Raw genomic sequence first — 144,179 nt, 5'->3', positions numbered from 1 at the left:
AGATGGAACCTCAAGATTTTGAGGAAGTGCAAGCTAAGAAAATTTCTCTTAAGATAAAGACGAGTGTTGAAAGTAACTCTAATGAAGAAAGCTTTGAAGACGTAAGTTTCATCACTAGACATCTTCAAAGAATCTATAGGAAAAATAAGAATTTCATAAAAGGCCAATATAGAACTCAAAATGACAAATTCTATAAGGAAACTGATGTTTGTTTTGAGTGTGGGAAACTAGGACATAGAAAAAAAAATCCAAAGCTTGAAGAAAGAACCCCATCTACAAGCAAAGATCCCAAGAACAAAAAGAAGAAAGTTTTAATCTCAGTTTTGGATGCAATTGAAGAAAAAAGTCTATTCATTGTCTAAACAAATATAAAGAAAAATGAAATGCTCAATTACATGAGATTGCAAGGCTCAAAGAAGAGCTTGTTGGAGGCTAATGAAAGATATATAGCAAGTGCCTCAAGACAAAATGAATTGATAGACAAGCTATCATGTGATTGACTTGCATTTGAAAAGAAGAGTTTAGACTTAGAACATCAAGTCAAACTTCTATCTCTCAAATCCACATCTAAGAAGAAAGTTGGAAAGAAGAGTAAAAAGTAAAACAAGAAATTTTCTCCCATTCCTCACATTAAATGCCACTATTGCAATGAGAGCAGTCACTATGCCCACATTTATGAAATTAAGAATGAAAATCGCATCAAACAAACTTGGGGTACCCAAATCAACCGGAAAGGTTGTAGTAACCCAAAAGAAGTTTGAATAACAAGCTTGGAAACCCAAATCACCTAGAACCTCAAATGTTATCCCAAAAGGACCCAACCTAAAATAGATCTTTAAGGGTTAGACTTTTTGTGATGTAGGTATGTCTCCAAGCCAAGGCTCAAAAAAATTTTGGATTTTGGATTGAGGTTGCTCCCTTTCCCTCGATTCCATCTTATTCGAAACTGTATTTAGGTTTCAGTTTCCTTGACCTTGTTCTCAACCAAAATCTAACCCTCACTCCAAACATGACCTCTAAACCCCGCCTTGGCCAATTCCAACCCTGCTCATTTCTTTTTCCCACAACCTTGTTCCTTGACCTGTGTGTTCAAGGCCATGTTTTCAAAAACCCAATTCTGAGTCGCAACCCTAAACCCTAAACCTTAAATAAAAATAATAAATAAAATTAATGCTTAAATACAATATGCATCAACTAATGCATCATACATATAAACAATACGTTCTTGATATGCCAATTTTTATCATAGATACAGAGAAATCCTCTCCTCCTTGCTCATCCATTCCATTCTGAATTAATTCTGCCGAAATTCAAAATCTTAATCCCTACATAATGGTAGGAACAAAAATAGTATTGGGCATTAAAACCATTATGAATAAACAAAAAACAGTGTATAATTTTTAATAAATAATCAACATTAAGAAGGTGAAACAAAAAAGAAACGCCAGTATGATCCAATAAAGGCACGCTGGCTTATCTTCTTCATTCGCAGATGAAAAACTGCCCTGAAGTGGAAAATACGGAAGAGAAGAGAAACACAGCTGAAACGGAAAAGAAAGAAGAAGAACAGGGAAAAAAAGCTGAAACGAAAAATAAAATAGAAGAGACAAGAGCAAAGAGACTCACGTGTGGGAGTCAGAGCTGAGTGTACAGAGACGATGATTAGATGAGCAGCGACTTACAGCAGCAGAAAGACGTTCTCTCGGTAGATTTTTGGGAAAGAGTCATAGTCAAGATCGAAACTAATTGAGTTTAACTGAAATCGGTTCCAACTCATCAAACGGAAATCGCAATTGGGTTCTGAGATTTTGTCATTATCGCTTTCGTTTCTTTGAAGATCCAAAATCAATCTGATTTTCTGTTATCTCTCGGATTTTCACTCAACTCTCGTTTTGCTTAAGAGGTTGAGGGGGTGAGAGGAAGTAGCGAATCATCTCTTCAATGCAGCAAACAATCCTGTTGAGGGAACAAGTTATGGAATAAATGTACAGCCCCGAGAAGATTCATTACTATACACAGAAGATGTGTCTTTACAATTTTATTGAGAATTTGGAGAGTTACAGAATATTGATATCGTATCACAATCAACACCAACTGAATATTCATTTGTTTTTTGAACCCTGTGAGAGCTACTCATTTGATCTCACGTGGTGAATTGATTTATCTGCAAAGTAGCTTGAACTTGATGATATTCGATGGATGAAGAAATTCAGAAAACTGGATTGTTTGTTCTCTTGTCCATCGATATATTCACTCGACTTTACCTGATGCATAAAGGAGCCTCATTACATTTTCAATGGTCTCAAATCTCTAAAAAATGAAAGCAATGAAGATTGATAATCTTTGGCTGAAGAGATGGAGATAAGTAAGCCGAACCTGAAGAGTCTTAAGTACAATGGTCGAGTTTGGAACAAGCCCACTTTCAACAACACCCTCCCTGGATGAAGCTACGGAGATTCTCACCCTTGACCTCGAATTCTAATTTGAACTATCCAGGGATATAGATCAAATCAAGTTTTTGCCGAGAAAATAGATTGATTAACACAATACTTTTTTTTGTTATTTCAGATCACAAATAGCAGTGTGTAACAAACAAAAAGCCAGTCAATGGACTTTTTGCATAACAGAACCTTTACTCAGAAGACTGACAATATCAGCAAGCTACTAGAAAATATTATTCACTACATACTCTCTTTTCTTCCATTGAAGTGTGCAGTGATGACATCATTTCTGTCTAGGCAATGGATAAACATGTGGAAACCCCTATGGCTTTTACAACACTATTATAGGCTTGACAAGGAGTTCACAAAAAATTTAAAGAAGCTATTATAGGCTTGACACTATTATGGATGTACAAGTTGTTTACCAACTTCTACAACTCCATACTCTGGACAAGATTAAGAAGTTTCTCCCGTTCTTTTGTCTTAGTGACAAATACTCATCCGTTCTCACAGAAAGGATTAATATTGTCAAAGTCGAAAGATTTGGGGAGCTTGTACTTGATTTGAGTGGAAGTGTAAGGCACTCAAACTCAACAGATGATGATGATATCAAGTGGGGGGGGGGGGGGGGGGGGGGGGGGGGGGGGGGGGGGTGAATAAATTCAGAATGTCAAACTCTTTGTTCTCTTGTCTATCAGTATCATCTCTCAACTTAACTTGCTGGATACTGGAACATCCACAAGATGTCAAGGGTTTCAAAACCCTAAGAAGTGTTGCTATCTATCGTGTGGTCATTACTGGTGATCAATTAGGTGAGATAATTAGCGGGTCCCCTCTTCTCGAGGACTTGACTTTGAGTTGCTACAACTCCCTGAAGTCAGTGAAGATTGATCATCTTCAACTGAAAAGATTAAGAGTGGAGTTAAGTAGCTTGAACTTGATGATATTCGTTGGATGAAGAACTACAGAAAAGTGGACTATTTGTTCTCTTGTCCATCGATATCTTCACTCAACTTAACCTGATGAATACAATTTCAATGGTTCTAAATCTCTAAAAAATGAAAGTAATGAAGATTGATCAACTTTGGCTAAAGAGATGGAGATAAGCAACCCGAACCTGAAGAATCTCAAGGTCAAGGGTCGAGTTGTGACAAGCCCACTATGAAAGACATCCCCTCCCTAAATGAAGCTTCCGAGATGCTCACAATTGACCTCGACTTCTACTTCGAACTATCCAGGGATGTTGACCACTTGTATTCGAGACTTTCAAATTGAATGCTCAACCCAGCCAGCTGCTACTTTGAACCATCACGTTTGTCAAATTGAATGCTCAACCCAACCAGTTCAGCATCTAGACCGGTTGGGTTGAGCATTTCAATTTGAAAACTGGATTGTTCAACTTGTCAATATCTCAAGTACTGGCGGAGCTCCAGCAGTGTTTACCTGTGATAAGCAAGCAGAAGAACTTAAATGGAGTTGAGAATATTTAAGAAAGAACCATTAAATAAAAAAAAAAAAAAGAGGATTCAAATAGCAATGGAGAGAGCACCAGAATTGCACATTTTAAACAGATGAATGAATGAAAAAAGGCTAAAAAATGGATCGATTGCAGTATAGGAATCCAGTCTCCTAGAAGAAAGAGGATCACAAGTTTGAACAGCTATGTTGTTCCTCTTCTTTGCTGCAATTTCATTATAGAATGCAAAAGAAGAAGAAGATGAAAGGAAAGACAAAACACTCTTTATTCTCTTTCCCTTACTCTCATTGCTCTAACTCTCTCCTACTTTATATAACTCTTGTTTATGTATTTCTGACTGTAACAAACAATTCAGACATTCAATGCACTCATAAAATTGGTTGTAACAAACCTAAAAGTTGGTTGTAACTTGTAAAACACCAGCAAATCAGTGGTCTCCCCTACTCTTTCCTGCTTTATATAACTCTTGTTAATGCATTTTTGGCTCTAACAAACAATGCAGTCATTGATTGCGCTCATAAAATTGGTTGTTACAAACCTGAAAATTAATTGTAACTTGTAAGACACTAGGAAATAGGTTGTTACAAACCTGATGATGGGGCATGACAGATGTTGCTGTGTTAGAAACCATTTTAGGATGGAAGCAGAAAGTGCCAACAGCCACATGGATGAGTGGTGTCAGAACCAAAACTGACCCATCGGTTTAATGATTTTTTTTTCTTATATAGGGAAAATAGATTTAGCTTAAAACCAGAAGATCTGGCCCGTTAGTCTGGTCCTATCATAATTGGACTGAGTAAGATTACGCCTGGTTCAATGCTTACAAAGTAATGTGAAAAAATTCAGTTATACCTTAATGGGGTTTCGTTGAGTTATGAAGTTTCTTTCCACATGATTTTCAAGATTTCTTTCAAATAATTTTCTGAGTTCAATAAACTAAATGAGTTCCTAGACTATAGAAATAAGAAATAGAATGTGGTTACCTAATCCAGTGCAATGACACATACATTGAGTGAAATATTATGGGTAAAGTCACTTCTCTTTGAATATACCTTGATGAAACTTGATTGTGACAATCAAACAATTATCTTCAATTCAGTCTTTTCTAAAGGAACAAAACATTTTGAGATTGATTATCATTTTTCGAATCAGCTGGGATTATATCCCTTGAATATGTCTCTTCCCAAAGCTAGGTGACCGATATCTTCACTAAAGAGATTCCAATGAGACCACTTTTGTATACTTGTTCCAAGTTGGGTGTCTATGATGTGTATGCACCAACTTTAGGGGGAGTAGTGGAGAAGTGAAAAGACTAAATCGTAATTTTTTTTCTTGAGTTTTTTGTTATATGTCTATCCATCTATTTCACTTATATAAAAGGGCAACTCTGTCTAAATTCAGTCTTTCCAGGGGAGAAGAAAGGAACATGCTCTATGCTTCTCTTTATTTTCCTCTTAATTCTCTCTCTCTTGTGTAGCTTTCTCCTTCCTCTTCTTCTTCCTCTCCTTTCTCCTCTCTTCTTCAATTTCCTTCCTTCTTCTTCTTCTACACTCAACCTTAAGAGAAAACTCAAGATAAATTAATGAAATCCTAGAATATAATATTTCTAATTTTATATGAATAGTTAAAGTGGACCATAGCCAATCAAATGGATATACTACTAGAAATTTCCTTTGAAGGATTTTTAAACTACACAACATACTTAAATCATATAATTGGTAACTTGAGTGTTTGTTATCATCAAAATTATCTCAATGGAGGTCTTAAGATCAACATTTCCTCCATTTTTATGATGACAAACACTCATAAGTTTATAGTCATACATATGTTACGAGTGCATAAAATGAATACAAAAATTTTCTTTGAGGAATTTTTAAACTACATAACAAACTTAAGCCATATAATTGGTAACTTCAGTGTTTGTTATCATAAAAATTATCTCAATGGGGTTCTTAAAACCAACATTCCTTGCATTTTTATAGCAAACACTCATAAGTTTTTAGTGATACAAATGTTATGAATGCATAAAAGGAATACCAAATACAAAAATCAAACTCTTTCATCGTGACTCCCCAAAGTTCAATGCTATGTTGACTTTGTGTGGATTTTTTTATGTTCACTCCAAATTTTCTCCCCCTTTTGATATCATCAAATTTTATAATGGGGACAATAGGTATGCTTCCCTTAGAGTGATGCTCCCCCGACGTCATGCGATGCTCTCTCTTTTGCTATTGCATTCTACTACCCCTAAGATATGTACATTAGCTTGTAATTGTACTTCCCCTTAAATTTTACACTCCCTTGATTTTCATGCATTCAACCATCCTTAAGTAGTCTCAAGTAATATCACAATCAAAACACAACTCTTTTTTTAGGGATCTTGGGATTACATGTCTCATTTCATACTCACAAAACCATATACAATGACTAAAACACTGGTCAAAATTGTTAGTCAATTTTCACTTCTAAAGTTGAGCTAGCATGGCTCTACTTTCACCTAGATTTACTAAGTGGTTCCCTAGAAGCTAATTTTCAAGACCCTTGTCTAGACCTCCTTTTGGGCTATATTTTCTCGTTCTTTCCCCTACTGCTTCTTTCTCCTTTTCAATTTTCTTACCAACTATGCTCAATGGACACTCTTGGTCTCATGACCAACTTTCTCAACTTAAGGTGACTTCATCATCTCTTTTATGCACCACCCTTCATTTGGTTTCATGCACATTTCTCCCAAATTCTTCTATAAACTAGCCCAATGCTCCATTTCTTTCACCATACTCTATAGTTCCTTTTGACCCTTTAGTTTTTCATTTGCAGACATCAAATGAGATTTTGGGATTTTAGCTTTTCAACTTATCTCATTTTTGTGGCTTCTTTATTTGCTAGCCTCTATCTCAAACTCCTTATGAGATTGCTTTCTTCTTCTTTTACTACTTCAAAAAAGATATGCTAATTTTAGAATATGAGTTCTATCTCATTTCTTCATTCATGCTTCTTGCACACTATTCATTGCCTGAATTTACCCTCTAGACTCAAAAAAACTTAGCAAAAAAATCACAAAATCACACAAATATATTAATGGATTTTTAAATAAATACAGCCAAAACATTTATTATATCCAAGATGAATCTCATCATCAATGATTTTAAAATTTATGATATTCAAGATGAGAACATCTCTATGTGACTTTCTTACTCTCACAAACTTACTCCTAGTTTGAAATCAAAAGAAATTTAAAAGAAGATATTGAATTGCTACATCGTGAAATCTAATGATTTATAATATCCAAAAATATTCAAGAAATAAAAAAGCTTTATGAATAATTTTAACTTCTATTGCATTTAGACTGAAAAATCTTAGCTAAGGTGTAGTTTTGGGAACTGTGGTATCCCATAAAAATGATATCCTTTCACATTAATTAGAAATGACAATTATTATTTTGTAGGTGACTTTTCAATTTTATCCAAAACTACACCTTAGTTAAGATTTTTTTAGTCTTTGTAGTTTAACTTGCTATAATTAGCAACACTAAAAAGTAGACAAGGTGGGTAATGTGTTAAGTATCAACCTCAAGTCCTCTTACCCAGGGATGCGTTTGTCACTTATATCATGTATCGAGTAATATGTGTTGGACTTTGGGTGTGTTGATTAGCTTTGAAAGATGATACATAACTAATACAATCCAAAAAATGATGCATATTAGACGTAACTGATAATGTCTGTATCATTACATCTAATATGCATCATTTTTTGGATTGTATTAGTTATGTATCATCTTTCAAAGCTAATCAACACACCCAAAGTCCAACACATATTACTCGATACATGATATAAGTGACAAACGCATCCCTGGGTAAGAGGACTAAAAGCTCCAGATCCAAAATGATGTTTTTTAAGTGTTTCAGAAGAGAAAATTACAAAAGGCATCCCATTAAATTTCATGTATGGTCTTCCTCAACCTTGTCTAGGATAGATAAAGGAGGTGATTGTGAAGCAGCCAATTGATGTGTTGGAAGATGGGCTCCAACCCACACGACCAAGGAAGGCCCACATATCTAAGAGTATTATAACATGGGCCACCTGACCAAGAAAGGCCCACAAGATGGGCCCAAGGACCACCAACCATGATTACCACAAGCTGACATCCTTATCACATTAGTTGGAAGATCAATAAGGACTCACAAAGGCATCTTTATCTTATGGTCACGTCCTAGAAGAGTTCTAGTTTGAGTAATGTTTGTCTTTTACCTATATTGAGTTATTTAATTATACTAGGACTTATCTTTAAGAGTTAGAGTTTGGGTGTAATTGGGACAAAGGTAATTTTATTGTAATTGGACTCTACTACCTTCCTCTATTATAAATAGAGGTTCATGTACTCTAGTTATAATACGTCAATGAAGTATTTCTCTTATTCATAAATTCAACATGATGAAGGTGAGAAAATTCAAGCAATCATGGAAGATTTGAGAAGGCGCTTCAATGCACAAGAACAAGTCTTTGAACCACCAACAGAGGAACAAAAAGAATTGCTTGAATTGAATCAGTGTGAAGACATAAGTTTACAAGGGTTTAAAAAGTTTTCCAAAACCCCACAAAATGGGAATACAAAGGTCTGAATTCCACACATTGAAGTGTCTTAGTGTCATCTAGGTGTCTTTACAAATTTGAACAAATCAATGAGTTGTTCCTTTCATTCTTCTTCTACGATTATTGGATCTTGATCCCCTTCACTTCAGTGATTCATTTGTCCTTGATTCTCCCTTTTATTGAGTGATTTGTCAGGATAATAATCCTTGATTGATTTTGATTAATTGAGTATGATTTGTAGGAGAATCTTGAATAGCTAATTTTGCTTGTGGTAGGACCCTCATGTGGGTGATTGTAGGATAACTAATTATAGAAGATCCTTGAGGTGGCTGAGATTCATCCATGCTTGAAGACGTCCCCCTCTGCATGGCTTGCATGACTGAGAATAATGTCTCCTTTGCATGGGTGTGAACCTATCTTCTTGTAGGTTTTCCAAGGGCATGATTTCTATGTTAATGATTCATTCCTTGGGCATGTCTTCTATGTTCATGTTTCTTCGTGTAGTTTTAGGTTGTGCAGCAGAGGGGAAGAGTAAGACTCAGGAGTAAAGATCCCCTTCCCATACATGTGTGTGCCACACTCACAAGAAAACAAACACAACTAAGAACTAGTTCCTATGGATTTTGCATCACAGTGCTATCAACACTTGGCATGAGACTTAAGACAGAGTTTGAAAAGGATTCGTTCAAAGTAAACTTATAGGGGGTGAATAGGTTTACTAAAAAATTATGAACTTTAAATCAATCTAGCATAATCACATCCACAACACCAATATTTAAAGTGGTTCACAATCACTATCTTAGATTGTGGCTCTACTCCCAGGGATCTCTTACCTTGGAGTTAAAGGATCCACTATGTAAAGCCAAACGACATCTACAAATTAGAACCACACAGGTTCAATTACAACACCTTCCCCTAATAGTTTGAGGCTTATAGTTAACAAACTCTAAATAAAAAATCTATAAGAACACTTTTTTTCACACAAGGACTTACTAAAACAACAATAACAATAACAACAATAACAACAACAACAACAATAGCAACATCAACAACAATACTTGCCCACATATGGACTTATGGAAACAACAACACTTGCCCGGACATGGTCTTATGGCAATAGCAAATACTAACCCACAAACTTATGGCAAGAACAACACTTGTCCACATAGGGACTTACGACAACACTAAGTATAGATGCTTAGCAAGTTAACAAATGACTACATAACAAAGGTCTCTTGCTTTTCAATCAAGCACAATATGCCTCTTGATAGACAGATAGATCAATGGAACAACATAATATAATATAAAAAATGCTTAAGTGGTTCTACCAATATGATTGGCACCACTATGTATAAAAATTAAAAGTATACAATAATCTCTTCAAAGAGTTTTGATATCAAAATTCAAAACTCAGATAAACTAATTTATCAAAACTCAAATCAACCAAACAAAGTACTAAAATAACTATGAATATAAAAGCAAATACTTAGCATGCTTGAAAAACTCAAGTTGAAGACCTCCATTCTTCTAATTTCAGAGTATGGGACAAGTGGATCACAGAGTATGAATGTGAGGCACTTCAAATTCATGGCTAAGTGTTGAGCATAGGTTGACTCCTATGTTATTTTTTATGATAACATAACTAAATTGATCTAACAATTTGAAAAACTAAGTATTCAGATATTTCACCTTTAAGAGTCAATGCATCTCAAGGTTTAAAACTTCAAAATGATCAAGCCTACACAATATCTCGAGCATCAATGAAGGACATCACTAGAAGAAGCACCCACGAGGAAGAAGACAACGAGAAGACTAGAGTTCAAATGTAAAAATTAAATGTCCATACTCAGTCACAATGTAAGAGAGTAGTCCTAAACTCCCTTCGTTAAGTACAATTGTGAAATTGAAGCTTTAAGTCACAAAATGCAAATAGATATGTTTAAAAACATCACTTAGAACTTGTTAGAGAACTTAGAGAAAAAATTATTCTCATATTTTAAATGTCAACATAGTTGAACTGACTCTGGAGTGATCGATCATCTAGAAGTGCAGGGGCCAGAAATATAAAGCATGATTGAGAAACCATAGTCAATTGATCCACCATCCAGAACATGGCCATTTCATGCTATAAAGCATGATCAATCATCCCATTTGGTTGATTGATCAATTCTACCCAGGCAAACAAATTTTACATGGAATGATTGATCACCCCACCTGATTGATCGATCAGATAGAATCTTGCCAGTCAGGGACATAAAGCATGACTGATCATAGGAAATGCACTAATCGATCATACTTGTATTGCATAGTCAGAGGAAATTCTAATTGATCAACCATCCCCTAGTCAATGATTGAGCAACTTAATTTTTTTTGGAAAAATGGTAATATATTGATCAATAAGTCCATCGATCAATATGTCACTGTCTAATAGAAAAGTAGTTGTTATGATCAATTGATCGATCAATCAAAGTACTGATTTTTGCAAACGGGCAAAAAATGTCTAGTTCGAGTTGGGAAAGTTTTTAATACCCACCAAACATTGTATTGAAAATTTAATGAGCATTTATTGGAAAATATCCTAAGCTTTTACTCTCAATCTTGCAAAATCTCTTAAAAGTGCTTTAGAGTTAACGAGTGAGTCATATTCTTTCAAATCCCACGTCTCTTTCCATCCCATCCTTACTTTCATATAGTCAAACTCCTTCAATCACTTCACATTGTGTTGTCAACGAAGAAGGAGCTTGGATCTCTCAAGGAGAATGATCTCTCCAAGTAATGGTGTACATTTTTCCTTTATTTTTACTTAAATTTGTGAAAGGTTCATCTAGAACCTATAAAATCTAGATACAAAGGGCCTCCTGGAGCTAGAATCTAGTAGCAATCTCTTGGGAAGATTGGTGTTGTAAAATAAATGTATTGAGCTACAAGTGGCTTAAAGAGAGCCAAAATCTCTTTATGTAATTTCGGCTATTAGAGGTTTTTAATAGTGAAATTTCCCAAGCAATGGTTCTTGGGCAGTGAATACCAAGAGGAGAACATCAATAACAAAAAAAAAAAAATTGTCTCCTATGGTGTATGTATGGTTTGATTTACTTTTCTGCATGATTTTTATTACATGTGCAACTTAATTTTTATTCGATATTCTCAATTCATCCTCCCCTTGAGAAGCCATTGAGCCAACAATTGGTATCAGAGTGGGCAAAACATTGAATTGCAATCAAAATCCTCTTGATTTTATAAAAAAAATAAATGGCATCTCAAGACAAATTGTTCCTTCCCGAAGAACAATATGCCAACTATCCACCTTTGTTCAATGGAACAAACTATGGATATTCGATGGTAAGAATGAAGTTCTTTGTTCAATCTATGAATTTGGAAATATAGCATGTAACCAAGAATGGTCCTTTTGAGCCTCAAAAATTTGAATATAGCCTTCCAATTGAAAATGAATTCAATGAGCTAACTAGAAAAGACAAAGAGCAGCTCAAGACAATCTCTAAGGCCTTAAACCTAGAACCAAATGAGTTCAATAGGGTCTCCACATGTAAAATTGTCAAGAAAATTTGGGATAAACTAGAAGTCACACATGAAGGAATCACTGGAGTAAAAGACTCTAGAATTAGCTTATTGCTAGCCCAAGACGATGAATTCAAAATGAAACTAGGTGAGTCAATATCTGAGATGAACTCTAGGTTCACTCATATAATTAATGAGTTGAACAATCTAGGAGAAGAGACTTCCTTCTATAGACAAAATGACAAGCTACTCAAGGCACTTCCAAAGTCAAGAGAGACGAGGAAGATAACCTTGCATGAGAATGATAACTTTAGAACTATAAGCTCAGAAGATCTACTGTGAATCCTTCTCACTTATGAGATGGAACCTCAAGATGTTGAGGAAGAGCAAGCTAAGAAAATTGCTCTTACAGCCAAGACAAGTGTTGAAATTAACTCTAGTGAAGAAAGCTCTGATGACGTAAGTTTCATCACTAGACATCTTCAAAGAATCTATAGGAAAAAGAAGAATTTCATAAAAGGCCAATATAAAACTCAAAATGACAAATTATGTAAGGAAACTAATGTTTGTTTTGAGTGTGGGAAAATAGGACATAGAAGGAACTAATATCCAAAGCTTGAAGAAAGAACCCCATCTACAAGCAAAAATCCCAAGAACAAAAAGAAGAAAGTCTTGATCTCAGCTTGGGATGCAATTGAAGAAAAAAGTCTATTCATTGTCTAAACAAATATAAAGAAAAATTCAATGCTCAATTACATGAGATTGCAAGGATCAAAGAAGAGCTTGTTGTCATGAAGGAAGCTAATGAAATATATATAGAAAATGCCTCAAGACTAAATGGATTGATAGAGAAGATACCATGTGATTGACTTGCATTTGAAAAGAAGAGTAAGACTTAGAACATCAAGTCAAACTTCTCTCGCAAATCCACACATAAGAAGAAAGTTGGAAAGAATAGTACAAAGCAAAACAATAAATTTTCTCCCATTCCTCACATTAGATGACACTATTGCAATGAGATGAGTCACTATGATCACATTTGTGAAGTTAAGAATTAAAAAGGCATCAAACCCAAATCAACCAAAAAGGTTGTAGTAACCCAAAAGAAGTTGGGCAAACAAGTTTGGAAGCCCAAATAAGCTAGAACCTCAAATGTTATCCCAAAGGGACCCAACGTAAAATGGATCTCTAAGGGTTAAACTTTTCATGATTGTTGGAAGATAAGGTTCAAGCCCACACGAGCAAGGAAGGCCCACATATCTAAGAGTATAATAAGATGGGCCACATAACCAAAGAAGGTCACAAGATGGGCCCAAGGACATAATAAGTAGGACCCACAATGATTACCATGAGTTGGCTTCCTTATCACATAAGTTGGAAGATCAAGAAGGACTCAAGAAAGTATCTTTATCTAATGGTCATGTCCTAGAAGAGTTTTAGTTTGAGTTAGGTTTGTCTTTTATCTATATTGAGTTATTTAATTATGCTAGGACTTATCTTTCAGTGTTAGAGTTTGGGTGTAGTTGGGACAAAGGTAGTTTTATTGTAATTGGACTCTACTACCTTCCTCTATTATAAATAGAGGTTCATGTACACTGATTACAACAAGTCAATAAAATTTTATCTTTCCCATAAATTCAACAGTGATGTAGGTATGTCTCCAAGCCAAGGCACCAAAACAATTTTGGATTTTTGATAGAGGTTGCTCGAGGCACATGACCAGTGATAAGAAGAAGTTCATTGAACTCAATCCCAAAGATGGAGGTCATGTAAGTTTCAGAGACAAAAACAAAAGTACCATAAAAGGAATTGGTAAAATAAGTACCTCAACCTCTTTCATATCTGATGTGTATTATGTAGAAGGGTTGATGCATGACTTGCTTAACATTAGTCAATTTTTTATAAAGGAAACAAAGTTTCATTTGAAAAGGACAAATGCTTAGTAAAGAAAGAAAATGATGAACTAGTTCTAGAGAGACATAGAAATAGAAATCTCTATGTAGTGAACATAGTCAATTTACCCTCAACTAGTGCCATCTGTTTGGGTGCAAAAATGGATAAATCTTGGTTATGGCATAAGTGACTAGGACATATAGGAATAAATTTCTTGAACAAACTAGTGAAAAAGAATCTAGTGAGAGGACTACCAGATAAAAAATTTGTAAGAGAGAGTCCTTGTGATACTTGCCAATTAGGAAAGCAACACAAAATTTATTTCAATGCCAAGAATATAGTTTCAAACTGTTGTCCACTTCAACTAATCCACATGGACTTAATTGGACCTACTTGAACCATAAGCCTAAATGGGAACCGGTTCACCTTAGTGCTAAGGGGATAAGTGAGAGTCAAATAAAGGATGGTAGGAGAAAGGTTGCCAAATAATAAAAGGATAATAAGGGTAATGAGGAAGATAAGATGAAGAAGTCAGGGTCATCATGTGTTTTATTTTTTCAGGTAATTCAAATTCATCATCATACGAACCAATGCCAACAATAGTTAGCAAATAATGAATCTGAGGCAAGCAACTAAGGATCTCTTCTTCAATAATAATGTCCCAATAAAAAAGACACAATAGCAGTTGCGGTAATGAGCCAATGCCCAAATAACATGTACCAAATATGCAGTTATATAGTAACGGATAACTGGTGAATAATGAAAGTTCTTAATAAGGACACATGAAATAAACTACAATGAGTCCATCCTTGAATAAGGAAGTTGTACACCAAGTAATAAGTTGATGATAATCCAAGGTAATAATCCAAGTAAAAATAAAATGAGTCACGCCGAGTCAAGGGCCCAAGTCAAGATTCTGGGTGAAGTTGAGTCAAGAGACCAATCTAGCTCTACCAAAAATTAAGACTCAAAATAATGGGCTAAAATTCAGAATAATGGGCTCAAAGTCCGAATAATGGGCTCATGAGTCTGAGTTAACCTGGTCCGAGTGAGGCTGAGTCAAGAGACCCAAGCTTGGAACTTGATTCGGTATTATCAAGCAAATGTTAGGGGCACTGAAGTGTCACTTGTGCCTTGAACTGCACAATCCTGGCGTGCCCCAACCTTGGTTTCAGAAGTTAGATGGAAGCCAAATAAACCAATTGAGATTCATGGCTCAGAATAAAACTACTGGCTGGGATTCATGGCTTCGAATAAACTTCCAGCTCATATTGAAATCACTTTTGAATGAATATACCAGCCAATGAAGCTGCCAATCAAGAAATTTTTGAATGAAGATACCAACCAGCAAGATACATAGCCAACTTGATGAAGCCTGAATAATAAGGATTAATCCAATTACAGAGACGTCCAAAACTGCAATAGAGATCTTCAGTTCCAACTGGGATTAAAGTAAGCAAAGATATAGAATAAAGATACTTTGGACATCAAATTATCAATCGGAGAAAAAACACTCTATTGCCAAACCAGCCATGACTTCCTCCATAAGCTCAACACTTTTCTAAATAAAGAAACACAGACCAGGATTTTTTTATTAGAAGGAATGGTTCCATCTGCCAGTGTTGGACCAGATAAAAAAATGGCAGAAGATCAAAAGATTAAGTGGGCCTTCTGGTAAAAAAACAACTTTCCAAACAATGATTAAATCTTCAAGGTGGCTCAGGAGATAATGGAAAGGCCAGCAAAGGAGACAAGCCAGAAACAACGAAGGTTCCAACCGAAAATAGCAATGCAAAACAAAGAAAGATATGAAAAGAACAACTTTCTAGTTTAAAATACCCAAGCCAAGCAACACCGTGACGTAATGCCGTCAATCCAGCAATTTGCCAAGATAGCTTAAAGTAGAGCTTTCCAAGATAAGGAACATTATTCTTCAATCCTTAATTCAGATAAATCACTAACTTTTCAATAATTACGATGCCAACAGAATGCTAGATTGTCCAGAGAACAATCAGCGAAGTCCAACAGGAATGCTAGCTCATCCAGAGATCAATCAGTGAGGTCTAGTAGAATACCAGCCAACAGGATGATTAGCATGCTACGTGATACTAAAATCTGCCAACAACAGAATCACTGGTGACCAAACATAGTAAGTAATGACTTTCGATGGCCAAAATAGAGGAAGTTACGGAAACAGTAATCTTTTTTTCTTGGATTATTAGCAAATTAATCAACAACAACCAAAGAGATTATTCAGCAAACAATCAATTATTAGCATACGTGGAACCAAGATTAGCAGATGGATGCTCCAACTTTGCAATTGAATCTTCAATTCGAGCAGATTTCCAGAATTTGTCAAGCCTCACAAGAATTCAGATAATGATCATTTAGTAGTTTTCAACAAAATAATATAACATCTTACAACAACAAACACACTAGCTTTCCAGGATCTCATACTGCTTCTCTTACAGCAGTAGCAAACTAATCATTCTGTATTTCAGAGTGGATGAAACAACAAAAGTTTTGGAGTAAAAAAAACTTTACCAGTAGAGTAAATTAGCGTTCAACCAGTAGCGGATAATCAACTGAAGATCACACATTTGTCTTCATGCTTCGGTCTTGTTTTCCAAAAATAAGAAGCACCAATCTTACTGAAGCAAATACCAAGAAATAAATACTTCTTGCATGAAATAGGTGCCAAGGACCAGCATGATATATCTATTGTTTCATAGAGAAGTCAATAGAGGGAGCATATCTTCTCAGATCAGCATGGGCAGTCTTCTTCAAACAGAACGCCAATGAAGTCTTCAACACCGAACAACGCCTTAATACCTCGTAATCCGAGCAGCAAAGAAGTTCATAACAATGAGTCCTGAAAACCAATCACTGCTCTGATACCATCTTGAGTAAAGAAGAGAACACACATTGAGGAGAAAAAAGGAGGAAGAATGGGGTTATGGAGTAACAATATTACAATTATCCTATTAAAAGTCAAGAAGAGACAAAAAAATATATTACATCAGTGACACTCTAATTACATCATATCTTCCAACAACCTCAAACATCATTGAAAGACATCTCTTGAAGAATCACTCTCAAGGAAGAAGACAACGACAAGACTAGAGTTCAAATATAAAAGTCAAATGTCCAAACTTAGTCACAATGTAAGAGAGTATTCCTAATCTCCCTTCTTTAAGTAAAATTGTGAAATTTGAGCTTTAGGTCATCAATTTCATATAGACATGTTTAGGAACATCATAAACATCACAGAGCACTTAGAGAAAAATATTCTGATGCTTAAAAAGTCAACATAGTTGAACTGGCACTGGAATGATCGAACAACCTCTACCAATGATCGATCATCTAGAAGTATGCAGGCCAGAAATATAAAGCATGATTAATCAACCATAGTAGATTGATCCATCATCCAGAACATGGCCATTCCATGCTATAAAGCATGATTGATCATCCCATTTGGATTGATCAATCAATTCTGCCTTGGCAAACAAATTTTACATAGAATAATCGAGCATCCCACTTAATTGATCTATCAAACAGAATCTTGCGAGTTAGGGACATAAAGCATGATCGATCATGAGAAATGCACTGATTGATTGTACTTGTTTTGCAAAGCCCGAGGGAATTCTAATTGATCAATCATCTCCTAGTCAATGATCGGTAAACTTAAATTTTTTACACCAATGATAACATATTCATCAATCAGTCCATCAATCAATAAGTCACTGTCTAAAAGAAAAATAGTTCTTATGATCGATTGATCGATCAATCAAAGTATCAATTTTTGAAAATAGGCAAAAAATAACTAGTTTGAGTTGTAGAAGTTATAAATACCCCACCAAACCATGTATTGAGAAGTTAATGAACATTCATTGGCAAATATATAAAGCCTTTACTCTCAATCTTGTAAAATCTCTAAAAAGTGTTTTTGAGTGAAAGAGTGAGCCATATTTTTTGAAATTTCACATCTCTTTCCATCCCATCTTCGCATTCATATATAGTCAAGCTCCTTCAATCACTTAACATAGTATTGCCAAGGAAGAGGAAGTTTGGATCTCTCAAGGAGAAGGATCTCACCTACTAAGGTTGTACATTTTTCTTTTTATTTTTTCTTAAATTTTTGAAATGTTCATCTAGAATCTATAGAATCTAGATAGAAAGGGCTAGTTATAGCTAGAATCTAACAACAATCTCTTGAGGAGATCGGTGTTTTAAAAGCGTGTATTGAGCTTCACATAGCTTAAGGAGAGACAAAAATCTCTTTACATAATTCTGGCTATTAGAGATTTTGAATAATGGAATATCCCAAGCAAGGGTTCTTGGGCGGTGAATACTGATAGGGGAACATCGATAATAAAAATTCTTTTAGCTCCTATGGTGTGTGCATGTTTGATTTACATTGAATTGCTTTTATGCATGATTTTTTATTACACGCACAACTTAATTTTAATTTGATATTCTCAATTCACCCCCTCTTGAGAAGCCACTTGGGCCAACACTAAGATGATTTTTAAAGCTAGAGAAGGCTTGTGCATTTATAGAATTTAAATTCTATTAAAAAGTAGTTTTTACTTGTTTACTGGCTTTTTTCTAGATCTTGCCAACAACTTAGTAAATAAAATTTTAAAAATATGAAAAAATAATCAAAATAAAATATTTGTGCTAAATGTCATTTTGGTATAACACTTACAAATTTTTGAGGTCTACAACCAAAGATATTGCATGTTGATATGCTTGAAATTCCATTTCTAGAACATGGGGTTGAGTCCTTTGCTTTGGGATCGAACCCGTTTGATCCAATGACCCTTTTCAGGTTTAGTCATCTTATGTTTTCCTATAGGAGGTTGACTCCTTGGAGTGGAGATAAAATCCTATACCTTGGTTCCTCCTATAGCGGTCAACTCCTTAATTAAATCAAAACCTTTTGTAAGTTAGATTTGATTGCTTTTAGCTTATTGTTGAGTGCATGGATTTGACTCCCTAATTATGCAGTCGGCTCCATATTTCTAAATTGATATTTTTTAGATTTTGAATTTTTTAAGTTTGTGTTTGGCTGTTTGTGCATGTGCTCAACTCTTCTTTTCTACCATTGTTTATAACGACTTTTGAACTCCTTTCTTAACAATTGCTGATTATATTCAGCTCCAGAGACATGTGCTCGACTCCATCTATCATGTGCTCAAATCCATCAACTTTTAAATCATTGCTTTTAACGAATGTTTAAACTTTTTTCTTGACAGTAGTCGGCTCCATGGATATGTGCTCGACGTCATCATCTTACAATTGAGTTAGGCAATGCAACTTTGAATATTATAACCTTCTACTCATTCATGTTCTTGACTCCTTTCTTGTGGAGTTGACTCTTTTTGAGAAATTCATACTTTGTTCACACTTAAAATAAAAAAATCAATAGCCTATATTTTTTTATCATCAAAACATGGATTTATGGAGAACACTTTGAGCTTACTCTTCCTCAAACTTCTAAGTTGATGATTGGTTCAAAATAAAATTACAACCTTATTAGGAACCTTTGTTTTCATCTAAGACAATCAAAATCTCTTATCTAGTGTAATAGAACTCAAATAGGGATGATGAAGAACAAATCTAAAGTGGGTGGGTTGGAGGGTTGGTTCAATTTAAAGTACAACACCAATATTCAAGCAAAGTGATCAGGTACATGTGGAAGCAATACAAACAAAGTACACATGACTTTTAGAGGGTTCATAGTCCTTTGTAGAATGCTAGTCCACAATCCAAAATGATTTCCACCTTAAGGCTCTGGTAACCTTGGGTTGTCCTATGACATCTATAGCAAATCACCTCTAAGGCTAATTGAAATATTTCCCACATAGGGACACAACTTAATTGACCTCAACAACTAACTTACATACCACTCTCTCACTTAGATTTGCAACAATTAATTAGGTACACTAGTCTAGACCCACAAAAGGATTTTTCAGTAGCTAATTTAGGCTACACAAGCCTAGATTTAAGGGATTTTTAGGACCACCTACTTACACAAGATCTTATTCTCACACAACAGAAAATACAACTTCTTACCTTCTACTCAACCACAATAGGTTCTCGAAAACACTTTGGGGTGAACAAGGTCTTGCTACATAAGGCTTGACCCAAATTGCTATGATTGCTTATAATATAGATCATTGTGAATTACCTCTCAATAAGTAGATTTTAATAATCGAAACACAAACAAACAGGTACTCTAATCCTATATACCTACTCAATGTAATCAACAATTCAAAATAGTATTTGACTTGATTTGACAATATACTTAATAATGATGATTTAAAAATATAAGTTCAATATAAATTTGGGATTGGCTTTCAAAATGAACAACGAGTTACCTTGGGTTGTCCTGCATTTATCAAAATGTTAGAGGATCTCAACGAGTTGTAGAGACAAGAAGAGATGGTAAAGCATCAACTAGAGCAGGTTAAGATTGGCTGGCGGAGTTACATTTTTGAAAGCTTTGACGAGCTTAACAGTTGTGAACCCCTTTTAATTTTTCCAGGTCACGGGTTCTTCCACTCAGACGCTACAACCTGTATAATCACAAAAGCAGTTGCCCCACTTTCCTCTCCATTTTTGCATATCTTTCGGCTTCAGTCCAGGTTAGTCTCATTCTCAACCATGATGTACATTGTTCATGTTCAATAGTCTTCTCCTTCCTTTGGTTATTTATCATCCTATTGTCGGATTAAACCTCTTCTTATCATGCTAATGGTCATGGACATAAAGCTACTTCATGCCCTCATGATGAGACCGTCAACAGCTATTAGATATTAGTACTTATATCTAATTATGGGATTTTCAGTAGTTACCGATTAGTTTATTCAAGTCTTGATTAATGATTTACAAATGCAAGGGTTGTTTGTCTAAGTTAAAGCACAATTGAGCCTCTTGATAAACAAATATTATAATGAAACTCGAAACAAGATTACACTCAATCATAAGGTGAATCTACCAAAAATTTAGGAGCTCTAATGAATAACTATTAAACTAAAAGACATTAAAAATACAGCTGCAAAGCTGGTAATGCTAGGAAGTCTACTAATCAATCACTCAATACAAAGATGTTGTGCCTTCTATGATATGAAAATCAAATGAAAAACTCCCATAAATCAAGTAATGAAGTATTTGAATCATATTTTAAAATCCAAGCACTAAAATATTTAGCTTTAACTGAAAAACTTTATAAAATGTTAAAAGGCACCCATGTGTGTAGGGATGGCATGGCTAGTAAATAATTATGCAAGTTGGTGTATGTCCTCTTATGTCCTTTTCATTTTGAAGCATGTAGCCCTAAGGGCATTTTAGTTATTATAAACACCCCCACAACTATAAATATAACATCAAGGTACGGAGTAGAGCATTCAAGCATCTTCCTCTTGGCTCAAATTCGTTCATACATCTATCTTTTTTCCTCTTTTTTCTCTTCCTTGGTTTCTTCTCTCCTCTCGTTTCTTCTCTCCTTTGTTCCTTGGTTTCTTCTCTCCTCTCCTTTCTTCTCTCTTCTCTTCCTTGGTTTCTTATCGCCTCTCTTCCTTGGTTTCTTCTCTCCTCTCTTCTCTCCTTACTTTGAGATCTCTTGTGTTAGTGTGTTGTCCTTTGAAATCAACATGGTATTAAAGTGGGCAAAGATTTGACATGGAAAAGGAGAAGAAGATGGACAATAAAAGGAGGAAGAAGAAGAAAAAGAAAAAAGAAAGGAAAAAAAGAGTAGTTTCTCATTTTTACCTTTAGTCTTCTTTCCCAATTTTTTTTCATTGGATTTCTCACTTCTTACATTGATTTTCATATAGAAAATTATATACTTTTGGAAATATCTTTGAGTCTAGATTCCAATTCAAAAAGAATTATTGCAATTAGATTTTTATAGAAAGAGAAATCGACATTTGAAGTAGAAATGGTCAAGTATCAACAAAAAGCCTCAACTTTCTGAACGGTTTATACCAACATGACTGAAAATTTATGTTGAGAATTATATTTAAAACCGACATAGTGTTGAGACCAAGTTTTTATTGATCTTGCCAAGGCAGCCCAACGACATTATTTTTAAAATAGTTTGGGTGGAGAAATTCTCCTCCTTTCTCCAATCCAAGTAGTTCAATTATATCAACACCGGCAAGGGAGATGGTCCTATGGGGTAGGAAAGAGAAAATTGTGTAAAATGACAGCCACATGTGTAGGGGTGGCATGACTAGTAAATAAGGAGAACTTCCATAGGGATGAGAGAGAATTGTAAATATACAAGCTGGTGTATGACCTTTTATGTTTCTTTCCTTTTTAAACATGTAGCCCTAAGGGGATTATAGTCATTGTAAACTCACAACTATAAATATAGGCTCAAGGTATGGGGTAGAGCATTCAAGTCACTTCCTCTTTGCTCAAATTCACCATACCTCTCTCTCATTTTGTCTTTTGTCTCCCTTGGTATCTTCTCTCCTCTCTTCCTCAAGCTAGAGTCTCTTCTCTCCTCTCCTTGAAATCTCTCGTGTTAATGTATTAGCACTAGAAATCAACATGGTATCATAGCGGACAAAGATCTGAGATGGAAAAGGAGAAGAAGATGGAGAGGAAAGGGAGGAGGAAGAAGAAAAAAAAGAAAAGGAAAATAAAGGGAATTTCTCACTTTTCCCTTTAGTCTTCTTTCCCAATTGTACTTTCTGATTGGTGGAATTGTAATTTCTATGGCGTGAGTGTCAGACATAAGCAAGTGGTATTGACAATCCTTTTGTCTATTCTTGTATAGCCTATTTAGTTGTTGGATGATCCTTTTGTGGGTCTAGGCTAGTGTGCTTAATTAACTATTGTAAATCTTAGTGAGAGTGTGGTATGCGAGTTGGTTGGCGAGTCACTGTGGATAACATTATAATTGTTCTTAGAGATTATTTGTTGTAGATGTTGTAGGACTACCCAAGCTTAGAAGTGTTAAGTTATGGAGCCTAATCAGTGCCTTACATTGAGTCGGTACACAGATCCACGATATATTAATTGTTGTTCCATTAAGGGCAGTTTGGGAATTTTACTCTTGTATCGTGGTTGCCTAATTTTCTCTTTATAATTGAGAGACGTTGTTGTTAGGGTTTTATCATCACCAAGAATGTGCTGGAGTTTTATCCTGAGAGAGGTTAGAGAGAACACTTGTAAGTATGTGTAATTCCTCTTGTAAACTACTTCATCTTGCTAGTGGATTACTGCAGCAATGGAAGGCAGGACGTAGTCTCACCTTGAAGCGAACCTGTATAAATCTTGTTATTTTTTGTGTTTTCTTTTCCTTTGTTCTATATTTATTATTATTTCTATCATTGGTTTGGAATTATGGTGTCTAATTCCTAACAAGAATAGCTTCAAGATGTAAAAACATTTATGGGGTGGAAAAGCAATCCACATAAGGATTGTGAAGCCTCTAAAAATCCATTGTGTACTTTTTATATAATTGCTTCCATGTGTACCTTCATTACTGTGCATGAATGTAAACTATACAATTGGCATTATAATATACATAATCACCCCCCCCCCCCACCATGCATGTATTTGACCATGCATATATGTGAAGGTTCTAATACACTTGTAAGAGAGATTTTAGTTGTCATGGATAAAGTCAAAGCTCCCTAATAAGGTTGTAATTTGAGATTGAACCAGTCATCAACCTAGATCCCTTCACAAGAGTCTTACACATGCCTGCATCATTTGGACACTTCACAATCACCTTCATTATCTATCCTATACGCGAAATTTAATGGGATGTCTTTGTCTTTGTAATCGCTCCCCTCAAATACTTATAACATCATTTGGAATTTCATTCCTTTAGTTCTCTTACCAAGGGATACCATTGTCACTTATATCATGTGAGTAATATGTGTTGGACTTTAGGGGTGTTGATATTAGCTTTGAGAGATGAAATATACCCAATCGAATCCAACACATGGTGCATATTAGAAGTAACCATACGGGCATTACCTATTATGGTGATTCTTGAGGTTGATAGAGGTTGATACTTGCCACATTACTCTAACTCACCTTGTCAACTTTTCAGTGGTTCCTAATTGTAGAAAATTAAACTAAAAAACCACCTTTCCCATAATAAAGCTATCCTTTAACATTAATTAGAAGTGACAATTATTATCTTGTAGGTGTTTTTTCAATTTTATCAAAATTACACCTTAGGTAAAAAAATTTAGTCTAAAGGCAATAGAAGTGAAAATGATTCATAAAGCTGAATACAAGTATCGTATACAATGTTACAAGTATCTTATCCAATGTTTCTACGTTATTTCTTTCAATTTTTAATATTTTTTATATCTTGAATATTTTTGGATATTCTAAATCATAAGAGTTTCCAATGTAGAAATTCTTTATATTCCTTTACATTTCTTTTGGTTTCAAACTTGGGTAAGTTAGTGATCGTAAGAAAGTCACATAGAGATGTTTTCATCTTGAAAATGATCTCTTTTAAATTACAAAGGTGATATTAGAAATGCCAGCCCTTGCTTCTGCTGCCATAAGTGTCACCAAATAGTGATTTTATCTCTTCAATGAAAATCATTTAAGGGACAAAAGACAGCCTCTGATTTAATCTCCTCAATCCCAATATATTTCATGTAGTAAGCAGAAATTGAACATGCCTCTATAAAAAATTAGGCATAATTGAATAAGATATACCTTTTTTATATTTTCTTGGTTATTTCTAGCCTTTTTTTCATTCGATCTTTTAGAGTGGACGGAGTTTGTATGCCTCGATAAAATAAATCAAGGACGTTGATCTTAATCTGAATGGAAGCATAAGGCACTCCAAATTGATCGGTTATGATATTCGTTGGATGGAAAATTTTTGAATGTCAAATTGTTTGTTTTCTTGTCATTGATATCTTCTTTGAACTTGACTTGTTGAAAAATGGAGTTTCCTTCAATTTTCAAGGGTCTCTTTGTTGGCCTAACATAACCTTTGAGATCATTTTGATGATCAATGTACACCAACATTGAAAAGAAATTTCTGGCAATATATCCATTTGACTAGCCATGGTCCACCCAATGGTCCTTACAAAAATAAAAGTAAGTAGCTCATTCTAGAGAGTACATCATCTAGACAACTCAACAACAATGTCTAACCAAGGAAGAAAAATGGAGATTTATTTTGCACAAACAGTGAACCCAAAAGAGACAAGAAGAGTAAAATAGGCAAGAAGAGTCGATCACATAGCAAGACATCAGCTACTTCTGCTAGAAAATTGAAGAAATTGAAGTGCCAAGAGTTGAAAGAGTCAAGCTCATGCATACAAGTCAAGCACATTAGTAAGAAATATGAAGCCCTCAACTGAAAGAGAAAAAACATGAATTAAGCATTTGGTTAAAATGAGCAAAAAAGAGTTTACCATTGTGGAAGGAGCCGACCCCATATCATGGCAAACATATAAAGAGAGTCGAGTGCAAAGAAATAGAGAATTTTGAAGGTGAAACAAAGTGGACCCCATCAAAGGAATCAACCCCTCGGTAAAGGAGTTGACTCCATCAAGAGGGAGGAGGAAAAGGATTCAATTATGAAAAATAGAATGTTTTGAAAGAAAAAAGAGTTGACCTTCATTATCCAAAGTCAGCCCTTTAGCATAGGAGTTGACCCCTATAGAAGCAAAATGAAGGAAAAGACAGAAAAGAGTCAGGCACAAGGAGAGACACTCTAAAACAAAATAGATTCCAAACTAGAGCTGCTCTACATGGAAAGACTCACTCTCAATTGAGGTCCACATGCTAGTGAGGAGTGAACTTGCTTGGTATTAATAGTCTTTGGTGCATCACCCTCAATAATGCAGTATTGTGTTTGTCAAACTAGGAAGGTATTTAAACAAAATTTTGAATAAAGTGATCAATTGTTCATTGTCACTCTAAATGGCAGGGCCACTTAGACTATAGCATTACCTTCACTATCTCAAATACCACTCCCACCAAAGACTCCATGGAGGTGACCTAGAATCAATCTATAGAAATTTTAGTTTAAATGCCCAATAAAATTTTGGCTCCATTTGGCAACACAAAGTTGATTCAAAGGCAGATTCATCGCCACAAGCCTCAATTCTAAAATGTTAGATCTCATGTAAAGAATAGTAGTTGAACTAACAATGGAAAGATGAAATTTCAATAAGTCAACATCTCGAGAAACAAGGAAATAAGGTGATATGTGTTGTTTTAAATCTTTGTCGTTCCTCTATTTCCATTTGGATCACATCTTTGTGTGAAGACACAAGATCACAAAAGTTACTCAAACATCTCTCTCCATGCAAAGAAGAACGCCTGAATTCATGCAAAATAATAATCAACCTCCTCTATCTCCCATGAAAGATAAAGTACAAGACATGCCACCTACAAGAGCTCACTCAAGGGACCCATGTTCTCTCTCTTCCATGCAAGACAAATTACAAAACATGCCAGCTACCAGATATCACTCAAACGACCCATGTCTAGCTGTATAAAAAATACATGTGGTTCAGAAAAATTCTTTCATGCACGTTCCTCGTATCATGAAGAAGAGATATTCACCAACTAGGCACTTACCTAAAAATACTCAATCAAGATCACATAATCTAGATCACATAAACAAGGGTCAAGAATAATTAAAATTTAAATTATTACATAAATTCTCTAGACTCTAATGGAAAGAAACCTAGACCTTATCCAAAGATTTTGAAATGCTTCCTTATTTCAATGTAGAACATAGGAAAGAAATTTGTATGTATCTTGTATGTTTCTCTCATTAATAAATCATGTTTGATAGTTACAAGTTTAATTGGAGGTGTTTTAAATTTGAAAGGTTTTCACATGGTATCAAAGTCGACAGTCTGATCCAAGGAAAAGTCATTCAATTCTGAAAAAGAAGGAAACCTCACATCCATCTTGCATACATACGTCCTCTCCTTCCTCTCATTCATCATCATTCTCTTTATTCACTATTTTCTCGTCTCAAACACCATAAACAACTCCATCTTTTCTTCTAATTCATTTGGACCTCCCATTTATGTAAATCCATCACAACACTCATTTTTGTTAAACTATCTTCCAAAAATTATTATTTTGGAGAAGTCAATGGATTCAAGTCTTATGGTCACAACCAGACACTTACCTAAAAACTCTCACTCGAGATCACACAATTTAGATTCTATAAGCAAGTGTCAAGAATATTTCAAATTCAATGTCTTACCTATCTTGCCTAGACTCAAGAGGAAAGATATCTAAACCTTATAAAAAACTTTTTAAAAGCTTCCTTATTTCACTATTGAACATTGGAAAGAGAGTTGTATATATCTAGTATGTTTATCTCAATCAATCAAGCTTGATAATTACATTTTTAATTTGAGAAGGTGTTTTCATTTTGAAAAAAATTCATACTTCACCAAAAAAAGGGCGTATCAAAGATGCCACATTCCATTATTAGAAAAGGATTGACAAAGCATTCAAAAGCTAGTTTTCAAAATAACATAATACAAACCTACTATCTCTGACATTCAAAAATCTTGTTGCATGCTAACAAAGAAAAATCCAAGCAATTCAAGAGAGCTCAAATATGCTTTGTGGACTCTATAGCCTAATGTCATCACACACAAGCTTCTGATAACTTTAAGCTACATCCATTTGTGATATGGTACAAGAGGCAATTTATCCTTCAAAGTTACCCATAAAAGCTACTAAATCCCTGAGTAACATTTAGTTTTTTAAGTCACTCACAAATAGTCCAAGGTGCCTTACAACTCTGTGCATGAGTAAATCATATTTTTTTTTATCAAATTAACAAAAAATGGCCTATCAATTCAAATCTACAAATTCATCTATCAGGGTAGGGATATTTAGTCATCTCCACATTCTAAATTATTTCAACAATACATGACACCCGAATACGAATTTTATAAACCGTGTAGACAGATCAAGAATAAAATTAATGTATTAAGTATATGGTGGTTGAGACTCATTTGGTAGGTGATAGAAAATAACAATACTATTTCCATTTTCAATCTTATGAAAGAGTCCTAAAAGCAAGTAAATAACAATATTGGTTACTTTTCTATGGATGATGTTGAAAGCTTTAGTGGAGCAAACATGCAAAGTTCATACCTAGAGGCATATACATGTTTCTCATAACAACTGGCAAGAGCTCTTCCGGCTGAGTTAGTATGTACTCTCCATTCACAGTTGAAATCAAACAAATTGTGCCACCTCCACACATTTTTCCCAAATTATCTAAATGAACGCCTAGCTGATCCTTTTACCAAAAATCTATTGTGACAAACCCTTCATCCTATTCATAACCTATTTTAATGGAAAATAAAAACATACTAAGCTACCTAAAATATTGCCCTTTCGATCTAATAAACTTGGTATATGCTAAAGCTAGTTGTGAACACATTCATATCTTAAGAACAACTAAGAAGAGGATTTAATGGCTTAAGTTTCATGTTATCATTAAAAGGAAACAGAAAATAGATCATAACGTGATTATCAAAACAATAATTCACTTAAAATTAAAGTTTGTCATGATCATGTAAGCCAAATTCAAGCTAAACCTCTTCTTAGCTTATAATTGGCTATGAACTTAAAGTTTCTTTCTTGTCTCAATGACAAGATTTATTCCAAATTTTATCGTCAAATTATGATATCAATCATGTTCCACCCATCTTGCCCCAAGTAAGGAGGTATAATGCTTATAATTTTGAACCAATTTAGCATTTTTATTTTTATTTTTGCATAATAAAATTTACAATTGCAGGAGCCTGTTAGTATAGATTTTTGCATAATAAAATTTACAATTGCAGGAGCCTGTTAGATCCTATACTAGATTTTATCTACCACAAATTGGTTTACTTCCTCTTGCCAATAGACTATGGTGGCCTTTTTTATCTTTTAAAATTTTCTTTTATGACAACTTTATCTTCTCTCTCGTAAAAAATTTGAGGCATGTTTATGGGAATGATTTGGTCCCTTTGCCTAGAGGTGGCACCTATTAAGAGAGACACATGTATCATGTCATACATGTCTGGTTTCAAGGGTGTTGCTCCAACCTTGAGAAATGATATATGTTGAATACAATTCGTCATCAAATGTAATGACATTGGATATTATCGTATATGATACTTGGAGATTGTACATGTCACAGTGATCTTACAAACTAAGTCAACTTTTTATTTTATTTCTACTTTTAGCATCAAAACTGTGCTAAAAGGGCACTTTTTTCATAATGAAGATGTTCATATATGGTATTACTCTTACGAATGGTTTACTCATAAATTAGAAATGGCAAGCTACTTTAGATTATATACAAAATTTTAAATTTACAAATGGGATACAAATGAAAACTAAGCAAAGAAAAGAAAAAAATACCAATCTACATTTTTTATTTTAGAACCTCTAGCCTGAATATGATTCTATTGGTGTAAATAGAAAATGAACGTGTTTTTAAAATTCTTCTCTAAGGAAAATGATTATGACTAGCATAATGTTAAGACCAAATAAAAAATAGTAGTGTGTAGCAAAAACATAAAAAGGTTAGGAATAAAAATACTATAAATGTTACTCAATGCAGTTTCAACAAATGAAAACCTTATTCATCATGTTTCTCTATTATTCCATTGATATTTTCAATGTGGACATCATTTTTTTATCAATAAATGGATAAACATGTGTAAAACCTCATAGATTTATGACACCAATGTGGACTTTGAAGATCGGTTTACTGTTGGATTAAGAACAACAAATGTGTGCAAGTTGTACAACAACTTTGTTATAGCTCTATTGAGAACAACGAATGTGTGTAAGTTGTACACCAGCTTCATTATAGCTCTATGTTCTCGAGAAAGGAGACAATATAGCTCCATGTTGAGAACTAGACAATATATAGTTTCATGTTCCCCATATCTCCTACTGTCTACAAAATGTAGTGGAATCAATCCTAGTATTTTGCATAAGTATGATGGTACTAATAGGAAGTAAACAATCACTCTCAATAGTTGTGCCAATAAGAATTTTATTTTCAAGAGAATTTTTTTGTGAAGGTTCTATGGCCAATTTTGAGTTATAAGTCTTTGTACCTTGTTTCAATATGAAGATTTTTCAAAATCTATTATTACATTAACACACAGAAGTTACAATTTTCCTCATCTTTTCAAACTTATGCATTAGCTTGCATTATTTTGCGTTGATTTGTCTGACTAATGATTTTTAAACTTATCCTTTTCTTTTTCTCACTAGGAGATGGTTTCACTTAAATATATGTTTTACAAAACTTTCCCTTATCCATTGGCATGAGGAGCTTTTCTTGTAGACCATTTACTAGCTTTGAACTATTAAATATGTCATAATAGATTTCATTTTACAAGAATCCTTATTTGATATAGACCTCTTTCACATAATAGAATAGTAAGTTGTAAGCTTCTTATTTATTTTAATGAACTAAAATGCCAAAATACTTTTATTAACAATCATAATGAAGAAATTTTATATGAAAATTTTCAAATTGTTTCTAATTCTTATATATTAAATGTTACAAGGAAAGGATCATTGAATACCATTTATTTATTTTTAAAGGGCCTTAAAGTTTCATTAAAGTGTCATTATTGCATAAATATGTTTATCTTACCTTTTAAAAATAAAATAAAAATACAACTAAAATCTAAATTTTTAATTTTAATGCCAATATAAGATTTTAAAAACATGTTTCCTTCTCTCTTTATAAATATGAGGAATTCATACAAACCAGATATAAAGGTGATGGCATATGTCACTCTTCTAGGCCACATGGATTTATCTTAGTTCATATCTATTAACTAGACATAAGTTTAAGGAACAATTCAACTATATTGATAGTTATAACCTCCCTTTTATCAAGTTGAAATCCAAGTATTGTCATAAACACCATAGATAGTTAAGAACATTTCTTAAGCATTCGAAAGAATGCTTTGGTTTCTATGCTTTTAGGCATGTGACAAAGATAACTTTAGACCTTCTCACATTGTAAGAGAAGTTACAAAGTTATTTGTGGCTTATGTATTACCTTGGTTCCACAAATAAATAATAATTCATCATGATGATTATGCTATTTATAAGATACAAATTTTCAGCCAAAGTTCACCTTCAATATCTTTTAGCCAAATTTTGTGATACCTCGTCCCTACCACTTTTATAATTTTCAGAAAATGTAATCGTGATCATGATTTCCTCAAATCAACAACACCAATGGGCTTGCAAGATGATGGTTCCAGGTACAAATGATAGACTAAAAACAATAAACATCATTTCGTAATATACTGAGCCATTTTTTTATGTGAATGAGTTACCTAAGTTTGTTACTCTATCTTGCAGGCAAGAACATCCAAATGAAGAAGACCTTATGAGCCAACTTATCAAAGTTGCAACATTTCAACGAGAAAAGATAAAACTTATAGAAAAACACTTTCAAAGAATGAAGGAACTGCAAAGGAAGCAATATGAAGAAGAATTGGAATCCGAGATTCAACATAATGAACATCTAGATGAACTCATGGCCAAGTTCAAATGAAATGTTCTTTAATCAGTTGCACATTCTAGTAGTTCTTAAAGGTGAGTCATGCAACTTGCAACTTTTGCTATGGTTGTCATGAAGTGCTTGCACCTTCTAGTAGTTCTAAAAGTTGACTCATGCTTTCAACTTTTGACAAGGTTATAACAAAGTACTTACCCTAGGGTCATGTTATGTTAATAAGATTGTTGTTAAGATCATTTAACATTCTAAATAGAATTTCAAGAATTTAGCATAAGCGAATGGTTTATTAAATAAAGAGTTTTCTTTCTCATTTTGAGTCCATTTAACCATGAAATTTCTATGAAATAAAAGAAAAACTCTTAGAAAAGGATAAAATGTATGTAAAAATAATTTCCTATGAGTTTTATGGTCTACATATGCAATTTTTATAAAGAATTCACCATACTACCTAATACTTTTACTTAAAAAATATGAAGTATTAAATTAACCTCTATTTCTTCATTATGGAGATCTAACAAATCATAAGTACTCTCTATATCATACACCTAAAAAGAATCTCAATATTGCTCACACATTTGTTGGTGGTTGATTTTGAACAAGAGTCTAATTGTTAAGCCTTTGTTTTCTTCCATGTCTTGGCAGGTGAGGTCTTATCTAATATAGCATGTTAATAATGAGTGTACTAATGAATTTGTATTATCTTAAGTATAATTTTCATAATATCAAGGGAGTGGGTTGGCTAATGGCCTAGGCTCTTCAAGGCAAAGGAGTCTCTAGCAGCTTAATTTAACATAGGTCGTGATGTTCAGGGATGGGGTAGAAGAGAATGTTACACCCTTGCTTTCTCTCCCCAACCTTGGACAATTTTATCTCCTTTAGGTGGTGTATTCATAGGCCTACTATAGAATTTGTGTTGCCTCAAGTACATGTTCTCATAAATCTCCTTTGTGGTTGACTCGCTTTTCACCATTAAGGGAGTTGGCAAGCTTGTGGCCTTGACTCCTCAAGCCACGTATAGGCACTAAATGGTGGTCTTTGCTATCTTTGTGGTTGTATCCTAGAATGAGATTCAATATAGTCTATAGAATATAAATAAAGTTAAAAAGCAAGAGAGATGACACTTAAAGGGCTACTAATATTAATCTATTGGTGTGATATGGAAGTCGAACAATACTTTATCTATATGTGTATCAATTTTGTCAATAGATGCCAGATGAAGAGCCCCACAATTTCAAATGGACAGGAATAGGGACAAAGGAGTTATTGTTATATTTTGACTTTTTTATTGTATTTGTACTATATAATATCAAAATTATTTTCTAGGCTCTCTAAATTTCATTAAATCATAAATTTACTTATTAGAGGTAAAGTATCCATATATATCATCAATCGATAATAATTAATTTATATTTTTACATTAGCGTGAGACAAGGGATGAGCATGGGTAGAGGAAATAAATTGTTGGGTTTCAGGTCGAGGATGGGGCATGGATTAGAAACCTAGGTAGAGACGAGATGGGGATGGGTTGGAGATATGGTGATGGAGCGGAACAAGGCGATAAATGGGGTTTCGAGACGGGGTTTGGTTAGGAGTCGAGGTTTCGGGGATGGGATTTTTTCACGTTTTTTTTTTTTGGGGTCATGTTTTGGGTTCATGGTTTGGGTTTAAAAAAACTAGACCTTGACTTAACCCGTGCCCACCCCTACATGAGGCCTAGAAAACTAGTGAAGTTACCCCATTACTATTCTCAACCCTAAATATTGTTGAAATAAAACCATATTAACATACCTTGTAATCTTCAACCACCATTTATACTCTACAATGGAGTGACGAAAATCTATGCCAAAAGTTATGCTTTCTAACTCATCCTTAGACTTTTTTGGTCTTATCAACTTACAATCTTCTACCAAGTTATGATTGGTATGTGCAAATCTAGTACTAACAGTAGATTATAAAGGGTTCTACATTTATATTAATTTTATGCAAGTGGAAAGACTTCCATGGTAAAAAATTGAGCATACTATTATTGTTGCCATGCATATATAGCTTATAACAAGCATCCAAACCAAATTATTAACTCCTATTATTCCACAATCAGATCCAGAGCCTTCCGTTCCTGCAGCTGTAGTTCACAGATAAGTAAGGACAATTCGTCCTCCACAGTGTTTCTCACCTACTTTGAATTATATTTTGTTGACATAAGGTGAAGAACTGCAGAGTTACGAAGAAATCTTGAAAGATGAATATTCTAGCAAGTGGGAGCTGGGCATGAAGGATGAGATGGATTCCCTGTTAGGGGATCAGACATGGGAGTTGACAAAACTTCCACAAGGGAAGAACCGTATTGATATGTTGACAAAGAGTGTTACTCTTGAGAAACTGAAGTTGTGCGCAACTTCAGTTGGTCTTCTAGTTTGATGACAGGGGCAGTGAGTTACAGAGGTGGAGGATATCATGTTTGAGGAAGAGGGTGATACAGTTGGTGTACCAGTCTCCAAGTGGGAGAATTGTTGAGGACTGTGGATCCTAGTCCACTGCACATGACTCTGTTGCCGAAACAGAGATGGTGTGCGAACAGAGTCCCTCGACAAGAAGACTTCGTCTATGTTGCCAAAACAAAGACGTTGCACGTTGAAAGTCTCTCGGGAGAAAATTGCGACTCTGTTGGCGAAATAAAAACCCTCAGGGTTTCCAAACAGGGTCAGGGCGAAAAAACAGAGAGCGACAGAGGAGCTCTCAGAAAAATAGAGAGGGGTTTTTTGAGAGACCTTCAGGCAACGCCGTGGTCAAGAGAAAGAGTGCTCAGAGGCTCGATGCCACTGTCGTCACCGCTGCCGGAGCTGCAGTACGACGCCGCTGCCGGTGTTGTACGGGCGGGACTTCGACTCTATTTCTAAAACATAAACAGAGTCTCTCAACATAAAGAGAGACTCAAGAAGAACGACGACATTGTCATCGCTGTTGTCGTTGCTGTTACCAATGCTGCTATTCAACACTGCTGTCGAAAGAACAGAGTCTGGGACTTATCGGAAGAAAGAGGTTTACGGAACTCCCTCGGGATTTCGTATCGGTGCCTGTGTGTATGCCAGGAAGACGAAGTGGGGAGAAGTTTCGGTCTCGCTTAAACCCGTTGAGACGAAATAGAGAGAAGACTCTCTTGGGTTGTATTTCTGGTGTGAGAAACATATTGTATTGTGATTCTTCAATTTATCTATAAAATCTTCTACATCTCCCGTGGATGTAGGTAATTTGCAGAACCATGTAAAATATTGTGTCGTGCATGATTACTTGTTACTTGTCTTGTTGTCATCGACGATTTTTCCCTAACAGTCTTCGGGCTCGCTAACCTCCATTAAAACAATATTAGAGTTGTAGGTCGATCCCCAAGATGTAAGAATAGAGCAAGATCCGACAAGAAAGATGGAAAATGTGGACAAAAGGAAGATGGTATGATCCGGCAATGCTACAAGGCAGAAGAGAGCAAGTCCTAACTCAGTTATATATAAACCGAAGAGGCCACCTATTCTAGTCTGATTTGGAATCCTTGTTTCCTTAGAGTTTCCTTTTACGTAATACTTGCTAAACATGGAGCTCTACTTTCCTTCCTTGATATTTCGCTAACTGGAGATTTCACCGTTGATAGTTTTTAAGTCATGATGTAGTACTAGCGCCAGTATATTGAATTTTGTCATCTATAGATGCACCTTGTTGTGCAATGGAGAAAAAGTAAAAGGATCGATTGAAAGAAGTTTAGAATTATGCAATTGAAACACAAATCTCAATAACTAAAATTATATTTTAATCTTCAACAATTAAAAGAAGAAGTTCATTAAATATTACTTTGAATTGTTGTAGCTTTAAATTTTTTATGTAATTATTAGATAGATTAATTAAATATTACTTTATAGGTGGGGTACCATTGCACAAAAAAAAAAATTTCTCACAAAAATTATAGAAAATGAATTGATCAAAATTTGAATTTTTAGTGGTTTTAAGAATTTTTCACTCAATATGCCCTACATGAAGGTTGTTGTTGTCCAATCTAATTACACCCAATTACCAACTCATGTAATAAGAAGTATTTTGTGGAAAATTATTGTTATTATTATTATATTTCAAGGAATTGTACCCGAATATTGGATTTAAAATTTTAATTTACCTAAATAATGACTTTCTAAACTTATTTCCCAAATTATCTGATTTCAACCTTTGGAATCCTCATACAATCCGTCAACTTCCCACATTAGTAAAGCTTGTTCATATAGCACCATCCTTTAAAACCTAAATTTCCTCCTTTCCCCATTTTAGTTTTATTTTGATTTTTTGAGTTTTCTCTATCATAAATAGAGAAACAATGTACTCATTATACAATCAATTAATTGTTTTCTCTCTTAATATTTTAAGAATCAATTCCTATGCCTAAAATTTTTAATGACTCAAATAAAACAAATAGCAAATAAAACATAGTATAAAAATAAGATATCCAATTATAACTTCATAACATGAACTAAAAGCATGGTTCTCCTCATTTGTGCTAATGTAACTCATGACATTACCAGAGGATTCTTAAAGAACAACAAATTGAAAAACAAAAAACGTGTCAGTACTTTATAAACTTGAGTCTAATAAGTTAATCTTTTGAAAAAGAAAAAGAACATGAGATGAAGAGAAAATATGAAAGAGTCATATATGACCAACCCAAAGAAATTGTTATAACTTTGCTAATTAAAAAGTCATATATGTTAGTGCTTTGTCATAGAAGAAGTTGATCATCAAAGAGCTGATATGGAGAGTGACAATGGGTATAACCAAGAGAGATTGCCAAGTAGTTTATGAATAGGATTGTTGAAAATCAATAAACATGGGGATTAGGCGATTCTTGAAGACGTAGGCAATATACTACTATCTCACTTTGAAGCAAAGTAGTCACTACAAAAAAAATCATAATTTGTTGTATTTTTTGTGATCTCTGGTTTGCTTTGATAATGAGGGGGCGAGGGACATTATACGTGCATAGAGAATCCATATTTTTGGCGTGAAAAAGGTTGGTCGGTTAGGCATTTGGGTGGTCGCCTGGGAATACGGCGTGTGCTCTTACGTGGTGACTTGTGAGTGGGCATGGAAACCAAAAACTGGAAAACAACTGGCTCTCACTCTCCTACTTCAACGCTCCTATCACAGTTTCCCAAAATTTCTTCTCGATTTTGCATAGTTGCCATGGTGAGATCTAAACTCGAGATGAAGTTCATCGGCGATGAAAGGGCTCGCTGTAAGGTTTTCAAGAACCAAGTCGAAGGGGTGAAGAAGAAGTGCCATCGATTGTCTCTACTCTACGGCATTGACGTCTTCTTCTTGTGTTCTCCTCCCGAAAGCGAGAAAAAATTCTCTCCTCATTCCTGGCCTCCAAATAAGCCTGAAGTTCTTCGCATCCTCACAAAGTACAGTAATCGAAGCAATGAAGAAATACGTAAGCATCCAACCACTTTAAGCGCCAACTCATCGAAAGAATATCTGCAGAATTTGTCTTACAAAATTTCTGGCAAATGGGTAGAAGCGAAACAGAGATTGGAATTTCCCAAGGGAATGGGACTGGTGTGCGAATGAGCATCAGACAGAAAAATTGAGACGCAAACCACAGTTGATCACTCGCATAATCTGTGGCTTGTCTGTGAGATGGAATCTCAGGGAAGCAACAACGCTTATCTTCCAATTTCTTACATCAATCCGTTTCAGCAGTCTCAGACGGGGCTTGGTCTTCCTTCCGATCAATTGTTTTGGGGTAAGACTCAGAGTTCCTCCAGCACAGATCTGAGATTCAAATTTTATCGAACGGTAACATGAATGGGTTCGGGTTCAATGGGAGAGCAGGGGTTATCCCCAAATTTTGCACACATAGGATAGGTTTTATAGAAATTTTGTGAAGTAAAGGTTTTATAGAAGAATTCTAAGTTCTATAAGTAAAGCATATTGGTTCATAATGTATTTTTTACTCTTCAAGTATTTTATTTGTTCCGATTCGCTTCTCATTGTTTTCTCTAGAAAAGGTGATTTCTATCGTGACTTTCTTGGAAATCTTCTTTCACGTAGCTTGCTAATCGGATGGAACCCGACACTGCCCTTTCCTCCAAAAACCCGAGACCCCCTCCTAAGAGTTTGTTTCTTCAGAAATCAAGTCCCTGATTCGATTCTTAACAATCCTTCCCTCAATACTGCAGTTTCCCTGCTCCCCTCAAATTATAACTTCAAAATTCATAAATCAATATGGCGAATTGTATCTTCCAGCGCCAAAAGTGTCGCCCTTCAATTCCCCGAAGGTCTCCTCATGTACTCACTTGATCTTTCCGACATTTTTGAAACCTTTGATTCTGGGTGACGTCACGTATGGGGCATGCTGCTGTGTGGATGATTTTTCTGGATCTTTTGATCCATTACGGGCATAGCTGTTTAGTCCCAATAGATTACACCAAAATCCCTGATTTATATGTTTTCGTTGAAATAAAAATAGATGTAGACCATATCATTAATACAATTAAAGTATTTTTTTGTGACAAAAATATTGCAGTGGCAGGGACCATCCAATTCTCAGCAGTTGTGAGAGCAGTTAAATCTACTTTAGCTGACTTTGGTATTGATATCATTGTTCCACAGTTTAAACCTACAATTAGGGCATTTCGATATGATCCATATCTCAAAGTTTTTTCTTGGAAGAATATGATCTCAATGGGATGAAACAAGCTGAGGGGTAGTGCATCTCCTACAATTCTTATTAGTGTTGTAGTTGATGCTGTTGTATTTGTTACAGATGGTAGATTCCATCTAGAGGCATTTATGATAGCAAACCCCCATATTAGGGCATTTCGATATGATCCATATCTCAAAGTTTTCTTCTTGGAAGAATATGATCTCAATGGGATGAAACAAGCTCAGAAAAAAGAAATAATGAATGCAAGAAAAGTTAACTCCTGGGGTATTGTGCAAGGGACACTTGAGCGATAGTCCATATATACCTCATGCTTCCAAACCCTGCTGGGCAACTTGTTCCCTATATTGACCTGCTCAACCAAGAGATCGAGCATTTTGTTGTCCTTTTTGAAGATCCACATGTCATAATATCGAGCAATTTGTGGTCTTCTTACGACCATTTATAATCTAAATCCGAGATGGTCCTCATCAAACCACAAAAAATAAAATACTATGTGGTGGATATTTATAACACCTGAATCGCCTCTCCACATTGCAAAGCCATTCTATAGCACTTCAATAATTTTCAATAATATTCTAAAACATTTCAAAATTAACCAAACTATTTCCATTGTAGATACACTAAACACTGTAAAAACACACATATCAAGTCCAAATTCACCGAACATCTCTCGTAGAGCCCCATATGATTTCGCAGTCACTACAAACTGTACCTCGTCAGTGATGGGGGTCGGGTTTCGTCGGCTAAAGGACACCTGTGTAGGTGACTCAACATTGTTTGAACTGGACTCAACACCCCAAGCCCTAAACCCTATTAACCTTAAACCCTAATTCTTGAACCAGAACCTAAACCCTAAACCCTAACCATAAAACCCCTAAAAGCCAAAAAACCCAAAAACTGAAAAACTGAGAACCCTAAAAATATAAAAAATAAAAACTAAACCCAAAAATACAAAAAACCCTAAACCTAAACCATAAAATTCCAAGCACCAAACCCTAAATACACTAAGCCCTAACCCTAATCCAGAAATTAAACCATATGAAGACAAAATTGAATCATAAATCCCAACCCTAAATCCCACAATTAAGAAACAATTAATACACATTACGCACAAAAATTAAAATTAAATCAAATATAACACTAAAATAATAAAAAGTCTAGGTTTAGGCATACCTTCTTAAATTTGGGAAAAACCGTAGTCGAAGGGTGAAATCGAAGTCGAATCGAAGTAGAATTGAAGAAATCGACGCCGAAATGTCAAAAATCAAAGAAAATCGAAATTGAAATGGGGGAAATCAAACGAAATCAAAAGGTATTTTGGGCGAAGAGAGAATTGCTATAGGAACAAGGGAGTGGGAGGCCGAGAAGACATTCGCAACGAGAGGGAGAAGGGAGAAGGGAGACAGAGGACGAAAGGAGGAAAAAAATTTTAGAGGAAGAAGAGACGAGAGAAGAATTAGACCGAGAGAGGGAATAGTGCAGAAAAGAGACTGAAAAGAAAAAATTTGATGAGGGTTTGAGGTATCCCGCCCGCTTCATCCAGATGATTCTCAATGTACTACAGAATTCGGATTCCTGAAATTAAATTGTAGAGATGATTTTTGGGTTCTTCTGATTCATCAACATGAATCATGTGCTGGTGCTCCACTAACGATGTCAGGAGATGAACCAAGTAATGCGGCTGAAGTTCATCTCCTGTGTGAGTTGACTAACCCCTCTTATTAGAACTGAAGTCAATTACTTTGTATGTTGTTTTCCTACAGTGAGCACAAAGGTGATCTGAAATCTGTCAGCATTAGCATCATTAACTAAAATTGAAACTGAGCTGATGGGTTAGTTCATTGGAGAAAGAGAATAGAAACTGATTCTTATTACATTAACTGAAATTGCAAAAGTGTTTTAGCTTTCCTATCTTACTCTAAATTTTTTCTTTCTACCACATTTATCAAAACGCCAAATTTTATTGACCGTAGCCGTTTGTGTTACCCTCTCCATCCTACCAATCCCTTTCCTGACTTCCTTCTTCCCTTGTGTTCTGTCGGTGTTTTCCACATTCTTTCCATAAAATAAAATAAAAAATTCAAATCTTAAGAAAAATTCAAGACATAAAAAATTAAAAAGGAGAGCTATGTCATTGGATTAAAGAAATAAAACATTCTCCGACCGTGTCAAAACTTAACCGCACTACATTAATAATGGAAAACAAAACAAAATCGTAGTTTTTTCCCTCTTCACTTCTACCCGAACATTTCGAACCGTTAAAAAAGAAAACAAACTATATATACAAATATGTTTTGCTGCCCCTACCAATGAGAGCACGGAACACTGGCGCACACAACATCGGTCTCTATTCTATTCCCTCGTGCCGCTCTCGGCTGTTAACAACTAGGCGTCTCGTCTGTCTGGGACTCTACTCACATCCCCGTACCGCCGTCTCCTTCCTCAGGTGCCATTGTCGCCGGTGTGCGTCCGACGAGTGCAGCACGTCGGTGTATAGAGGCTTCCATTACAACATCTCTCTCTCTCTCTCTCTCTGTGCTTTGTGACTGCTCCTCTCGGCTGCACTTCGACGCATTGTCTAGTGTTCATTTCAACCCATCGAAGCAACGTCTCTCGAACGAGAATCAGTTATGCGCAACGATGGTCTCCAGGCAACTGGAAGTGAGGAACAAGACCAACCGGGAGTCAGGAAGAAAATGCACACAAAACATTGATGGTTCAAAGCCAGAGCACACAACGAGCCCCGTTGTTCGACTCCCGTCGTCAATGATCCCCTCTGCGGACCCGAACGACGGCTGATGGCTGGTTGTAATCCCTTTCTTCCCACAGGTGCATCTGTTCCCACTAACATGATGTCACCTCCTGCACACTTAGCAACCTACTCTGGCGCACCAGTGCAGTCATCCTGTCTGGTCGGGGATGCTATTCGGAAGCATCACTACCTCTCTTGGACGCTGTCTTGCTGGGGAGCACCAGCGTGATTGAGATCCTCTAGGCACACAACGTATTGACAGTTGCACGTGCCACCACTGGCAATCGAAGAAACGCGGGGCTCATAAGGCCTCATCGTAACTCTACATCCTCCTCTACTAAAAAACGACACATAATTTTTATTTTTATTTATGGCATAATAAAAATATAGACAACATTTTACAAAAAAAAAAATGGAATTGTAATCAAGACGAGAGATTCCAAATGTAAATCAGAAATTCTAAAGCAATATAATATTCATAAAAAGAAATCTGAAATCCAAGATGCATACCTTCAGTCATGGTATACAAAATTCCAGGAATTTTGGAGAGTAACCTATTGATGGAGAAAACTCAGGCTTATTTCTAGACCAAATCCCATTCAACTTATAATCCAAACTCAGGCTCATTATCCTTACATCTATGGGAAACTACCTAGTAATGGGTTTGTTGGAAGATGGGCTCAAGCCCACGATCTCAAGACAAGAAGCCCACTCGTCAAAGGAGTGGCATATATGTAAAATATGGTACTTTCCATAAATATGGCATAGAAGTGTATATATGTGTTCCTTTTACGTATTTTATTTTATCAAGTTGTAGCCTTAAGGGCATTGTAAAACTATAAATAAAGGCATTGCTAAGAGGTAGAGGATTGAAGCACTCTCCTCTCTTTCCACAAATCCGTCTTGCCCTCATTTTTGTTTTTGACGCAACCCTCTTCTCCCTTAATCCAAACTCTCTCCTTCCTCGTTAATCTTCTTCTCATCTCCTTCTCTCTTCTTCTTCTTCTTCTTTCTTGTTGATATAAAGTTCCTTTCATGAGATCCTAAATTATACATGGTAACAGAGCGAGGAGTTTAGGATCTCTCTTCATGGAGTTATTATGAATTTTTTTCAAGAAGTTGTAAAAGGAGTTCAGTCATGAAGAGAAGTTCATGCTCTTCTTATTTACGTTTTTTTTTGTTTCCTTTTCTTATTTACATACTCCTTTTTACTGTTTTTCTTTACTTCTTGAATTTGAGTCACATCAAGTCAAGATAAATCTTTATATGTTGTCAAGATAACTAAATTGATGTTATAATTTAATTCTCTTCCAAGTGTCTTGGTTTGCCGTTAAATCTTCTCTAAATTTTTGTCTAATGCTCGTTTGTGTTGGAGTTTGGATTAAGGCCTAATCGGTTGCATCTACTTTCTTCTCTTTGTTCTTATGAATACAAGAGAAGTTGAGTGATGGCTGGATGTTATTATCACTTTCTAAAGGCACAAATTTGTTGATAATTTGGTGCTTGCACTTGTGAAAGAAATTGGTTCTTGTTCTCTTTTGTTGGTGACTGATTTAGTCTACGAGTTCTTCAAATTACATTCAGTCGTTGTTCTTTGAAGAAGGCTTTTTCCCTTGACCTCCATATTTTACTTACCTCATCATGGAGATTGGATACAATAGTAATAAGAGTGATATACTCTGTATTACTACAATTCCACTTAGAGGTCTCTCCAATTACATGAGCTGGTCACAATCGGTTTGGAGGGTTCTTATTACTCGTGACCTCTTGAGCCACGTTGTTAACTTTCCTCTTCCGATTGATGAAGAAGATGCGTCCTACCACAAGTGGGTTAAGGATGATAACATGGTGATAAGTTGGCTCATTAATAGCATGGAAGAGTAGGTGGCCAACAATGTGGTCCACTTGGAAACCGCCAAGAACATAATGGACACTTGTGCCAAGCTTTACTCAAGCACTGCTTCATTACAAAAAATATATGATGTCTTACAAAACATGCTGCATACGAAACATGATGATAATATTCACGAATTTTTGGCACAGTTTTGAGGTCTTCTTCAAGAATGGAAACTATCTCAGCCATATTTTCACTGATATTGTCATTCAAGAATGACAAAGAGAAGCTTTGGCAGCAGCCATTTTCTTATCGAAAATTAAACCATACCTTGAGGTGGCCAAAACTCAGCTTCTAAGTTCTTCTGCTCTTCCATCCTTCGATAATATTAGTGCTACATTACTTTAGATACCGGATCCATCCCCTCCTTCTCCTATTGATGCTCTATCGCCGATGCTCTCTGGCAATCGGGGAACATCTTCCTCATCCCGAGGACAGGGCAGAAATATGAGAGGAGGTCGAACAATGAGAGGGGCTGAAAATAGAGGTGGTAGAACGGGTCAAAATTCTTTCCGTACTGAGCTTCAACTTTGCACTTATTGTGGCCGTCAGAACCACCTAGTGGCATCATGCTGGAAACTTCATGGCAAGCCTAATTGGGCCACAACAAACCCAGTCTCGGTTAACATCGAGAAAAATGAAGATAAGGCTGAATCATCATCCGAAAATGTGACTCTTACGGCTGAGGACTATGCTGCATTTCAGAAAATGAAGTCCTTCATGGAATCATCTATTCCCTCATCATCTACTGCTGCCACTACTATTGCCTCAAGTATGCTTTCTTCCTCTTCTTCCTCTTCCTCTTGGATCATCGACTCTGGGGCCTCCGAACATCTATCAGGTAACAAACACTTGTTGCAGTCCTTATCTCTTTGTTATCCTCATAAATTCGTTACTATTGCTGATGGTACCCAAACCAAGGTCCTTGGCAAAGGTTCCTCCTCTCTTACTTCATCTATTCCCCTTCAAGATGTTTTGTTTGTTCCTCAATTTCCTTTAAATTTGCTCACTGTTAGTCAATTGACCAAACAATTAAATTGCTCTATCACCTTCTCACCGTCTTCTTGTGTCTTTCAAGATCTGACTATGAAGCGGGTGATTGGTGGCAGCCATGAAAGGGGGGGTTTGTACTACTTCACTCTTCCACCATTAGTTGCATTATCGTCCACTACATCTGAGGCCCAACTTTGGCACAATCGACTTGGTCATCCATCTACCCCTTCACTTCGTTCTTTGGTTCCATCTTTAAAAGGACTTTCTAATTTCAGTTGTGAGGTTTGTCAATTAAGCAAACATGTCAAGAGTACATATTCTCCTCATCTTACAACTACAAGTACTGCTCCGTTTGAGCTAATACATTCTAATGTATGGGGCCCTTTATTTGTCTCAAATATTACCCAAGTTAAATATTTTGTCATTTTTGTTGATGATTTTACTCGAGTGACTTGGTTATATCTATTTAAAGAGCATTCCAAAATTCTTCCTTTGTTTAAAAATTTTCATGCTATGGTCTTAACACAATTTGGGAAGAAAATTCAAAGCCTTAGATCTGATAATGCTAAGGAATACATGTCTCATGACTTCAAATCATTTTGTGAGAGTAATGGGTTTATTCATCAAACATCATGTGCCTATACTCCTCAACAAAATGGTGTTGCTGAAAGGAAGAGTCGTTATCTTCTTGAAGTTGCTCGCGGCCTCCTCTACTCCATGAAGGTACCTTATTTCTATTGGCCTCATGCTATACTTACAACATGCTTTCTCATTAATAGGTTACCTTCATTAGTCCTTTATCATAAAACTTCTTACTCTGTGTTATTTAACAGTGAAGATCCTTTTTCTCTTCCTTTGAAAGTGTTTGGATGTACGTGTATTGTTCATGTTGCATCCCCACATAAAAATAAACTTGATCCTCGGTCTATGAGGTGCATTTTTTGGGGGTACTTTTGCAACCAGAAAGGTTATGTCTGTTACAATCCTACCCTTAGGAGGATGTTTATCTCTAGGGATGTGACTTTTTTTTAGGACACCTCCTTCTACTCCTCCCATGATGCTCCTCCAGGATGGACTTGTCCTTCTACTACTCCTTGTCCGCTTATGTCGTTCAATCTTGAAGTGGATCCATCCCCTGATGCACCGGGCCGTACCTTCACCTTTGGAGTTGTCGGATCCACTCGAGGTAAGTCCTTCTCCTCCTATGTATGGGCCTAAATTTGATACTCGGCCTATTGCTTTAAGAAAAGAACATCGCTCCTGTACTACTTCGCATCCTATCTCAAATTTTATGTCTCACCATCGCTTGTCTTCCGAGTGTTTTCAGTTTCTTGCGTCCCTTTCTTCTACTTCCATTCCGCAGTCGTATCAGGAGGCCCTGAGACATCCAGGATGGAAGGCGGCTATGGATGAAGAAATGCACTCCTTATACGAAAACCAAACCTGGTACTTAACATCACTCCCGAAAGGTAAAAGACCGGTTGGTTTTTGATGGGTTTTTTTGGTGAAACATAATCCGGATGAATCGGTTGCTTGTCTTAAAGCTCGACTGGTTGCTAAGGGCTATACACAGTACTATGGGATAGATTATGGGGAGACCTTCTCTCCTGTTGTAAAATTGAATTCGGTACGCATCATCTTATCTATTGCTGCTAACTCCTCATGGCCCGTCTATCAGTTGGATGTTAAAATGCTTTTTTAAATGGTGATATCAATGAGGAAATTTATATGGTTCAACCACCTGGTTATGTGGTTGAGGGAGAGTCAGTATGCCTGTTAAAAAAGTCTTTATATGGGCTTAAGCGGTCCCCTCGGGCTTGGTTTGATAAATTTAGTCAAACACTCCTTCGGTTTGGTTTTCATCGGTGCTCAGTTTTTCATTCTGTATATTATAAAGATACGGTCAAAGGAAAAATATTATTGGCCATATACGTGGATGATATTATCTTAACCGATGACAATGCTTTGAACATACAAGAGGTGAAGCAGATGATATGTCAGGAATTCAAGACTAAAGACCTGGTAAGCTTAAATATTTTTTGGGTATAGAAGTTCTTCAATCCAAACATGGGATAATATTGTCTCAAAGGAAATATGTCTTGGATCTCCTTGAAGAAACAGGAATGAAGGGTTGTAGACCAGTTGACACACCTATGGATACAAATGTAAAATTATGTGCCACAAATGAAGAAGATATTGATATTGGCAAATATCAAAGACTCAAGGGAAAACTGATTTATCTCACAGTAACTAGGCTAGACATATCATATGATGTAAGTGTGGCGAGTCAATTCATGCACAAACCACAAATTACCCATTGGCAAGCTTTAGAGAGAATATTACGTTATCTAAAAGGAGCTCCAGGAAGCGGATTGATGTATAAAACATGGGCACTTCAACATAGAAGGCTTCTCAGATGCAGATTGGGCTGAATCTCCTGATGATAGAAAATCAACATCAAGATATTGTACTTTGGTTGGGGGAAACTTGGTTACATGGAAAAGTAAGAAGCAAAATGTGGTTGCAAGATCTAGTGCCGAAGCAGAATACAAAGCTATGACCCATACCATTAGTGAACTTGTATGGGTCAGGATTCTTCTTACCGAACTAGATTTTTATAAAAAGGGGTCCTTGAATCTGTATTATGATAATCAAGCAGCATTCATATCACTTCAAATCCAATTTTTCATGAAATAACTAAACATATTAAGGTGGATTGTCATTTTATATGGGAGAAGTTTCAAGCAAGAATAATCTCTCTCAAACAAGTGTCATCTCAAGAGCAAGTAGCTAATATTCTCACTAAACCCATTACATCTAAAATCCTTTCATTTATATGTGGCAAGCTGGGTATTTATAATGTCTTTTCTCCTTCAGCTTGAGGAAGAGTGTTGGAAGATGGGCTCAAGCCCACGAGCTCAAGACAAGAAGCCCACACGTCAAAGGAGTTGCATATGTGTAAAATATGCTACTTTCCATAAAGATGGCATAGAAGTGTAAATATGTTTTCCTTTTATGTCTTGTGTTTTATCAAGTTGTAGCCCTAAGGGTATTGTAAAACTACAAATAAAGGCATTGGCTAAGAGGCAGGGCATTGAAGCACTCTCCTCTCTTTCCACAAATTTGTCCAGCCCTCATTTTTCTTTTTGACGCAACCCTCTTCTCCCTTAAGCCAAACTCTCTCCTTCCTCGTTCTTCTTATTCTCTTCTCCTTCTCTCTTCTTATTCTTCTTCTTCTTCTTTCTTGTTGATCTAAAGTTCCATTCATGATATCCTAAATTTTACAGGGTTAAACCTAAAAAAGGGAAACAACTATCAAAGGGGTCATGGGCCATTCTGAAAGGAGGGAGTGGAGGAAGAGTCATGAGATGCTTGGTAATGGGATTATAGAGATAGTAACAGAGTTGAGATTAGTATGGATTTTCTTGCACTAGAGGATGACCCCATTGCATGAACCCATATTCTTGATGTTGTGATGTGAAGGGAAGACGAGGGACTCATGGAGCGTGAGTGTCGTTAGAGCGACAAAACATACATTCACGTATGAAGCCATAGTCCTTGTATTTGAGATAGACAAAACCGAAGTCAATTGATTTGGCAGTGAAAGAAACTAACTTTCTTGATCATATTTTGTCATTTCTTTAAAATAGCCTCACACTTGAGTTCTCATTTCTTGGGCAGACATGAAAGAATTTCAAGTGAGATGTCTTTGTTGAGGACTATGGAGCCTGGTCCTCTGCACACGACTCTGTTGCTGAAACAGAGACGGTTTGCGAATAGAGTCCCTCGTTAGGAAGACTTTGTCTCTATTGCCAAAACAGGGAAGTTGCGTGTAGAGAGTCTTGCATTTCATTGTTTGTTCACTATTGAGAATAATCATAATTTGTTGCATTTTTTTGTGATCTCTCGTTTGCTTAGACAAAGAAGGGGCGAGGGCACATAGAATACATTTTGAAAAGATTTTTGGCGGGAAAAAGGTAGGTCTGTTACGCACTTTGGGCGGCCGACTGAGAATGGTAGGTCACCTCAATGTTGGCAAACCGTGTGTGCTCTTTCTTGAATTGCGTGGTGACTTGCGAGTGGGGGTGGAAGCCGGAAAATGGCAAAAAATTATAGAAAAGGCAAGATTTAACTGGCACTCTATTGGATCGACAACGTTGCCATCGTCGCAGTCGGAGTTGTTGTACGACGCCACTGCTGTTGCCATTGCCGGTGCTATAGGGCGGGACTTCAACTCTATTTCTGAAACAGAAACAGAGTGCGAAATAGAGTCTCTCGACAGAAAGAGAGACTCGAGAAGAACGACGATGTTGTCTTCGCCATTGCTAGAGTTTCTGTTCATTGCCATTGTCGTCGTCATTACCCATGCTACTATTCGACACTTTTGTGGGAAGAATAGATTCTGGGACTTATCGGAATAGAAAGGTTTACGGCACTCCCTCAGGATCTCGTATCGGTACCTGTGTGTGCACCAGCAAGATGAAGCATGGAAAAGTTTTGGTCTCGTTGAAACTCGTTGAGACGAAATAGAGAGAAGACTCTCTTGGGTTGTATTTCTGGTGTGAGAAACAGACTGTATTGTGATTCTTCAACTGATCAATAAAATTCTCTACAGCTCCCGTGGACGTAGGCAATTTGACGTAAAATATTGTATCGTGCATGATTACTTGTTGCTTGTCTTGTTGTCATTGACGATTTTTCCTTAACAATTGGTATCAGAGCCGAAAGATTATAAGAAGATTGTGTACAAGGACAAGTCCAGTACAGTTGCTGAAGCAGCTCCTATGGAATGCGACTTTATTAGACTGGATGACCTACCAGAGGCCACAGTGAAGTGCAGAGAAACACGTGACAGGGAGAGTGGGTCTAGTGCACCACCTCCTATTATTCCGCAGTCAGATCAAGATACGTCCACTCCTACAGTTGCAGTTCGCATGTCAGTAAGGACTATTCATCCTCCACAGCGTTTCTCACCTACTTTGATTTATATTTTTTTGACAGATGGTAGAGAACCACAAAGTTACGAAGAAACCTCTCAAGATGACTATTCTACCAAGTGGAAGCTAGCCATGAAGGATGAGATGGATACCCTATTAGGGAATCAAACATGGGAATTGACAAAACTTCCACAAGGGAAGAACCCTATTAATATGTTGACAAAGGGTGTTACTCTTGAGAAACGGAAGTTGTGCGCAGCTTCAGTTGGTCTTCTAGTATGAAGATAGGGGTAGTGAGTTGCAGAGATGGAGGATATCATGTTTGAGGAAGAGGGCGATGCAGTTGGTGTACCAGTCTCCAAGTGGGAGAATTGTTGAGGACCGTGGAGCCTGGTCCACTGCACACGACTCTGTTACCGAAACAGAGATGGTGTGCGAAAAAGGTTCCTCGGCATGAAGACTTCGTCTATGTTGCCGAAACAGAGACGTTGCACATAGAGAGTCTCTCAGGAGGAAACTGTGACTCTGTTTGTGAAATAAAAACCCTCAGGTTTCTGAACAAGGTCAAGGTGAAAAACAGAGAGCGATAGAGGAGCTTTTGAAAAAATAGTACGGGTTTTTTGAGAGACCTTCAGGCGATGCCGTGGTTAGGAGAAAGAGTGCTCAGAGGCTCGACGCCGTTGCCGAAGCTGCAGTACGACGTCGCTGCCGTCGCCGTTGCCGGTGCTGTATGGCAGGACTTCGACTCTATTTTTGAAACAGAAATAGAGTACGAAATAGATTCTCTCGACTGAAAGAGATACTCGAGAAGAATGACGACGTTGTCGTCGCTGTTGTTGGAGTTACTGTTCGTTGCCGTTCCCGTCACGGTTACTGGTGCTACTATTTGACACTGCTGTCGAGATAAAAGAGTCAAGGACTTACTGAAACAAAGAGGTTTATAGAACTCCCTCGGGATTTCATATCAGTGCATGTGTGTGCACCAGGAAGATGAAGCGGGGAGAAGTTTTGGTCTCGCTGAAAGTCGTTGAGACGAAATAGAGAGAAGACTTGCGGGTTGTATTTCTAGTGTTAGAAACAAACTATATTTTGATTCTTCAATTTTTCTATAAAATCTTCTACATCTCCCATGGCCATAGGCAATTTGCAGAACCACGTAAAATATTGTGTCGTGCATGATTACTTGTTACTTGTCTTGTTGTCATCAACGATTTTTCCCTAACAGTCTTCGGGCAAGCTGACCTCCATTAAAACAATATAAGAGTAGTAGGTCGATCCCCAAGATGCAAGAATAGAGCAAGATCTGACAACAAAGGTGTAAAACGTGGACTAAAAGAAGATGGTTTGATCCGGCAATGCTACAAGGCAAAAGAGAGCAAGTCCTATCTCAGTTATATATAAATCGAAGAGGCTACCTTTTCTAGTCTGATTAGGAATCCTTGTTTCCCTAGAGTTTCCTTTTACGTAATACTTGCTAAACATGGAGCTCTACTTTGCTTGATATTTCGTTGACTGGTGATTTCACAGTTGATAGTTTTTAAGTCATGATGTAGGACTAGCGCCAGTATATTGAATTTTTGTCATCTATAGATGCACCTTGTTGTGCTATGTAGAAAAAGTAAAAGGATCGATTGAAAAAAGTTTAAAATTATGCAATTGAACCATAATTCTCAATAACCAAAATTATATTTTAATCTACAACATTCAAAAGAAGAAATTCATTAAATATTACTTTGAATTGTTGTAGCTTTAAATTTTTTATGTAATTATTAGATAGATTAATTAAATATTACTTTATAGGTGGGGTACCATTGCACAAAAGTAAAATTTTCTCACAAAAATTATAGAAAATGAATTGATCAAAATTTGAAATTTTAGTGGCTTTAAGAAATTCTCACTCAATATGCCCTACATGAAGGTTGTTGTTGTCCAATCTAATTACACCCAATTAGCAACTCATGTAATAAGAAGGATTTTGTGGAAAATTATTATTATTATTATTATATTTCAAGGAATTGTAGTCGAATATTGGATTTAAAATTTTTATTTACCTGAATAATGACTTTTTAAACTTTTTCCCAAATTATCTGATTTCAACCTTTGGAATCCTCATACGATCCGTCAACTTCCCACGTAGTAAAGCTTGTCCATATAGCACCATGCCAGCCCATCCTTTAAAACCTAAAATTCCTCCTTTGCCCATTCTCTTTCCTCTTTCCTCTTTCCTTAATGGATAAGGTGATGTGGCGCCATTTGGACAAGCTCTGTTGACATGGGCAAATATAACAAAACTAAGGAAGAAAAGATTACAGGAAAAATTCAAAAATAATAAATTTAAAATACAAAAGGGAAAATAAGGATTATAAAAAATTAAAAACTGAAATAATAATAAAAAAGGAACATAGAAAAAAATAATAATGGTAGGAAAAGTAATTAGTCATTAAAATAAAAAATAATTAATAAAACTAAAAAAATTGTTTGAATCAATTAATAATGAAATAATTATTTAATTATATAAGTAGAAAAGGTTATATTAATTAGTTAATTAAGTAAGTCCTGCATGTTTGATTAAATAGTTGATTAGTTATATAATTAATTATATCAATTGGCTAGTTAATTACCACAAATCATCATGTAATTGATTATTTTCTTACCAAATCAGTTAATTATTCAATCAGTAAATGTATTAAATATAAATTAATCAACTAGTATTAGTTGTAGTCAAATAGTAAATTATTCTAGTTCTTCATACCAACTCCATTGGAATGTGTTCCATTAATTAAATAATTATGTAATTACTTCCTATTCAATTAAATAATTGATTATTTATTACATTAAATAGGTCAATTGGCAAATTTACTACCACAAATCATGGGTTTTTAATTATTTTCTTACCTAATCAATACTTATATAATTAGTAAATATATTATTCTAATTAACTAGTATTAGCAATCATCAAATAGTATGTCATTGTGGTTCTTACAGACTCCATTAATCCTACAAAACAAATTAATTAGTTAATTTTATAGTAAGAATGTGTTCACTTAATTAGATAATTAAGTAATTACTACCTATTCGATTAAATAATTGATTAGTTATTACATTAAATAAGAAATCTTACATAAGAAATCTTTTGATTCTATCATTTTTCTGTAATAGTGATTTACTTTGTTTCGTATTAGGAGTTCTATTCAAGTTTTAAGTGGATAGGTTTAATTTTATTTTGATTTTGTGAGTTTTCTCTATTATAAATAGAGAAGCAATGTACTCATTATACAAACAATTAATTGTTTTCTCTCTTAATATTTTAAGAATCAATTCCTATGCCTAATATTTTTAATGACTCAAATAAACAAAGAGCAAATAAAATATAGTATAAAACTAAGATATCCAATTATAACTTCATAACATGAACTAAAAGCTTGGTTCTCCTCATTTGTGCTAATGTAACTCATGACATTACTAGAGGATTTAATGAAGAACAACAAATAGAATAACCAGAAACGTGTCAGTACTTTATCATCTTGAGTCTAATAAGTTAATCTTATAAAAAAGAAATATAACATGAGATGAAAAGCAGATATGAAAGAGTCATATATGACCAACCAAGAGAAAATGTTATGACTTTGCTAATGAAAGAGTCATATATGTCAGTGCTATGTCATAGAAGAAGATGACCAACAAAGAGCTGATATGGAGAGTGACAATTGGTAGAACCAAGAGAGATTGCCAAGTAGTTTTTGAATAGGCTTGTTGAAAATCAATAAACATTGGGATTAGGCGATTTTTGTAGATGTAGGCAATATACTACTATCTCACTTTGAAGCAAAGTAGTCACTACAAAAAAAATCATAATTTGTTGCTTTTTTTGTGATCTCTTTGACAATGAGGGGGCGGGGGACATTATACATGCACAGAGAATCCATTTTTAAAAGATTTTTGGCATGAAAAAATGTAGGTCGGTTAGGCATTTGGGTGAGAAATAATCCCCCAAAAGGGTCACCCTTCAATTCTGCAAAGGTCTCCTCATGTACTCACTTGTTCTTTCCGACATTTTTGAAACCTTTGCTTCTGTTGATGAGTGCTTTATTCTGGTTGACATCACATATGGCACATGCTGCTGTGTGGATGATTTTTCTGGATCTTTTGATCCATTATAGGCATAGCTGTTTAGTCCCAATAGATTACACCAAAATCCTTGCTTTATTATATGTTTTCTTTGAAATAAAAATCGGTGTAGACCATATCATTAATACAATTAAAGCATTTTTTGTGACAAAAAGATTGTAGTGGTAGGGACCATCCAATTCTCAGCAGTTGTGAGAGCTGTTAAATCTGCTTTAGCTGACTCTGGTATTGATATCATTGTTCCACAATCTAAACCTTTGTCTTCAAGGGAAGTGCATCTCCTACAATTCCTAATAGTGTTGCAGTTGATGTTGTTGTATTTGTTGCAGATGGAAGATTCCATCTAGAGGCATTTATGATAGCAAATCCCCATATTAGGGCATTTCGTTATGATCCATATCTCAAAGTTTTCTTCTTGGAAGAATATGATCTCAATGGGATGAAAGAAGCTCAGAAAAAAGCAATATTGAATGCAAGGAAAGCTAAGTTATGGGGTATTGTAGTTGGGACATTCGCGCGACGGTCTATATATACCTCATGCTTCCAAACCCTGTTGGGCAGCTTGTTCCCTATATTGACCTGTTCGACCAAGAGATTGAACATTTTGTTGTCTTCTTCGAAGATCCAAATCTCATAATATCGAGCAATTTGTGGTCTTCTTAAAGCCATTTATAATCTAAATCTGATATGGTCCTCATCAAACCAAAAAAAATAAAATACCAAGTGGTGGATATTTATAACACCTGAATCTCCTCTCCACATGGTAAAATCATTTTATAGCACTTCAATAATTTTGAACAATATTCTAAGACATTTCAAAATTAACCAAACTATTTCCATTGTAGATACACTAAACACTGCAAAAACACACATATCAAGTCCAAATCCACTGAACATCCCTGGTAGAGCACCATATGATTTCACAGTCACTACAAACTGTACCTCGTCAGTGATGGGGGTCAAGTTTCGTTGGCTAATGGACGCCTTTGAAGGCGACTCAACATTGTTTGAACTGGACTCAACACCCTAAACCCTAATTCTAGAACCAGGACCTAAACCCTAAACCCTAACTTTAAAACCCCTAAAAGCACTAAAACCCAAACACTGAGAACCCTAAAAACTTAAAACAAAGACTAAACCCTAAAAATACAATAAACCCTAAACGTAAACCCTAAAATACCAAGCACCAAACCCTAAATACACTAAACCCTAACCCTAATCCCGAAATTAAACCCTATGAAGACAAAATTGAACCATAAACCGCAACCCTAAATCCCACAATTAAGCAACAATTAATACACATTACGTACAAAAATTAAAATTAAATCAAATACAACACTAAAATAATAAAAAAAAGTCAGGGTATAGGGATACCTTCTTAAATTTGGGGAAAACCGTAGTCGAAGGGTGAAATCGAAGCCGAATCGAAGTAGAATTGAAGAAATCAATGCCAAAATATAAAAAATCAAAGAAAATCGAAATTGAAATGGGGAAAATCAAATGAAATCAGGAGGTATTTTGGGTGAAGAGAGAATAGCTACAGGGAGAAGGGAGTGGGAGGCTGAGAGGAAGTTCGCAATGAGAGGGAGAAGGGAGATGGAGGATGAGAGCAAGGAAAAAAATTTCGGAGGAAGAAGAGACTAGAGAAGAATTAGACCGAGAGAGGGAAGAGTGCAGAAGAGAGACTGAAATGATAAAATTCGATGAGGGTTCAAGGCATCCCACCGGCTTCATCCGGATGATTCTCAATATTCTATAGAATCCGAATTCCCAAAATTAAACCGTAGAGATGATTTTAGGGTTCTTTTGATTCATCAACATGAATCGTGCGCTAGTGTTCCACTAACAATGTCAGGAGATGAACTGAGTAATGTGGTTGAAGTTCATCTCCTGCGTGAGTTGACTAACCCCTCCTATTAGAACTGAAGTCAATTACTTTGTGTGTTTTTTTCCTAGAGTGAGCACAAAGGTGATCTGAAATCTGTCAGCATTAGCATCATTTATGTTGAAAATCCAATCTTCTTCATGTCTAAAAACTATTTTTTGAGCTGATGGGTTAGTTCATTGGAGAAAGAGAATAGAAACTGATTTTTATTACATTAACTGAAATTGCAAAAATGTTTTAGCTTGCATATCTTACTCAGAAGTTTTTCTTTCTACCACATTTATCAAAATGCCAAATTTTATTGATCACACCCGTTTGTGTTACCCTCTCCATCCTACCAATCCCTTGGCTTCCCTCTTCCCCCGTGTTCTGTCTGTCTTTTCCACATTCTTTCCATAAAATAAAATAAAAAATTAAAATCTTAAGAAAAAACTAGATATTAAAAATTAAAAAAATGCTATGTCATTGGATTAAAGAAATAAAACGTTCTCTGGCCATGTCAAAACTTAACCGAACTACATTAACAATGGAAAACAAAACAAAATCGTAGTTTTTTCCCTCTTTCTCTTCTACCTGAACATTTCAAACCATTAAAAAAGAAAACAAACTATATATACAAATACGTTTTGTTCCCCCTAACCTCAACATTATGAGGGAGAAATTAACTGGTGGCAAAGGAAAAAAGGGTAAAAAGGGGTGCAACAAGAGGACTTCTTAGGAGGTCACCCATCCAAGTACAACAATCGCCAAAACACGTTTAACTTCGGAGTTTTGATGGGATTCAATGCATTAATATTGGTATGATCGCACCCATTTGTGTTTCCCTCTCCATCCTACCAATCCCATCCCCAGCTTCCCTCTCCCCCCGTATTTTGTTGGTCTTTTCCATATTCCCTCCATAAAATAAAATTAAAAATTAAAATCTTCAACAAAAATCAAGTTATAAAAAATTATAAGTGTTTTGTCGTTGGCTTAAAGAATAAAACTTTCATCGTTCGTGTTGAAACTGAACAAAACTACATTAATAACGGAAAGTAAAACACAATCGTACTTTTTTTTCTTTTTTCCCCTCTTCTCTTCTACCCAAACGTTTTGAATCAATAAAAAAGAAAACAAACTATATATACAAATATGTTTTGCCACCCCTAACAGTAGCATTGCGAGGGAGAAATTAGTTGGTGACAAAGGAAAAATGGGGAAAAAGGGGTGCTACACGAGGACTTCCTAGGAGGTCAACCATCCTAGTACTAGTATCATCCAAGCGCGCTTAACTTCTGAGGTTTGATGGGATCTGGTGCATTGGTGCTAGTATGATCGCACTCGTTGTTGTTACCCTCTCCATCCTGCCAATCCCTTCCTCGGCTTCACTTTCCCCCCGTGTTCTGTCGGTCTTTTCCACATTCCCTACATAAAATAAAATATAAATTATAATCTTATGCAAAAATCAAGATATAAAAAATAAGAAAGGAGCACTATGTTGTTGGATTAAAGAATAAAACATTCACCGTCTGTGTCGAAAGTGTAGCGAACTGCATTAATAAAGGAAAACTAAACAAAATCATTCTTTTTTTTTCTTTTTTTTTCCCTTTCTCTTCTACCCAAAAGTTTCAAACCGTCAATATATATATATATATATATATACAAATATGTTTTGTCACCTCTAACCGCAGCATTGCGAGGGAGAAATTAGTTGGTGACAATGGAAAATAGGGCAAAAAGGGGTACAACACGAGAACTTCTCGGGAAGTCACCCATCCTAATTATATAACTAGAATGTGTTTAATTAATTAGATAAGTAAGTTATTACTACTTTTATATTAAATAATTGATTAGTTATTACATTAAATATGTCACTTGGTCGATTAATTAGCAGAAATCATTGGGTATTTAATTATTTCTTACTTAATCAGTAATTATATGATTAGTAAATACATAATGTCATTAATTAATTAGTATTAGATATGATCAAGATAGTTATGTATTACATTAAATGTGTTATTTAATTAATCACAACCCAACCCTTGCCCCCCACCTAGGCGTGGGTGAGGATGTAGGTGAGGTGCGTGGGTGAGCCACATAGGCAAGGCACGTGTGTAGGTGAGTGGCGCGTGCATTCAAGCTGTAGAGGCTGGCTATCAATTTCTTTGTCTCATTTAAAATTTAAAATTTAACTCAGATCGATTCAAATGCTCTTGAATTATATTTTATGAGCTTATTTAGGCATTTCTGATATTGCCAAGTTTGAATTTAAATAAAGAGGTAAACCTCGTACTTAGGTGGGAAGATCATACTAATCCATGTAAGATGAAGGGATAAGGATTCTTATCCCTAGTTTGCATATAAGTTGGCTTTGTACCCACGAGTGTAAACCATCTTCATTTTATGCAAAGAAGTTTCCCTTATTTTCAAAGGTCTTTTTTTTGTTCTTTTCAAACTTCTTGTATTTTTTTAATTTCATATTTTTTTATCACTTTAGAGCACTGGCTATACTTCCACTACCTACATAGAACAAGAGTGCACCCAACAGTCAGAGTGAGTTAAGTTTTTTTATTCACCAAATTAGTATATTTTTGTGAGCTACCATTAAAATAGTTAATACATTTTCTTTTTTTCATGCACAAAAGTTGGGCTTGTCTACATTTGAAATTGAAAGGAGTCTTTTTTCAAACATAGACCATTTTGAAAGGAATATGAAGTTTTATCGTTTGGAGTGATGCTTCTTTCTCTCATATTTTCTATGTACAATTGGGGCCTCTTTAAAAGGAAAGGGTCACTTAATGGAGAGAAGTAGAAGGAGAAGTTCAAAAGAAGAGGTGTTGAGAAGTAGTGGTAGTAAATTTGTTTTTTTAGAAATAAAAAACATCTAAGTATGGAGGAGGATAGGAGATGAAAATTTCTTTTCATGCGAAAGTTAGCAACTCCAATTTGAGGGGAGTGTTGAAGAAGCAAAATGGAAGAGTCTAATATGATTTTCATGGTAAAGGAATCTCATGGCGGAAGAATTAGTAGGAAAAAGTCTTATTTGAGTCTCATGGGATAGAATCTTACATAAGAAATCTATTGATTTTATCAGTATTTTGTAATACTGATTTACTTTGTTTCATATTAGGAGTTATATTCAAGTTGTAAGTGGAACATGGGTAGGTTTAATTTTATTTTGATTCAGTATGTTTTCTCTATTTAATGTACTCATTATACAATCAATTAATTGTTTTCTCTCTTAATATTTTATGAATCAATTCCTGTGCCTAATATTTTTAATTACTCAAATAAAACAAAAAGAAAATAAAACATAGCATAAAAATAAGATATCCAATTATAACTTCATAACATGAACTAAAAGCATGGTTCTCCTCATTTGTGCTAAAGTAACTCATGACATTACCAGAGGATTTCATAAAGAACAACAAATTGAATAACCTAAAATGTGTCAGTACTTTATCAACTTGAGTCTAATATGTTAATCTTATAAAAAAGAAATAGAACATGAGATGAAGAGCTGATATGAAAGAGTCATATAAGACCAACCAAGAGAAAATGTGATGACTTTCCTAATGAAAGAGTCATATATGTCAATGCTATTTAATAGAAGAAATGACCAACAAAGAGGTTAATTATTACCATTAAGAGGAATAATATTGGAGGAATCAAAATTCAGAACAGATAAAGTTTGAAGAATTACAAAATAAACAACAATGCTTACTAAAACATGCAATGGAACCAAAAATTGAATATTTACCCACGTAAATAAATTTAAAAAAATAAATCAACATGTGAGTAGGCTTAGATTATTACACATAAACGATTTATATCACTTTATAATGGCATCATAAATTTATCTCTAAAGGAATTTTCTATTGTTGTAGACGACTAAAAAGTTTTTTTAAATGTTTCTATCCAATCCAAATTAACCACTTAAATATAACAATTACCACGTGAGCTTAAATTATTAGATTTCCAAGGATATTATCAAATTTGTATGTCATTAACTTTATGTGATTAAACTTAATGTCACTAGACATTTTTCATAATTAAGAATGTTGTGGTTATTACTTAATTATTCAAATGTAAACCAAAATATGACATCAAAATAATTGACTAAAATTTATGCCAATTACTAATTTCTTATATTTAGGTCAATCATAATATGCATAGAAGATTAAGTATGCATAAACCCAAAATAAATTTTTATATAGATAAAAATTAACTAACAATTGCATATTAAACAGAGAATTGAAGAAATTGACGCTGAAATGTCAAAAATCAAAGAAAATTGAAATTGAAATGGGGGAAATCAAACGAAATCGGGAGGTATTTTGGGCGAAGAGAGAATAGCTACAGGGAAAAGGAAGTGGGAGGCTGAGAGGACGTTCACAACGAGAGGGAGAAGGGAGAAGGGAGATGGAGGACGAGAGGGAGGAAAAAAATTTTGGAGGAAGAAGAGACGAGAAAAGAATTAGACCGAGAGAGGGAAGAGTGCAGAAGAGAGACTGAAAAGAAAAAATTTGACGAGGGTTCGAGGCATCCAGCCAGCTTCATCCAAATGATTCTCAATATACTGCGGAATCCAGATTCTCGAAATTAAACTGTAGAGATGATTTTTGTGTTCTTTTGATTCATCAACAAGAATCATGCGCTGGTGCTCCACTAACGATGTCAGGTGATGAATTGAGTAATGCGGCTGAAGTTCATCACCTGCGTGAGTTGACTAACCTCTCCTCTTAGAACTGAAGTCAATTACTTTGTGTGTTGTTTTCCTAGAGTGACCACAAAGGTGATCTGAAATTTGTCAGCATTAACATCATATATGCTGAAAATTCAATCTTCTTCATGTAAAAAAACTATTTTCTGAGTTGATGGGTTAGTTCATTAGAAAAAGAGAATAGAAACTGATTCTTATTACATTAACTGAAATTTCAAAAATGTTTTAGCTTGCTTATCTTACTCAAATTGTTTTCTTTCTACCACATTTATCAAAATGCCAAATTTTATTGATCGCACCCATTTGTGTTACCCTCTCCATCCTACCAATCCCTTCCCTGACTTCCCTCTTCCCCCGTGTTCTGTCGGTCTTTTCCACATTCTTTCCATAAAATAAAATAAAAAATTAAAATCTTAAGAAAAAATAGAGATATAAAAAATTAAAAATGAGCTCTATGTGATTGGATTAAAGAAATAAAACGTTCTTCAGCCGTGTCAAAAATTAACCGAACTACATTAATAATGGAAAACGAAACAAAATCGTAGTTTTTTCCCTCATCTCTTCTACCCGAACATTTCGAACCGTTAAAAAAGAAAACAAACTATATATAAAAATATGTTTTGTTGCCCCTAACCACAGCATTACGAGGGAGAAATTAGCAAGTGGCAAAGGAAAAAAGGGTAAAAATGGGTGCAACAAGAGGACTTCTTAGGAGGTCACCCATCGAAGTACTGCAGTCGCCAAAACACCTTTAACTTTGGAGTTTTGATGGGATTCAGTGCATTAGTGTTGGTATGATCGCACTCGTTTGTGTTTCCCTCTCCATCCTACCAATCCCTTCCCTAGCTTCCCCCTCCCCCCGTATTTTTTTGGTCTTTTCCACATTCCCTACATAAAATATAATAAAAAATTAAAATCTTCAAAGAAAATCAGGACATAAAAAATTAAAAGCGTTATGTCGTTGGCTTAAAGAATAAAACATTCATCGTCCATGTTGAAACTGAACAAAACTACATTAATAACGAAAACCAAAACAAAATAGTACTTTTTTTCTTTTCTCACCCTCTTCTCTTCTACAGAAAAGTTTTGAATCGTTAAAAAAGAAAACAAACTATATATACAAATATGTTTTTCCGCTCCTAACTGTTGCATTACGAGGGAGAAATTAGCTAGTGGCAAAGGAAAAATGGGAAAAAACGGGTGCTACACGAGGACTGCCTAGGAGGTCAACCATCCTAGTACTAGTCTCATCCAAGCGCACTTAACTTCTGAGGTCTTATGGGATCTAGTGCATTGGTGCTAGTATGTTCGCACTCATTTGTGTTACCCTCTCCATGCTACCAATCCCTTCCCCGGCTTCACTATACCCCCGTGTTCTGTCGGTCTTTTCCGCATTCCTTACATAAAATAAAATAAAAATTATAATCTTATGCAAAAATCGAGATATAAAAAATAAAAAAGGAGCGCCATTTTGTTGGGTTAAAGAATAAAACATTGATCGTCCGTGTCAAAAGTGTAGCGAACTGCATTATAAAGAAAAACTAAACAAAATCATAATTTTTTTCTTTTTTTCCCCTCTTCTCTTCTACCCAAAGGTTTCAAACTGTTACAAAAGAAAATAAACTATATATATAAATGTGTTTTGTCACCCCCTAAACGCAGCAATGCGATGGAGAAATTAGCTGGTGGCAGTGGAAAATAAGGCAAAAAGGGGTGCAACACGAAGACTTCTCAGGAAGTCACCCATCCTAATTATATAACTAGAATGTGTTTAATTAATTAGATAAGTAAGTTATTACTACTTTTTCTATTAAATAATTGATTATTTATTACATTAAATAGGTCACTTGGCCGATTAATTGGCATAAATCACCGGGTATTTAATTATTTCTTACTTAATCAGTAATTATATGATTAGTAAATACATAATGTCATTAATTAATTAGTATTAGCTATGATCAAGATAGTTATGTATTACATTAAATGTGTTATTTAATTAATCCCGACCCAACCCTTGCCCCCCACCCAGGCGTGGGTGAGGATATAGGTGAGGTGCGTGGGTGAGCCACATAGGCAAGGCATGTGTGTAGGTGAGTGGCACGCATGCATTCAAGCTGTAGAGGCTGGCTATCAATTTCTTTGTCTCGTTTAAAATTTAAATTTTAACTCGGATCGATTCAAATGCTCTTGAATTATATTTTATGAGCTTATTTAGGCATTTGTGATAATGCTAAGTTTGAATTTAAATAAAGGGGTAAACCTCGTACATAGGTGGGAAGATCATACTGATCCATGTAAGATGAAGGGATAAGGATTCTTATCCCTAGTTTGCATATAAGTAGGCTTTGTAACCACAAGTGTAAACCATCTTCATTTTGTGCAAAGAACTTTCCCTTATTTTTCAAGCTCTTTATTTTGTTCTTTTAAGTTATTTCTTCTTCATTTGGGAGGCAAACTAGCCTTCTTTCATCATAGTAAGTTAGGCCATATGTTGGGATTCTAAGAGTATTAACTCCAACTAATTTTCTAGTTAAACTCCATGGTGCATTCCCCCTTTCTCCAAGGTATATCTCCATTGTATTTAATTTATTATTAAAATTCTAGTAATTTTTTTGGGTCAAATGTTTAGTCAAACTCTTGTGGTCAACATTTTTAGTCAATTTTGTGCTCCTTTGGTTAGTTACTATTCTGGTTAATTTTTTGTTATTATTCTACTTCTTTTGTCACCTTCTTGGTATAAAACAATGGTCACTTTTGTTAGTCCTCTAGAAATTATAGAATTTTGAAATAGGTAATGAAATTTCTTGTATTTTTTTAATCACTTCAGAGCACTAGCTATACTTCCTACATAGAACAATAGTGCACCCAACAGTCAGAGTGAGTTAAGTTATTTTATTCACCAAAGTAGTATATTTTTGTGAGCTACCATTAAAATTGTGAATACTCTTTCTTTTTTTCATGCACTAAAATTGGGCATGTCTGCCTTTGAAATTGAAAGGAGTCTTTTTTCAAACATATACCATTTTGAAAGGAATATGGAGTTTTATTGTTTGGCTAGAGGGATGCTTTCTTCTCTCATATTTGCTATGTACAATTTGGGCCTCTTTAAAAGGAAAGGGTCACTTAATGGAGAGAAGTAGAAGGAGAAGTTCAAAAGAAGAGGTGTTGAGAAGTAGTGGTGGTAAATTTTTTTTTTAGAAATAAAGAACATCTAAGTAAGGAGGAGGATAGAGAAGAAAATTTCATTTCATGTGAAGGTTAGGAACTCCAATTTGAGAGGAGTGTTGAAGAAGCAAATATGGAAGAGTCTAATATGATTTTCATGGTAAAGGAGTGTCATGGTGGAAGAATTAGTATGAAAAAGTCTTATTTGAGTCTCATGGGAAAGAATCTTACATAAGAAATCTTTTGATTCTATCAGTTTTTTGTAATAGTGATTTACTTTGTTTCGTATTTGAAGTTTTATTCAAGTTGTAAGTGGAACATAGGAAGGTTTAATTTTATTTTGATTCTATGAGTTTTCTCTATTATAAATAGAGAAACAATGTACTCATTATACAATCAATTAATTGTTTTCTCTCTTAATATTTTAAGAATCAATTCCTATGCCTAATATTTTTAATTACTCAAATAAAACAAATAGCAAATAAAACATAGTACAAAAATAAGGTATCCAATTATAACTTCATAACATGAACTAAAAGCATGGTTCTCCTCATTTGTACTAATTTAACTCATGACATTACCAGAGGATTTCATAAAGAACAACATATTGAATAACCAAAAACGTGTCAGTACTTTATCAACTAGAGTCTAATACGTTAATCTTATAAAAAAGAAATAGAACATGAGATGAAGAGCTGATATGAAAGAGTCATATATGACCAACCAAGAGAAAATGTGATGACTTTGCTAATGAAAGAGTCATATATGTCAGTGCTATTTAATAGAAGAAATGACCAACAAAGAGCTTAATTATTACCATTCAGAGGAATAATATTGGAGGAATCAAAATTCAGAACATATAAAGTTTGAAGAATAACAAAATAAACAACAATGCTTACTAAAACATGCAATGGAACAGTAAATTGAATATTTACCCACGTAAATAAATTAAAAAAAATAAATCAACATGTGATTAGGCTTAGATTATAACACATAAACAATTTATATCACTTTATAATGGCATCATAAATTTATCTCTAAAGGAATTTTCTATTGTTGTGGGCGACTAACCAATTGTTTTAAATGTTTCTATCCAATCCAAATTAATCACTTAAATATAACAATTACTACGTGAGGTTAAATTATAAGCTTTCCATGGTTATTCTCAAGTTTGTATGTCATTAACTTTATGTGACTAAACTTAATGTCACTAGACATTTTTCATAATTAAGAATGTTGTGGTTATTACTTAATTATTCAAATGTAAACCAAAATATTACATCAAAATAATTGACTAAAATTTATGCCAATTATTAATTTCTTATATTTAGGTCAATCATAATATGCATAGAAGATTAAGTATGCATAAAAACAAAATAAATTTTTATACAGATAAAAATTAACTAACACATGCATATTAAACATTCATATATGTATTTCCAATTATTTAATCCATATGTACTAAAATGAAAAAGAATGAAAACTAAATTATTCTATTTTTCCTGTTATTTATATATGAATTAAATGTATCCAATGATAACATTGGACTTGGATGGGCCATGAGCACGTTTGGTGCTCTTGCGCGTATAGTGGTCCAGGACAGCCGGCGAGCACAATGTCATGCTCCATGCCTTGGCTGTGCTCCAATGAGAGCATGGAACACCAGTGCACAAAGCACAAGTCTCTGCTATGTTCGCTCCTGCTGCTCTAGGCTGCTCATAGCCAGGCGTCTCGTCTGTTCGGAACTCTACTCACCATCCCCACACCGCCGTCTCCTTCCTCTGGTGCTATTGTCGCCGGTGTGTGTCCGACGAGTGCAACACGTCGGTGTACACAGGCTTCCATTACACCGTCTCTCTCTTTGTGCTTTGTGACTACTCCTCTTGGCTGCACTTCGACGCAAATTTTGGTGTTCATTGCCACCCACCGAAGCAACGTTTCTCGATCGAGAATCAATTGTGTGCAATGCCGGTCTCCAGGTGACTGGAAGTGAGGAACGGGACCAACCGGGAGTCGGGAAGAAAATGCGCACAAAACATTGATGGTTCTACACCAGCGCACACAATGAGCCTCGTCGTTCGACTCCCATCATCGACGATCCCCTCTGCAGACCCGAACGACGGCTGACGGCTTGCTGTGGGCATTTTCTTCCCTCGGGAGCATCTGTTCCCACTAACATGCCAGCACCTCCAGGGCACTAAGTGCAACCTACTCTGACGCACCAGTGCAGTCATCCTATTTGGCCAGGAACATTGTTCGAAAACATCATTGCCTCTCTTGGACGTTGTCTAGCCAGGGGAGTGCCAACGTGATTGAGATCCAATAGGCACACAATGTATTGACAGTCGCACGTGCCACCACTGGCGATCGAAGAAGCGCGGGGCTCATAAGGCCTCATCGTAAGGCTACATCCTCCTCTACTCTAAAACGACAAGTAAATTTTTATTTTTTAACAGCAGAATAAAAACATAGACAACATTTTAAAAAAGTAAATAAATAATGGAATTGTAATCAAGATGAGAGATTCAAAATGAAATTCAGAATTTTGAAAACAATATAAAATTCATAAAAAGAAAATCGGAAACCCAAGATGCATACCTGAAGTCATGGTAAACAAAATTCCAGGAATTTACAGAGAAACCCGTTGATGGAGAAAACTCAGGCTTATTTCTAGACCAAATCCCATTTAACGTATAATCCAAACTCAGGCTCACTATCCTTACATCTATGGGAAACTACCTAATAATGGGCTAAACCTAAAAAAGGGAAACAACTATCAAAGGGGTCATGGGCCATTCTGAAAGGAGGGAGTGGAGGAAGAGTCATGAGATACTTGGTAATGGGATTGTAGAGATAGTAATTGAGCTTGAGATTAGTGTGGATTTTCTTGCACTAGAAGATGACCCCATTGCATGAACCCATATTCTTGATGTTCTGATGTGAAGGGAAGATGAGGTAGTCTTGGAGCGTGAGTGCTCCTTTGTCATCCAAGTGACAAAACATACATTCACGTATGAAGCCATAGTCATAGTATTTGAGATAGACTAAACCGAAGTCAATTGATTTGGCAGTGAAAGAAGCTAACTTTATTGATCATACTATGTCATTTCTTTAAAATAGCTTCACAATTGAGCCATCATTTCTTGGGTAGACGTGAAAAAAATTCAAGTGAGATGTCTTTGTTGAGGACTATGGAGTCTGGTCCACTGCACACGACTCTGTTGCCAAAACAGAGATGGTGTACGAACAGAGTCCCTCAACCAGAAGACTTCGTCTCTATTGCCGAAACAGGGACATTACGCGTAGAGAGTCTCGTATTTCATTGTTTGTTCACTATTGAGAATAATCATAATTTGTTTTATTTTTTGTGATTTCTCGTTTGCTTAGACAAAGAGGGGGCGAGGGCACATAGAATACATTTTGAAAAGATTTTTGGCGGGAACAAGGTAGGTCTGTTACGCACTTTGGACGGTTGACTGGGAATGGCAAGTCACCTCATTGTTGGCAAACTACGTGTGCTCTTTCGTGAATTGCGTGGCGACTTGCGAGTTGGGGTGGAAACTGGAAAGTGACAAAAAAGTATAGAAAAGGCAAGATTTAACAGGCACTCTGTTGGCTGGACGCCGATGCCGGAGCTGTTGTGTGATGCCGTTGGCGTCGCCATTGCCGGTGCTATAGGGCGGGACTTCAACTTTGTTTCCAAAATAGAAATAGAGTACGAAACAGAGTCTCTCGGCATAAAGAGAGACTCGAGAAGAACGACGATGTTTCCTTTGCCGTTGTAGGAGTTACCGTTCGTTGCCGTTGTTGTCGCCGTTATCGATGCTTCTATTCGACGTTGTAGTTGGAAGAACAGAGTGTAGGACTTACTAGAACTGAGAGGTTTACAGAACTCCCTTGGGATTTCGTATCGGTGCCTGTGTGTGCGCCAGGAAGACGAAGCGGGGAGAAGTTTCGGTCTCACCGAAACTCATTGAGACGAAATAGAGAGAAGACTCTCAAGTTGTATTTCTGGTGTGAGAAACATACAGTATTGTGATTCTTCAACTGATCTATAAAATCCTATACAACTTCAATGGACGTAGGCAATTTTACGAACCACGTAAAATATTATGTCGTGCATGATTACTTGTTACTTGTCTTGTTGTCATCGACGATTTTTTCCTAAAAACTGGTATAAGAGCCGAAAGATTATAAGAAGCAAGAATATGATCTTCAATGAGAAGATTGTATACAAGGACAAGTCCAATACAGTTGCTGAAGCAGCTCCTCAGGAGTCCAACTTTGTCAGATTGGATGACCTACTAGAGGCCACAATGCAGTGTAGAGATGCTAGTGACAGGGAGAGTGGGTCCAGTGCACCCGAAGAGAGTTTAAACACCTTATACTTGGTGTGAGTCCTTCATTTCCCATTACTAGCACTGAGTATGCAGCTTCTTCCAGCATACCAATTTTCTTGTATGTATCTATCAATATATCAAACACAAGAGGGTTGGATTCTTTACAATCTTTATAGCTATATAAGATTGAGTTCGCAATAGCATCCACATGTGAATTGCCCAAGTGGGTGGCAATCATTTGCTCTAAGATACAATTTACAGGACCAAACAAATAGGTGTTACATAGATTTACAACAAGTGTTGAAAAAGAAGTTAATGTTTGCGGGAGACCCATTTGAGACTGGGACCAGTGGAAGAAACTCAAGAGGAGTTTTGGGTCATTTACCTGTTTTTGGCAAAGGACACATTGTATCATTTCCGGGTTTAACTTTCTTGGAATGTCTGAGGAGGTCATGAGAAGCTGCCAATTGTTGTGTTGGAGGAGACTGATGATTCTCTCTGCAAAATGTTCGTCATTACGGAGTGCATCCTTATCGCCTTGTAATGTGGAAAAGCGTAAAGGCTTGAGTGAACGTGGACATCTTGAGGTAGCGATGCAGGCAGGGTTGGCCGGGAACAGCAAGTGCCCTGAAGGTCTCGTCATTTTCCACTACCTTCAGCAGAGGTAGTCTTTGAAAGATGAGGTTTTTTAGGGATTTCACATCAATTTGTAAGGATTGAACCGGACCTAATCTTACCCAGTCCAATACGATAGGACTGACGGGTCAGGTCCGATTCTAACACCACTGATCCACATGGCTGTCTGCCTAATGGCACTTTCTGCTTCCATCCAGAAACGGTTGCTAACACAACAACATTTGTCACACCCCGTCATCAGGTTTGTGACAACCAATTTCTTAATGTCTTACAAGTTACAGCTAATTTTCAGGTTTGTTACAACCAATTTTAAGAGCACATTCAATGAATACATTGTTTGTTATAGTCATAAATGTGTAAACAAGAGTTATGTAAAGCAGGAGAGACTTAAGAACGATGAGAGTAGGGGAAAAAGAATCAAGAGTGTTTTGTCTTTCTTTTCATCTTCTTCTTCTTTTGCATTTTTGTAGAGAATTGCAGTAAAGAAGAGGAACATCATAGCTGTTCAAAGTTGTGATCCCTTTTTTTGGCTAAGAGACTAGATTCCTGTACTGCAATCGATCCATTTGTAAGCCTTTTCTCATTTATTCATCTGTTTAAAATGTACAATTCTGATGCTCTCTCCATCAATATTTGAAGCCTCTTTGTTTTTTTTTCTTTAATGGCATTTTTTTAAATCATTTGAACTCCATTTAAATTCGTCTGTTTGCTTGTCACAGATAAACACTAAGGAGTCCTGGAAAGAATTTTACTGAGCTCCGCTATTACCTGAAATATTGACAAGTTGAACTATCCAGTTTTTAAAATTGAAATGCTCAACCCAACCAGTCTAGAGGCTGAACTGGTTGGGTTGAGCTTTCAATTTGACAAACGTGATGGTTCAAGGTAGCAACTGACTGGGTTGAGCATTCAATTTGAAAAACTTTAGTTCAAGTGGTTTACATCCCTGGATAGATCGAAGAAGAAGTCGAGGTCACGAATGAGCAACTCGTTAGCTTCATTCAGGGAGGGATGTCTTTGAAAATTGGCTTGTCAGACACTCAACCCTTCTACTCATGACTCTTCAGGTTTGGCTTACTTATGTCCATCTCTTCAGGCGAAGATAATCAATCTTTACTACTTTCATTTTTTAGAGATTTGAGTCCCTTTAAATCATAATGACACTCCTTCATGCAACAGGTTAAGTTCAGTGAATTTATTCATCCCCCACCTGATATCATCATCATCTGTCGAGTCGGAGTGCCTTACTCTTCCACTCAAATCAAGCACAAAATCTCCAATTCCTTCTTTAACAAATTCAATCCATTCTGTGAGATCGGATGAGTATCTGTCATCAAGACAAAAGAACAGGCGAAACTTCTTAATCTTGTCAAGAGTATGGAGCTGTAGAAGTTGTTATGCAACTTGTACATAATGTGCCTTCTTTAAATTTATTGTGAACTCCTTGTCAAGTCTATAATAGTGTTGTAAATTCATAGGAATTTCCACATGTTTATCCATTGTCTAGGCAGAATTGATGTCATCACTGCACACTTCAATGGAAGAAAAGAGAGTATGTGGTGAATAATATTTTCTGGTAGCTTGGTGATACTGTTAGTCTTCTCGGTGAAGTTTCTCTTATGCTAAAAGTCCAATGACTAACTTTTTGTTTGTTACTCAGTGCTATTTGCGATATGAAATAACTAAAAAAGTATTATGTTAGTCAATCTATTTTTTGGGCAAAAACTTGAGTTCAAGTGGACTACATCCCTGAATAGTTCGAAGTAGAAGTCGAGGTCAAGGGTGTGCATCTCAGTATCTTCGTCCAGGGAGGGGATGTCGCTGAAAATGGGTTTATCACAAAGTTGACCCTTGTACCCAAGACGCTTCAGGTTCAACTTAATTATCTCCATCTCTTCAACCGAAGATGATCAATCTTCACTGCTTTCATTTTTTAGGGATTTGAGACCCTTGAAATCTTAATGAAGCTCCTTTATGTATCAGGTAAAGTTGAGCGAAGATATTGATGGACAAGAGAACAAACAATCCTGTTTTCTAAATTTCTTCATCCATCGAATATCATCAAGTTCAAGCTACTGAACTTCTATGGTAGACAAATTAATCAATTTCATGAGATCAAATGAGTAGCTCTCACAAAGATCAAAGAACAAATGAATATTCTATTGGTGTTGTTTTTTATACGAAATAAATATTTTGTAACTCTCCTAATTCTCAATAAAATTGAAAAGATGTTTTCAGTGTATAGTAATGAATCTTCTCTGGGGTTAATATTTATTCCATAATTTGTCCCCTCAACAAGATTGTTTGCTGCATTGAAGAGATGATATTTATTCCTATTTTACTAACCGGTAATCCAATATATAAATGATCTACAGATTAAAGTATATCTAGTCTGATAAAAAAGTCAGATTTTTTCTCTTTTATTCTTAATTTTAACTGCTTTTACTTAGTTCATATTGTTTTTAATTAATTCAAAATCTAAGGTCAATTTTATAGATTATGTTCACAATGAACAATAGCATTCGCATAAGCAATTACATACAAAGTACATATAGGATTTTTAAGGTGGTTTGTAGTCCTAGCCGATTGCTAGTGCACCCCTAAGATGTTTTATAATCTTAAGGATCCACTAATGTTGGCTTTGCCCAAAAATATATAAAGCAAATCACCTCTAAGGCCAATTACAATGTTGTCCATACATGGGCTTACGTAATTCAATTGACCATAACAACCAACTCACAATGGCACTCCCTTAGATTTAACACCTAATGAGGCATACATGCCTAGATCCACAAAGAGATTTTCCATCAATTCACTAGGCTATGCAAGCTTAGACGAACATAGAATTTTCATCCACTTACTAGGCACACCAATCTAGACCCACAAAGAGATTTTCAGCATCGCCTACCTACACAACGTCTTATGACTCAAACAACATCAAACACACCTTCCCACCTTCAACTCCTCAGCCACAAGAATTTATCTTAAATAAATTTGGGGTGAGGATGGTCTTACCTAAGGAAGGTTTGACCCAATTGTATGCATTACTTGCTTACCATATAACCCAATATTAATTATCTACCAATAGGAAAATTTTATCAATCTAGGTACAAATAAATAGGTACATCTATCCTAGATTAGTAGTTTAAAATAGTTAGTAACTTGATTTTAAAATGAAAATAACTCATAATAGTCATTTATTTTTTTATTTGAAAATATAGGCAGCTCAAGATGTGTTGATTTGAAAATATCAGCTCAATTTAAATATGAGATTGTCTTTTCAAGTTGGGGAACATATTCAATTCAACTCAAAAGTTATAAATTTCAAAATATAGCCCATAAGTAGCATTATAAATTATAGTGAATGATTTTTCAAAGTGTACTTAGCACTAGTTCACAATACACTTGGATTTGAAATGTTATCCCAAATTTTAAATACTTAGTAAAAACCATTTCAAATGTGTTACGGTCCCGAGTCATGGATCGAGTAACACGGCGTGGGATTTGTGAATCCAGCACTCAGAATTTACTCACTTCACGTCAAGGGTCTGTGTATGAGTATTTCTCCTTAACCAATGCTTGGCCAGGAGGAAAGATCCTCTTTTGAGGGTCCTACCGAGTTGTTGTGCTAGGTAGAAGACCCCACAACAATGCTGACCTTGCTAGAGCAAGGTGCTCTTTTTCTTGGTCACGGCAAAGAGGGTTTGGCCCTCTTTGTTGCTGCTCTAGCTAAGAATGCAATCCTTCTTTCTTAAATAACTTGAAACAAGAGTTTGGGATAGATTAATACCTCTTCTTTGATGCTATGATCAGCTCCCACGTTGCACCAGGAATTGCTCAAGATTTGAGGATAAAAATCCTCACTTTGCTGCTTGGTAAGGGAGGAATTGGGCCTCTCTTGTTGCTGCTGCCAAGAAGGAGGATAGACCTCCTCTTTGGGCTCGGAAAAGGGGCAGGAAGCTCCTTTTCTTAATAGGGATGATGGTGGATGAATTTGGGTGAAGATGGATGGCAATGGAGGGTGAATGATAGGTTGGATTTTTGGAGTAAACCCTAAACTCGGGATCAAGAGGTGATCCCAACCTATTTAGACTAGGTTATTCTAAAATCTCAAAGCTTACCTATTTCATTCATACCTATCCCTTAAATAGGGAGTTTTAGGGTTAGGGTTACAATAATTCCCCATAATGCCCTTACATAAAAAGTAATTAGAAATAACTCCTACTTAAAACAATATAAGAAATAAATCCTACTTAAAACAATATTAGAAATAAATCCTACTCAAAGAAATATAAGAATTAAATCCTATTGAGTGAGTTGTTGTTGTCTTCTTCGTTGTGTGACTCGGTGTGCTATTGAGTCCACAACATCTGCCTCCCCATGGAGAAAGAGCTTGTCCTCAAGCTCAAAAGCTGGGTAGACTTGTTTGAAGATGTCCACACGTTCCCATGTTGCAGCATCAGGGTCAGTGTCCGTCCACTAAACGAGAATCTCCCAATGATCATTGGTCAGCCTTGCATGTAACACCGCAGCTGGGTTAAGAATAACCTCACCATGATCAACTGGTGGTAGGAATGGAGTGGATGTAGGCTGTGCTCCGGAATGCGGCTTCAAAAGAGAGACATGAAACACATCGTGAATTTTGGCGGTGTCTGGTAATTTAAGTTGATAGGCGACTGGTCCCACGCGTCGAAGAATGGGAAACGGCCCAAAAAATCGGGGTGAGAGCTTATGACGTGGAGGTCCCGCTAGAGACTGCTGACGGTAGGGCTGGAGCCGTAGCCACACATACTTTCCAACCTCAAAAGAGACCTCACGGTGGCCTCTGTCGTATACATCCTTTATCCGAGCTTGGGCACGTCGTAGCCGTTCTGTGATATTCTGTAGCAGTATATCCCTGTCTATGAGTGCCTGATCAATCGTGTCCACGCGGGTGGACCCTGGGTTGTACGAGAGGAGGCGAGGTGGATCCCGGCCATATATAACCCGAAAAGGAGTGGATTGCAATGCAGAGTGGAACGAAATGTTGTAACAATATTCGGCCCACGGAAGCCATTGAACCCATTGCCGCGGACGATCCCCCACCAAGCACCGTAGATACATCTCGATGGTGCGGTTCACCACCTCAGTCTGCCCGTCTTTCTGTGGATGATAGGCGGAGGAGAACTTCAATTTCGTCCCACTCAGGCGAAATAGTTCCCGCCAAAAGGTGCTCGTGAAAACTGCATCTTTGTCACTCACAATGGATTCTGGAATGCCATGTAAGCGGACTATCTGCTCCAGGAAAGTCTGAGCAACCCGTGTTGCTGTATACGGATGAGCCATCGGTATAAAATGCCCGTACTTGGAGAATCGATCAACCACTACGAAAAGTACGGATTTGCCGGCTGACAGGGGGGCCTTCCACAAAATCCATTGAAATGTCGGCCCAAACCTGCGTTGGAAGGGCCAGAGGCTGGAGAAGACCGGCTGGACTCAAGTGCTCGGCTTTGTTGCACTGGCATACCTGACAGTCGCCAACATAAGTCGCAATAGAGGCTTTCATGGCTTGCCAGTAAAAATCAGCTCGAATTCTGTGCAAGGTCTTCTGGATCCCCTTGTGTGTACTGTCGTGGTAGGCCGAGAGAATAACTGGAATCAACTCAGACTCAGGTGGAAGGAAAATCCGATGCTTATAATAAATAAGTGAATCCTGGATGGACCACTTCACATTCATTGTCCCTTCTGAGATCTGCTGATGCAGTTCCTGCAGTGCAGGGTTAGTAGCATGTGCTTCTCGCACCAAGTCCATAATGAGAAATCTCGGCTGGCTGATAGAATAGACCGACTGCTGATCTTCAAAACATCGTGACAAGGCATCTGCCGCCTTATTTAATCTCCCCGCACGATACTCCACTGAGAAGTCAAACCCCAACAACTTACTGATCCAATGTTGTTGTGGCGACGTCGTCAAACGCTGTTCTAGTAAGAATTTAAGGCTGTAGTGATCCGTGCGTATGAGAAAAGCCCGGCCCCAGAGATAAGGCCTCCAATGTTGGACCGCTTTGGCCAACCCAATCAATTCGCGCTCATAGGCTGCCAGTTTGTGATGGCGGACTGCCAACTGTCTGCTAAAATAAGCAATAGGATGGCCCAGCTGCTGTAAAACGGCCCCCATGCCCACGCCCGAAGCGTCGCACTCTACCACGAATAATTCGTCGAAGTTGGGAAGTTGTAATACTGGCGCGGATGCGAGGGCAGCTTTGAGTGCCACAAATGACATGGTGGCCCCTTCATTCCAAATAAAGGAATTTTTCTTGAGTAAACTCGTCAATGGTGCTGCCACTGGCCCATAGTTCTGAATAAATTTACGGTAGTAGCCCGCAAGACCCAGAAAACCCCGTAATGCAGAACATGACTGTGGTTGCGGCCACTCGTGAATAGCTCGGATCTTCTCGGGATCCACCGTAACCCCCTAATGTGAGATAATGTGTCCCAGATATCCCACGTGTGAAGCCGCAAAAGAACACTTGGAGTGTTTCAAATAGAGCTGATGTGCTCTTAACAAGTCGAAAACAATCCTCAAGTGTGCCAAGTGCTCCTCAACCGACTTGCTATATATCAAAATATCATCGAAAAATACAAGAACAAATTTTCGAAGATAGGGGCTAAATACCTCGTTCATCAAAGCTTGAAAAGTGGAGGGTGCATTGGATAACCCGAACGGCATGATGACGAACTCAAAGTGGCCATGGTGCGTGCGGAACGCCGTCTTCTCGATATCAGAGGGGTGCATCCGGACCTGATGGTATCCCGAACGGAGGTCGAGTTTAGTGAATAACCACGACCCATGTAACTCATCCAGAAGCTCATCCACTACCGGAATCGGGAACTTGTCTTTTACTGTCTGCACGTTCAACTCCCGATAATCCACGCAGAACCTCCATGTCCCATCATGTTTCTTCACAAGTAAGACGGGTGAAGAGAACGGGGAGCGGCTGGGACGAATAAGACCTTGTTTCAACATCTCATGGCACTGACACTCTATCTCATCCTTCTGAAGGTGTGGGTAACGGTATGGTCGCACGACCACTACCTCAGAACCTGGTTTCAGACAGATCCTGTGGTCACAGTGCCTCATGGGAGGCAACCCCGAAGGCTCCTGGAAGAGGTCATAGAACTCCTCAACCAGACCATCACTAGTACTGTCAGGCTGATCCTGTGTCTGCAAAGTGTGTATGCGGTGGGCCCTGTCCACCTGACAGCCCTGTAAGAGCACCCGACTTCCGGCCAAATCAAAGCTCATGGTTAAAGCCGAAAAGTCCCACAGAATGGGCCCCAATGTTTGTAACCATTTAATGCCTAAAACCATATCAAATCCCGCTAGGGGAATAACAAAAAATTCCGCATTAAATGAAGTAAATCCAATGGAAAAAGTTACCGCCTTACTAATCCCATAGCTAGGGACCTTCTCGCCATTGGCCACTGAGACGGTGGCTGTCGGATGAGTGTGTATCTGGAGCTGGAGATGTTGTGCGGCTGTTAAACTCAGAAAATTGTGTGTACTCCCCGAGTCGACTAGTCCCACCAGTTCTCGGTCAATGACATGAGCTCAGACTTGCATTGTAGTAGGCGATTTCTGCCCAGTAATAGCATGCAAGGATATCTCTGGTGGTTCCTCCTCGATAATATCCTCTGGTTCCTCTGGATCCTCTGAATCCTCCATCTCGAGCCAAAATAATCGTTTACATTGGTGTCCGACCCGATACTGCTCATCGCAGTTATAACAGAGATTTTTGGACCGCCTTTCTGCCATCTCCGCACTCGTCAATTTTTTTATAAAGCTCAGTAGGGAATTACCAGGGCGGGGATCGGCTACCCGAGTCGTAGTCGAAGTGTGTCTGGATGGTGCTGCTGTAGATGTTCCCTGAGATGAATTATAGCGGTGCCCTTGCCACGTGGAGGAAGTGTTCCTCTCACTCGACCAACCCGACTTACGTTGCTGCAACTGTTGTCGTTGTTCCATTGCTCGGGCCATATTCATGGCATGAGCTAGATCCGTGGGCATAAGGAGTTCTACCTCTAGCCGTAAATACTCATTGAGACCTGCTGTGAATAAGGAGACCTGCTGGTCAACCAATACCCTCTCTCCAGCACGAGCCAACTTTTCCTGGAAGAGTTTTTGATAGTGTTCCACCGAACCCGTTTGTCTCAATAGGACTAACTCTCCCAAGGGGTTGCTGTTGGCGGGAGGCCCAAATCTAACTGTGCATAGATTTTTAAATTCTCCCCAAGTCATTCCCGGTCTCTCTTTCTCTACTTGAGTCACCCATAACATGGCTTCATCTGTCATATGGAAAGAGGCTAGTTGCACCTTATCCCATTCAGTAGTCCCTTGGTTCAAAAAATTTTTTTCACATCTATGCAACCAAATTACGGGATCCACAGAACCATTGAAAGAGGGAAACTCTAACTTTGTGTACCTTGGGATTGTGCCTCCATGCTGAGGTGCTTGGACAGCAGTGCGCCCAGGCCACTGCTCCCCTCTTCTGTGATATGGTTGAGCAACCTCTCTCACCTCTGGACTCTGATGTCTCTCTGCCCTCAACTCCTGTAGCATGCTAATGATTCGGCTCATCTCTTCTTCCAAACCACAAACCTTTCCCAACACTGGTTGTGCTGTTTCAAGGCTATCTTCTATCTTTTGTATCCTGATTTGGATTTCTTCATTGCTGATATTATCCCCCATATTACCCTGCTCTGATACCAAGTTGTTACGGTCCCGAGTCATGGATCGAGTAACACGGCGTGGGATTTGTGAATCCAGCACTCAGAATTTACTCACTTCACGTCAAGGGTCTGTGTATGAGTATTTCTCCTTAACCAATGCTTGGCCAGGAGGAAAGATCCTCTTTTGAGGGTCCTACCGAGTTGTTGTGCTAGGTAGAAGACCCCACAACAATGCTGACCTTGCTAGAGCAAGGTGCTCTTTTTCTTGGTCACGGCAAAGAGGGTTTGGCCCTCTTTGTTGCTGCTCTAGCTAAGAATGCAATCCTTCTTTCTTAAATAACTTGAAACAAGAGTTTGGGATAGATTAATACCTCTTCTTTGATGCTATGATCAGCTCCCACGTTGCACCAGGAATTGCTCAAGATTTGAGGATAAAAATCCTCACTTTGCTGCTTGGTAAGGGAGGAATTGGGCCTCTCTTGTTGCTGCTGCCAAGAAGGAGGATAGACCTCCTCTTTGGGCTCGGAAAAGGGGCAGGAAGCTCCTTTTCTTAATAGGGATGATGGTGGATGAATTTGGGTGAAGATGGATGGCAATGGAGGGTGAATGATAGGTTGGATTTTTGGAGTAAACCCTAAACTCGGGATCAAGAGGTGATCCCAACCAATTTAGACTAGGTTATTCTAAAATCTCAAAGCTTACCTATTTCATTCATACCTATCCCTTAAATAGGGAGTTTTAGGGTTAGGGTTACAATAATTCCCCATAATGCCCTTACATAAAAAGTAATTAGAAATAACTCCTACTTAAAACAATATAAGAAATAAATCCTACTTAAAACAATATTAGAAATAAATCCTACTCAAAGAAATATAAGAATTAAATCCTATTGAGTGAGTTGTTGTTGTCTTCTTCGTTGTGTGACTCGGTGTGCTATTGAGTCCACAACAAAATGCCCCAATAAAATGACATACAAGCATGCATTAATATGATTTTAAAATAGAAGAGGTTGTAAACGTAATTTCAAATGGTTGTCAATAACACAACTACTCACAATGCAATGGTTGAATCAAATATGGTTTTAAAATCACTCAGCACATGTTCAATTAACTGATATCTAAGTATTCAATTAAACAACACATAAATACTTAACTCAATAAAAAAAACTATCAAAATTGACTTCCTTTTAAGTTTTAGAGGAGCCAAAAACTTCTTAAATCATGTGCAAGAGCTTAGGAGGCTTGGTTTTCTCTATGAGAAGAGAGAATTTCGTTGGAGGCATGTTTGGGTTAAATAGCAAATTCTCCAACATTTAGCAAAAGAAGGTGAAAACAAAGGTCTAAAAATTATGAAAAAATAATCATTAGTTCCTATTTGGCTACCGAGCATATTATAGGTTACTTACATGATTTGGAAACATACAATTTTTTTATTTGGACCTGATATTCAAGAAATTGAATTTCTACAGCATGGGCTCCAGTCCTTTTTTTTCTAATAGCTTGATTATGTAGTCGAATCCTCCCCAGAGTTTGACTCCTCTCCACTCCAGGGTTTGACTCCTCTTGCTTTTGCACCTTATAAGGGTCAATTGATTGTTTTATTTCAAAACTTTTTGTTGCATAGAGTCAAATCCTTTTTTGTTTTATTTTTTCTTTTTACTCAGGTGGGGTGGATTCCTTCCATGTTGTTGACTCTTACTATATGTACTTTAGTACAATGATTGACTCCCATTGCGGTTTTGCTCTCTCCATAATGACATGAGTTGCTCTGTTTTCACCACATGCTTGACTCCTTAATTTTGTCATTTTACTTTAGGGTTTCATCTTTTTCACTGATTTTGCTTGACTTTTATAGATGGGTTTGACTCCTTTGATTGTTGGCACTTCAATTTTTAATTATCTAACTAAAGTAGCTGATTTCTTCCTATGTAGTAATCTCCTTTTGAGTGATTTATTCTTCTTGCCTTTTTTTTTAACTAATATTAGTTTTGTTTGCAAAAAATGATTCTTCATTTGTCTTTTTAATTAGATGGTGCTATTGGATTTTGATGGTGTGCTTTCTAGTATGTGCAATTTTTTTCCCTTTTAATGGATTATTGGAATGGGCCATAGTCGATCAAATGAATATGCTACTAGATTCTTTTTAAATGGCTTTTTCACTACACCGCATACTTAACATACGTCATTAGTAATTCAATTGTTTGTCATCATCAAAATTATCTTAATGGGGATTTTGGGGCCAACACTATATAAAATCATTTACTCTATTCCGATTATATGCTTTTTACTCCTGTAGCTTGAACATGATTGTGTCCCATTCAAGTAAACAAGACTTCATGCAAAAGCTACACGTCTATACATAATTCAGCTTACATTCAAATCAAACAGTCTAAGCAGGAGTGTGCTTGTCAGAAGTAGTTCATTGCCATCTTCAATTGAGTTGCTCTAACTTCTTATGCTACAAGAAAATTGATGTTTCTCAAAGTTTTTTCTTTTCTATGAAAATAATTTTTTCGTGATAAGTATATATTTTTTTTTATGAAATTTGAATGTTGTCGAGAAAAAGATTCCCACTAATTGGCGACGACCAATTATTCTGGATGAAATTCAAAAATCACTAAGATATTCTCGTCAAAACTATCCCATCAAGAAAAAGTTGGGAAAAAACAAAAAATAACTAAAAATAATCCACTTATTCTTGAAGAAATTCAATGGTTAACAAAAATATAATATTATTTTTGGAAAAAATATTTCTCCAAGAATAAGAGGGGAGATAAAAATATAAAAAAAATCATTTATTTTAAAATTAATTAAAAATACCAAAAATATGTACTATTCTAAAAAATCATCGAGAATAAGTTAGAACAAACAAAAAAACCCAAAAAATATACGCTTATTATTGGAAATTTTAAAAAATCCCCAAGAAATATATGCTATTCTTGGTGAAATAATTTCATCAAGAAAAGTAGAGGAAATTAAAAATTCAAAAAAATAACTTATTACTGGTGAAATTAACAATCTCTAAGAAATATATACTTTTCTTAGAGAAGTAAATTTCTTTGAGAATTAGTTGGAAAAAAAATCCTCTATTCTTAATGAAATAAGAAAATCATTGAGAAATATATTCTTTTCTCAATGAAATAGTTTTGCAAAGAATAAGTAGGAAACATTAAAAACAAAAAATAATAAAGAAATATCTACTTATTCTTGATGAAATTCAAAAAGTTACCCATAAATATATGATATACTCGATAAAATTATTTCAATGAGAATAAGTAGAAAAAACAATTATAGAGAAATATTCACTTATTCTTAGTGAATTTAAAAAATCATCAAGAAATAGATATTATTCTTGATGAAATAATTTTATTGTGAATAAGTAGGAAAAAATATAATTATAGATAATTAATCACCTATTCTCACATATAGTTACATTTAACTTTTCTTCTTACTTCCAACATAGTGCTATGTAAGTCTTTAACCAAGTCTAATAGTGCTATTATGTGAAACAAGATAAGATTTTTATCAATAGAATAATTAAAAAAATTTCACATTAGAATTTTAAATTTTAATTAAATAATATTATAATTTTATTTAGTATTTTATGAAAAATATTTAACTAAAATATTTTTAGTTAAATTAAATTAAAATAATTAAATGATCAATCAGGTTAATATAGTTAAAATAAGTGATTTATTTGATATTATTAATTTTTTTCCATTATACTTATATATAATCATTTTGATCATTTTTTTACTATATATTAGCTTAAAATAGAAAATAAAAATGAATTAGAGAGATACACATAAATTCATTGTATATTGATAGAAATACTTGCCAAATTAGAAAAAAAATAAACACTAAACTAATCATAACTAATTGGTTCATCATTTAAGTTATTAATTAGTGAAAGTATAATAATTTGCCTGATCATATTGATGCACATTATATATTGATCGAGTCATGTTAATGTAATATGACTTGTGAAGTAACTAGTAGAGTTATTGATCAAGTAATTAGTTAATATCAATTATTAACTATAATTTATTACATAATTACATTATTATCTCACATATGATTTATTCTTATCCCAACGTTACACAAAATATTTTAAGGTAATTATTAAAATAAATAAATTAAAAACTTGTTTATTATTAATTCATCATTAATAGGATTCTAAAACCACAAACGTAATATGTATTTAAGCAATAACTTATCATATAACAATAGAATACTATAACTTGATTAATTAATTTATAATAATCCTCGGGAACCTATCATTCAGACCACAATTGGTCATATTTATTTTTATAGAGAAATAGAAAAAGCCATCATAGTTGTGATCGAACGGAAATGGGAGATGCAATGCACGATAGCGCACTTGATTGTCTCATTAGATATAAATCAGCAGTTTGATTAACTGCTATAACTGAGATTTTTCACATCACTTTGTAAGCATTGAACCATACCTAATCTTACCCGGTCCAATAACGATAGGACCGAAGGGGTCAGGTTCGGTTCTATGCCATTAAATTTCTGCTTCCTTCCTAAAACGGTTGCTGAGTCAACAACATCTGTCACGCCCCGTCGTCATGTTCATGACAACCAATTTCCTGGTGTCTTACAAGTAACAACTAATTTTCAGGTTCGTTAGACCAAATTTTACGAGCACATTCAATGACTGCATTGTTTGTTATGGTCAGAAATGTGTAACCAAGAGTTATTTAAAGCAGGAGAGACTTAAGAGCGATGAGAGTAGGGAAAAATAATCAAGAGTGTTTTGTCTTTCCTTTCATCTTCTTCTTTTTCTTCTTTTGCATCTTTGTAAAGAATTGCTGCAAAGATGTGGAACAACATTGCTATACTGCAATCAATCCATTTGTAAGCCTTTTCTCATTGGTTCATCTATTTACAATGTGCAATTCTGATGCTCTCTCCATTTCTATTTGAATCTTTCTTTGTTTTTTTCTTTAATGGTGCTTTCTTAGATCATCTGAATTTCATTTAAGTTCATTTGCTTGCTTATCACAGGTAAACACTACAGAGTCCAACAAGAATTTTACTGGAGCTCCACCATTACCTGAGATATTGACAAGTTGAACTATCCAGTTTTTCAAATTGAAATGCTCAACCCAACCGGTCTAGATGCTGAACTGGTTGGGTTGAGCATTCGATTTGACAAACGTGATGGTTCAAGGTAGTAGCTGGATGGGTTGAGCATTCAATTTGAAAATTTTGACTTCAAGTTGTCTACATCCTTGGATAGATCAAAGAAGTCGAGGTCAAGGATGAACACCTTGGTAACTTCATTCAAGGTGGGGATCCTTGAAAATTGGCTTTTTAGAAACTCTACCCTCGTCAAGTCTATAATAGTGTTATAAATCCATAGGGGTTTTCACATGTTTATCCATTGCCTAGATTGAATTGATGTCATCACTGCACACTTCAATGGAAGAAAAGAGAGTATGTGGTGAATAATATTTTCTGGTAGCTTGAAGATATTGTCAGTCTTCTCAGTGATGGTTCTCTTATGCTGAAAGTTCATTGACCTACTTTTTGTTTGTTATGCACTGCTATTTGTGATCTGAAATATAAAAAAAAAATATTATGTTAGTCAATCTATTTTCTTGGCAAAAACTTGAGTTCAAGTGGACTACATCCCTGGATAGTTCGAAGTAGAAGTCAAAATCAAGGGTGTACGTCTCGGTAGCTTCATCTAGGGAGGGGATGACGTTGAAAGTGGGCTTGTGACAAACTTGGCCCTTGTACCCAAGACTCTTCTGGTTCGGCTTACTTATCTCCATCTTTTCATCCAAAGATGATCAATCTTCACTGCTTTCATTTTTTAGGGATTTGAGACCCTTGAAAATGTAATGAGGCTCCTTTATGCATCAAGTAAAGTTGAGTGAATATATCAATGGATAAAAGAACAAAAAATTTTGATATGAAATCAATATTTTGTAACTCTCCTAATTCTCAATAAAATTGTAAAGACACTTTTTTAGTGTGTAGTAATGAATCTTCTCTGGGATTAATATTTATTCCATAACTTGTCCCCTCAACAGGTTTGTTTGTTGCATTGAAGAGATTATGCGCTACTTCCTATCTGAGGTATTTTACATGTGCCAGGCTCACCTCATCTATATTTATATTTATTTATATATCTAGATCTATCTATATACCAAAGGAACGAGATCGAGAGGAAATAGGAGTTCACTAACATCGCAACCCTTCCTCCCACCACCTCAGCCTCTTAAGCAAAACGAGAGTTAAGTGAAAATCCGAGAGATAACATAAAATCAGATTGATTTTGGATCTTCAAAGAAACGACAGAGATATAAAAGGAAGGCTTATCCAAAATGATTTGATCCCAAGATATAAAGTATAAGTCAGCAGTATACAGTAAAGGGATTTAAAAATGCGAAATGACCACGATTGTCACATCAATCTTCCACCTGTGTAATCAATATCTATTTCCTCCTTGAGGTAGATGTGAGATTTGGCACTGCTTTCTTGTCTTCCTATGTTTTTTCTTGTTTCTGGCACCGGGAACCAGCTTAAAGAGTGACCTCCCCCATAAAGTATGAAGGGGAATCACGACACTGCCCAGGCGAACGATAATCAATATGGTTGTGAAGACTTTGATCATTTTTGGCATCTCCTTCCGAGGAAAGACTTGGGCCATCGCAGAAAGTATGCAGGTGCTTCACTTGAGTATTTTTTTTATTGAATTCTCCTCATCTTCTTCATAATTGTTCTTATTCTTGTTTATGATCTTACAGATTGCTATTTTGCACTGAAAGTCTGGAGTGCTCAGAAGGTGGGAGCATCAGCTATTTTCATTGTGGATAACACTGAAGAATCGGCCAAATATGTGCACAATATAACTAAATATAACTATCCCATCTATTTTTGTCAGCATAAGTTTTGGCGACCAAGTGAAAAAGGCTCTCAGCATCGGAGAAATGGTTAATCAGGTGTCTCTGCCTGTGATAACTGGATGGAAGAAATGTAAACTGTGATTATTTTCTCTATTTATATAGTTCATGAATCTGAAGGCGCATACCGTTTGATTGCGTAGAATGCAAATCGAATATGTCTAAATTATTTATACAGTTCGTATGATTATTCTTTCTGTTTCTCTAGCTCAAACTCTAAATTAAACTGATGAGGCTATTATAACATTCTCTTTAATAAGTACTTCTTTATAGTTTTATGGGTTCTCACTTGCGTGGGACTATTACAATTAATTGCCAAAGAAAATCACTTAGGCTGTATTTGGAACACTATAAAGTGGAAAGAAAAAAAAAGGAAAAAAATAGAAAGACAAACAGAAAATAAAAGAAAATAAAAATATTTTTTTCTCTTGTTTGGATGCCCATGTAAAATGAGAGAGAAAATGAAAGAGAAATGTGGTTTCTCTGGTTTTGATGCACATGAAAAATGAAAAAAGAAAAGAAAATTAGCAATATTTTAAAATTTTGATTATTAAAATTCTCTCAAGTTTCTATTTCTTTTTTTCTCTCCCCAAATTCCATCATTTTGTGAGAGAAAATTTATCAACTAAGAGAAAAAGTGTTTTTCTCTCTTATTTTCTTTGCTGCTTCCAAACAAACCCATAGACTGTGTTTGGAACACATAAAGTGGAGAGAAAAGAAAAGAAAGAGAAAGAGAAAGAGAAAGAGAAAGAGAAAGAAAAAAGAAAAGAAAAGAAAAGAAGTTTTTTCTTTTGTTTGGATACCCATGAAAAATGAAAGAGAAAAGGGAAGAGAAATATACTTTCTCTTGTTTGGATGCATGAGGAAAATGAAAAAGAAAAGAAAATTACTAATATTTTAAAATATTGATGATTAAGATTTTCTCTCAAGTTTTGATATCTTTTTTTTTTCCTCCCCAAATTATATCATTTTGTGAGAGAAATATATTAATTAAGAGAGAAAGTGAAATTTCTTTTCCCTCAATGATTATGTTGAAGTTATGGAAAAGAGAAAAACTTCATAGACTTGTTGTAATCAGAGTACAAGAACCCCAATTTATAATAGAGGAAAGTAGTAGAGTCCAATTACAATTAAACTACCCTTGTCCCAATTACAGCCAAACGCTAACACTTAAAGATAAGTCCTAGCTTAATTAAATAAATCAACAAAAATAGAAGACTAATATAACTAAAACACCCTTAAACTAAAAATCTTCTATGAGACATCCTTCATAATAAATTTTGGCTTTGTAAGACTACTTATTGTGAGAGTCATGTAAGAGGCTTCCATATCTTCTCTTCAACAGATTCCTTGCTGCCAAACAACATAAAATAATTTTCTCTCTCCTTTTATTTTCTTTTCATTTGTTTTATGGGTTCCATACAGGGCCTTAGGGAAAGAGAGAGAGAGAAGGCGCAATCTAGGGTTCTTTAAAGAATGCACTCTTTTGTGTTAATGTGCTCAAGAGAAAGTACACTAGAAAATAATTTTGTGTGTGCTAGAATGCTCTTTAAAAATATAATGGAAAGTACAAAAATAATTTACTAATAAAATACTTTTAAGTTAAATATTTTATATCTTACTTAATTAATAAAAAAATTAAACTAAAGTCTTATATTAAATTAAATATATCAAATAAATATTTATCATAAAAGTACCAAAATACCCCCATAATTAAATGTTACTTTTATAATATTTAATTTCTTTGTAAGTTATTAAATAAATATAATATTAAAAATCATGAAATCATATAAATACATAAATAACCCTTTGTTGAAATTCTAACCTTTTTTTTTCTTCAAATGATTAAAATCTAACTTGGATCTATGTGCCTCATCAACTTGTTTTACTTGTCGTTGGAGAAAATGAAAACTTATGGTTTTAAAAAATAACCAAATCTTCAAATAGTGGACTTTAATGGAAAAAATGTCTCTTTTTATTAAAAACAGACAAGTGTGTGTCACAACACAAGTAGATTCAAAACAAAATTGGTTGAGTAATGAATACATAAATTGCTGACAAACACCTAAAAATGATCCTGATGCTAAAAATGATTGAATAATAAATACTAAAATTACTGATAAAAACTTAAACAAAGAACCTAATAATGATCCTAAATTTTTTGTTCCCGGAAATGAAATTCTATTCTATGTCATTCACCCGATAAATAGAATTATGAGCTTCTTTCCTCGTAATCTCTGATGCATTTTCTTCTTCATGATGACGAGTAGAGCAACAAACACACTAGAAAGCTACAAAATCTTTTCTACTATGAGAGAGAAAGAACAATCAAGTCAACTCAGCATGGCATCTTCCCTTCCTCGTTATCTCCTTGGTTTGAGAGGACAAAGTCTGATTTAACCAAAATTTAATACATAAGTCAGATTTAAAGACACGAGACAACGAAAACCCAAATGCAGATTCAAATTCTGTTTTCAATAGATCTCGAAGAGATCTGAAATAAGGAGAAGAAAAATCTGCTCAACTATTTCCCCTCATTGAAACCAGCGATAAAAGCATGTTCAAAACAAAAGGTGAAGATCTATACTTTCTCAATCCAATCGAACTCAACAAAAGGAAGTGATCCCACATCCACAAAAAAAAAAAAAAAAGCAAAACAAGTGAACTGAACTTAATAGAAGTCCAAGGAATGCATTTCACCTTTAGAAGATAAGTGCCCGTGCTTCAGTAGTTGGACCACTGACAATTGCTATTTTTCATGTTCTTGGAGGACCTGGGAATATAAGAAAAGTGCAATGCAAACTTAAAAAAATAGTTAACTTCAAGAGGATTTAACAACATAATCATTGTAGTCACCATACAATAGAGTTGCAACTTGTCATATGCACACAATCAGGCAAGAGTGACGAAGCAAAAATTTTCACTATCCCATTTTTGAGAAAAATTTTCTCCTTCGTTAAATACTAAAGGGTCAGATTCCTATATGTTGGCACTAGAAAAAAACTTCAAGAGGGCTCTAGCTGCCTCAAAATGTAAAACATTTGCATGACTAATGCACCATAAGTCATCTTAGTGACATGACATTCAGTTATATCATTTTATCTAGATATCTGATAAACAGATGAAAAATGATGACTCCATTGACTACTTCTGTATCACGGGTATGACTCGTCGGTTGAGAAAAAGTGATAAATTGAGCAAGCAGCCAATGAGGGGTTCCTCTTAAGAAAACAACCAAATTTATCTCCTCTTATGTCATGCTAGTGGAAACAAGAAGTCAAAAAATAGGAGAAAATTATATGATTACATGACTAGGACATTTATAAAAGTTCACCTGTATATAGATATTTTTTTCTGAAGGAGAAAAGGACAAAAGGGTGTAACTGAAAAAATTAGACATCTTAGCTTGATCAACTCCAAATATGTAAAAGAACGTCATCCACGTGACCCTTCAGCAAGAAGCATCATAGACAAAGAACTAGTCAGGTTGACCAAACCAGAATATGTATTTTTACAAAAACAGAAATGGGCAGATGGAAACGTACCGGATGAGTACTTGTGACTTTAACTTCTAGGGAGCTTAAATGTGAAAGCTTCGTCAAGAAATTCTGCCAGAGATGCAACTCGTAGTTAAGCTCATCGTGGGTGAGCAGTAGGGTAGCTTCATTATGGAGGAGCATCATTGAAAATAGGCTTGTCACAAACTTGACCCTTGTGCTTAAGATTCTTCAGGTTTGGCGTTCTTATCTCCATCTCTTCAAAATCGAAACATGACTCCAATGTTAATATCTTCAATTGAAGATGATCAATCTTTACTGACATCAGGGAGTCACAATAACTCATAGTTAAGTCCTCAAGAAGAGGGGACCTATGAATTATCTCACTTAATTGAACACCATTAATTGTCACACCATAGAGAGCAACACTTCTTAAGGTTTTGGAACTCTTGAAATCATGTGGAGACTCTAGTATGCACCAAGTTAAGGCGAGAGATGATATTGATAGACAAGCGAACAAAGAGTTTGGCATTCTGAATGTATTCATCCCCCACCGGATATCATCATCATCTGTCGAGTCAGAGTGCCTTACATTTCCACTCAAATCAAGCACAAGTTCTCCAACTCCACACTTCAATGGAAGAAAAGAGAGTATATGGTGAATAATATTTTCTGGTAGCTTGCTAATACTGTCTTTCTTCTCAGTGAAGGTTCTTTTATGTTGAAAGTCCATTGAGTGACCTTCTGTTTGTTATGCATTGCTGTTTGTGACCTGAAATAACAAAAAAAGTATTGTGTTAGTCAATCTATTTTTTGGACAAAAAAATTGCAAAAATATATTCAAAAGCTTTTTTTTGGACAAAAAAATTATACATATATCAATTGCATTACAAGGAAATAATTTGTCCATTTGTTCACTTAGGGATTAATTATGAATGAATCTCGTTAACGAGATTAATCATTGCTTTTTGTTTCAAAGGCTCTACAATTGCCAATCACAATTACCACCTATGATTAGTCTCTACCCCAGTTCATGTGGAACAATGCTTTGATATTCAATGATACCTATTGTAGGAGAAATAAGGGGCTTTTCAGTTTTTTTCATTTCATTATTTGGAATAGATGGCATTCAAGAGAAAAATTTCTCTATGTGGATAAAGACTTTTGTATTTGTATTTTTTTTATATTTTTTCTACAAGTTACAAATTTTTCCATAAATTTAAACCAAAGGAAAAAATTTAGCAAGAAGTTCAAGGATTGCTATTTGATTTGGGAAATCTTAAGATTCAACAATTAAAGTATCAGGATCTAACATAATAATAAAATAAGAAATTAAAAATAAGAACAACATAAAAATTGTTTATGTAACAATTTATGAAGAAATGTCATCTGGATAATTTTGTTTGAAGATACTAATTTTCAGCTTTATGGCTATTTTCCATTTTGATGTGAAAATTGGATAAGGTTGGAAAGAGCAGCTACAAAATAATTTTTTTCATTACTAATTGATGCACAATTATTTTGTGTAACTAACGTCAAACAAGAATACCATAAGTATGGTAAATGTGTTTTTTTTAGCAAAGATATGATGCTACAAAAAGGAAACAACAAAAAGTTGACATAGTGGGTAAGATAGTATATATTGGTATCAGGTAACATATCGAATAATATTCGATCTGATACATACTGTCTGCACCATGTGTTGCACTTTATAAGACATGTATCATCTTTCAGGGCTCTACGATACCATATATCCAATAAGTCTCATTGGATATGTTATATGTCTTGGTGATATAGGCATCCTTGGGTAAGTGGACCAAATTAAGGAAATCCAAAACAATTTAAAAGTGCTTGAGGAAAGAGAAGATTATGTTCAAATAAAAAATAATTAAAAGATAAAAAGAGGCAAGCATAGATGTGGCCAAGAGGAAGTAAACCAAAATTTGCATATGAGTTCTAGTAAAATCACAAAAGTTAAGCGTAATAAGTTCTTATTGGAAGTAAAATGTGAGGAGCACGACTATGTCAAGATTTAAAAGACAATATTTGGGAAAATCTCATCATGGAGGCACAAAGAAGCTTTATGTCCATGACAAATGAGGTGATAAGGAGTGGTTTCAACTCAATATTGTCACAATAAACTTTGTTTAATGGGTGCATCTTTTCACAATTAGATTATTGTCTATTTCATATTTATGAAAAGATGATTCTTGAGGCATTAAATCCTCGTGTTAAGTTATTTTATGGTGTTTATATGTTCATAATTAGCTTTAAAATATTTTAATGCAATTAGATCTAAAGGGGGAATCAACTAGGGGAATAGTAATGCTTCTACTAACAATTAGTTATCAATGGGAATAGTAATGCTTCTACTAACATTTTTTCTTAAAAAGGACACAACATGCATTCAATTTTTAACGAAGGGAGTAGTAGGCAAGAGGAAAATGGAGCTGGTACAATCTATTAGGTCCAATGAGGGATAAATCTTGGGGGGGGGAGGTGTTGGGCATTCATGCCACTAAATTGACAACAACAACTAATTTACAAAAATTCATCTTCACTTAGATTTACAATCACAAACTAGGCACACAATCTAGACCATTAAAGGGGTTTCTAGAACCAAAGTAGACTACACAAGCCTAGAGCTTCACAAGGATTTATAATAACTTATTAGGTACTAGCCTAGACTTAAGAATAAGAGTTTCAAGAGTGCTTGGCTACATGAGGACTTATATCACACAATCATAGTAGCAATGCTTCACAACGTTTCTTTTTCAGCCACACATGGATGCACTCAATGAAATTGAAGTTAGGATGGTCTTGTCTACCCAATGCCTGACCCAATTTACAAGGGTTACTTGCTTCCTAATTGGTAGATTTTATAATCTAAGAACAAATAATAAACACAACCAATTCTATGTATCTATCTATGTAAGAAAATCTCAAATAGTCTTTAATGATTAGATTTCAAAATATAAGTCCAAGGTAAATCTTGGATTGGTTTTTCAAATCAAGGGTTGTACTCAGCTCAATGGAATCAATGGTTTGAAAGTATAGCTCATGCGTAGTAGTAGTCTAAACTTCAGTGATTGATTTAAAAGTACAATGATACTAGTTTAGTATTCTCAACTAAATACAATTTAAGATTTAAATGTAAATGCATGTATATACTTGAATTTTAAAATTCTACCCCAAACTTCTAATACTATGTAAAAACCATTTTAAATACCCTAATAAATCAACACACAAGAATATATAACGTGATTACAAAATAACAAGCTCAAACAAGGGGCTGCAAAACTAGTTTTGAGTGGTAACCATTCAAACAATCAATCGAGTATTGATTCAAATATGATCTTCGAATCAATAGGCTCACATTCAACAATCATAGTTCTAACTATTTAAACAAAATTTAAAAGAAAAAACATTGATACTATTATCTTTAGGAGGAAATACTCAAGTTCAGGTTTTGACATCCTTTGAGAGCTTGAGATGGTTAAGTATTCTCAACCAAATAAAATTTAAGATTTAAATGTAAATGCATGTATATACTTGGATTTTGAAATTCTACCCCAAACTTCTAATACTACGTAAAAACCATTTTAAATACCCTAATAAATCAACACACAAGAATGTGTAATGTGATTAGAAAATAAGAAGCTCAAACAAGGGGCTGCAAAACTAGTTTTGAGTCGTAACCATTCAAACAATCAATCGAGTATTGATTCAAATATGATCTTCGAATCAATAGACTCACATTCAACAATCATAGTTCTAAGTATTTAAACAAAATTTAAAAGAAAAAAAATTGATACTATTATCTCTTGGAGGAAAGACTCAAGTTAAGGTTTTGACTTCCTTTGAGAGCTTGAGATGGTTAAAACCTCAAATTTGAGTCTAGGAGCATGAGCACTTCAAAAAATTTCTTTGGTAGCATGTTGAAAAAAAGTTTGTGAGGGATATTCTTAAATAAAAATCTCTCCAACATTAAAAAAAAAACCATTAGAGTTAGAAAAATGATATTTTGTCACTTAGAAAAGCAAGGTAAAAAATAAGTCCAAAAAAATCTAATCAAATACATATTAAATCCTTTTTTATTACAAAACATATTGGTATGTCACTTATTGATCATTTGGGAGTGCTGTAACATCCAAATCTGGGCCTAACTTTTTGAAAAATTGAATTTTTGAAATAAGGGGTCGACTCTTGTATTGGGGCCAAAATCCTGTTTTGAAAATTTGGCTTGTTTGAGAGACACATGTTGTTGATCCCTTCTATGGGGTCGTCTGCTTTCTTTTTAATTCACTCATAAGTAACTTAATTGTATGTTGTCATAAAAATTATATCCATGAGGATCTTGAGACCGGCACATTCATCCTATTGCTCATGTGAAATGATCCTTCTTAACTAAGTTATTTTGGTCGGTACTAATTAATTAAGCCCCGAAGGTTCTAGCTAACTACTATATGTAACATAAATATGCCTAAAGGTATTTATTTATCATGCGTTGTCTCAAGTATATCTAGTTGAGCTTTCTTAACTACATTATTTTGGAGAGTACTAACTAATTTAGCCTCAAGGATACTGGATAACTATTATAAGAAACATTCGTATGCCAAAAGGTATTTATTTTGAATGCTTTCTCACAAGTAAAGTATATCTAGCTTTAAAACTGATTTGGTAACATAGAGTTCATTGCTTCCAAGATTCTTTTGTGTGATTAAGGGCATACGTAGAACTGATATTTGGTATCACCCACAACTATGATCGCTAGGAAGACTTGTGCACGTAACCTGTAAAACAAAGTAAGCTCAACCCAGGAACATCTTAACAGAAATCAAGAAGAAAGCCAACGTTGAATCTTATTTCATTACAAAACTAATTTTGTCCCACCATATGCTCTTAGAAGAGCTTCAATGACTTCTGGACTTACAGAAGAAGAAACTAATAAAGAAAACGAATAGGGAATAGGTATTACTCTGGATGCCCATTGCTGCTGAAGAATACCTCTATTTATAGGTGATTTGCAGCACTGAATCATGGAAGACAGCTGGGAGGCAGCTGCGGAAATGAGAGATAGGAAGCTTCCTATCTCTTTTGGCGCCAATGGAGGCCTTTAACTACAGCGACGGTCAGTACAAAGTTCGCCTTTGTTTCCCGCTACTTCCATTAATTCCCTTTCACACTTGGGTCTTTTAATTTCCTTTCATTTTTTTTATCTCCCATTCATACGCTCCCCGGACCTCGCCGCCAAGGGGGCCAGCCCCGTTTGACCCCCGTCGGGGCTGGCGCCCCGAACCCTGCCTTCATTTTATAATTTCTTCACACATACCATTGCGGTCACAATTTGACCTCATCAGCGTCTAAGCCGGAAATGCTAACTAATTTACTCACTATCGACATCGGCGCTCCACATAATTGGGGGCCAGAGAAAACATTAGATTAGCAGTAACTCGTGAGTGGTGAGCATTGACACACTAGCATGACCACCCCCGAAGGAGGGACCTCAACCACCGCATACTCATTTGATTTTTTTATCTTACTTTGACCAAAAATTAGTGGATTAAAATTTGATTTGGAAGGGTTACTATTTAAGTGTCACTCAGACAATTTTGAATATGGAAGTCCACAATTTCCATATCCTAAAGATTGATTTGGAGATTTGATTCAACAAGTAAATATATTGTTAGATCGGTGGTACACATGATTAACTTGCATGGTCTAAGATGTGTACTACATGTTGAGTACGGTGAGTCTTGTCTTGAATTTTTCAAGAAAGCAACTTGAAATGGTTTTATCAATCAATTTAAACCAAGAGGATGTAAGCCATCTGTTGTGCCCTTTTGGAATTGATAATATGGGTCAACAAAAAGGGGGCAATTCAATGAAAATTAGCACAACACTAGGTATTATATTATTTCAATATATCTTGCATTAAAGGCCAGATTGAGCTACCGTATTGCAAGTTTCTCAAGAGTGTGCTTGCTTTGTTGAGCATATGCCATTTGGAAAGAAATTTTATCAATGTTGCCAATGATAGAGGTGGACGACACATTGACTTTACTTTAAGATAAATTGACTTAACTACCTTGTTATGTGAAATAAATAATTTCTTCTCTCAAGTATCTTCTTTCTCCATCTAGATACTCAAAATGGAGTTGTATTTTCTATGCAGGCTACCAGATTGCAAGCCGCCTAGGAGTGTGATTGTATTGTCGAGGTCTTTGATGTTTTTTGTATCGGCTGCAAGTGACTTCAAGATTTTGAACCACTGTGGAGAGTTGAACTTCTTTGCTTCAAAAAATTTTTAGAATTTTAGTGATGAACCGGGTCCTCTTGTTAGGAAACTCAAGAGTTTTATCTTCCATGCAACTTTTGCTAGAAAAAAATATTCCTTTGTGACTAAGAAGAGAAAAATGCAATGACAAGAACACAAAGTTTTCATTGTCCTTCTTTCGACCAATGCATTGGATCGAATGACTCTAATACCAATTAGTTTGGAAACATAGATTAGGCTCAGACCCTTATAAATAAATCCTAATTTTATACAAAATAGGCTAGTATTTTAGTGCCAAATACAAAAAACAAAAGCAACAATTTTGGGGTTTATCATCCCGTTGCACATTGCTCCACTTAAAAAACATAATTTGAAGAATCCAAAAAAGGGTTGAACAACCCTGAGACAACGAACCCTAGCTAGTAATAAAGCCATTGACATTGTTAGAAGAGAGTAAAGTAGAAGAGAGGAATAGAGTGTGGTACACATGATTTTGGTGTAAGAAGAGATTGAGATAGAGATTGAGAAATAGTAGGAGAAAAGAGAGGGAAAAGGTTGGATAAGTATTTTAGGATAGGAATTCGTGTTGAATATTTATTATTAATCCTTGCATTTCTAAGTACATTACAACTGAGAGAAAATGACTTGCACGCTGGAGTAGTTAGATATTTTAGCTTATGTCCAAACCTTTTAATGTTTGGTTTAGTACTCCATGGAAGAAATACTTACCTTCACTCAAATTTCATGATAAAATATCCACTAAAATGAAAGACACAACCCAATGATATTTTTGCCATCTCTAAATTTGTATGTAGTTTTAGTCAATCAATTAGGGCAAGTCCAATTTCATGAATCAATTAGAGAAGGTCCTAATTAATTTAGAGATTTGCATTATTGGACTTGCTCTTATTGATTCACTTCATTGGACTTAGTTTCTATATTGGACTTTTCTAAGTGATTCAATTTGAAAAATCTACAAGCATGTGTTTTTGAATTTATGAGTCACATAAGACGTATAAGTGCCTTGATAGTTTTGCTCCTCAATGAGAGACCATGTTTTCATATCCAACAAAATATTTTGCTCCATCATATTGAAAACTTTGAAAATGGCCTTCCACTTCTAATGATCAGTTAAATTGTGAGGTCAATCTGATGGTGCTCACATCTGCACTGGAAATGTCACTTCAATTGCTTACGGTGGATCTATAACTATTGGTCAAATTTGTAGCTATAGGAATAAGGCTGCCATATACTTCCATTATTCTAGTTATCCTTTGATGAAACATATTGCATCTTCATCTTGGCCTTCATGATTGGAACACCTATCATTCACAGTGGCAAATTGAGAGTGTTAGTCCTAGTATACAAAATGGCTTGACTTTGTATTAACTTTTATAAACGGAGAGAATATAAGCTATTTAGTCCCGAATGGTTGAGCTCACTTCAAGAATGAATAGTCTCATTCTCAGAGAGATTACATTGGGTTAGCATGACTAAACATCCCAAAAGATTAGTTTAATGAGGATCCCAATATTGATTTGGCTTATTCGTTTGACCAATATTCTGACTCTTACTAAACCATGAAAGAGTAGAAGACATAAGAGATATGCTTTTTGATTGGTTTTAAGGTAGAGTTTGCCTCATGATCAAAGGTATACTAGGAAGAATAGGCTGATGAATCCCAAGAGATTTTTTGGATTAAGTCATTTGGTGCCTCAATGTTGACTCATAACATCATGTGGTTGAAGTAGGTCTCAAGGTGTTTTTGTATGCTAACTCAAGTGATATATCGGTTTGGTTTAGAATATTATGAAATAGTTTTTTTCCTATCTACCATTGGTGTTAAAGGGAGAACTATGAGGAACCAACTTGCATGTGAGAGGACTAGGGTATTCCTATCTATCATTTGGCGACTAAGTTAGTATGGAAGAACTACAAACTATAGGGAAATCCTCCTCTATACAAGTTATAGTACAAGGTTTCTAAACAAAGTGAGATGGGGATGCATCACTAGGTATGAAGCAATCTCATAATTTTTTCAAGCATAAAATACTATTAGTTGCCATTTAGCAAGTCAATCTTAAGTCTTTCAATTTATTAGCTTGAATGCGAAATTACTGCTTCTTCTAAAAGCCCCTCCTCCCCCCTCTCTTTTCTCTCTCTCTCTCTCTCTCTCTCTCTCTCTCTCTCTCTCTCTCTCTCTCTATGGAAAAACTTCCACTAATGGACAAAGGTTTTTTAATCAAGAAGATAAAAACTTAGTTAAAAAAGTCAAAGAAAAAATCCAAAATTTAACTAAATTACTAATGCCCTTAGATTCTGATTACATAATTATTGAAACTGTTGGTAGCAACATTGGCTGGGGCGGTGTACTTTTTTCCAAACCCCACAAATATAGTATTAAAGAAGAAGAACGTGTTTGTAGTTATGCTAGTGGAAAAGTAAAAGAAAAAGGAAATTTGAGTAGCATAGATGCAGAAAATTTAGCAATTATTTACTCAGAAGAATTTCTGCTTTTCATTATTAGTAAAAATGTATTTGCATTAAGAACTGATAGTGAAGCAATAGTAAAATATTTCCAAAGAAGCAAAGAAAATAAGATAAGTAAAAGAAGATGGCTAAATCTTGTAGTTATAATTACAAGAAATGGATACAAGATAAAATTTGAGCATATCAAAGGTAAAAATAATAGTCTTGCAGATACATTAAGTAGGAGATTTTTTTATTCGTCCTTGGTTAATTGAACAGATGGATCCTTCAGACCAGATGTCCTCAAGATCTTCATCCTCCAGATTCAATAATTATGGACAAGAATTTTTAAATTTTGGTGATAAAAAATTAGTAGTTTTTCCTAAATCTAATATTACATTTAAGACTTTACCCCATATTTCTGTTGGCAAAGAATAACAATTCTTATTAGACAGCTTATGGCTTTCTTATCAAAGAATTCCTACAGGTCAAAAATACATTTTAGCCAGTATTAATAGTTTATCAAAATATTTTTGTCAGAAAAAGAAAAGTTTTAATTTTTAAGTAGTTTTTATTGGTAAAACTCTGGGAGTTTTACATTCCTGGACTGAAGTAATAGAAAGTATTCAAGATTTTCAAAGACCTATTTATAAAAGATTGAATAATTTACAAGAAGCCTTAGAAGCTGCTAAGCTCAGAATAGGAACTAATTATTATATAGCCTCATCCTTATGATTTATGAGAGAAGACCATGTATCTTATGGGATTGCCAAAGATACTAGAAGAATTTTTTTTTTTTTTATCACTGTGAAACCCTATCCAAGACCATACGAAGACTCAATGAAAAGAGAAGGTTACTCCAGGAAAAGAATGATTTTCAGAAAGATTACATAAAAATCATTGAAGAAGAAAACAAACAACTCAAAGCAAGATTAACAGGTACTTTTTCTACCTAGATACCTACTAGTGAGGGTAATTCACTAGCTAGTCCAGCTCAAATGGTAGCTGGTAAAGACACATGAAATCCGTTGACGGCTGGACATTTGCCAAAAATGTCAGAAGAAAAGAAGAAAGACAAACAATAGAAAGATCTAGAAGATATTAAAAAGATGATAAAAGAATATTTTCCAGAATATCTTAAGGAACAAGGTTATGAGAAACAAGACTTTGTAAAACGTTTGTATTTTTCCTTTTTGGGTTTTGTTTAACCTTAGCTGCACACTTGTAAAGATTATGAGATAAGTCATTGACAATGGGGCCCAATGAGCACCCGGATGACAATCTCTATCTATTCCGTGTCGGCAATGGTTTGTCAATAAATACCCAATTGTAAGTTATAGAAGATATGATTGAAAAACCCCAGTTCTTGCACACCTTGCTTTCTAAACCCATGACTTCTTTCTCTTCCTCTGAATCCCCTGCATAATTCCTACATCAACTGTGTTTCCAAGTAAGTTCTTATTTTTAAAACAAGTAATTTTATTTACATATAGGTTTTCCTAAAGGGAACTCCTAAACCTCTGTATGTTTGAATCCATAATTTCTTTCTCTAATCTAGAGTCAATCCCTTACATGACGTAAAAACATTATGGTGACCCTTTGATGTTTCACTGTCCTATGTCCCATATGTTCGCCCATTTAGCCAAAGGAGGTGTCAGGGCTTTGTTGTTGGAAAAAAAAAAAAAGAGGAGCTCGTGGCAGAAACAAAATTGCTAGGAAGCCATACAAGTCGCCATGTCTTGGGTTCTCTATACTTGAAGAAAGAAAGATAAGGATTCCACCAGTAAAGGATTAGGATGTAACTTTAGGAAATTTCTCATCTACTATTTTTCCTCTCTGGTTTTATCATTATTTATGATACAACTTTTTGCTGTTATAATCATTATTGTTAGTCTTTTAATTCTTACGGCTTTTATAATTTGTTAAAAAAAGTAGATTATTAGGCTGGAAACTACTGGGTGAGGGCTTGTCGCTCTGACAGATCCCACTGCTTTGAAAGAAAATGATCGCTCCTGGCTGTTACAACGCCACAAACTTCCTTTACATTTTGTATGCTTATTCTGTTTATTGTTTTATTTATAATTTTTGTGTGCAAAAATTTATCTATTTTTAGCAATTCTGTATAAGATTTTATATATAGGAAAATCCTTTAGAACATAGTTTGTTTGCTTATGTTAGTTATTTCATTTGCTTTAGCCATCGTTATAATCAATCTTTCATTAAGAAACCCCTTCTTAATACCAGTTTATGTTATTCCTTTCTTTTGCTTTAGCCATAGTTATAAATAACTTGTCCCTGTTTTTCTGTATTTGTATTGTATTGTCAACCTATTCCTATAGAAGAATTATAGTACCCCCCAGACAAATTGGTATCAGAGTTATTAGAAATTATATTAGTAATACAAATATAATTCTCTCTCTCTCTCTCTCTCTCTCTCTCTCTCTCTCTCTCTCTCTCTCTCTCTCTCTCTCTCTCTATACTCCAAAATCCCTTCTTTCTCTTCGATATGGGATTGGGAGGGTATAGGGATTTTTCCTAGGGAAGGACAGCCTTGCTCCCTGTTATGCACGCAATAATATTATTATTTTAATTATTTTTCTTTAATTTAATTTATTTTATGCTAGTTAAAAAATTAATAGGCCACGAGGGCATTTTTGGAATATTTTATTTAGGGGTATTTTGGTAGTATTTTATTTTAAACCTTGTAATGGTGAACCCTATTTAAGGGGTAAGAGTAATGTGAAAAGTAAGCATTGATTTAGAGTAAACAAGGTTTTTGAGTTATCCTCAACGAGCTGAGGGGTGTGCGTTCTCTTCAAAGAACCTAGGGTTTTCAAGCTTCTCTTTGGCTTGATCTTCATTTTTCTCTTCTTCCTCCCAACGAATCCATGTATCAGATCCGGGACCATAACACCCCCTCTTCTAAATGGAGATTCGACTTCCAAGACTTGGGAGGCGGACACATTTTCTTGGTCTTTTGTTTTTTGTTTTTGTAGATATTTATTATTTTGATAGTGTAGAAGAACTTATGTCGGTGATTTTGAGAAACATATATATATTATTTCACATTATTATAGTTTTTAATGAACAACCCATTTTTTGAGTTTTTTCTTTCCTTTTTTTTTTGTTATGCTTAATTCACTCTTCGCGGGCATTAAAGCTGCAAGTAAAATCTCAGACTCTTGCTTGCTACTTTTCTTGGACATGATTTCTAAACATTTTAATTTTTTTTTTCTCTATGTGTTGATTTCCTATTTTACTGATTGGTAATCCAATATATGGATGATCTACAATTAAGGTATATATAGTCTGATAAAATGGTAGGTTTTTTCACTTTTATTCTTAACTTTAACTGCTTTTACTTCGTTCCTATGTGCTTTTAATTAATTCAAAATCCAAGGTCAATTTTAAAGTTCCTGTCACAATGAGCAATGGCATTCGTAGAAGCAATTACATACAAAGTACACATAGAATTTTTAGGGTGGTTTGAAGTCCTTCTAGCTGATTGCAAGTCTACCCCTCAATATGTTTCATAATCTTAAGAAGCCACTAATCTTGGCTTGCCCAAAAACATATAAAGCAAATCACCTCGAAGGCCAATTGCAATGTTGCCCACAAATGGACTTATGCAATTCAATTGACAATAACAACCAACTTACAATGGTACTCCCTCAGATTTAACAACTAATTAGGCATACATGCCTAGACCCACAATGAGATTTTTCATCAATTGACAAGGTAGACTAGCACATAGATTTTCAATGACTCATTAGGCACACCAATCTAGACCCACAAAGAGATTTTCAGCATCACCTACCTACACAAGGTTTTATGACTGGAACAATTGCAAACACAACTTCCCACCTTCAATTCTTTTGCCACAATTGTTTTTTCTTGAATAAATTTGGGGTGAGGATGGTCTTACCTAAGGAATGTTTGACCCAATTGTAAGTATTACTTTGTTACAATGTAACGTAATAATAATTATCTCCCAATAGGAAAATTTTATTAATATTGGTACAAACAAATAGGTACATCTATCCAATGTAATTAGTAGTTTAAAATAGTCTTTATTAACTTGATTTTAAAATGAAAACAACTCATAGTAGTCATTTATGATTTGATTTGAAAATATAGGCAGCAAAAGATGTGTTTATTTGAAAATATCGGCTCAATTTAAATATGGGATTGGCTTTTCAAGTCGGGGACGTAAAAAATTCAACTCAAAATAAATAAATTTCAAACTATAACCCATAAGTAGCATTATAAATTATAGTGAATGATTTTTCAAAGAGTACTTAGCACCAATTCATTGTACTCGACCAATTATCATTGATATATCTCAAAGTATATAAATGTAAATACTTGGATTTGAAATTCTATCCCAAAGTTTCAATACTAAGTAAAAGCCATTTCAAATGACCCAATAAAATAACATATAAGCATGCATTAATATGATATGAAATAGAGTAGGTTGTAAAGATAATTTCAAATGGTTGTAAATAACACAACTACTCACAATGCAATGGTTGAATCAAATATGGTCTTAAAATCCCTTAGCTTAGGAGGCAAACTATCAACCTTTTAAGCTAGCTTTGAAGGAGGCAAAAACTTCTTAAATCGTGTGCAAGAGCTTAGGAGGCTTGGTTTTCACTATGAGAAGAGAGAATTTCATTAGAGGTGAGTTTGGGTTAAAGAGCAAATTCTCCAACATTTAGCAAAAGAAGGTGAAAACAAAGGTCTAAAAATTATGAAAAAAATCAATAGTTCCTATTTTTACTACCAAACATATTATAGGTTACTTACATAATTTGGAAACATATAATTTTTGGATTTGGACCCGATATTCAGGAAATTGAATTGCTACAACTTGGCTTCCACAATTTTTTCTTCTAATAGCTTGATTCTGTAGTCAAATCCTCCCCAAAGTTTGAATCCTCTCCGCCCAAGAGTTCAACTCCTCTTACTTTTGCTCCCTATAAGGATCGACTGATTTTTTTTATTTTACTAATTATTGGAAAATTTTAAAAATCTCTTAGAAATATATGCTATTCTCGGTCAAATAATTTCACAAAAAAAAAGAAGGGAAAATAAAAATAAAAATTCACTTATTACTGGTGAAATTAAAAATCTTTGCGAAATATATACTATTCTCAAAGAAGTAATTTCTCTAAGAAATAGTTAGGAAAAAATAAAAAATATTCACTATTCTCTATGAAATAAATAATCATTGAGAAATATATTTTTTCTCAAGGAAATAATTTTGCCAAGCATAAGTAGGAAACATTAACAACAAAAATTAATTGATAAATATCTACTTATTCTTGATAACATTAAAAAATTCTGGTAAATATATGCTATTTTCGATAAAACAATTTCATTGAAAATAAGTAGAAAAACAAAAAAATTACAGAGAAATATTCACTTATTCTCAACGAATTTAAAAAATCATCAAGAAATAGATATTATTCTAGATAGAATAAATATAATCACAAATAATTGATCACCTATTCTCACCTATAGTTATATTTAACATTTTCTCTTACTACCAACATAGTGCTATGTAAGTCATTAATCAAGTATAATAGTGCTTTTATGTGAAAAGAGATAAAATTTTTATCAATGGAATAAATAAAACAATTAAACATTAGAATTTTAAATTTTCTTTAAATATTACTATAATTTATTTTTTTATTTTAAGAAAATATTTAATTAAAATACTGAAGTTAAATTAAATAAAAACAATTAAATGATCAATCAACTTAATTTGGTTAACATAATATAAAAATTAATTAATATATTTTAATTAAGTGATTTATTTGATATTATTAAATTTGTTCAATTATCCTTATATATTATCATTTGGATAAAAAGTTTTTCTATAGATTTTCTTAAAATGGAAAATAGAAATTAATTAGTAAGATACACATAAATTCTTTGTATATCGATGGAAATACTTTCAAAGTTAAAAAAATTAAACTATAAACTAAATATAACTATTTGGTTCGCAATTTAATTTATTAATTAGTGAGAGTATAATAATTTGCATGATCATATTGATGCACATTATAAATTGATCAAGTCATGTTAATGTATTATGACTTGTGAAGTAACTAATTGAGTTATTGATCTAGTAATTAGTTAATACAAAATATTAACTATAATTTATTATGTAATTACATTATTATCTCATAGATGATTTATTCTTATCCCATTGTTATAGAAAATATGTTTAGGTAATTATTAAAATAAATAAATTAAAGACTTGGTTATTATTAATAATCCTTGGGAACCTTTCATGACATTTAAGGACACTATTTAATAGTGAAAAGTTAAAAAAAAAAAAAATCCTTTGTATAAACATTCGTACTACGATTGGTCATAATTATTTTTATAGAGAAATAGAAAAAGCCATACAAAGGTTTTGTTAGGCCTAAGCTAAGTAATTATGTGATATTAAGAGAGCAGTAAAATTGGAATGTAGTTCTGAGAGGGAAAGAGCCACGAGGGTTACGAGTGTTAGGATTTACTTTAGCTTATATATTCTGTTGCAATTTTGTAAAAAAAAAAATCAATAGTTCCTATTTTTACTACCGAACATATTATAGGTTACTTACATAATTTGGAAACCTAAAATTTTTGGATTTGGACCCAATATTCAAGAAATTGAATTGCTAGAACATGGCCTCCACAAATTTTTCTTCTAATAGCTTGATTCTTTAGTTGAATCCTGCCCAAAGTTTGAATCCTCTCCACCCCAAAGTTCAACTCATCTTTCTTTTGCACCCTATTAGGGACCATTGATTTTTTTTTATTTCAAAACTTTTTATTACATAGAGTCAAATCCTTTTGTCATTTTTTACTCAGATGGGGTCAACTCCTTCCATGTTGTCGACTCTTGCTATATGCACTTCTGTACAATGATCAACTCCTCCCACTATGGTTTTGCTCACTCCATCATGACATGAGGTCGACTCCTTCCATAGGGGTCAACTCTTCTTGCTCCGATTCACCACATGCTTGACTGCTTAATTTTGTTTTTTTCACTCTAGGCTTTCATCTTTTTCACTTATTATGCATGACTTTTATAGATGGGTTTGACTCCTTTGACTGTTGGCACTTCAAATTTTATTTCTTCGTATATGGTCATCTCCTTTTTTTCATTTTATTCTTCTTGCCTTTTTTTGGACTGGTTTTTTCCAAAAAAAATGATTCTTCCTTTGTTTTTTAGTCAAATGGTGCTACTAGATGTTGATGGTGTGCTTTCTAGTATGAGCAAATTTCTTCCCTTTCTATGGATAGTTGAAATGGGCCATGGTGGATCGAACGAATATGCTGCTAGAAATTTTTTTTAAAGGGTTTTTTTTTATTCACCTCATACTTGACATACATCATTAGTAATTCAATTGTTTATTGTCATCAAAATTATCTTAATGTGGATCTTGAGACCAACACAATATATAAAATCGTTTATTCTTTTCTGATTATATACTTTTTACTCCCTTCGCTTGGACATGATTGTGTCCCATTCAAGTAAACAAGCCTTCATGCAAAAGCTACAAGTTTAGACATAATTCAACTTACATTCAAATCATACAATCTAAGTAGGAGTGTGCTTGTTAGAAGTAGTTCATAGCCATCTTCAATTGAGTTGCTCTAACTTTTTATGCTACAAGAAAATTGATGTCTCTCAATGTTTTTTCTTCTCCATGAAATTATTTTTTTTGAGATAAGTATATATTTCTCGATGAAATTTGAATGTCGTGGAGAAAAATATTCCAACTAAATGGCGAGAACCAATAATTTTCAATGAAATTAAAAAATCACCAAGATATTCTAGTGGAAACTATCCTGTCAATAATAAGTTAGGAAAAAAAGAAAAATAATTCACTTACTCTCGAATAAATTCAAAGTTTAACAAAAAATATATACTATTTTTGGAAAAATTATTTCGTCAAGATTAAGAGGGGAGATTAAAAATAAAATATTAACTTATTCTCAAAGTAATTAAAAAATCATCGAGAACTATATACTATTCTCGACAAAATAATTCCTTGAGAATAAGTTAGAGAAAAAAATATAAACTTATTATTTGAAAATTTTAAAAATCTCTTAAAAATATATGCTAGTCTCTGTGAAATAATTTCAACAAGAATAAGTAGGGGAAATAAAAAAAATCTCTTATTACTTGTGAAATTAAAAATCTTTGCGAAATATATCCTATTCTTTATGAAGTAATTTCTCTAGGATATATTTAGGAAAAAATAAAAAATATCCACTATTCTCAATTGTTGTATTTAACATTTCCTCTTACTACCAACATAGTGCTATGTAAGTCTCTAATAAACTACAATAGTGCTTTTATGTGAAACAAGATAAGATTTTTATCAATGAAAAAAATAAAAAAATTAGGCATTAGAATTTTAAATTTTCATTAAATATTATTATAATTTATTTGTTGTATTTTAAAAAAATTTATATATTTAAAATATTTAATTTAAATTAAATATATAATTAAATGATCAATCAACTTAATTTGGTTAACAAAATATAAAAATTAACTAATAAAGTTAAATTAAGTTATTTATTTGATATTATTAATTTTTTTCAATTATCCTTATATTTTATAATTTTGGTAAAACTTTTACTATAGATTTGCTTAAAATAGAAAATAAAATTAATTAGTGAGATTCACATAAATTGTTTGTATATTATGGAAATACTTTGAAAATTAGATAAAATAAACTATAAACTAAACATAACTAATTGTTTTGAGATTTAAATTATTATAAGTGAAATTATAATAATTAGGATGAACATATTGACGCACATTATAAATTGATCATGTCATGTTAATGTAATATGACTTGTGAAGCAACTAGTTGAGTTATCGATCAAGTAATTAGTTGATGTCAATTATTAACTATAATTTATTACATAATTACATTATTATCTCATAGATAATTTATTCTTATCTCAATGTTACAAAAAATATTTTTAGCTAATTATTAAAATATATAAATTAAATACTTGGTTATTATTAAATGATCTTTAATAGGATTCAAAAACCACAAACGTAATATGTATTTAAGATATAACTTATCATATAACAATAGAATACTATAACTTGATTAATTAATTTATAATAATCCTCGGGAACCTATCATTCGGACCACAATTGGTCATATTATTTTTTATAGAGAAATAGAAATAGCCATCAAGTGTTTTGTTGGGAAAGAGCTAGGAGAGTTACGAGTGTCAGGGTTTACCTTAACTTTTATATTCTATGGCAATTTTGTAACATAAATGTTAAAATATTTCTAATAAGAAAGAGTCATGAGTGTCAGGGTTTACCTTAACTTTTATATTCCGTGGCAATTTTGTTACATAAATGTTAAAGTATTTCTAATAAGAAACAACCTTTGGAGGAAGTTAGTTGTGATCGAACGGTAATGGGAGATGCAATGCATGATAGCGCACTTGATTGTCTCATTAGATATAAATCGGCAGTTTGTTTAACTTCTATAACTGAGTTTTTTCACATCACTTTGTAAGCATTGAACTGGAGCTAATCTTTCCCAGTCCAATTACGATAGTACCGAACGGTCAGGTTCGGTTCTATGCAATTAAATTTCTACTTCCTTCCTGAAATGGTTGCTAAGTCAACAACATCTGTCACGCCCCATCGTCAGGTTTGTCAACCAATGTCCTGGTGTCTCACAAGTTACAACTATTTTTTAGGTTTGTTACACCAAATTTTACGAGTGCATTCAATGACTGCATTGTTTGTTATGGTCAGAAATGCGTAACCAAGAGTTATATAAAGCAGGAGAGACTTAAGAGCGATGAGAGTTGGGAAAAATACACAAGAGTGTTTTGTCTTTCCTTTAATCTTCTTCTTCTTCTTCTTTTACATTTTTGTACAGAATTGCTGCACAGATGAGGAACAACATTGCTATACTACAATCGATCCATTTGTAAGCCATTTCTCATTGGTTCATCTATTTACAATGTGCAATTCTGATGCTCTCTCCATTGCTATTTGAATCTTTCTTTCTTTTTTCTTTAATGGTGCTTTCTTAATTCATATGAACTCTATTTAAGTTTGTTTGCTTGCTTATCATAGGTAAACACTACGGAGTCCTAACAAGAATTTTACTGGAGCTCCGCCTGAGATATTGACAAGTTGAACTATCCAGTTTTTCAAATTGAAATGCTCAACCCAACTGGTCTAGATGCTGAACTGGTTGGGTTGAGCATTCGATTTGACAAACATGATGGTTCAAGGTAGTAGCTGAATGGGTTGAGCATTCAATTTGAAAATTTTGTATTCAAGTGCTCTACATCCTTGGATATATCGAAGAAGATGACAAGGTCAAGGATGAGCATCTTGGTAACTTCATTCAAGGAGAGGATCTTTGAAAATTGGCTGGTCAAAAACTCTACCCTCATCAAGTCTATAATAGTGTTATAAATCAATGGGGGTTTCCACATGTTTATCCATTGCCTAGATTGAATTGATGTCATCATTGCACACTTCATTGGAAGAAAAGAGAGTTTGTGGTGAATAATATTTTCTAGTAGCTTGATGATACTGTCAGTCTTCTCAATGAAGGTTCTCTTATGCTGAAAGTCCATTGACTGAATTTTTGTTTGTTATGCACTGCTATTTGTGATATGAAATAACAAAAAAATATTATGTTAGTCATTGTATTTTCTAGGCAAAAACTTGAGTTCAAGTGGACTACATCCCTGGATAGTTCGAAGTAGAAGTCAAGGTCAAGGGTGTGCGTCACGGTAGCTTCATCCAGGGAGGGGATGTCATTGAAAGTGGGCTTGTCACAAACTTGGCCCTTGTACCCAAGACTCTCCAGGTTCGGCTTACTTATCTCTATCTCTTCATCCTTAGATGATCAATCTTCACTGCTTTCATTTTCAGTGTATAGTAATGAATCTTCTCTGGGATTAATATTTATTCTATAACTTGTCCCCTCATCAGGTTTGTTTGTTGCATTGAAGAGAGGATGCGCTACTTCCTATCTGAGGTATTTTACATGTGCCAGTCGTAACTATGGCTCACCTCATCTATTTTTATATCTATTTATATATCTAGATCTATCTATATACCAAAGGAACGAGGTCGAGAGGAAATTGAAGTTCACCAACATCGTAACCCCTCCTCTCACCACGTCAGCCTCTTAAGCAAAACGAGATTTGAGTGAAAATCTGAGAGATAACATAAAATCAGATTGATTTTGGATCTTCAAAGAAACGAAAAAGATAATGACAAAATCGTAGAACTGAGTGGCAATTTCAGTTTGACGAGATAATGACTATAGAGAATCGAGTTTGTGAAGTTGGGTCCAAGGCTTACCCAAAAAGACTTGACCCCAAGATATAAAGTATAAGTAAGTAGTATACAGTAAAGGGAACCAGCTTAAAGAATGGAAGAGGTTGTTCTCGGCGATTAACATTTTCGCATCTTTGTAGACGACCCAACACCATTGGAACGTAGCTGTGAGATTTGGCGTTGCTTTCTTGTTTTCCTATGCTTGTTCTTATTTCTGGCACCGGAAACCAGCTTAAAGAGTGACCTCCCCCAGAAAGTATGAAGGGGAATCACGACACTGTCCAGGCAAATGATAATCAAAAGGGTTGTGAAGACTTTGATATTTTTTGGCATCTCCTTGCGGGGAAAGACTTGGGCCGTCCCAGAAAGTATGCAGGTGCCTCACTTCAATATTTTTTTATTGAATTCTCCTTATCTTCTTCATAATTGTTCTTATTGTTGTTTAGGATCTTACAGATTGCTACTTTACACTGAAAGTCTGGAGTGCTAAGAAGGTGGGAGCATCAACTGTTTTTATTATAGATAACACTGAAGAATCGGCCACATATGTGCACAATATAACTATCCCATATTTTTTTATCTGTATAAGTTTTGGCTAATCAGATTACATGAACCCCTATTTATAATAGAAGAAAGTAGTAGAGTCCTATTACAATTAAACTACCCTTGTCCCAATTACACCCAAACTCTAACACTTAAAGATAAGTCCTAGCTTCATTAAATAACTCAACATAAATAGAAGACCAATATAACTAAAACACCTTTAAACTGAAACTCTTCTATGGGACCTCCTTCGTAATAAATTTTGGCTTCGTAAGACTTCTTATTGTGAGAGTCATGTAAGAGGCTTCCATATCTTCTCTTCAACAGATTCCTTGCTGCCAAACAACCTAAAATAATTTTCTCTCTCCTTTTATTTTATTTTCTTTTGTTTTATGTGGGTTCCATACAGGTCCTTAGGGAAAGAGAGAGAGAGAAAGCGAAATCATGGGTTCTTTAGAGAATGCACTCTTTTGTGTTAATGTGCTCAAGATAAAGTACACTAGAAAATAATTTTGTGTGTGTTATAATGGTCTTTAAAAATATAATGGAAAGTACAAAAATAATTTACTAATAAAATAATTTTAAGTTAAATAGTTTAAATCTTACTTAATTAATAATAAAAAATTAAACTAAGGTTTTATATTTAATTAAATAGATCAAATAAACATTTATTATAAAAGTACGAAAATACCCCCTAATTAAATGTTAATTTTATAATATTTAATTTCTCTATAAGTTATTAAATAAATATAATATTAAAAATCATGAAATCATATAAATATATAAATAAACCTTTGCTGAAATTCTATCCTTTTTTTCTTCAAATGATTAAAATCTAACTTGGATCTATGTGCCTCATTAAGTTGTTTTACTTGTCGTTGGAGAAAAAGAAAAATTATGGTTTTAAAAAATAGCCAAATCTTCAAATAGTGGACTTTAATGGAAAAAATGTCTCTTTTTATTAAAAAGAGATATGTGTGTAACACAACACAAGTAGATTCAAAACAAAATTGGTTGAGTAATAAATACATAAATTGCTGACAAACACCGAAAAATGATCTTGATGCTAAAAATGATTGAATAATAAATACTAAAATTACTGACAAAAACCTAAACAACGAACCTAATAATGATCCTAAATTTTCTGTTCCCCGCTATGAAATTCTATTCTATGTCATTCACCCAATGAATAGAATTATGAGCTTGTTTCCTCGTAATCTCTGATGCCTTTTCCTCTTCCTGATGACCAGTAAATCTTGGATTGGTTTTTCAAATCAAGGGTTGAACTTAGCTCAATGGAATCAATGGTTTGAAAGTATAGCTCATGCATAGTAGTAATCTAAAGCTCAGTGATTGATTTAAAAGTACAACAACACTAGTTTAGTATTCTCAACCAAATACAATTTAAGATTTAAATGTAAATGCATGTATATAATTGGATTTTGAAATTCTACCCCAAACTTCTAATACTATGTAAAAACCATTTTAAATACCCTAATAAATCAACACACAAGAATGTATAATGTGATTAGAAAATACGAAGCTCAAACAAGGGGCTGCAAAACTAGTTTTGAGTGGTAACCATTCAAACAATCAATCGAGTATTGATTCAAATATGATCTTAGAATCAATAGACTCACATTCAACAATCATAGATCTAAGTATTTAAAAAATATTTAAAAGAAAAAACATTGATACTATTATCTCTAGGAGGAAATACTCAAGTTCAGGTTTTGACTTCCTTTGAGAGCTTGAGATGGTTAAAACCTCCAATTTGAGTCTAGGAGCATGAGCACTTCAAAATTGTTCTTTGGTGGCATGTTTAAAACAAGTTTGTGAGAGATCTTCTTAAATAGAAATCTCTCCTACATTAAAAAAAAAAAAACCCATTAGAGTTAGAAAATGATATTATTTCATTTAGAAAAACAAGGTACAAAATAAGTCCAAAAAATCTAATCAAATATATATTAAATCCTTTTTTATTACAAATGATTTGGTATGTCACTTATTGATCATTTGGGAGTGCTGTAACATCCAAATCTGGGCCTAACTTTTTGAAAAATTGAATTTTTGAAACAAGGGGTCGACTCTTGTAATGGGACCGAAATCTTGTTTTGAAAATTTGGCTTGTTTGAGCGACACATGTTGTCGATCCCTACCATGGGGTCGCCTGCTTTCTTCTTAATTAACTCATAAGTAACTTAATTGTATGTTGTCATAAAAATTATATCCATGAGGATCTTGAGACCTGCACATTGATCCTATTGCTCCTGTGAAATGACCCTTCTTAAGTAAGTTATTTTGGTCGGTACTAATTAATTTAGCCCCGAAGGTTCTAGCTAACTGCTATATGAAACATAAATATGCCTAAAGGTATTTATTTATCATGCGTTGTCTCAAGTATATCTAGTTGAGCTTTCTTAACTACATTATTTTGGAGAGTACTAACTAATTTAGCCTCAAGGATATTGGCTAACTACTATAAGAAACATTCATATGCCAAAAGGTATTTATTTTGAATGCTTTCTCACGAGTAAAGTATATCTAGCTTTAAAATGGATTTGGTAACATAGAGTTCATTGCTTCCAAGATTTTTTTGTGTGATTAAGGGCGTACATAGAACTGATATTTGGTATCACCCACAACTATGATCACTTGGAAGACTTGTGCACGTAACCTGTAAAACAGAGTAAGCTCAACCTAGGAACATCTTAACAACAATCAAGAAGAAAGCCAATGCTGAACCTTATTTCAATACAAAACTAATTTCGTTCCACCACATGCTCTTAGAAGAGCTTCAATGACTTCTAGACCTATAGAAGAAGAAACTAATAAAGAAAATGAACAGGGAATAGGTATTACTTTGGATGCCCATTGCTGCTGAAGAATACCTCTATTTATAGGTGATTTGCAACACTGAATCGTGGAAGACAGCTGGGAGATAGCTTCGAAAATGAGAGATAGGAAGCTTCCTATCTCTTCCGGCACCGATGGAAGCCTCTGACCGCTGTGACGGTCAGTACAAAGTTCGCCTATGTTTCCTGCTGCTTCCATTAATTCCCTTTCACACTTGGGTCTTTTAATTTCCGTTCATTTTTTATCTCCCATTCATACGCTCCCCGGACCCTGCTGCCAAGGGGACTAGTCCCCCTTTGACCCCCGTCGGGGCTGACGCCCCAAACCCTACCTTCATTTTATAGTTTCTTCACACATACCATTGCGGTGACAATTTGACCTCATCAGCGTCTAATCCGGAACCGCTAACTAATTTACTCACTATTGACATTGGCGCTCCTCATAATTGGGGGCCAGTGAATACATTAGATTAGCAGTAAATCGTGAGAGGTGGGCATTGACACACTAACATAACCACCCCCGAAGGAGGGACCTCAACCACCGCATACTCATTTGATTTTTTTATCTTACTTTGACCAAAAATTAGTGGATTAAAATTTGATTTGGATGGGTTAGTATTTAAGTGTCACTCAGAAAATTTTGAATATAGAAGTACCACAATTTCCATATCCTAAAGATTGATTTGGAGATTTTATTCAACAAGTAAATATATTGTTAGATCGGTGGTACACATGATTTACTTGCATAGGGACTTCGATGGTTAATTAAGAAAATTAGATACTTCCTTGTATTTAGTAGTTTTTATGGCCAACGCAGAAGGATGAATTGTCTTTGACACTTTATCCAAAAATCTACAAAGTATATGTATGCAATTTTTCTTTTGCCTTATTCAGTATGCATTTCTATCTCAATATGCATGGTCTAAGATGTGTACTACATGTTGAGTATGGTGAGTCTTGTTTTTTCAAGAAAGCAACTTTAAATGGTTTTATCAATCAATTTAAACCAAGAGGATGTAAGCCATCTGTTGTGCCCTTTTGGAATTGATAATATGGGTCAACAAAAAGGGGGCAATTCAATGAAAATTAGCACAATAGTAGGTATTATATTATTTCCATATATCTTGCATTAAAGGCCAGATTGAGCTATCATATTGCAAGTTTCTCAAGAGTGTCCTTTCTTTGTTGAGCGTATGCCATTTGGAAAGAAAATTTATCAACGTTGCCAATGATAGAAGTGGACGACACATTGACTTTAATTTAAGAGAAATTGACAGAACTGCCTTGTTATGTGAAATAAATAATTTCTTCTCTCAAGTATCTTCTTTCTCCATCGAGATACTCAAAATGGAGTTGTATTTTTTATGCAAGCTACCAGATTGCAAGCCGCTTAGGAGTGTGATTGTCTTGTCGAGGTCTTTGATATTTTCTGTATCGGCTGTAAGTGACTTCAAGATTTTGAACCACTGTGGAGAATTGAACTTCTTTGCTTCAACAAATTTTTAGAATTTTGGTGATGAACCGGGTCCTCTTGTTAGGAAACTCAAGAGTTTTATCTTCCACTCAACTTTTGCTAGAAAAAAATATTCCTTTGTGACTAAGAAGAGAAAAATACAATGACAAGAACACAAAGTTTGCATTGTCCTTCTTTCGACCAATGCGTTGGATCGAATGACTCTGATCCCAATTTGTTTGGAAACATAGATTAGGCTCAGACCCTTATAAATAAATCCTAATTTTATACAGAATAGGCTAGTATTGTAGTGCCAAATACAGAAAACAAAAGCAACAATTTTGGGGTTTTAAAATTAATTTATCGTCCCGTTGCACATTGCTCCACTTAAAAAACATAATTTGAAGAATCCAAAAAAGGGTTAAACAACCCTAAGACAATGAACCCTAGCTAGTAATATAGCCATTGACATTGTTAGAAGAGAGGAAAGTAGGGTGTAAAGTGGAGTAAAAGAATCAAAGAGGAATTGAGTGTGGTACACATGATTTTGGTGTAAAAAGAGATTGAGATAGAGATTGAGAAATAGTAGGAGAAAAGACGGAAAAGGTTGGATAAGTATTTTAGGACAGGAATTCATGTTGAATTTTTATTATTAATCCTTGCTTTTCTAAGTACATTACAACTGAGAGAAAATGACTTGCACACTAGAGTAGTTAGATATTTTAGCTTATGTCCAAACCTTGTAATGTTTGGTTTAGTACTCCATGAAAGAAATACTTACCTTCACTCCAATTTCATGATAAAAAATCCACTAAACATTGATATTTTTTTCATCTCTAAATTTGTATGTTGTTTTAGTCAATCAATTAGGGCAAGTCCAATTTCATGAATCAATTGGAGAAGGTCCTAATTAATTTAGAGATTTGCTTTATTGGACTTGCTCTTATTGATTCACTTCATTGGACTTAGTTTCTATATTGGACTTTTAAAAGTGATTCAATTTGAAAAATCTACAAGGATTTGTTTTTTGAATTTATGAGTCACATAAGACGTATAAGTGCCTTGATAGTTTTGCTTCTCAATGAGAGACCATGTTTTCATATCCAAAAAAATATTTTGCTCCATCATATTGAAAACTTTGAAAATGGCTTGCCACTTCTAATGATCACTTAAATTGTGAGGTCAATCCGATGGTGCTCACATCTGCAGGAGCAATGGAAATGTCAGTTCAATTGCTTAAGGTGGATCTATAACTATTGGTCAAATTTGTAGCTATAGGAATAAGGCTGCCATATACTTCCATTATTCTAGTTATCCTTTGATGAAAGATATTGCATCTTCATCTTGGCCTTCATGATTGGAACACCTATCATTCACACTGGAAAATTGAGAGTGTTAGTCCTAGTATACAAAATGGCTTGACTTTGTATTAACTTTTATGAACGAAGTGAATATAAGCTATTTAGTCCCAAATGGTTGTGCTCACTTCAAGAATGAATAGTCTCATTCTCAGAGAGATTACATTGGGTTAGCATGACTAAACATCCCAAAAGATTAGTTTAATGAGGATCCCAATATTGATTTAGCTTATTCGTTTGACCAATATTATGACTCTTACTAAACCATGAAAAAGTAGAAGACATAAGAGATATGCTTTTTGATTGGTTTTAAGGTAGATTTTGCCTCATGATCAAAGGTATACTAGGGAGAATAGGCTGATGAATCCCAAGAGATATTATGGATTAAGTCATTTGGCACTTCAATGTTAACTCATTACATCACGTGGTTGAAGTAGGTCTCAAGGTGTTTTTGTATGCTGACTCAAGTGATATATCGGTTTGGTTTAGAATATTAGGAAATAGTTTTGTTCCTATCTACCATTGGTGTTAAAGGGAGAACTATGAGGAACCAACCTGCATGCGAGACGACTAGGTTATTCCTATCTATCATTTGGCGATTAAGTTAGTATGGAAGAACTACAAACTATAGGGAAATCCTCCTCTATACAAGTTATAGTACAAGGTTTCTAAACAAAGTGAGATGGGGAAGCATCACTAGGTATGAAACAATCTCATAATTTTTTCAAGCATAAAATACTATTTGTTGCCATTTAGCGGGCAGACATGAATGACAAGCACCACTAGCGTTAGGAATGTGGTGATTATATTATAAAATTTTTTTGCCACGGATCCGAAAATTAAACTTTAGTTTATTATATTAGTGCACATTGAAGGGGAAGAAGAGATTAATTGAAACCCTAAAATTATTTGTTTGCCTATTTTCTATTTTTAGAAAGCTAACCGCCATTAAATCAGCCAAGGTTCCTACCTCAAAAGCAAAGCTGATACAGTTTTTCTCTTCCCCTATATCAATATGGACGAAACCAAGCAAAATGCTTTTCTAAAATGCATTCAATAGATCAATAAAGGAGACAAGCTTGATCAATTACACCCATAAAAGAACAGGACATTTAAGGATATGCAAAAAAACAAAAAAAATCGCTGAATAGATATTTTTTTTACGTACCTCTTCTCATATCAATCCATGCTGCATGCATCTCAGTTTGTTCAAATAGAAACAGAAAAGAAAAAGGAAACATATCGATAGAAAAGAAAAAAAATAAAATAGAACAGAAATAATAAATCTATGTAAGACGAAGCAGTCCATGATAGAAGAAAGAGAAGTTCATTTGAGAAGAAAACGAACCTGTAGAGGTTGATGATTGGAATTAAAGAAGCTGAATACCTGTAGAGGTTGATGATTGGAATTAAACGAACTTGTAGAGGTTGATGAAGTGGAAAATACAGAAGAGAGGAGAAACACAGGTAAAACGGAAAGGAAAGAAGAAGAACGGGGAAAAAAAGATGAAACAAAAAATAAATAGACGATAGAAGAGTAAAGAGACTAACGTGTGCGAGTCAGAGCTGAGCGTGCCGAGAAGATGGTTAGATAAGAAGCGACTTATAGCAGCAGAAAGACGTTCGCTCAGTAGATTTTCAGCAAAGAGTCATAGTCAAGATCGAAACTAATTGAGTTTAACTGAAATCAGTTCCAACTAGTCAAATGGAAATCGCAATTGGGTTCTGCGATTTTGTCATTATCGCTTTCATTTCTTTGAAGATCCAAAATCAATCTGATTTTCTGTTATCTCTCAGATTTTCACTCAACTCTCGTTTTGCATAAGAGGTTGAGGGAGTGAGAAGAAGTGGTGAATCATCTCTTCAATGCAGCAAACAATCCTGTTGAGGGAACAAGTTATGGAATAAATGTACAACCCTGAGAAGATTCATTACTATACTCAGAAAACATGTCTTTACAATTTTATTGAGAATTTGGAGAGTTACAGAATATTGATTTCGTATCACAAACAATACCAACAGAATATTCATTTGTTTTTTGAACCCTGTGAGAGCTACTCATTTGATCTCTCGAGGTGGATTGATTTGTCTGCAATAGGTGTTCAGTAGCTTGAACTTGATGATATTCGATGGATGAAGAAATTCAGAAAACCGGATTGTTTGTTCTCTTGTCCATCGATATCTTCACTCGAGTTTACCTGATGCATAAAGGAGCCTCATTACTTTTTCAATGGTCTCAATCCCTAAAAAATGAAAGCAATGAAGATAGATAATTTTTGGCTGAAGAGATGGAACCTGAAGAGTCTTAAGTACAATGGTGGAGTTTGGAACAAGGCCACTTTCAACAACACCCTCCCTAGATGAAGCTACGGAGATGCTCAGCCTTGACCTCGAATTCTAATTTGAACTATCCAGGGATATAGATCACTTGAACTCAAGTTTTTGCCCAGAAAATAGATTGATTAACACAATACTTTTTTTGTTATTTCAGATCACAAATAGCAGTGTGTAACAAACAAAAAGCCAGTCAATGGACTTTCTGCATAAGAGAACCTTTACTCAGAAGATTGACAATATCAGCAAGCTACCAGAAAATATTATTCACCACATACTCTCTTTTCTTCCGTTGAAGTGTACAGTGATGACATCAATTTTGTCTAGGCAATGGATAAACATGTGGAAACCCCTATGGATTTACAACACTATTATAGGCTTGACAAGGAGTTCACAAGAAATTTAAAGAAGGCATATTATGTACAAGCTGTCTACCAACTTCTACAACTCCATACTCTGGACAAGATTAAGAAGTTCCGCCCGTTCTATTGTCTCGGTGACAGATACTCATCTCACATAATGGATTAAATTTGTCAAAGTCGAAGGATTTGGGGAGCTTGTGCTTGATTTGAGTGGAAGTATAAGGCACTCAGACTCAATAGATGATGATGATGATATCAGGTGGGGGATGAATAAATTGAGAATGTCAAACTCTTTGTTATCTTGTCTATCAATATCATCTCTTAACTTAACTTGCTACATACTGTAGCCTCCGAAAGATGTCAAGGGTTTCAAAACCCCAAGAAGTTTTGCTCTCTATCGCATGACCATTACTGGTGATCAAGTAGGTGAGATAATTTGTGGCTCGAGGATTTGAGTTTGAGTAACTACGACTCCCTGAAGTCAATGAAAATTGATCATCTTCAACTGAAGAGATTAATAGTGGAGTTAGTAGCTTGAACTTGATGATCTTCGATGGATGAAGAAATTCAGAAAACTAGATTTTTTTTTCTCTTGTCCATCGATATCTTCACTCAACTTAACCTGATGCATCAAGGAGCCTCATTACAATTTCAAAGGTTTCAAATCTCTAAAAAATAAAAGTAAGGAAGATTGTTCAACTTTGGCTGAAGAGATGTAGATAAGCAAGCCGAACCTGAATAGTCTCAAGGTCAAGGGTCGAGTTGTGACATGCCAAATTTCAAAGACATCCCCTCCCTAAATGAATCTTCCGAGATGCTAACCATTGACCTTGACTTCTACTTTGAACTATCCAGGGATGTAGACCACTTGAACTCAAGCCTTTCAAATTGAATGCTCAACCCAGCCAGCTGCTACTTTGAACCATCACGTTTGTCAAATTGAATGCTCAACCCAACCAATTCAGCATCTAGACCGGTTGGGTTGAGCATTTCAATTTGAAAAACTGGATTGTTCAACTTGTCAATATCTCAGGTACTGGCGGAGCTCCAGCAGTGTTTACCTGTGATAAGCAAGCAGACAAACTTAAATGGCGTTGAGAATATTTAGGAAAGCAACATTAAAGAAAAAAAATAAAGAGGATTCAAATAGCGAAGGAGAGAGCACCCAAATTGCACATTTTAAACAGATGAATGAATGAGAAAAGGCTTACAAATGGATCAATTGCAGTACAAGAATCCAGTCTCCTAGAAGAAAGAGGATCACAAGTTTGAACAGCTATGTTGTTCCTCTTCTTTGCTGCAATTTCTTTACAAAATGCAAAAGAATAAGAAGATGAAAGGAAAGACAAAACACTCTTGATTCTCTTTCCCCTACTCTCATTGCTCTAACTCTCTCCTGCTTTGTATAACTCTTGTTTATGTATTTCTGACTGTAACAAACAATTCAGACATTCAATGCGCTCATAAAATTGGTTGAAACAAACCTGAAAGTTGGTTGTAACTTGTAAGACACCAGCAAATCGGTGGTCTCCCCTACTCTTTCCTAATTTATATAACTCTTGTTAATGGATTTTTGGCTATAACAAACAATCCAATCATTGATTGCGCTCATAAAATTGGTTGTAACAAAGCTGAAAATTAATTGTAACTTGTAAGACACTAGGAAATTGGTTGTTACAAACCTGATGATGGGGCGTGACAAATGTAGCTATGTTAGCAACCATTTTAGGATGGAAACAGAAAGTTCCAACAACCACATGGATGAGTGGTGTCAGAACCAAAATTGACCCTCGGTTTAATGATTTTTTGTTTCTTATATAGGGAAAATAGATTTAGCTTAAAACCGGAAGATCTCGGCCTATTAGTCTGGTCCTATCATAATTGGACCGAGTAAGATTACGCCTGGTTCAATGCTTACAAAGTAATGTGAAAAAATTCAGTTATACCTTAATGGGGTTTCGTTGAGTTATGAAGTTTCTTTCCATTTGATTTTCGAGATTTCTTTCAAATAATTCTCTGAGTTCAATAAACTAAATGAGTTCTTAGACTGTAGAAATAAGAAATAGAATGTGGTTAACTAATCCAATGCAATGACACATACATTGAGTGAAATATTATGGGTAAAGTCACTTCTCTTTGAATATACCTTGATGAATCTTCATTGTGGTAATCAAACAATTATCTGCAATTCAGTCTTTTCTAAAGGACAAAACATTTTGAGATTGATTATCATTTTTTTTGAGAAAAATAAATCAGCTGGGATTATATCCCTTGAATATGTCTCTTCCCAAAGCCAGGTGACCAATATCTTCACTAAAGAGATTGCAATGAGACCACTTTTGTATACTTGTATACAAGTTGGGTATACTTGTTCCAAGTTCTTAAGATCAACATTGCCTCCATTTTTATGATCACAAAAACTCATAAGTTTATAGTGATACAAATGTTATGAGTGCATAAAATGAATACAAAAAATTTCTTTGGGGAATTTTTAAACTACATAACAAACTTAAGCCATATAATTAGTAACTTGAGTGTTTGTTATCATAAAAATTATCTCAATGGGTTCTTAAAACCAACATTCCCTACATTTTTATAGCAGACACTCATAAGTTTTTTAGTGATACAAATGTTATGAATGCATAAAAGGAATACCAAATACAAAAATCAAACTCTTTCATCTTGACTCCCCAAAGTTCAATGCTATGTTGACTTTGTGTGGATTTTTATACTTTCACTCCAAATTTTCTCCCCCTTTTGATATCATCAAAATTTATAATGGGGACTATAGGTATGCTCCCCTTATAGTGATGCTCCCCCGACGTCATGCGATGCTCTCTCTTTTCCTATTGCATTCTACTACCCCTATATGTACATTAACTTGTAATTGTACTCCCCCTTAAATTTTGCACTCCCTTTATTTTCATGCATTCAAGCATCCTTAAGTAGTCTCAAGTATTATCACAATCAAAACACAACTCTTTTTTTAGGGATCTTGGGACTACATGTCTCATTTCATACTCACAAAACCTTATACAATGACTAAAACACTGGTCAAAATTGTTAGTCAATTTTCACTTCTAAAGCTGAGCTAGCATGGCTCTAATTTCACCTAGATTTACTAAGTGGCTCCCTAGAAGCTAATTTTCAAGACCCTTGTCTAGAGTATATAACCTCCTTTTGGGCTACATTTTCTCGTTCTTTCCCCTACTGCTTCTTTCTCCTTTTCAATATTCATGCCAACTATGCTCAATTGACACTCTTGGTCTCATGACCAACTTTCTCAAAGGTGACTTCATCATCTCTTTTATGCACCACCCTTCATTTGGTTTCATTCACATTTCTCCCAAATTCTTCTATAAACTAGCTCAATGCTCCATTTCTTTCACCATACTCTATAGTTCCTTTTGTGCCTTTAGTTTTTCATTTGCAGACATCAAATGAGATTTTGGGATTTTAGCTTTTCAACTTATCGCATTTTTGTGGTTTCTTTATTTGCTAGCCTCTATCTCAAACTCCTTATGAGGTTGCTTTCTTCTTCTTTTACTACTTCAAAAAAGATCTGCTGATTTTAGAATATGAGTTCTATCTCATTTCTCCATTCATGCTTCTTGCACACTATTCATTGCCTGAATTTACCATATAGACTCAAAACAACATAGCAAACAAATCACAAAATCACACAAATATATTAATGGATTTTAAAATAAATTCAGCCAAAACATTTATTATATCCAAGATGAATCCCATCATCAATGATTTTAAAATATATGATATTCAAGATGAGAACTTCTCAATGTTACTTTCTTACTATCACATACTTACTATTAGTTTGAAATCAAAAGAAATGTAAAAGAAGATATTAAATTGCTACATCGTGAACTCTAATGATTTAGAATATCCAAAAATATTCAAGAAATAAAATAGTTTTATGAATAATTTTAACTTCTATTACCTTTAGACTAAAAAACCTTAGCTAAGGTGTAGTTTTGGGAAATGTGGTATCCCAGAAAAATGATATCCTTTCACATTAATTAGAAATGACAATTATTATTTTGTAGGTGACTTTTCAATTTTATCCAAAACTACACCTTAGCTAAGATATTTTTAGTCTTTTTAGTTTAACTAGCTATAATTACCAACACTAAAAAGTAGACAAGGTGGGTAATGTGTTACGTATCAACCTCAAGAATTGGCGTAACTCATAATATCTGTATCATTACATCTAATATGCATCATCTTTTGGATTGTATTAGTTATGTATCATCTTTCAAAGCTAATCAATACACCCAAAGTCTAACACATATTACTCAATACTTGATATAAGTGACAAACGCATCCCTTGGTAAGAGGACTAAAAGCTCCAGATCCAAAATGATGTTTTTAAGAGTTTCAGAAGAGAAAATCACCAAAGGCATCCCATTAATTTCATGTATGGTCTTCCTCAACCTTGTTTAGGATAGATAAAGGAGGTGATTGTGAAGCAACCAGATGATGTGTTGGAAGATGGGTTCCAGCCCACACGACCAAGGAAGACCCACATATCTAAGAGTATTATAACATGGGCCACTTGACCAAGAAAGGCCCACAAGATGGGCCCAAGGACCAACCATGATTACCACAAGCTGGCATCCATATCACATTAGTTGAAAGATCAATAAGGACTCACAAAGGCATCTTTATCTTATGGTAACGTCCTAGAAGAGTTCTAGTTGGAGTAATATTTGTCTTTTACCTATATTGAGTTATTTAATTATACTAGGACTTATCGTTAAGAGTTGGAGTTTGGGTGCAATTGGGACAAAGGTAATTTTATTGTAATTGGACTCTACTACCTTCCTCTATTATAAATAGAGGTTCATGTACTATGGTTATAATAAGTCAATGAAGTATTTCTCTTTTCCATAAATTCAACATGATGAAGGTGAGAAAATTTAAGCAATCATGGAAGATTTGGGAAGGCACTTCAATGCACAAGAACAAGTCTTCGAACCACCAACAGAGGAACAAAAAGAATTGTTTGAATTTAATCAGTGTGAAGATGTAAGTATGCAAGGGTTTACATAGTTTTTTGAAACCCCACAAAAAGGAAATACTAAGGTCTAGAATTCTACACATTGAAGTGTCCTAGTGTCATCTAGGTGTCTTTACAAATTTGGACAAATCAATTGGTTGTTCCTTTCATTCTTCTTCTACGATTCTTGGATCTTGATCCTCTTCACTTCAGTGAATCATTTGTCTTTGATTATCTCCCTTTTATTGAGTGATTTGTGAGGATAATTATCCTTGATTGATTTTGATTAATTGAGTATGATTTGTAGGAGAATCTTGAATAGCTAAGTTTGCTTGTGGTGGGTCCCTCATGTGGGTGAATGTAGGATAACTAATTATAGAAGATCCTTGAGGTGGCTGAGATTCATCCATGCATGAAGACGTCCCCCTTTGCATGGCTTGCATGACTGAGAATAATGTCTCCTTTGCATGGGTGTGAACCTCTCTTCTTGTAGGTTTTCCATGGGCATGATTTCTATGTTCATGATTCATTCCTTGGGCATGTATTCTATGTTCATATTTCTTCGTGTAGCACTAGGTTGTGTAAAAAAGGGGAAGTGTAAGACTCAAGAGTAGAGATCCCCTTCCCATGCATGTGTGTGCCACACTCACAAGAAAACAAACACAACTAAGAACTAGTTCCTATGGATTTTTTATCACAAAGCTATCAACACTTGGCATGAGACTTAAGACAGAGTTTGAAAAGGATTCGTTCAAAGTAAACTTATAGGGGGTGAATAAGTTTACTAAAAAATTATGAACTTTAAAACAATCTAGCATAATCACATCCACAATACCAATATTTAACGTGGTTGACAATCAATATGTTAGATTGTGGCTCTACTCCCATGGATCTTTTACCTTGGAATTAAAGGATCCACTATGTAAAGTCAATTGACATCTACAAATTAGAACCACACAGGTTCAATTACAACACCTTCCCCTAATAATTAAGGGCTTATAGTTAGCAAACTCTAAATAAAAAACCTATAACAACACTTTTTTTACACAAGGACTTACTAAAATAACAACAACAACAACAACAAAAACAATAGCAACATCAACAACAATACTTGCCTACATATGGACTTATGGAAACAACAACACCTGCCCAGATGGGGTCTTATGGCAATAGAAAATACTAGCCCACATAGATCTTATGGCAAGAACAACACTTGTCCACATAGGGACTTACGACAACACTAAGTATAGATGCTTAGCAAGTTAACAAATGACTACATAACAAAGGTCTCTTGCTTTTCAATAAAGCACAATATGTCTTTTGATAGACATATAGATCAATGGAACAAAATAATATAATATAAAAAATACTTAAGTGGTTCTACCAATATGATTGGCACCACTATGTATAAAAATTAAAAGTATACGATAATCTCTTCAAAGACTTTTGATATCAAAATTCAAAACTCAGATAAAGTAATTTATCAAAACTCAAATCAACCAAACAAAGTACTAAAATAACTATGAATGTAAAAAAAAAATACTTAGCTTGCTTGAAAAACTCAAGTTGAAGACCGCCATTCTTCTAATTTCAGAGTATGGGACAAGTGGATCACAGAGTATGAATGTGAGGTACTTCAAATTCATGGCTAAGTGTTGAGCATAGGTTGACTCCTATGTTATTTTTTATGATAACAAAACTAAATTGATCTAACAATTTGAAAAACTAAGTATTTAGATATTTCACCTTCAAGAGTCAATGCATCTCAAGGTTTAAAACTTTAAAATGATCAAGCCTACACAAGATCTCGAGCATCATTGAAGGACATCACTAGAAGAAGCACCCACAAGGAAGAAGACAACGAGAAGACTAGAGTTCAAATGTAAAAGTTAAATGTCCATACTCAGTCACAATGTAAGAGAGTATTCCTAAACTCCCATCATTAAGTACAATTGTGAAATTGGAGCTTTAAGTCACAAAATGCATATAGATATGTTTAAGAACATCACTTAGAACTTGTTAGAGAACTTAGAGAAAAAAAACATTCTCATATTTTAAATGTCAACATAGTTGAACTGACACTAGAGTGATCGATCATCTAGAAGTGCAGGGGCCAGAAATATAAAGCATGAATGAGAAACCATAGTCGATTGATCCATCATCCAGAACATGATTATTTCATGCTAAAGAGCCTAATCAATTAACCCATTTGGATTGATTGATCAATTCTACCCAGGAAATCAAATTTTACATGGAATGATTGATTACCCCACCTAATTGATCGATCAGATAGAATCTTGCCAATCAAACAGAATCTTGCAAGTCAGGGGCATAAAGCATGATTGATCATAGGAAATGCACTAATCGATCATATTTGTGCATAGTTAGAGGTAATTCTGATTGATCGATCATCCCCTAGTCAATGAATGAGTAACTTAACTTTTCTGGACCAACCGTAACATATTGATCAATCAGTTCATAGATCAATATGTCACTGTCAAACAGAAAAGTAGTTGTTATGATCAATTGATCGATTAGTCACATAACAATGACCGATCAATCAAATTACTGATTTTTGCTAATGGGCAAAAAATGACTAGTTTGATTTGGGGAAGTTTTTAATACCTCACCAAACATTGTATTGAAAATTTTAATGAGCATTAATTTGAAAATATCCTAAGATTTTACTCTCAATCTTGCAAAATCTCTTAAAAATGCTTTAGAGTGAAGGAGTGAGTCATATTCTTTGAAATTTCACGTCTCTTTCCATCCCATCCTTGCTTTCATATAGTCAAGCTCCTTCAATCACTTCACATTGTGTTGCCAAGGAAGAGGAAGCTTGGATCTCTCAAGGAGAATGATCTCTCCATGTAAGGGTGTACATTTTTCCTTTATATTTACTTAAATTTATGAAAGGTACATCTAGAACCCATAGAATCTAGATACAAAGGACCAACTAGAGCTAGAATCTAGTAGCAATCTCTTGGGAAGATTGGTGTTGTAAAATACATGTATTGAGCTACACGTGGTTTAAAGAAAGCTGAATTCTCTTTATGTAATTTCGGCTATTAGAGCTTTTGAATAGAAGAATTTCCCAAGCAATGGTTCTCTCGTAGTGAATACCAATAGGGGAACTTCAATAACAATTTTTTTTGTCTCCTATGGTGTGTGCATGTTTTGTTTTATATCGAATTACTTTTATGCATGATTTTTATTACTTGTGCAACTTAATTTTAATTCAATATTCTCAATTCATCCTCCCCTTGAGAAGCCATTGGACCAACAATTGGTATCAGGGTGGGCCAAACAATTAATTGAAATCAAAATCCTCGTGATTTTGAAAAAAAGATTAAATGGCATCTCAAGACAAATTGCTTCTTCCCGAAAAACAATAGGCCAACTATCCACCTTTTTTCAATGGAAAAAAAATATGGATATTAGAAGGTAAGAATGGAATTCTTCCTTCAATCTATGAATTTGGACATATAGCATGTAACCAAGAGTGGTCCTTTTGAGCCTCAAAAACTTGAATATGGCCTTCTGATTGAAAATGAATTCAATGAGCTAACTAGGAAAGAGAAAGAGCAGCTCAAGACAAACTCTAAGGCCTTAAACCTAAAACCAAATGAGTTCAAAAGGGTCCCCACATGTAAAATTGTCAAGGAAAATTGGGAAAAACTAAAGGTCACACATGAAGGAATCACTAGAGTAGAAGACTCTAGAATTAGCTTATTGCTAGCCCAAGAAGATGAATTCAAAATGAAACTAGGTGAGTCAATAGCTGAGATGAACTCTAGGTTCACTCATATAATTAAAGAGTTGAACATTCTAGGAGAAGAGATTTTCTTGTATAGACAAAATGACAAGCTACTCAAGGCACTTCCAAAGTTATGAGAGGCAAGGAAGATAATTGAATCCTTCTCACTTATGAGATGGAACCTCAAGATGTTGAGGAAGAGCAAGCTAAGAAAATTGCTCTTAAGCCCAAGACGAGTGTTGAAAGTAACTCTAGTGAAGAAAGCTCTAATGACGTAAGTTTCATCACTAGACATCTTCAAAGAATCTATAGGAAAAAGAAGAATTTAATAAAAGGCCACTATAGAACTCAAAATGACAAATTCTATAAGGAAACTGATGTTTGTTTTGAGTGTGGGAAACTAGGACATAGAAGGAACAAATATCCAAAGCTTGAAGAAAGAACCCGATCTACAAGCAAAGATCCCAAGAACAAAAAGAAGAAAGTCTTGATCTCAGTATGGGTTGCAATTGAAGAAAAAAGTCTATTCATTGTCTAAACAAATATAAAGAAAAATGCAATGCTCAATTACATGAGATTGCAAGGCTCAAGGAAGAGCTTGTTGGAGGCTAATGAAAGATATATAGCAAATGCCTCAAGACAAAATGAATTGATAGACAAGCTATCATGTGATTGACTTGCATTTGAAAAGAAGAGTTTAGACTTAGGTCAAACTTCTATCTCTCAAATCCACATCTAAGAAGAAAGTTGGAAAGAAGAGTAGAAAGCAAAGCAAGAAATTTTCTCCCATTCCTCACATTAGATGCCACTATTGCAATGAGATGAGTCACTATGCCCACATTTATGAAATTAAGAATGAAAAAGGCATCAAACAAACTTGGGGTACCCAAATCAACCGGAAAGGTTGTAGTAACCCAAAAGAAGTTGGAATAACAAGCTTGGAATCCCAAATCACCTAGAACCTCAAATGTTAGCCCAAAAGGACCCAACCTAAAATAGATCTCTAAGGGTTAGACTTTTCGTGATGTAGGTATGTCTCCAAGACAAGGCTCAAAAAAATTTGGATTTTGGATAGAGGTTGCTCCCTTTCCCTCGACTCCATCTTATTCGAAACTGTATTTAGGTTTTCAAAAAACAACTCAAGCTTGTAAAAGTTCCAAAAGTAGAAAATTGATTCTTACCCACATGTGTTTCTGTTTCCTTGACCTTGTTATCAACCAAAATCTAACCCTCACTCCATACATGAAACCCAACCTTGGCCAATTCCAACCCTGCTCATTTCTTTTTCCTACAACCTTGTTTCTTGACCTGTGTGTTCAAGGCCATGTTTTCAAAACCCAATTCTGAGCCGCAACCCTAAACCCTAAACCTTAAATACAAATAATAAATAAAATTAATGCTTAAATACAATATGCATCAACTAATGCATCATACATATAAACAATACGTTCTTGATATGCTAATTTTTATCATAGATACAGAGAAATCCTCTCTTCATTGCTCATCCATTTCATTCTGAATTAATTCTGCAGAAAATCAAAATCTTAATCCCAACGTAATGGTAGGAACAAAAACAGAATTGGGCATTAACAAAGCTCCCATTATGAATAAACAAAAACAGTGTATAATTTTTAATAAATAGTCAACATTAAGAAGGTGAAACAAAAAACAAATGCCAGCATGATCCATTGAAGGCACGCTGGCTTATCTTCCTCATTTGCAGATGAAAAAGTGCCCTGAAGTGGAAAATACAGAAGAGAAGAGAAACACAGCCGAAATAGAAAATAAAGAAGAAGAACAGGGAAAAAAAGAGCAAAGAGACTAACGTGTGGGAGTAAGAGCTGAGCGTGCAGAGATGATGATTAGATGAGCAGCGACTTACAGCAGTAGAAAGACGTTCGCTCGGTAGATTTTCGGCAAAGAGTCATAGTCAAGATCGAAACTAATTGAGTTTAACTGAAATCGGTTCCAACTCATCAAACGCAAATCGGAATTGGGTTCTGCGATTTTGTCATTATCGCTTTCATTTCTTTGAAGATCCAAAATCAATCTGATTTTCTGTTATCTTTCGGATTTTCACTCAACTCTCGTTTTTCTTAAGAGGTTGAGGGGGTGAGAGGAAGTAGTGAATCATCTCTTCAATGCAGCAAACAATCCTGTTGAGGGGACAAGTTATGGAATAAATGTACAACCCTGAGAAGATTCATTACTATACAAAGAAAACGTGTCTTTACAATTTTATTGAGAATTTGGAGAGTTACAGAATATTGATTTGGTATCACAAACAACACCAACAGAATATTCATTTGTTTTTTGAACCTGTGAGAACTACTCATTTGATCTCATGAGGTGGATTGATTTGTCTGCAATAGGAGTTCAGTAGCTTGAACTTGATGATATTCGATGGATGAAGAAATTCAAAAAACCGGATTGTTTGTTCTCTTGTCCATCAATATATTCACTCGACTTTACCTGATGCATAAAGGAGCCTCATTAAATTTTCAATGGTCTCAAATCTCTAAAAAATGAAAGCAATGAAGATTGATAATCTTTGGCTGAAGAGATGGAGATAACTAAGCTGAACCTAAAGAGTCTTACGTACAATGGTCGATTTTGGAACAAGCTCACTTTCAACAACACCCTCCCTGGATGAAGCTACGGAGATGCACACCCTTGACCTCGAATTCTAATTTGAACTATCTAGGGATATAGATCACTTGAACTCAAGTTTTTGCCCAGAAAATAGATTGATTAACATAGTACTTTTTTTTGTTATTTCAGATCACAAATAGCAGTGTGTAACAAACAAAAAGCCAGTCAATGGACTTTTTGCATAAGAGAACCTTTACTCAGAAGACTGACAATATCAGCATGCTACTAGAAAATATTATTCACTACATACTCTCTTTTCTTCCATTGAAGTGTGCAGTGATTACATTAATTCTGTCTAGGCAATGGATAAACTTGTGGAACCCTTATGGATTTACAACACTATTATAGGCTTGACAAGGAGTTCACAACAAATTTAAAGTAGCTATTATAGGCTTGACACTATTATGGATGTACAAGCTGTTTACCAACTTCTACAACTCCATACTCTGGACAAGATTAAGAAGTTTCTCCCGTTCTTTTGTCTCGATGACATATAATCATCCGATCTCACAGAATGGATTAAATTTGTCAAAGTCAAAAGGCACTCAGACTCAACAGATGATGATGATATCAGGTGGGGGAGGAATAAATTCTGAATGTCAAACTCTTTGTTCTCTTGTCTATCAATATCATCTCTCAACTTAACTTGCTGGATACTAGAGCCTCCACAAGATGTCAAGGGTTTCAAAACCCTAAGAAGTGTTGCTCTCTATCGTGTGGCCATTACTGGTGATCAATTAGGTGAGATAATTAGTGGGTCCCCTCTTCTCGAGGACTTGACTTTGAGTTGCTACAACTCCCTGAAATCAGTGAAGATTGAACGTCTTCAACTGAAGAGATTAAGAGTGGAGTTAAGTAGCTTGAACTTGATGATATTCGTTGGATGAAGAACTACAGAAAAGTGGACTATTTGTTCTCTTATCCATCTATATCTTCACTCAACTTAACCTGATGCATACAATTTCAATGGTTTCAAATCTCTAAAAAATGAAAGTAATGAAGATTGTTCAACTTTGGCTAAAGAGATGGAGATAAGCAAGCCTAACCTGAAGAGTCTCAAGGTCAAGGGTCGAGTTGTGACAAACCCACTTTCGAAGACATCCCCTCCCTAAATGAAGCTTTCGAGATGCTCACCATTGACCTCGACTTCTACTTCGAACTATCCAGGGATGTAGACCACTTGTACTCGAGACTTTCAAATTGAATGCTCAACCCAACCAGTTCAGCACCTAGAATGGTTGGGTTGAGCATTGCAATTTGAAAAACTGGATTGTTCAACTTGTCAATATCTCAGGTACTGGCGGAGCTCCAATAAAATTCGTGTATGATAAGCAAGCAGACGAACTTAAATAGAGTTGAGAAGATTTAACAAAGCACCATTAAAGGAAAAAAACAAAGAGGATTCAAATAGAGATGGAGAAAACATCAAATTAGCACATTTTAAACAGATGAATGAATGGGAAAAGACTTACAAATGGATCGATTGCAGTATAGGAATCCAATCTCCTAGAAAAAAGAGGATCACAACTTTGAACAGCTATGTTGTTCCTCTTCTTTGCTGCAATTTCTTTACAAGACGCAAAAGAAGAAGAAGATGAAAGGAAAGACAAAACACTCTTGATTCTCTTTCCCCTACTCTCATTGCTCTAACTCCCTCTTGCTTTATATAACTCTTGTTTACACATTACTGATTGTAACAAACAATTCAGACATTCAATGCGCTCATAAAATTGGTTGTAAAAGACCTGAAAGTTGGCTGTAACTTGTAAAACACCAGCAAATCGGTGGTCTCCCCTACTCTTTCCTGATTTATATAACTCTTGCTTATGCATTTCTGGCTGTAACAAACAATGCAGTCATTGAATGCACTCATAAAATTGGTTGTAACAAACCTGAAAATTAGTTGTAACTTGTAAGACACCAGGAAATTGGTTGATACAAACCTAACGAAGGGGCGTGACAGATGTTGCTATGTCAGCAACCATTTTAGGATGGAAGCAGAAAGTGCCATTAGGCAAACTGCCACATGGATGAGTTGTGTCAGTTTCAACCCATTGGTTGAATGATTTTTTGTTTCTTATATAGGGAAAATAGATTTAGCTTAAAACCGAAAGACTCCGGCCCATTAGTCTGGTCCTATAGTAATTGGACCGAGTAAGATTAGATCCGGTTCAATGCTTACAAAGTAATGTGAAAAAATTCTGTTATACTTTACTGGGGTTTCGTTGAGTTACGATGTTTCTTTCCATTTTCTTTTCAAGATTTCTTTAAAAAAAATTTCTGAGCTCATTAAACTAAATAACTTCCTAGATTGTAGAAATAAGAAATAGAATGTGGTTACCTAATCCAGTGCAAAATTAAAATATGGAGCAATGACACATACATTGAGTGAAATATTATGGGTGAAGTCACTTCTCTTTGAATCTACCTCAATGAAACTTCACTGTGACAATCAAACAACTATTTAAGTTATCTACAATTCAGTCTTTTCTAAAGGAAAAAAACATAATGAGATAAATTATCATTTCATTTGAGAAACATAAATCAGTTGGGATTATCTACCTTGAATATGTCTCTTCCCAAAGCTAGGTGACTGATATCTTCACTAAAGAGATTGCAATGAGACATCTTTTGAATACTTGTTCCAAATTGGGTGTCTATGATGTGTATGCATCAACTTGAGGGGAGCATTGGAGAAGGGAAAAGGCTAAATTGTAATTTTTTTTGTTATATGTCTATCCATCTATTTCACTTATATAAATGAGCAACTTTGTCTAAATTTAGTCTTTCCAAGGGAGAAGAGAGGAACATGCTCTAAGCTTCTCTTTCTTTTCCTCTTAACTCTCTATCTCTTGTGTAGCTTTCTCCTTCCTCTCCTACTTCCTTTTCCTTCTCCTCTCTTCTTCAATTTCCTTCCTTCTTCTTCTTCTACACTCAACCTTAAGAGAAAACTCAAGATAAATTAATGGAATCATAGAATCTAATATTTCTAATTTTATATGGATAGTTGAAGTGGACCATAGCCAATCAAATGGATATGCTACTAGAAATTTCTTTTGAAACTACACAACATATTTAAGGCATATAATTGGTAACTTGAGTGTTTGTTATCATAAAACTTATCTCAATGGGGTTCTTAAAACCAACATTCCCTACCTTTTTATAGCAGACACTCATAAGTTTTTAGTGATACAAATGTTATGAATGCATAAAAGGAATACCAAATACAAAACTCAAACTCTTTCATCTTGACTCCCCAAAGTTCAATGCTATGTTGACTTTGTGTGGATTTTTATATGTTCACTCCAAATTTTCTCCTCCTTTTGATATCATCAAAATTTATAATGGAGACTATAGGTATGCTTCCCTTATAGTGATGCTCCCCTGACATCATGCAATGGTCTCTCTCTGGCTATTGCATTCTACTACCCCTAAGATATGTACATTAGCTTGTAATTTTAAACGCCCGCCCCCCCCCCTCCCCCCCCCCCCTTAAATTTTACACTCCCTTTATTTTCATGCATTCAAGATTTCTGAAGTAGTCTCAAGTAATATCACAATCAAAACACAAGTCTCTTTTTAGGGATCTTGGGACTACATGTCTTATTTCATACTCACAAAACCATACACAATGACTAAAACACTGGATAAAATTGTTAGTCAATTTTCACTTCTAAAGCTGAGCTAGCAAGGCTCTACTTTCACCTAGATTTACTAAGTGGTTTCCTAGAAGCTAATTTTCAAGACCCTTGTCTAGAGTGTATAACCTCCTTTTGGGCTACATTTTCTTGTTCTTTACCCTACTGCTTCTTTCTCCTTTTCAATTTTCTTACCAACTATGCTCATTTGACACTCTTGGTCTCATGACCAACTTTCTCAACTTGAGGTGACTTCTTCATACCCTTCATTTGGTTTCATTCACATTTCTCCCAAATTCTTCTATAAACTAGCCCAAGGCACCATTTCTTTCGCCATACTCTATAGTTCCTTTTGAGCCTTTAGTTTTTCATTTGCAGACATCAAATGAGATTTTGGGATTTTAGGTTTTCAACTTATCTCATTTCCGTGGCTTCTTTATTTGCTAGCCTCTATCTCAAACTTCTTATGAGGTTGCTTTCTTCTTCTTTTACTACTCAAAAAAGATCTGCTGATTTTAGAATATGAGTTCTATCTCATTTCTTCATTCATGCTTCTTGCACACTATTCATTGCCTTAATTTACCCTATAGACTCAAAACAACATTGCAAAAAAATCACAAAATCTCACATATATAGTAATGGATTTCAAAATAAATTCAGCCAAAACATTTATTATATCCAAGATGAATCTCATCATCAATGATATTAAAATAGATGATATTCAAGATGAGAACATCTCTATGAGACTTTCTTACTCTCACAGACTTACTCCTAATTTGAAACCAAAAGAAATGAAAAAGAAGATATTGAATTGCTATATTGGGAATTCTAATAATTTAAAATATGCAAAAATATTCAAGAAATAAAACAGCTTTATGAATAATTTTCACTTCTATTGCCTTCAGACCAAAAAATCTTAGCTAAGGTGTAGTTTTGGATAAAATTGAAAAGTCACGTACAAAATAATAATTTTCATTTTAAATTATGGTGAAAGGATATCATTGTTATGGGATACCACATTTCCCATAACAATGATATCCATTCATATTAATTAGAAATGACAATTATTATTTTGTAGGTGACTTTTCAATTTTATCCAAAACTACACCTTAGCTAAGATTTTTTTAATCTTTTAATTTAACTTGCTATAATTAGCAACACTAAAAAGTTGACGAGGTGGCTAATGTGTTATGTATCAACCACAAGAATTGGTGTAACTGGTAATATCTGTATCATTACATCTAATATGGATCTTTTGTTGGATTATTTTAGTTATTTATCATCTTTCAAAGCTAATATCAACACACCCAAAGTCCAACACATATTCCTCGTTGCATGAAATAAGTGACAAGGGCATCCCTTGGTACGAGGACTAAATGATCGAGATCCAAAATGATGTTTTTCTGTGTTTTAGAAGAGAAAATCACAAAAGGCATCCCATTAATTTTCATGTATGGTCTTCCTCAACCTTGTCTAGGATAGATAAAGATGGTGATTGTGAAGCAGCCAGATGATGAAGGTGTGAAAATTTAAGCAATCATGGAAGATTTGGGTAGACACTTCAATGCTCAAAAACAAGTCTTCAAACCACCAATAGAGGAACAAAAAGAATTGCTTGGATTAAATCAGTGTGAAGACTAAGTATACAAGGGTTTACATAGTTTTTCAAAACCTCACAAAAAGGAATTACAAAGGTCTAGAATTCCACATGTTGAAGTGTCTTAGTGTCAACTAGGTGTCTTTAAAAATTTGTACAAATAAATGGGTTGTTCCTTCCATTCTTCTTCTACGATTCTTGGATATTGTTCCTCTTCACTTCAGTGATTCATTTGTCCTTGATTATCTCCATTTTATTGAGTGATTTGTGAGGATAAATATCCTTGATTGATTTTTATTAATAGTATGATTTGTTGGAGAATCTTGAATAGCTAATTATGTTTGTGGTGGGTCCCTCATGTGGTTGAATGTAGGATAACTAATTATAGAAGATCCTTGAGGTGGCTGAGATTCATCCATGCATGAAGGTGTCCCCCTTTGCATGGGTGTGAACCTATCTTCTTATAGGTTATCTTTGGGCATGATTTCAATGTTCATGATTCATTCCTTGGGCATGTCTTCTATGTACATGTTTCTTTGTGTAGCTTTAGTTTGTTTAGTAGAGGGCAAGTGTAAGACTCTGGAGTAGGGATCCAACTCCCATGCATGTGTGTGCCACACTCACAAGAAAAAACATACAACAAATAACTAATTCCTATGGAGTTTTCATCACAAAGCTATTTGCGTTAGAGTTGCAACACTTCGCATGTGACTAAAGACAAAGTTTGGAAAGGATTCGTTCAAATTAAACCTATAGGGGGTGAATAGGTTTACTAAAAACTTAAAAACTTTAAAATAATCAATCATAATCACATTCACAACACCAACTTTTATAGTGGTTCACAATCACTATTTTAGATTGTAGCTCTACTCCCGGGGATCTCTTACCTTGGAGTTAAAGGATCTACTCTGTAAAGCCAAACGACATCTACAAATTAGACCCACACAAGTTCAATTACAACACCTTCCCCAAACAGTTAGGGGCTTATAGTTAGAAAACTCTAAATACATAACCTATAACAACACTTTTTTTCACACAAGGACTTACTAAAATAACAGCAACAACAACACTTTCCCACATATGGACTTACGGAAACAAAAACACATACCTAGACAAGGTCTTATGGCAATAGCAAATACTTGTCCACATTGAGCAACACTTGTCCACATAGGGACTTATGACAACACTAAGTATAGATGGTTAAGTGTTGATTATAGGTTGACTCCTATGTTATTTTTTATGATAAAAAACTTAATTAATCTAACAATTTGAAAAACTAAGTATTCATATATTTCACCATCAAGAGTCAATGCATCTCAAGGTTTAAAACTTCAAAACGATCAAGCCTACACAAGATCTCGAGCATAATTGAACGACATTACTAGCAGAAGCACCCACAAGGAAGAAGACAATGAGAGGACAAGAGTTCAAATGTAAAAGTTAAATGTCCATACTCAGTCACAATGTAAGAGAGTATTCTTAAACTCTCTTGGTTAAGTGCAATTGTGAAATTGAAGCTTTAAGTCATAAAAAGCATATAGATATATTTAAGAACAACATGAACATCACTTAGAACTTATTAGAGAACTTAGAGAAAAACATTCTCCTGTTTTAAATGTCAACATAGTTGAACTGACACTGGAAAGATTGATCATCTAGAAGTGCAAGGGCAAGAAATATAAAGCATGATTGATAAACCATAGTCGATTGATCCACCATCCAGAACATGGCCATTTCATGCTATAAAGCATGATCAATCATCCCATTTGGTTGATTGATCAATTCTACCCAGGCAAACAAATTTTACATGGAATGATTGATCACCCCACCTGATTGATCGATCAAATAGAATTTTTCTAGTCAGGGACATAAAGCATGACTGATCATAGGAAATGCACTAATCGATCATACTTGTATTGCATAGTCAGAGAAAATTCTTATTGATTGATCATCCCCTTGTCAATGATTAAGCAACTTAACTTTTCTAGAAAAATGGTAATATATTGATCAATCAGCCCATCGATCAATATGTCACTGTCTAATAGAAAAGTAGTTGTTATGAACAATTGATCGATCAATCACATGACAATGATCGATCAATCAAAGTACTGATTTTTGCAAATGGGCAAAAAATGTCTAGTTCGAGTTGGGGAAGTTTTTAATACCCCACCAAATATTGTATTGAAAACTTAATGAGCATTTATTCGTAAATATCCTAAGCTTTTACTCTCAATCTTGAAAAATCTCTTAAAAGTGCTTTAGAGTGAAGGAGTGAGTCATATTCTTTGAAATTCCACGTCTCTTTCCATCCCACCCTTGCTTTCATATAGTCAAACTCCTTCAATCACTTCACATTGTGTTGTCAAGGAAGAGGAAGCTTGGATCTCTCGAGGATAATGATCTCTCCAAGTAAGGGTGTACATTTTTCCTTTATTTTTACTTAAATTTGAAAAGGTTCATCTAGAACCTATAGAATCTAGATAAAAGGGGCCTGCTAGAGCTAGAATCTAGTAGCAATCTCTTGGGAAGATTGGTGTTGTAAAATAAATGTATTGAGCTACAAGTGGCTTAAAGAGAGCCAAAATCTCTTTAGGTAATTTCGGCTACAAGGAATGGTTCTTGGACAGTAGATACCAATAGGAGAACATCAATAACAAAAATATTTGTATCTCCTATGGTGTGTGCATGGTTTGATTTACTTTTATGCATGATTTTTTATTATACGTGCAACTTAATTTTTATTCGATATTCTCAATTCATCCTCCCTTTGAGAAGCCATTGGGCAAAAAATTGGTATCAGAGTGGGCCAGACACTTAATTGAAATCAAAATCCTCATGATTTTGAAAAAAGAATAAATGGCATTTTAAGACAAATTGCTGCTTCCCGAAGAACAATATGTCAACTATCCACCTTTGTTCAATGGAAAAAAAATATGGATATTAGAAGGTAAGAATGGAATTCTTCCTTCAATCTACGAATTTGGACATATAGCATCTAACCAAGAGTGGTCCTTTTGAGCCTCAAAAACTTGAATATGGCCTTCCGATTGAAAATGAATTCAATGAGCTAACTATGAAAGAGAAAGTGCAGCTCAAGACAAACTCTAAGGCCTTAAACCTAGAACCAAATGAGTTTAAAAGGGTCCCCACATGTAAAATTGTCGAGGAAATTTGAGAAAAATTAAAGGTCACACATGAAGGAATCACTAGAGTAGAAGACTCTAGAATTAGCTTATTGCTAGCCCAAGAAGATCAATTCAAAATGAAACTAGGTGAGTCAATAGCTAAGATGAACTCTAGCTTCACTCATATAATTAATGAGTTGAATATTCTAGGAGAAGTGATCTCCTTGTATAGACAAAATGACAAGCCACTCAAGGCACTTCCAAAGTTATGAGAGGCAAGGAATATAACCGTGCATGAGAATGATAACTTTAGAACTATAAGCTCAGAAGAGCTACTATGAATCCTTCTCACTTATGAGATGGAACCTCAAGATGTTGAGGAAGAGCAAGCTAAGAAAATTTCTCTTAGGGACAAGACGAGTGTTGAAAGTAACTCTAGTGAAGAAAGCTCTAATGACGTAAGTTTCATCACTAGACATCTTCAAAGAATCTATAGGAAAAAGAAGAATTTCATAAAAGGCTAATATAGAACTCAAAATGACAAATTCTATAAGGAGACTGATGTTTGTTTTGAGTGTGGGAAACTAGGACATAGAAGGAACAAATATCTAAAGCTTGAAGAAAGAACCCCATCTACAGGCAAAAATCCCAAGAACAAAAAGAAGAAAGTCTTGATCTCAGTTTGGGATGCAATTGAAGAAAAAAGTCTATTCATTGTCTAAACAAATATAAAGAAAAATGCAATGCTCAATTACATGAGATTGCAAGGCTCAAGGAAGAGCTTGTTTTCATGAAGGAAGCTAATGAAATATATATAGAAAATGCCTCAAGACTAAATGGATTGATAGACAAGCTACCATGTGATTGACTTGCATTTGAAAAGAAGAGTTTAGACTTAGAACATCAAGTCAAACTTCTATCTCTCAAATCCACACCTAAGAAGAAAGTTGGAAAGAATAGTACAAAGCAAAAAAATAAATTTTCTCCCATTCGTCACATTAGATGCCACTATTGCAATGAGATGAGTCACTATGATCACATTTGTGAAGTTAAGAATTAAAAAGGCATCAAACCCAAATCAACCAAAAAGGTTGTAGTAACCCAAAAGAAGTTGGGCAAACAAGTTTGGAAGCCCAAATAAGCTAAAACCTCAAATGTTATCCCAAAGGGACCCAACATAAAATGGATCTCTAAGGGTTAAAATTTTTGTGATTGTTGGAAGACAAGGCTCGAGCCTACACGACCAAGGAAGGCCACATATCTAAGAGTATAATAAGATGGGCCAAACAACCAAAGAAGGCCCACAAGATTGGCCCAAGCCCATAATAAGTAGGACCCAGAACGATTACCATGAGTTGGCATCCTTATCACATCAGTTGGAAGATCAAGAAGGACTCAAGAAAGTTTCTTTATCTAATGGTCACGTCCTAGAAGAGTTTTAGTGTGATTCAGGTTTTTCTTTTATCGATATTGAGTTATTTAATTATGCTTGGACTTATCTTTAAGTGTTAGAGTTTGGGTGTAATTAGGACAAAGGTAGTTTTATTGTAATTAGACTCTACTACCTTCCTCAATTATAAATAGAAGTTCACGTACACTGATTACAACAAGTCAATGAAGTTTTTATCTTTCCCATAAATTCAACAGTGATGTAGGTATGTCTCCAAGCCAAGACACCAAAAATATTTTGGATTTTTGATAGAGGTTGCTCGAGGCACATGACCAGTGATAAGAAGAAGCTCATTGAACTCAATCCCAAAGATGGAGGTCATGTAAGTTTCAGAGACAATAACAAAGGTACCATAAAAGGAATTGGTAAAATAAGTACCTCAACCTCTTTCATATCCGATGTGTATTATGTAGAAGGGTTGATGCATGACTTGCTGAACATTAGTCAATTTTTTTATAAAGGAAACCAAGTTTCATTTGAAAAGGATAAATGCTTAGTAAAGAAAGAAAATGATGAACTAGTTCTAGAGAGACATAGAAATAGAAATCTCTATGTAGTGAACATAGTCAATTTACCCTCAACTAGTGCCATTTGTTTGGGTGCAAAAATTAATAAATCTTGGTTATGGCATAAGAGACTAGGACATATATGAATAAATTTCTTGAACAAACTAGTGAAAAAGAATCTAGTGAGAGGACTACCAGATCAAAATTTGTAAGAGAGACTCCTTGTGATACTTTCCAACTTGGAAAGCAACACAAAATTTATTTCAATGCCAAGAATATAGTTTCAATCCACTTCAACTAATCCACATGGACTTAATTGGACCTACTTGAACAATAAGCCTAAATGGGAACCGTTTCACCTTAGTGCTAAGGGGGTAAGTGAGAGTCAAATAAAGGATGGTAGGAGAAAGGCTGCCAAATAATAAAAAGATAATATAGGTAATGAGGAAGATAAGATGAAGAAGTCACAATCATCATGTGCTTTATTTTTTCAAGTAATTCAAATTCATCATTATACGAACCAATGCCAACAATAGTTAGCAAATAATGAATCCAAGGCAAGCAACTAAGGATTTCTTCTTCAATAATAATGTCCCAAAAAAAAAGACACAATAGCAGTTGCAGTAATGAGCCAATGCCCAAATAACACGTATCAAATATGCAGTTATATAGTAACGGCTAACTGGTGAATAATGAAAGTTCTTAATAAGCACAAATGAAATAAACTACAATGACTCCATCCTTGAATAAGGAAGTTGTACACCAAGTAATAAGTTGATGATAATCCAAGGTAATAATCCAAGTAAAAATAAAATGAGTCACGCCGAGTAAAGGGCCCAAGTCAAGATTTTGGGTGAAGCTGAGTCAAGAGACCAATCTGGCTCTACCAAAAATTAAGACTCAAATAATGGGCTAAAATTCAGAATAATGGGCTCAAACTCCGAATAATGGGCTCATGAGTCTGAGTTAACCTGGTCCAAGTCAGGCTGAGTCAAGAGACCCAAGCTTGGAACTTGATTCGGTATTATCAAGCAAATGTTAGGGGCTCTGAAGTGTCACTCATGCCTTCAACTGCACAATCATGGCACGCCCCAACCTTGGTTTCAGAAGTCAAATGGAAGCCAAATAAACCAATTGAGATTCATGGCTCAGAATAAAACTACCGGCTGGGATTCATGGCTTGGAATAAACTTCCAGCTCAGATTGAAATCACTTTTGAATGAATATACCAGCCAATGAAGATGCCAATCAAGAAAGTTTTGAATGAAGATACCAACCAGCAAGATACATCGCCAACTTGATGAAGCCTGAATAATAAGGATTCATCCAATTATAGAGACGTCTAAAACTGCAATAGAGATCTTTAGTTCCAATTGGGATTCAAGTAAGCAAAGATATAGAATAAAGATACTTCGAACATCAAATTATCAATCGGAGAAAAAACACTCTGTTGCCAAACCAGCCACGACTTCCTCCATAAGCTCAACACTTTTCTAAATGAAGAAACTCAAACCAGGATTTTTTTATCTGAAGGAACGGTTCCATCTGCCAGTGTTGGACCAGATAAAAAACTGGCAGAAGATCAAAAGATGAAGTGGGCCTTCTAGTAAGAAAACAACTTTCCAAACAATGATTAAATCTCAAAGGTGGCTCAGGAGATAATGGAAAGGCCAGTGAAGGAGACAAGCCATAAACAACGAAGGTTCCAACCGAAAACAGCAATGCAAAACAAAGAAGGATATGAAAACAACAACTTTCTAGTTTAAAATATCCAAGCCAAGCAACACCGTGATGTAATGCCGTCAATCCAGTAATTTGCCAAGATAGCTTAAAGTAAAGCTTTCCAAGATAAGGAACAGTGTTGTTCAATCCTTAATTCAGATAAATCACTAACTTTTCAATAATAACGATGCTAGTAGAATGCTATATTGTCCAATGAACAATTAGTGAAGTCCAACAGGAATGCTAGCTCATCCAGAGATCAATCAGTGAGGTCTAGTAGAATACCAGGCAATAGGCTTATTAGCATGCTACTAAAATCTGCCAACAATAGAATCACTGATGACCAAACATAGTAAGTAATGACTTTCAATGGCCAAAATGGAACAAGTTACTGAAGCAATAATCTTTTTTTTCTTGGATTATTAGCAAATTAATCAACAACAACCAGAGAGATTATTCAGCAACCAATCGATTATTAGCATACGTGGAACCAAGATTAGCAGATGGATGCTCCAGCTTAGCAATTGAATGTTCCATTCGAGCAGCTTTCCAGAATTTGTCAAGCCTCACAAGAATTCAGATAATGATCATCAGTAGTTTTCAAAAAAATAATCCAACATCTTACAGCAAAAAATACACTAGCATTCCAGGATCTCGTACTGCTTCTCTTACAGCAGTAGCAAACTGATCATTCTAAATTTTAGAGCGGATGAAACGACAAAAGTTTGGGAATAAAAAAAAATTTCACCAGTAGAGTAAATTAGCGTTCAACCAGTAGCGGATAATCCACCGGAGATCACTCCATTTGTCTTCCTGCTTCGGTCTTTTTTTCCAAAAATAAGAAACACCAATCTTATTGAAGCAAATACCAAGAAACAAATACTTCTTGCATGAGATAGGCGCCAAGGACCTGCATGATATATCTATTTTTTTCATAGAGAAGTCTTCTTCAAGCAGAACGCCCATGAAGTCTTCAACACCGAACAACGCCTTAATACCACATAATCCGAGTAGCAAAGAAGTCCATAGCAATGAGTCCTGAAAATCAATCACTGCTTTGATACCATCTTGGGTAAAGAAGAGAACACACATTGAGAAGAAAAAAGGAGGAAGAATGGGGTTATGGAGTAACAATATTACAATTATCCTAGTAAAAGTGAAGAAGAGACAAAAAAATATATTACATCAATGACACTCTAATTACATCATATCTTCCAACAACCTCAAACATCATTGAAAGACATCTCTTGAAGAATCACTCTCAAGGAAGAAGACAACGAGAAGACTAGAGTTCAAATATAAAAGTCAAATGTCCAAACTTAGTCACAATGTAAGAGAGTATTCCTAATCTCCCTTCTTTAATTACAATTGTGAAATTTGAGCTTTAGGTCATCAATTTCATATAGACATGTTTAGGAACATCATAAACATCATAGAGCACTTAGAGAAAAATATTCTGAGGCTTAAAAAGTCAACATAGCTGAACTGGCACTAGAATGATCGAACAACCTCTACCAATGATCGATCATCTAGAAGCATGCAGGCCAAAAATATAAAGCATGATTAATCAACCATAGTCGATTGATCCATCATCCAGAACATAGCCATTCCGTGCTATAAAGCATGATCGATCATCCCATTTGGATTGATCAATCAATTCTGCCTTGGCAAGCAAATTTTACATGGAATAATCGAACATCCCACCTAATTGATCTATCAAACAGTATCTTGCAAGTTAGGGACATAAAACATGATCGATCATGAGAAATGCATTGATTGATTGTACTTGTTTTGCACAACCCGAGGGAATTCTAATTGATCAATCATCTCCTAGTCAATGATCGGTAAACTTAAATTTTTTACACCAACGGTAACATATTGATCAATCAGTCCATCAATCAATAAGTCACTGTCTAACAGAAAAATAGTTGTTATGATCAATTGATTGATCAATCACTTAACAACGATCGATAAATCAAAGTACCAATTTTTGCATATAGGCAAAATATAATTAGTTTTAGTTGTAGAAGTTATAAATACCCCACCAAACCATGTATTGAGAAGTTAATGAACATTTAGTGGCAAATATATTAAGATTTTACTCTCAATCTTGTAAAATCTATCAAAAGTGTTTTAAACTGAAAGAGTGGGCCATATTTTTTGAAATTTCACATCTCTTTCCATCCCATCTTCGCATCCATATATAGTCAAGCTCCTTCATGACTTCACATACAGTTGCCAAGGAAGAGGAAGTTTGGATCTCTGAAGGAGAAGGATCTCACCTACTAAGGATGTACATTTTTCTTTTTATTTTTTCTTAAATTTGTGAAATGTTCATCTAGAACCTATAGAATCTAGATAAAAAGGGCTAGCTAGAGCTAGAATCTAGTAGCAATCTCTTGAGGAGATCGGTGTTGTAAAAGCGTGTATTGAGCTTCACATGGCTTAAAGAGAGACAAAAATCTCTTTATATAATTCTGGCTATTAGAGATTTTGAATAATGGAATATCCCAAGCAAGGGTTCTTGGGCGGTGAATACTGATAGGGGAACATCGATAACAAAAATTCTTTTATCTCCTATGGTGTGTGCATGTTTGATTTACATTGAATTGATTTTATGCATGAATTTTTATTACACGCACAACTTAATTTTAATTTGATATTCTCAATTCACCCCCTCTTGAGAAGCCACTTGGGCCAACACTAAGATGGTTTTTAAAGCTAGAGAAGGCTTGTGCATTTATAGAATTGAAATTCTATTAAAAAAAGTAGACGTTACTTGTTTACTGGCTTGTTTCTAGATCGCCAAAAACTTAGTAAATAAAAATTTTAAAATATGAAAAAATAATTAAAATAAAATATTTGTGCTAAATGTCATTTTGGTATAACACTTACAAATTTTTGAGGTCTATGCTTGAAATTCCATTTCTGGAACATGGGGTCGAGTCCTTTGCTTTGGGATCGAACCAATTTGATCCAATGACCCTTTTCAGGTTTAGTCATCTTATGTTTTCCTACAGGAGGTAGACTCCTTGGAGTGGAGATAAAATCCTATACCTTGGTTCCTCCTATAGCGGTCAACTCCTTAATTAAATCAAAACCTTTTGTAAGTTAGATTTGACTAATTTTAGCTTATTGTTGAGTGCATGGGTTTGACTCCCTAATTATGCAGTCGGCTCCATATTTCTAAATTGATATTTTTTGGATTTTGAATTTTTGGAGTTTGTGTTTGTCTGTTTGTGCATGTGCACGACTCTTCTTTTCAACCATTGTTTGTAACGACTTTTGAACTCCTTTATTAACAATTGTTGATTATATTCAGCTCCAGAGGCATGTGCTCGACTCCATCTATCATGTGCTCAAATCCATCAACTTTTAAATCATTGCTTGTAACAAATTTTTAAACTTTTTTGTTGACAATAGTCAACTCCATGGATATGTGCTCGACTTCATCATCTTACAATTGAGTTAGGCAATGAAACTTTGAATATTATAACCTTCTACTCATTCATGTTCTTGACGCCTTTCTTGTGGAGTTGACTCTTTTAGAGAAATTCATACTTTGTGCACACTTAAAATAAAAACATCAATAGCCTATATTTTTTATCATCAAAACAAGGATTTATGGAGAAGGCTTTGAGCTTACTCTTCCTCAAACTTCTAAGTTGATGATTGGTTCAATATAAAATTACAACCTTATTAGGATCCTTTGGTTTTATCTAAGGCAATCAAAATCTCTTATCAAGTGTATTAGAACTCAAATAGGTATGCTGAAGAACAAACCTAAAGTGGGTGGGTTGGAGGGTTGGTTCAATTTGAAGTACAACACCAATATTCAAGCAAAGTGATCAAGGTACATGTGGAAGCAATACAAAAAAAGTACACATGACTTTTAGAGGGTCCATAGTCCTTCTGTAGAATGCTAGTCCACAATCCAAAATGATTTCCACCTTAAGGCTCTGCTAACCTTGGGTTGTCCTATGACATCTATAGCAAATCACCTCTAAGGCTAATTGAAATATTGCCCACATAGGGAGACAACTTAATTGACCTCAACAACTAACTTACATACCACTCTCTCACTTAGATTTGCAACAATTAATTAAGTACATTGGCCTAGACCCACAAAAGGATTTTTCAGTAGCTAACTTAGGCTACACAAGCCTAGATTTAAGGGATTTTCAGCACCACCTACTTACACAAGGTCTTATTCTCACACAATAGAAAATACAAATTCCTACCTTCTACTCAACCACAATAGGTTCTCCCAAACACTTTGGGGTGAACAAGGTCTTGCTACATAAGGCTTGACCCAAATTGCTATGATTGCTTATAATATAGTTCATTGTGAATTACCTCTCAATAAGTAGATTTTAATAATCAAAACACAAACAAACAGGTACTCTAATCCTATATACCTACTCAATGTAATCAACAATTCAAAATAGTATTTGACTTGATTTGACAATATACTTAATAATGATGATTTAAAAGTATAAGTTCAATATAAATTTGGGATTGGTTTTCAAATCACACGAATTGGGGAACACACACAAAGCCAATCCCACTGTGTACTTTTACTAGTTCACCGTAGTTGACCAATTATCATTGATATATCTCAAAGTACATGCATATAAATACTTAGATTTGAAATCTTATCCTCACATTTCAATACTTTGCAAGTCCTTTCAAATGCTTCAAAAATAAACATACTAGCATGTAAGATACGGTTTGAGAGTAAAAGAGTCCACTAATATTGATTTCAAGTGGAACTCAATCATACAACTAGTTAAAAATGTAATGGCTTTAATGTGGAAATAAAAGAAATCATTCAAAAACCAAAATGAATTGAGTAGGCCCATTTCCCACTTCAGATTAACAATTTTCGGCAGTAATTAGCTGGCGTAATGAAGAATGGTAACGTCAGATTGGTGCGATAAGTAGTGAGGATTTGAAGCAGAGTTCCCGAGGGACGAGAAGAATGAG

General features: G+C 34.9%; 4 protein-coding genes and 6 pseudogenes across 4 annotated transcripts; 5 read left to right on the top strand and 5 right to left on the bottom strand.

Annotated features, from left to right (window-relative positions):
• Positions 1–2,845: 2,845 nt before the first annotated feature.
• Positions 2,846–3,716, top strand: LOC137942959 (F-box protein At5g03100-like). Its single transcript, XM_068788674.1, has 3 exons — positions 2,846–3,014; positions 3,140–3,362; positions 3,536–3,716. The coding sequence occupies exons 1-3, from the start codon at positions 2,846–2,848 to the stop codon at positions 3,714–3,716; spliced, it is 573 nt and encodes a 190-aa protein (XP_068644775.1).
• An 8,038-nt stretch (positions 3,717–11,754) lies between these two features.
• Positions 11,755–12,363, top strand: LOC137942958 (uncharacterized). The gene is made up of 2 exons (XM_068788672.1): positions 11,755–11,844; positions 11,890–12,363. Exons 1-2 carry the CDS (start codon positions 11,755–11,757, stop codon positions 12,361–12,363), a joined length of 564 nt encoding a protein of 187 aa, XP_068644773.1.
• Positions 12,364–33,993: 21,630 nt separating this feature from the next.
• LOC137942957 (uncharacterized) lies at positions 33,994–38,449 on the top strand (annotated as a pseudogene).
• A 12,186-nt stretch (positions 38,450–50,635) lies between these two features.
• On the top strand, positions 50,636–53,890 carry LOC137942956 (uncharacterized; annotated as a pseudogene).
• Positions 53,891–55,438: 1,548 nt separating this feature from the next.
• On the bottom strand, positions 55,439–55,557 carry LOC137943331 (5S ribosomal RNA; annotated as a pseudogene).
• A 391-nt stretch (positions 55,558–55,948) lies between these two features.
• Positions 55,949–56,067, bottom strand: LOC137943328 (5S ribosomal RNA; annotated as a pseudogene).
• Positions 56,068–60,134: 4,067 nt separating this feature from the next.
• On the bottom strand, positions 60,135–60,253 carry LOC137943329 (5S ribosomal RNA; annotated as a pseudogene).
• Positions 60,254–60,644: 391 nt separating this feature from the next.
• On the bottom strand, positions 60,645–60,763 carry LOC137943339 (5S ribosomal RNA; annotated as a pseudogene).
• A 26,137-nt stretch (positions 60,764–86,900) lies between these two features.
• Positions 86,901–87,464, bottom strand: LOC137942955 (F-box/FBD/LRR-repeat protein At1g13570-like). The gene has a single exon (XM_068788671.1). It carries the CDS (start codon positions 87,462–87,464, stop codon positions 86,901–86,903), a length of 564 nt encoding a protein of 187 aa, XP_068644772.1.
• Positions 87,465–122,134: 34,670 nt separating this feature from the next.
• On the top strand, positions 122,135–124,640 carry LOC137942954 (uncharacterized). The gene is made up of 3 exons (XM_068788670.1): positions 122,135–122,151; positions 122,294–122,372; positions 124,236–124,640. The coding sequence occupies exons 1-3, from the start codon at positions 122,135–122,137 to the stop codon at positions 124,638–124,640; spliced, it is 501 nt and encodes a 166-aa protein (XP_068644771.1).
• The last annotated feature ends 19,539 nt before the right edge of the window (positions 124,641–144,179 follow it).

The sequence above is a fragment of the Aristolochia californica genome, unplaced genomic scaffold (assembly GCF_029961685.1).
Source record: "Aristolochia californica isolate CCGP_79_NKW_82.1479 unplaced genomic scaffold, dmAriCali1.0.hap1 SCAF_10, whole genome shotgun sequence".
In the NCBI taxonomy this organism is placed as follows: domain Eukaryota; kingdom Viridiplantae; phylum Streptophyta; class Magnoliopsida; order Piperales; family Aristolochiaceae; genus Aristolochia; species Aristolochia californica.
Note: the sequence above shows the minus strand (reverse complement) of the source record. Positions and strands in the feature narration are given on the sequence as shown.

Bases quoted from the DNA above. Each gene is read 5' to 3' on its own strand.
- LOC137942955 (XM_068788671.1), bottom strand. From the start codon at position 87,464: ATGGACTTTCAACATAAAAGAACCTTCACTGAGAAGAAAGACAGTATT.
- LOC137942958 (XM_068788672.1), top strand. From the start codon at position 11,755: ATGGCATCTCAAGACAAATTGTTCCTTCCCGAAGAACAATATGCCAAC. The intron at 11,845-11,889 runs GTAAGAATGAAG...TTGGAAATATAG, and splicing joins CAAACTATGGATATTCGATG to CATGTAACCAAGAATGGTCC.
- LOC137942954 (XM_068788670.1), top strand. The intron at 122,373-124,235 runs GTGAGGTACTTC...TTGGACATATAG, and splicing joins GTGGATCACAGAGTATGAAT to CATGTAACCAAGAGTGGTCC.
- LOC137942959 (XM_068788674.1), top strand. From the start codon at position 2,846: ATGGATGTACAAGTTGTTTACCAACTTCTACAACTCCATACTCTGGAC. The intron at 3,015-3,139 runs GTGTAAGGCACT...CTTGTCTATCAG, and splicing joins TGTACTTGATTTGAGTGGAA to TATCATCTCTCAACTTAACT. The intron at 3,363-3,535 runs GTTAAGTAGCTT...CTTTGGCTAAAG, and splicing joins CTGAAAAGATTAAGAGTGGA to AGATGGAGATAAGCAACCCG.